General features: G+C 35.7%; 3 protein-coding genes and 1 long non-coding RNA gene across 7 annotated transcripts; 2 read left to right on the top strand and 2 right to left on the bottom strand.

Annotated features, from left to right (window-relative positions):
• Window positions 1–63,102: 63,102 nt before the first annotated feature.
• Window positions 63,103–71,346, bottom strand: LOC107863020. The gene is made up of 2 exons (XR_001672072.2): window positions 71,094–71,346; window positions 63,103–63,353 (listed from the first exon to the last, which is right to left on the bottom strand). It is a non-coding gene; the product is annotated as an uncharacterized LOC107863020 (long non-coding RNA).
• Window positions 71,347–72,432: 1,086 nt separating this feature from the next.
• LOC107863019 (beta-xylosidase/alpha-L-arabinofuranosidase 2) lies at window positions 72,433–89,724 on the bottom strand. The gene is made up of 7 exons (XM_016708771.2): window positions 88,759–89,724; window positions 75,135–75,422; window positions 74,780–74,949; window positions 74,601–74,698; window positions 73,969–74,319; window positions 73,448–73,858; window positions 72,433–73,336 (listed from the first exon to the last, which is right to left on the bottom strand). The coding sequence occupies exons 1-7, from the start codon at window positions 89,179–89,181 to the stop codon at window positions 72,765–72,767; spliced, it is 2,313 nt and encodes a 770-aa protein (XP_016564257.1). The 5' UTR covers window positions 89,182–89,724; the 3' UTR covers window positions 72,433–72,764.
• Window positions 89,725–94,686: 4,962 nt separating this feature from the next.
• LOC107863018 (receptor kinase-like protein Xa21) lies at window positions 94,687–137,585 on the top strand. 4 transcript variants are annotated; one of them, XM_016708768.2, is made up of 5 exons: window positions 94,687–94,911; window positions 95,006–95,069; window positions 132,989–133,034; window positions 133,849–136,839; window positions 137,022–137,585. In XM_016708768.2, the coding sequence occupies exons 3-5, from the start codon at window positions 133,010–133,012 to the stop codon at window positions 137,366–137,368; spliced, it is 3,363 nt and encodes a 1,120-aa protein (XP_016564254.1). In that variant the 5' UTR covers window positions 94,687–94,911; window positions 95,006–95,069; window positions 132,989–133,009; the 3' UTR covers window positions 137,369–137,585. The 4 variants fall into 4 exon arrangements, with proteins under 4 accessions (XP_016564254.1, XP_016564255.1, XP_016564253.1 ...); XM_016708769.2 differs by having other exon boundaries at window positions 95,003–95,069; XM_016708767.2 differs by having other exon boundaries at window positions 94,687–94,934.
• Window positions 127,339–130,294, top strand: LOC107865021 (probable leucine-rich repeat receptor-like protein kinase At5g63930). The gene is made up of 6 exons (XM_047412080.1): window positions 127,339–127,628; window positions 127,975–128,420; window positions 128,472–128,744; window positions 128,908–129,453; window positions 129,863–129,934; window positions 130,068–130,294. The coding sequence occupies exons 1-6, from the start codon at window positions 127,339–127,341 to the stop codon at window positions 130,292–130,294; spliced, it is 1,854 nt and encodes a 617-aa protein (XP_047268036.1).
• Window positions 137,586–144,179: the final 6,594 nt, after the last annotated feature.

The raw sequence follows: 144,179 nt of genomic DNA, 5'->3' as shown, positions 1-144,179 counted from the left end.
TAGGGGGATACATAGTGCACATGTGATCTTCAAACTTCAAATGACTTATTATAACATACCTTTTAAGCACCTCAACAGGTGCATGGACCATTATTTTATGCCTGAGAACACTGGAATCACAAAGCAACTTCACATTATTTGCACATCTATTTACATTGGTTAATAGTAAAGATGAATTTTAAAGAATGTAAAGCCCTTGATCTTCCTTACAAATCCCTAGAACCATGCCAATATAGAGATCCTGAAAGATGCAGAAGTCAGGAAACAAATTGAACATCACAACTCTTTGGTAAGTTTTAATATAGAGAGAAGATTATATTTAAACTCAAGCATATTAGGACATTAGTAATGAGAGAATTGATGAGTACTCTATCATGACCTAATTTCTCAAGTCCTGATAGCATCTACTATAACCCACTAGTAGGAAAGCGCAACCTACAGTTTGGGACAGATAGTATGACTCACTTTTTTTAGCATCCAAACAAGCTTCTAATGAGGTCCAAAAAATCTGAAACTCGCCTGAGAACACCCATAGACCTCCATGTTCCTGAATCGACTAAAAAATTGATATTTTAAGGTCTTAAGAATCAAAAATAAAATCATTAAAACCTCAAGGATAAAAATATGACTAAGTGTCAATACTTTAGCTGCAATTTTTCTAAGTTTGGGATGTCTTTTGGCATATAATATATGACTAAAACGACTAGGATTTTCAGGGTCTTATAAGTAGACTTTCAATAGTGGATTGTTCAGACTTTCGATTGGAAAGATAAAGAGAGTACTATATTCGGAGTGATGACTGACTACTATTGGGATGTCAGAATTACCTGGTTTTGAAGAGCACTTCCGGCAGTATGAGTTTGAGTGGATGATGAGAGTGCCCAAAAATATAATAAATTCCTTGTTTATGAGTTTTATGTAGTATACAAAGATGACTGCAAAGGCAATATTCGCAGAGCCAGTTGTGGGAGGAAGGTGAGCTTATCGCTTCCCTTATGATTTGTGGAGTTTAGATTGATATTTCTCCCCACACTATTAGAATATTCTTATGTAGATCAAAATATCAAGCCCCAGTCAATAAAACAGAGATGAATTAAAGGATGGAAAAGATGAAAAAGATAACTAGGTGGATGTTGGGTTCTGAAGATAAAATGATAATTTAAAGTGGATTATAAAGCACATTACTTTGAATGACTTAAATGCAGTTTGGGTTGTAGGAGGCCCCGGGGTGGTCTTACATCAGATAAAGAAAAGTACCCTCAAATTTGAGGGAAAGGCTTAGTGGATAATAGCCTGACACTGGCTATGTCTAACCACAGGTGATGATGTTCTGATTTCGATTCAGGCAGCCATAATAGCTGATTTTATGGCTGGTTATAAGTTTGATATTGCTAAGTTCTTATCCCGAGAGTTAAGGGATAGATCAGTTGGGGGTCAAAAGGCATTACTAGGCTACCTATGTATGATCACACAGATATGCCAGGTTGTGGGAGTTCTAAAACTCCTTGGGATAGATAAAATGATTGAGGCACGAAGGGCATTTGATATTGGACTTATTAGGGATGCGGCCAAACCTTTGGCTAGACCGGTGAAACAAGTAACTGATATGTTGAGCAGATTGTTCCCACAGGATGATTAGAGTGGTACCACTATTGCAGATAAAGGTACTGAGGTGGGAGCACTGACATAGGGCTCTCATACTAATGCAGTGGGCACTTTTAGTTCCCACCACCAATACAGTCTATGCCACCTAGGCCATAGGAATGCATCCTGATATTATTATTATCTCCCAGGAAGCATGGACCAAGGTGGTGATAAAATTATCTATGCTTGATGCAAAAGTAGGTCACATGGATGGAGGAGTGAAAAATTGGCTTGAAAGGCTATTTGAGGAATATGATAGGCAAGTCCAAGAGTGCCTAGATGCTTTTGAGTTGAGGATCACTCGATAGTTGGGTAGAGGGAAGATGCCCAATATTACTGATATCAGATTCGAGTTAGCAGAGATCAAAAAATTAGTTACCGAGCTTTATGAGAGATCGGTGGTTGCTGAGCCCATTGTAGAGATGGTTATTCCTACTGTCCAAGTGGTAAATATTTAAATAGACCTTGTTGATTCACCGGTTCAGGAGATCGAATAAAAGAGAAAAGAGAGAAAGAGAAAAAAGAAAGAAGATAAAGCAGCTAGGAAGAAGGCCAGACATGAGAGCATTCAGGATGAGCTAGAACGACAGACACGGGGTCTGAGAGATGGACATTGGAGATGGTGGTTCAAAACTACTAGTCTTTGATATTAAGGGGAATGATGAGCCCCTGACCGCTGTTATTGATCCAATCCTTGTCTATGGGACGATAGCTAAAGAGAGTGGGACGTAATTTGAAGGCCCACGTACTGGTGTTGATGCCCCGATGCCTTGAGCATCTAGGTATGACCTTTACCCTTAGTCTACTTATTTTTGTAGAATTTAAGGTAGTGCATCAATTTTTAGTTAGGGGTAGGGGTTATTCCAAAATATTTGGGAAAACTTTGAATTAACTAAAATTAGTATAAGTAGCTAAGACTGAAATTCTATTATAGGTTTGATATGGATAGCTGAGATAGGGAGTAAATCAGCGCGCTTATGGAAGCTGAGAATTTCTTATTATGATTTTTGAGTATTTTGCAAAATTTTGTAATAAAAATTCTGTTTTGGTTTTGATGATGATTATTTGACTTATAGAGGTCCAAACACTATTGATTTGAGATGATTATGCTTAATTTTATGTTCTAATGGAATTTGTGTTGAAAAATTGACCCCTCTAAAAAATTTTCATTAATTTTGTGATTTGTATATTTGTTTAAGACGGTTTTGAATCTTGAAATGGCTTTAGGATTAGGGATAGAATAGTTGGGGAAAAAACAGTTGCATAGTTGGATAATTAGTACTAGAAATGTAGCCCTATGCAAATGCGTGTGAGTATACTGAGTTTCTGGTGTGTTGGAATCTATAACTTGCCCAGTTACTTTTACCTTGGTCTATGATAGTTGGGTAGGAAGTGATCAGGCCTTGTTTGTGTGAGTCTACTCGAGCCTAAAATTCCCTAACCAAATGAATAAATCCTTTTGATCCAAATATTTAAGCATTCATAGACCAAATTTTGTTGTTACACCTATGACCTTCCTATTTGTCTTACAATGGACCTATTTTTGCCCTAATCTTCCTATGGACATTGTGCACAAATCACCTAAGTTGTGGGTCGCTATTATAGAGGTGCATGAGTGCATGAGATAGAATAAGTATGAAGAAAATATGTAGAAGGGAACAGTTGAAATTTGAGCAAATATGGTGAAAAGAAAAGAAAAAAAAATTAGAAAGGAAAAATAAAAAAGAATAGGAAAAATAAAATGTTAGGAAACCACACCTGATCCAATTAAAATGTCCTTAAAGAAAAAAGGGACACATAAGGGCGGAAATAAAATAAGAAGTGAAAAGCGAGTGAACCCCGAGAAATGCATAGTGTCTAGGAGGCCTAGTCAGTAAATAAACCTGAAAAAGATATCATACCAGCCTCAAGACTACGTTACAAGCTGAATAAAGTCCTATAGTGATCTTACCATAATTGTCTGACAACTTAGTCAAAGAGCATAAGGGAAAGCCTAGGGTATTTTGTGTGCACCTGTGATACTTTTTTGTGAGTGAGAGAGTGATTAGTTATATCCCTAAATATATTGGTTTATCAAAACAAAGAGTGATATGGATTTCTTTGACCATGAGTGCACATGGGTTATGCTGCTAGGTTGCTGGATTGTTTGATGTATGTAATTTGTGTCTATGCCCAGGTGTCTATTGCTAATGTAACTCCATCATCGGATTCCCTCATGTTTCCATGTGTGCTAAATTGTTATGCACAGTTTGGGTTTTGAAAGTTAGAATTAGAAGGGGAAAAATAAGATATAACTCAATTTCAAAATCACTACCATGGGTTGCTTGAGATCTTCCTGTTTAAGCATCGTCTCTGTGCTAGCATGTAATATTTGGTTCAATTTTCCAGAGGACATTCAAAATCCTAAGTTGAGTGTGTTTATGTGGCGTGGAAACACGACACTTTCAATGCTTAAAACCGTAACTTTAGGCATAAATTTAGGATACTTTGTTACATATGATGCACTTTGGTGTATATTGTAGGTGAAAAAAGTCTACAATGGTATTGGTGTGAAAAGAGAAGAAAAGGACCTAAAAAGACAACTCTGATCAGGATACGAGTTAGCTCCTAAGTTGTAAACATCCAATATGACTCATTTGTTGAATTGTATGCACAACAGAACCAAAACCCAATATGAAAAGCCAAGTAAGAGGAAGACACGACTTTAGTATCCAAGTCATATATAGTAGTCATAAGCATAATAGAATCTCAACTACTACTTAAGAATTAAAGTCTCAGAAGTATACTAGTTAGAAGTCTGAATACAACTCGTATAGGAAAGCCAAATACAAACCAGTGTTCAAGACTTGGAAAGACTGAAGTCCCAGGAGGATATGAGTGAAGTGCACTAGTCATACACTCAGGTATGACTCATAAGATGTAAGACACCATAAAATTTTAAGTTAAATTAGGTCCCTTAAAGCTCCATGAAGGGTCCAACACTTGGAAATTTTAGCTAAGTATTTAGGAACTTAGTCTCATTTTAAGCCTCTGAAACTTTAGGAATTTATTTGATGACCTTCCTAACCTCCGTTTATTGATTTTAAAGTTGTGTCATGATGGGGCAATTCAATAGTACATCTCAGGTGAGTTTTGGAATTTTTCGGATAGCATAAGGGCATATTTGGTTGCCCAAAATAGTACCTCAGAAAGATTTGCCCGCACCACCCAGGATACCCCCCTCTCCCAAGATAGGCAGGGCTCCAACCAGGATACTCCCCCGAGCTAGGTAGGGCACCGCCCAGGATATTCCCTCGAGCTAGGCAGGGCGCCGCCCGGGGTACTCCACCTTGGCAAATTTTTAGCATTCTAGCCCAAATTATCAAGGGAAAAAGGGTCAATTTCATACCCCTATATAACCCTAATAACACGTGATTCAAGCATATTTCACCCAAAATATAGTTGTTTCTCTCATTTTCTCTCAAGAATAAGTCTAGGGTTTTCAATTGAAGGTCTTAATTCAAGGGAATTTCACCGTTAATTTTCAAAAAGCTCTCATCTAAGGTATGTAAAGTGTTGATTCAGGGTTTTCTTTCATCCATGAATCTCAAGAACCCAATTTAAAATTATAAATTGTGATGTTTATGTTGTGGATTGATTATAATCATGTTGATGTTGTTGTATGATTCCCAAGTTGGAATCTCTAGTGTGTTTTCATGAATCTACGCTCCCATGTGATTGAAATCTATGAAATTGAGTTGAATTATGGAATTATGATGTATTAATTTTATGTCCATGCCTAAGCCTAAAGTTAAGCATGCAAGGTGTTTGATAAAATGCCTAGGAGAATAAGAATTAAGCTTTATGACTCAATTGTGACCAAATTGATGAATCCATGTTTTACCCTTCAGTTCAAAATGACTCTCATGTTATTGTTATGCATTGTAATAGCTTGATGAATGCTCATTAGATTAGACTTATGAAATTATGACATGTTTATATGCATTCCCATTCATGTGTAAGCTTATGACATGAAAATACTTCATGAAATCCCACAATGATTGTATTTTGAATTGTTGACTATGGTTAAGGGTTCAAAAAGTGTCATGTCTTGTCAGTTTCATGCTATCGAGTCCTAGGGGTATTTAATTATCAACAATTTATCTATGTTCCTAGATCTTGTGTCAGTTTCATGAAAATCTTAGTCATGCCATGATCAGTGGTATTCTCAGTCGGTTTCAGAACTCAGTAGAACTCAGTCAGTCACATGACTCAGGAAAACTCAGTAAATTTAGTATCAGTCCAGTCCTACTCAGTAATCTCAGTAATCTGAGTTAGTTATCAGATATCAATAGTATTCCATCAATCAACGGAATTCACTGAACTCAGTCTAGTTTAGTATAGTTTAATCAGTTCAGTGTTTATTCAGTTGGGAGTAGGATTCTCAGTTAGTGTAGGTCGAGATACTTCCCTGACAGACTAGGGTTGATATATCTCATTTGATTTTTCCCTACAGAAGGGTTGACGAAAAAGCTTCCTAACAGAGAGGGTTTACTCACAGCTTGTCTTTACCCATGGCACGGTACTGATGCCCTTCTAGCTAGGGTTACAGGTTGGACCCCACTAGTTCAGATTCAGGGCATGTCGGTTAGATAATTACTTCCCACAGTCTCAATGTCAGATCTAGTCTCAAAAATAGAACTCAGTTCAATTCTACAGATTTTAAGACTGTCAGATACAGTCATTTAGATCAATAAAGAACTTAGATAGTTCTTTAAAATCTAGAATGCTAGATAAAGTCATCTATTCCAGTATAAAACTCAAATAGTTCAACAAATTTAGGACTGTCTGAAATAGTCTCTTAATAGACTCAGTTATCCAGTATCCTAGTATTCGTAACGCAGATATCAGTAAATCTATGTTATTAGAACTCGTGAGTCAGTGTTATCACGATCTCAGTTACAGTTCACGTATTCATGCATATACCTTCAGTCAGCTATACTCATATTTTTAGTTAGTATTTCTCATGCATATGAACCTTTGCATTCAGCCTACCTCACTTTGCATACCAGTACTTTCAGATGTACTGACACATAGTTTTATCTTGCACTATGGTGTTTTATACCATCGGTTCGAACACTCAGGTTCTCGGTCACACTTAGCTTTAACTTCAGCCAGTAGCAGTAGATTAGCAGTGAGTCCAGATCATTCAAGGATGTTATTATTTGATTATTTTATTATTTCAGTTCATTTTTAGTAGATAGAGTTAGTTGGGGAGTTGTCCCATCAACTCTACACCTCAGTCAGCTTAGAGGCTTTCATACTAGATGTTCAGACTTCAGCATTTTCGGTATTTATACTCATTTTTGGTATTATTATACCACATTTCTGTTTTATATCAGTATTATAGTTTTGAACCTTATGGAAGTTCAACCCATTATTCTGCATATTTTTAGTGTTATTATATAGTTATTGCAGTAGGTACCAGTCATAGGTTAGCTAGTGGTCCTTCGATATTATTAGCATCGTGTAGCGTTCGGGATTTAGAATCTGGGGCATTACAAACTTAGTATCAGAGCCTAAGGTTCAACAGTGTCCTTGGACGTCTGAAAATCCACATCTAGTAGAGTCTTGTGCAAGGGCGTGTTGTGCACCATACTTATGTACAAGAGGCTATGAGATGTTTTAGGAATAGTTTCCCTTCTTTCAGTATTCCTGTCGTGCCAGTGAGCATAAGCTCAAATTTGATTCCCAAGTCTAATCCTTCTTTTTTCATTTATAGAACATGTCTCCAAAGATGACTAAGAGAAGAGAAATGGGTAATCAGTCAGCCCCTCAGCCCATTCAGGAAGATCCCCTGGACGAACACGTCTCTCATGCAGAATTCAAGACTGCATTCACTACTCTAGCCAATTTAGTCACAGTTTAGAATGAACGAACAACTGTTGTTCCAGCCAACCTAGTGGTCAATTCTACTGCAACCAGGATTTGGGAGTTCACCCAAATGAATTCTCCCCTATTCTCAGGTTCTAAGTTTTAAATTGATCTATAGGAGTTCCTCAATCAAGTTTAGAAAGTCACAGATATCATGGGAGTAACTTCCAGTGAGAGTGCAGAGTTAGCCTCCTATCAGCTATAAGATGTAGCCCATACGTGATTTAGGCAGTGGATGGTATATAGGGTACAAATGCAGAGCTCATAGAGTAGGAAGAGTTTGCTACAGACTTCTTAGCTATATTCTTCCCCTTAGAGAAGAAAGAAGACAAAGTGTTAGAGTTCATCAATCTCAGACAAGGTAGCATGAGCATAAAAGAATATTCCCTCAAGTTCACTCAGTTATCCAGGTACGCTCCCTATGTAGTAGCAGACAGTAGATCCAGAATGAGTAAGTTTGTGTCTGAGGTATCAGGTACAGTGGTTAAGGAGTGCAGGTTTGTGATGTTGATTAAGGAGATGGACATATCTATGTCTATGGTCTCAACAAATTTAGGAGCAAAAATTTAAGAAGAAGGAGAGGAAAAATAAGAGAGCCATAACTAGAAGTTATAATTTTTCTCAGTCAGGGTCACAGGGTGGTAACCGTTCTCAGCATAGACAGAATTTTTTGGCCCCAGTTCCATCTTCAGCTAGTGCACCAGTACCAAAGTTCATAAATAACCATAGGATCGGGGCGCCAGGCTCCAAGGCCTAGGGTAGTGAGAGCAAGAGTTTTACTAATATGCTTTGTGAAAAGTGTCGTAAGTATCATAAGGGTATATGTAGATCCAACAGTGATGTGTATTTTAGATGTGGCAAGTCAGGTCACAAAATCTGATATTTTCCTAATATCGGTCCTCGAAGTCAGCACTGTCATCCTTCAGCTCAGTCCGGTCGCCAGAATCAGCAGGGTGCCACTTCCAGCACTATTAGTGGGCAATTCCCAAATAGACTCTATGCATTTTAGTTCCGACAGGATCAGAAAAGTCCTCCTGATACCGCCACTGGTACGTTACATATCTTTTATTTGCATGTTTATGCTTTGCTATATCTAGAAGCTTCTTTGTATTTTGTTACCCCTTATATAGCAGTTGATTTTGGAGTCGGTCCCAAAATTTTTATAAAGCCATTCTCAGTCTCTACCCTAGTGAGTCAGTCTATTATAGCTTGGCAGGTATAAGGAACTATCCGATTATGATATCTCAGAAAGTCAGGCCTTCAGATTCTAGTAGTAATGCTAGTATGTGCAGGAAATCAATAAAGAAAGATGATTTTGGACCCATTCCTATCTCAATGAAAAGTCTTGTACTACAGTCATCTCGATACCTACATTTGCTTCACATCTCAATTCCATGAACACAGATAATATTCCCACACTTTCCATAGAATCGTGTGCATAACCAGTTCCTAGTATGAGGAATCCCAGTTCACTTAGTGTTATGAATCATGTTCCATGAATTTAGAAACTCCAAAACTTAGGTCATGCAGCTCATGACACATGTACTCGTGTCATGCTTTATAGTATGCTTAGTTCCCATGATTCACGCTATGCTCCTATCGGTCTGATAAATTCAGAATATATTATGTATACCCTCAGTTTAAATCTCATGATTAATTCATATGTTGATATTGTATTCCCTAGGCCTCATTTATAGCATCATTTTAGTAATTAATATTCAGTAAAGAACTCAGATAATCCTACAGGATTAGGGTTTTCAGTTATCAGTTACTTAGCCATTAGAATTTAGTACTCCAGTACCAGTGTAAAACTCAGTTATCAGAAAACCAGCATTCAATCTCAATTATAATATTAGTTATAATTACAGTCTCAATTAGCATCTTAGCTACAATCCTACTCCCAATCTCTGTCCAATAGTCAAAATAGAAACTCAATTAAGTTTCAAAATTACCCAACCATAGGATATAGCCATCAATTACTCATACATTAGTAATTCAATACCTCAATTTATGGAATTATTTCAGAACAATGCTATACGCATGGTCTTGCATTTTTGAATAATACAGTTTAACCGCAATTGATGCTCAGTTATCTCATGTTACCTAGTCAGTCATTACCTTCTATGTATAATACTCTATAGTTTTAGTCCAGCTATTCAAACTAAGTACCATTTAGTTTTCATGACCAGTATTCAGCTATCAGTCATTTAGTTAATTAGATAAGTTAATATATTTATGCGCTCATATTCAGCACCTACGTGAATCTTTTTAGTAGTCTCAACTGCAATCCGTGAGGCTTGGTCACTTCATCTTAGATGATGTTCTCATGACTCGACACATCCTATCGAATCTTAGTAAGTGTAACACCCTTTTATTCCATACTAGGAACGCCACACAGATTTTATGACCCTAAAGGACCACAAGCTAACCCTCTTCTGATATCTGTATCTGAGCACTGCGTAATATAGATACTAAATGCAGAAAACTGGCAGAAACTTGTCATAACGTTCAAAACATCTGAATTAATCAATACTGAAAACTAAATACTAATACATTATGTGAAAGCCTCTAAAATATCTGAACTGTGGAGTTGATGGGACATTTCCCCAACTTACTCCATCTACTAAAATAAATTAAATCTAATGCAATGATAGTAAAATAAGGATCATCATCGAATAAAGAGGACTCACTGCTACGTCTACTACTACCAACTGAGTCTGGACTAATATGGGTGCTCTGGATCTCTTACTTCTGAACCTATGGTATAAGACACCATAGCGCCAGATAAAAGTATGTGTCAGTACTTTGAATGTACTGGTATGCTAGATGAGGTAAGGCTAAATGCAAGGGCTTATGCATGAACACAATTTAAACTGAATAACATGAGAATACTGAATGAAGATGTATGCATAAATATATATGCTAACACTAAGATCATAGTAACATTGAATGCTAACTTCTAAATACTTGAACTTCTAACAACTGAGTTTACTATACTGATATCTAAGCTTACTAACACTAGGATACTGAATAACTAAATCTACTGATGTTGATATCAGAACTTAGGAATATTGACTGACTGAGTGTAAGATCAAACCTATCTAGCAAATGATCTCGAATTTACTGATAATGATAAGGAATGATTGTATCTGAGATCGAGCCTATCTAGCGAGCGACCTCTGAATCTTCTAATAATAATAATGATTGACTGAGTTTGATATCAGGCCTATCTAACGGGTGATCTCTGAATCTACTGATAATACTGATACTGAATTACGTTATATGAGACCAGGCTTATCTAGTAGGTGGTTTATGAATCTATGGAACTATCTAAGTTACTTACTGAGATGGGTGACTATATCGGACAGTCCTGATTTCTGAGTTCTATTCTAAAGACTGATGTTCAAAACTGTGAGATTTCTCACATAACAAAGCAATCTCTTCAAGCACTTGGAAGTATTAAACATGTGATTTTATAAGGAGGCATGCTATTATCTCATAACTCATTCAATAGGGGACACACATGAATAAGAATACATGCAACACATCATAATCCTTTTACTAAGGCTTTTCAAAAAATACTTAGCATGCATTAGTTGACATATAATTGGGGATTTCATACATAACATGGTACAATGTCACTATTTCCTTCACATAAGTATTCTATCAAACATATGGGGAGAATGCTTTCGTTATACAACAAATTCTATATCTAATTATCATGAATATATCAACCACATGTAACTTAAAAGGGTTCTATCTTGAGCATCACCTAATTATCACATACTAGGATCAAATCTTGAAACTTTATAATTAGAACATGGATTGAAACTCAATAACAACATGAAATCCAATTTCAATTCACATGAATCATGTAAAACTCATAATATGTAAAATCTTGAATTTAGAAAAGGGTTCTTGAAATTTTTGGGTGAAATAAACACAAGAATAAATATCTAACATACCTTAGGAGACTCTTTCTTGAAGGTTCTTGGAGAGATTCTTGATTTCTTGAGTTTTCTTAAAGATGGGTTTGGATCTAGTTCTTAAAGATTGATCTTTGACAGAATCCCTAATTTGATGTTATAGATAAATAATAAAGTTGTGAGCCTTTATTTGATTTTTCAGGTGTTAGAAGGGTGGAAAAATACATAAACACCCTTTTTAAAATGGCTTTATTTCGCTGATCGGGGGTATGCGATAGCCTGGGCAATAGTCTATTGCTATCTCGATGGTCTATCAGCCTGACCGTTGTAGCTGGATAGAACTAGGACTTACTGCCTCATCGCGATGGCCTGAGGCGATGGTCTATCGCTAGCTCGACGGTCGGTCGGTCCTAAATGCTGTAATTGGTCAGTAAATGGGACCACTTCCTTATGGAGATGGATATGGGCAACGGTCCTTCGCTAGATCGACGGTTCTTCGGCCTTCCCGTCGCACCTGGCAGTTCAGATAGCTTTTTGTAAAACGTTCGTAACTTTTTTCCCCGACATCGTGTTTGGCGAATATGGTATCGATGAAAATCTCATTCAATTCTCCATATGAAAAATAGTCGATATTAGAGAAATTCTATAAGGTTTTAAATGTTTCTTACTTGGACAGTCAGCCTTTACTCTACTTAAGGATGAAACTCGAATTAAAGAAAGTTTGGGGTATTATAATATATCCCCCTTGGAAACATTCATCCTCAAATATCGCTTGTTAGGCTAAGAATACTGATCGATTGAACTTACTTAAGGGACGTGAACATCTGAAACATAACTATGTGACATGAAGCTTCTGATAAACTGGGTTCTTATACTGGACATGAATATCTAATGCATGGAATATCTGAATCTACTCATAAGCTGAATTCTCATAATGGGAATGCATATCTAATGCATGGATGGGTGACTAAGTTATTCTCATGAATGCATGATTGACTACACTGGTAAGCTGAACCTTTCTACTAAACATGCATAGCTAATGCATAAATATATGACTGAACTGATCCTTGAATGCATGACTGAGTATGCGATGATAACTGGTATTAACTTCATAAGAAAAGTCTGAACATGTAGCTGAATGAGTCTAAGGACATGAAATCATCATAATATTATAGGGTATCTCCCACTTGGGACTCTATGTCCCTCTTAGAATGCTTACTTCACTGATATATTGGGGCGATGCACAGGGTATCTAGGAACTGGATCATAACTGAACCTCACGAGTCTGAAACTAATGCATGATGCATGAACTGAGTTATACTTGCAACTACAAGGATGTCCTACCTTGGAATAGTTACGTTTTTTTTGAGATTTCTGATAGCATGATTAGATGAAGAGATGAGAAAACAAACTATACGAATCTGAATGCGTGACTGCTAAACTGACTTGCTAGCTTTTCTAACTAACTCATGCTAAAAACTTACACTTAAGTGAAATACTTCTCCAACACTGTATCAACTATACTTTTCACCTTAGCTCTAAGCCGCCACCATAAGTTTATGAACACCTTACTAAACGCAGAACTGAACTACAATCAATTTACTCTAGAGCCTAGGGTATAATAATGCACCTGAATAATAAACTCATCCTAAAAGTTTGCACCTAAAGGTATAAAACCCTACTACTGATACTTTCTTCTGAGATAAAACTCTTAACTTTCTATAGCCCCAAATACTTCATGTAACAACTTAAGAACTAACTGACTTAAAATTTTCAACTCCCCTTTCTATTAGCTCAACCTTCAAGGATTCAAACTTAGATTCTATCAAATAACATGGATATCTGTAAATCTTTAATAGCCACACTACTTTCATCATAACCTTAAAATGTGATATCTCTAAACTTATAATTTCCCCATACCATGAGGATCACAGCTACGCCAATATTAACAACACATATAATTTTGAATTATCAAATTTCTATTCTTGCATACACTGTTCAAGCCTACTAAAATATCCAAATATATCTTGCCACTTACACATCAACATAACATCCAAGCCTTTCTTCATGACTAAAATCCCGTGCAAAACAAACATGCAACAATCCCTTCTTAACATGAAACATTTACTCTCTCCCATCAAAGCAACTACACAACATTAAGGAGGGTTCACTGAAAGGTTAATAGAAGCCTTGGGATCTAACTGAGCATAATCATAAAGATGAGAGACTCATACGTACTCATAACTATATCAAGATAACTTTCCTGATCTTTTCTGTACTGAGGGTTAACTGGAACGTATACTTACTCATACGACATGCATACTAAAAGAAGGGAAACTGTTCCCAAAAAGATCTTATAGCCTCTTGTACATAAATGTGGTACGCAACACACCCATGTACAAGACCCTACTAGATGCAGCTTTTAGACTTCCTAGGATGCTATTGAACCTTAAGCTCTGATACAAAGTTTGTAACGCCCTAATTTTCTATAACCGAAATGTCACACTATGCTCATAACCTCAAAGGACCACAAGCTAACCTTCTTTTGATATCTGTACCTGAGCACTATGTAATATAGATAATAAATGCAAAAAACTGGTGAAAACATGCCATAAGGTTCAAAATATCTGAAATAATCAATATTGAAAACTGAATACTAATACATCTGTTTGAAAACCTCTACAATGTCTAAACTGTGGCGTTTATGGGACATGTCCCCAAATTACTCCATCTACTAAAATAAACTGAATCTAATGTGATGATAGTAAATAAGGATCATCCTCGAATAAAGAGGACTCACTGCTACATCTACTGATGCCGACTCAGTCTGGACTACTATGGGTGCTTTAGATCTCTTACTTCTGAACCTATGGTATAAGACACCATAGCACAGAAGAAAAGTATACATCAGTACTTTGAATGTACTAGTATGCTAGATGAGATAAGGCTGAATGTAAGGGCTTATGCATGAACATAATTTAAACTGAATAACATGAGAATACTGAATAAAGATACATACATGAATATATATGCTAACACTAAGATCATAGTAACACTGAATACTAACTTTTGAATGCTTGAACTTCTGACAACTGAGTTTACTATACTGATATCTAAGCTTACTAACACTGGGATACTGAATAACTAAATCTACTAATATTGATATCTGAGCTTAGAGATATTGACTAACTGAGTATGGGATCAAACCTATCTAGCAGATGATCTCAAATCTACTAATAGTGATAAGGAATGATTGTATCTGAGATTGAGCCTATCTAGCGAGCGACCTCTAAATCTTCTAATAATGGTAATGAGTAACTAACTTTGAGATCAGGCCTATCTAATGGGTGATCTATAAATCTACTAATAATGTTGATATTGAATTACTTTATGTAAGACCAGGCCTATCTAGAAGGTTGTCTATGAATCTATGGAACTGTCTAAGTTTCTTACTGAGATGGGTGACTGTATCTAACAATCCTAAATTTTCAGTTCTACTTTGAATACTGATGTTATAACTGTGGGAGTTCTCACTTTACTAGCATGCCCCTAGTCTGAACTAGTGAGGTCAAACCTGTAACCCCAGCTGGAAGAGTGTCAATACCGTGCCACAGGTCAATACACTACTATCGTCAATCCTGTCTAACGGGTCAACCTGACTAGGAAGTCAAGCCTAAGGTAATGGGTGACTCCTGGAAGGTAGTCAAGCCTTATTCTAATGGGTGAATCCTAGTCCTGTGCTGGCTACACTATTTTGGAGTTCAGGGACTATTACTAACGACTCTTGCCTCTATATTGGGGAAGCCGTCATCCCTGCACTTGCTCGGTGTTAGTTCCTACTCCCAACCGAAAGACATTAAACTGATTTTGAGACTATACTAGACTAAGCTAAATCTATTACTAATCATCTTACTTGACTGTTCTAACTGAGTTCACTTGGTTCCGTTATCTGACAGAGTACTTCTTAATTCTACTTTCTGTCTGAATGCTATTGAGTTCTGTAAATTACTGAGCTTTACTGAAATCTTCACTGAGTACCAAGCTTGATTAGAATGAAGATAGAGATTATTAAGTCTTTTTAATGTTTTATCACTTAATGAATTCTACTGAACACAGCACGACTGAGATTATCTTGAGATTGATTCCGCTCTAGACTTGCAACTAAGTTTTCGAGTATAAATACCCCGATGACTCGATAGCATAAACGTAAAGGATAACAATTATTTGAATAGCATGACAACCATCTATCACGCACAATACCATAAGCGAAGCAATCTCTTGAAGAACTTGGAAGTATTAAACATGTAATTTTATAAGGTGGCATTCTATTGTCTCATAATTCATTCAATAGGGGACACACATGTCTAAGAATACATGTAACACATCATAATCGTTTCACTAAGGTTTTTCAACAAACACTTAGCATGCATTAGTTGACATATAATTGGGGATTTCATACTTAAACATATTACAATGTCACTATTTCCTTCACATAAGCATTCTATCATACATATGGGGAGCATGCTTTAGTTAAACAACAAATTCTATATCTAATTATCATGAATATATCAACAACACTCAACTTGAAGTGGTTCTATCATGAGCATCACCTAATTATCACATACTAGGATCAAAACATAAAACTTTATAATCAAAACATAGATTGAAACTCAATAACAATATGAACTCCAATTTCAATTTAGATGAATCATGAAAAACTCATAATATGTAAAATATTGAATTTAGAAAAGGGTTCTTGAAATTTTTGGGTGAAATAAACACAAGAATAAATATCTAACATACCTTAGGAGACTCTTTCTTGAAGGTTCTTGGAGAGATTCTTGATTTCTTGAGTTTTCTTAAAGAAGGGTTTGGATCTAGTTCTTAAAGATTGATCTTTGACAGAATCCCTAATTTGATGTTATAGATGAATAATGAAGTTGTGAGCCTTTATCTGATGTTTTAAGGTGTTAAAAGGGTGGAAAAAGACATAAGCACTCTTTTTAAAATAGCTTTATTTTGTTGATCGAGGGTGTGCGATAGCTTGGGTGATGGTTCGTTGCTAGCTCGACGATCCGTCGACCTGACCATCGCAGTTGGATAGAACTGGGACTTACTGTCTCATCGTGATGGCCTGGGCAATGGTCCATCTCTAGCTCGACGATCCGTCGGTCCTGACCGTCGCACTTGGTTAGTAAATAGGACCACTGCATTATGGAAATATCTATGGGTGATGGTCCACCGCTAGCTTGACGGTCCGTCGGCCTTCCCGCTGCACCTGGCAGTTCAGATAGCTTTCTATAAAATGTCCATAACTTTTTACCCCGATATCTGATTTAGATGAATTTGGTATCAACAAAAAGCTCATTCAATTCTACACATGACGAAAAGTTGAAATTCAGAAAATTCTAAACGGTTTTAAATATTTCTCACTTGGGAAGTCATCCTTTACTATACTTAAGGATGAAACTCGACTTAAAGAAAGTTTGGGGTATTATAGTTAGGTTATAATTTTCTTACTCAACTGTCTTATACATCCCCCGCTAAGATTTACTTATGCCCTACAGCCACTATAACTCTATAGAAAGAGTTCCATAGAAATGCTCTAGTCGATTGTAAGTTTTTAGCATGAGTTACCCCACAAAGCCAGTAATTCAGTTTAGCAGTCAGACGGATAAATTCTGATGCTGTGGTTTCCCCATCTTTCCATCTAGTCGCACTATTTGGAGTCATGTGAATGTGATTATTCTAATATGGACCAACCAGGTAGTTGCGTGTTCAGCTTAGTTCATGTATCATGCCTTATTTTCAGATCCCAGGTATTCAGTGATGATTCAATCTGTAGGTGCTTTGTGCATCGCCTCAGTCTTGTAGACACGTAATTTTGTCCCGTCAAAAATAATTCTTACTCCGTTATCACACACTCTAACCCTACTCTATAATTTGCCCACAAAATGACAAATAAATAACCACCCCTTTTCACTTTTTTATTTATTTATTTATTTATTGTTTTATCCAAATAACAAGTTATCACAAACTTTGTCTCATTCTAATATTCCAATAACCCACCCAATCAAAAATAGACACCTAACCTTTACCCCTCCAATTGAAAGACAATACCTCACCACCCAATACCCTCCTAACTCACCCCTACTCACGTGACTCCCCCCTCATCACATTTCTTGCCCACAAAAGAAAAAATGGATATACATACACCTAGAAAAAAAAACAAAAAAAGGAATATATAGAAAAAGACAACCTCCATTTTTCATTCAAGAGACTCCATATTCTCTTCTCCACTATATTCACGATACACTGGCCATAGACGTACACAAATTTACAATTCTTTTCTAACTCACGCTGCACATATAACCCAAGAACACACACCCATCTCTCTCTCTCTTCTATACCAAAAATCATGTAGACACACACTAGTTGACATTCAAAAACACAGACCAAAAAAAGAAAAAAAGAATAAAAAAATGGGTGAGATAAAGTGAGAATCGAGAGTGGAAGAGAATTTTGTGTGTTTGGTCACTATTTCCGGTGACTACTTCGCCGGAATCTCTAGTTCTTGCTCTACATTTTGGGCGAATCTACTTGGAAACAACTAGTCTCGCTGAAACTGTTTGGCAGATTTAGGCCCCCCATTGACCCGGAGTCTGTCCTTTATTGTGTTCTGCTTTCGCCTGAGCTCACCGGAGCTTAGGCTACACAGATTTCAGTCTCCCTTCATGTGGACTGAGGTTTTGGTTTCGCCTATCATATTATTTCGATTTTAAAATTGGACTACGGGTTCATCGATTTTTTTGATTGAAATTGTGTATGGGTTGATTTGTTCTATTATTACTTTGTTTAGAGTTTGTTGATTTTCATACTTTTTTGGTGAATTTGGATACTGTTTGGTTTTAACCGGGTTATTGTGAGTGGTTCGGGTCATAATTTTTCAAATATTTAGGTGGATTTCGTTGTTGTTGAGGCTCCCATTGAGGATTTTGATTTCGGATTTCATTATAATCAACTAAAACAAGCTCCATTGAGGTCCATTCTCTTAACTTATTCTCTTTTCTTTGCCTTGATTGGTTAAATTGTTGTGATTATGTGTGGTGTGATCATGGTTGGTGGATTTTGTCGATGTTATGATATTTTTTGTGATTGACGATGTGATTTTGGTGATACGTGGAATAAATTGGAGTTATGTTTGGTGTAATTGATGGAAACGAATCTAGGTGGGGGGTTGGAATTGAGAAATTAATAAAATGAGTGAATCTAAATTAATTTTTGTTTTATTATTGTTGAATTCAGAATAAGCATGAATGTTGTCGGAACATGATAGAATCATGGTTTGTTGAAATGAATAGGAAAATATAGGTTTGGCTAGGTAAATTTAGAATTGTTGGATTGTGGGAATGCTTGGAATATTTGTTGAATGTTTTTTGTATCGCATTTGAAAAGTGTATTTATTTAGCTAGGGAATGTCCCGAGTCATTTGTATTTACTCACCAAGGAATGCCCTGAAGAATTTTGTACGTGAAGGATGTTCGTGATGAAGGCCAGAGGCATCGAGTAAAGCATAGTTTTGGACTAGTGTAGGTCATTTCAATATTTTTATTTTGATTTGTAATAAATTGGACTGGACACTAAGTTTTGGATTGTTTTTCTTGTTTGCTTGCTTGATTGTTTTGTGTGTTTTGTATGATTTATACATTTGGAGTGTCAAATTATCCGATATTCTCCACCAAGCGACCATGGTCGAACCACGGGATTGAGGGGTGCCTAACACCTTCCCCTCGATCAATAGAATTCTTTAGTCGAAATCTCAATTCGCGGATCAGTGTTACAGAGTCAAAGCCATTTTGAAAAAAAATATCCACGGGTGACTTGGCACACCCGATTTATGCCAAGTGGCGACTCTGAATTTTTGAATATAATGAATTCTTTTCGAAACAAATCTTCATTTTGTTACTTAATAATAAAAATCCTTTCAAACTTAAAATGGAATCTTTTTGAGTTAAAAAAAGGGTGTGACAGCTCTGACGACTCTGTTGGGGACCTTTTTCAGAGTTCGAGCTTATTTGTTAGAGTCGTATCAGCTTAGTTTGGCACTATAGGTGTATAGACATTTTGTTTGTGATTATTGTTTGTGTCATTGTTGTGCATTTTCGTGCTCTTTGTTTATAGTTTTTATTTATGTGTTACTGCTTTATATCTGGCATCATATGCATAACCTGAGTCATTTTTTCTGCAACAAGTCTGTGGTACACGCTATGTACACGACCTATAGTTGAGTCACCCTTATCTTAGGTGGGGAGCCATTGGCTGGTATGGAGTAGGTGGACAGCTAAAGTAGCCACAATCGACCATACGCTCCCCCAAACAGCCTTGTTAGTAAACCCCAGCATAGGTCAGCCTTTAGATCATACTTATGTACATCATATTGAGACCTAGTAGGGCCCATTTGGTCATTTGTAGGAGACTCACCTCTGATGCATCCCTACGTACTAAATATTGCATCTTTGAGGGTAATGGGGTCATTTGATGGACTGATTTGGGGAAAACATGTGTTAGAAATAAAGTGTATAGGTAATGAAAAAGTGAGTCAAAAAAAAAAAGAGTTTTGTAGTTTTAGAGTTCTTTATGGCTTTCGTTTTTCACAATCGAAAAATTCAAAAAGATTTTTTACCTTTCACACTCATTTTCTTAAAAATACCAAAAAGATTTTTCTTTCATAGTTGTTGATGTTAATGTTATGTGAAGTGTCTAATTAAAAAATCTAAAAAGATTTTATTTCTCATCGTTCGTCTGTAATTGTGTTTCTCAAGTCAAGTCTTAGTTCGTTTTAATCCTTAATTGTCCAATCTGGATGAACTAAGCATACCTGATTCCCTTCCCTCGGGACGAGATACGTAGGCAACCCTCGGTGGGTCCGGTGATCTTTATTTTAGCCTTTGTCTTAGCCTTAGGCTAGTTATTTCTCCTCATAATTTAGTGTTGTTAGCAGGTCTTAGCCAAGTAGGCTGATTTTATTCAGTGATGCTGTTCGGCAAATTAGAGTCATAAAGTGGTCTATCCGTTTGACATATGTCTACGTCAAATTCCCAAGGGTTGGGAATCTTTCGTTCCTATCGAATTTTTCAGATAATGTCTTATGTGTTATTACAGGATGGATCTGTCCACAAAGTCTAGAGTTCGGATGGTTGGTAAGGTGCCCAAAAAATTAATCAAATGGTAGGGCACATTTAACTACATTGAGCAACAGGGGTTGGCAAAGAAGTTAGGCACTCTCACTTCCCTTTTAGATCTTACGCCCCACCCAGACCTGATCGAGGCTATAACGACTTTTTAGGATCCAAGATGTTTGGTGTTTAGATTTGGAAATTGTGAAAAGTCGCCTACTCTGGCAGAGATATCTGGTTTCTTTAAGTTGCCTTATATTAAGAAAACAAAGATTCAGGCACGGACTCATTCTCCCACACGATTTTTTCATGGTTATGGTTTAAAGGACAATAACTACTTGACGTTTCTTAACCAATCTTGGGTCTACTTTGATTATTTGTATGCTCGGTTTGGGCCTTCACATGGTTTTGATTGCTTTTAGGATGAGTTCTATACAACCAAGGAGAATTGGGAGAAACGTCGTCTAGAAGTCTTCACTCTCGTTTTGTTAGGCATTTTGGTCTTCTTATTAGAAGAAAGACAGGTTAATACTCGCTTGCAGACTGTAGTGATGTCCTTATTTCATAAAAAGATAGGGGAAACATTCACATTCGTACCTATGATCTTGGCAGAAATATATAAATCTTTAATTGAGGTGAAGGGCGGGATCAGATTCTTTGAGAGAAGCAAACTGATATTGCAATTATGGATGATGAAGCACTTGCATGAGCCTTCTTTGATTAGGTTGGATGTGATTGATCGTTGTATGCCTGAGCAAGTGAACTCCATGAATCAGAGAATGCATTTTGATAAGTTCTCGTTGTCGATAGGGATTGATGCTTTGATTGAATTTCTTGAGTCAAGAACTGAAGACAACATTCTATGGACCTATCTCTGGTTTTGTCCAAAAATAATCTTGTATGGTTTTTTGATGCAACCTCTTTTATTCTTGTTAGGAATCAATTGCACCAGACCGTACTCTCCTTTTAGGGTAATGCGCCAGTTGGGTAGACTACAGGATGTTCTACTGGTAATGGACCTTCTGAAAGATGTCGAGTATTTTAAGGATCGAGCCTTAGGAGAAAGTAAATACGACGAATTCTAGAATCACACAATAAAGCTAGGTATGGATACTCTCAAAGTAGGTTTGGATAATCCAGGGTACACTCAAAGATATGAGATCTGGCTGCAAACCATACCTCGGGGTATTGGTAGGCCATTCTCCCCTCAACTTAGAGGAAGAATACATGAAGAATTAATTATCGATGACAGTCAGGATGAAAGTGTGGGGGCCAAAATGGAGACACTGAGAGTTCAGTTATCAGATTTTCTCAAGACTGTAGAAAGGTGTCAAAACAATCTCTCCAGGTGCACTCTCCATGAGGCGGGGATACGAGCTAGAAACTTCTTCCTAAATATCAGGGTGTCTTTGCAGGATATGCTACAGAGTTTGAATGGGAGAAAGAGAACTTCACAGAAAGGTCCATCTCAGCCAGGGTCATCCCACAGCGCACCAATGTGAAGGAGCAACTCTTATCTTTTATTTAGTTTGAGTCCTTTATTTTTCTGTCCTTGTATTGTTATGTCTTTGTTCAGTCGGGGTCAAGTTTGTTTTAAACGTTAAGAGCCTTTACTAGGAGTATTACGCATGTTATCTTATGGGTCTAGAATGTTGTTTAGTCTTTGTTGATCAGTTTTTAAGCTTTCTTAAACTCGAAGTTTGTTTTAATTGTCTCTTTTATGAAATGTAGTGGAGTTGCGGAATTGTTTCTGTTTGTTTGTTCTTTCTCAAAAAGAAAATCTTTAACTTTGTGGTGTTTATGCATGCATTGCCCGAACTACGCAAGATCTAATTCATGTACAACATGATACGTAGGCAACCTACTTTTGGGTTTGATCTAATCATTTTGTTTCTTTGATTTTCCCTAATTTTCCTCTTTTAAAAAAAACAAACAGACATAAAGAATGATAAAAGGAAATGAGATCGTGAGAGCAGGAAAGAAAGAAAGAAAGAGCAATAAGAGAAGAAAAGAAGAAGAGAAGAGACTGATGCAAAAGAAGAGAGAAATGAAGGTGAAAAGTAGAAAGAACGAGGTGTGATAATGTAATGGGGAAATCGGGATGATGTTAAAATAGCCTCATTACCCTCAAAGGCCGATAGAAATGTGCATAAACCTAGGATGTATACAATGTGATTTCTATGCTTATTGCCTGACCTAACCCTAATGAGTTTTGTCGTTGATGAGCATGTTCTTTCAGATAAGTGGTTAGTTTGTAGCACTCTGGCTAGTTATCCGTACTTCACTAGATCAAAAGCGAAGCTTGCCATGTCTAGTAGGGAGGTTGAAAATTCACTTATTGGCCCAGATCAGGATCCCAGGGAAGAAAGTTCAGAACACAATGATGAGGTATTGAGACTTAGACAACAATTGATAGATCTACACCAAGCATGGTCTAGTGGCATGCCTCCTCCTCCACACCCTGAAGATCTTAGGAATATTCCCAATTGACCACCGCTCTCCCAAGAGCAATTCTCTATTCCCATTAATTCACCGGAGCACGCAACAGAATTCACTCTACAACAATATTACCCTGGCACTTCTAGTGTGCCCCTAGCAGTTCCTCAACCAGGGCCAGTGACTTAGCCGGCACAACCGGCAGCGCCTGTGTTCGTGGCTCTGCCACCACCTAAAGCTCCCACATATGTTGTGCGTTCGATAATGGTGTTTTCTTGATCTTCCAGTGAGCCAGTATTGAAGGTTTTAGATAGTCAGTATTGTGCCCCGAAGCGTAATTTGAGAATAAATGAACCGTATAGGTACGCTCAGCCACCTGCATTTCTATTTGATACGGATAAGCCTATTGCAATAGAGGAACAAGAAGTCATGGCGAAGAAGTTGAAGAGTTTAGAACAAGCCATGAGGAATTTGCAAGGAGTCGGAGGTTATAAGAGTGTTGCCCATAAAGATCTTTGCATGTTCCCAGACATTAACCTCCCCCTTGGTTTTAAAATGCCCAAGTTTGACAAATACGCAGGGCACGGTGATCCCGTGGCGCATTTGAGACATTATTGCAATCAATTGAGGGCTATGGGGGGGAGAGAAGAGTTGCTTATGTCTTTCTTTGGCGAGAGTCTTTCCGGTCTGGCTTCAGAATGGTTCATCGATCAGGATATTGGCAATTGAAACAACTGGGATGACTTAGCTTCTGAGTTTGTGCAACATTTTTAGTATAACGTCGACCTGATTCTTGACAACAAATCCTTGGTCAACATGAAGAAGAAAAGCACTGAAGGCTTTAGGGAGTACGTGCTAAGGTGGTGTGAACAGGCCGCCAGGGTAAAGCCTTCAATGAAAGAGAGTAAGCTGGTAGAGGTCTTCATTCAGGCATAGGATAAGACCTATTTTCAGCATTTACTTTTGATAATTGGAAAGTCTTTTATTGAAGTCCTCAAAATAGTAGAGATGATAGAGGATGGAATCAAGACCTGCCAAATAATGATTTTTTTCACATTGAAAGCCACCACACAAGTGATTCAAGGTGGATCTGGCACATTTGAAGGTAAAAAGAAGAAAGAAGATATGGCGACCATTGTAGCAGGAACCCATTCCTATCCCAAAAGACCGTCTCGCCCCTATCCCTAATCCCAGGCTCAAGTCTACGCCCAAGCTCCATATATTCCTCCCCACCATTACTACCCTCCACAAAACCTATTATATTCTATTTCACCACCCCCGTACCCAGTATATAGTGTACAGAATCTGCCCAAACCCCTTCTTACCCATAATGGACCGTGCAAGCTCTACAAAATCATCTATCAACTGCACCAAATTACCAAAACCCCTCCAGACCCATTTTCCAACCTAGGCCTGAGTACAAGAAAGAAAAGGCGGTCAAAAATCAGTTCACACCTCTTGGAGAGTCATATGCTAGCTTGTTTGATAGGCTGAGAAAGATAAAGGTCTTAAGCCCAATTCAAGAAAGGCTTTCGAATCCACCTCTGAGAAATTTTGATTATTAATTAAGATATATATATTGTTATGATATCGAGAAATACTGGTATTTAAAGAGAGTTGTCTAAGATTTAATTAATAAAAATCAAATTCTGGTCCAGTCCTCAAAAGTTCTAAACATTAACCAGAACCCGTTGCTAACCCATGCTGAAACCAATATGTTAGAACTAATATATGATGGGAAAGAGTCATCAAGGTGTTATAAGCCTATTGTCAGAATACAGACCAATGAGGACAAATCAGTAAATGTGGCAGATTCATTAAAAGCAATGTCATTAAGGCAGTAAGGAATGGGAGAAGATAAAGCCCAAGAAATCACAAAGAAACCCATAATCACAGTGCAAGGTTCCAGAAGATATATTGATTTAAGTCAGGATAAACCTAAGTTGACGATGGTAGGAGCTCCTAGTAAGCCTATCTTAATGGTGAAAGAAGCACAGGCAGCGCCTATTGTTCATAAACCGGTGACCCAACCTCCGATAGTTGATATAAAAAAGGTTCCCTGGAACTATAAGCGGACTGTGATGACCTAGCAGGGGAAGGAAGTAGTGGAATATATAGATGAGGTAGGGGGTTTGACTTATTCGGGAAGATGCTTCGTGGCTGAAAGTTTAAGGAAGTCCAAGCCAATTATAAGTGGACCTTCATCTATCAAAAAACCTGTCATCAAAGAAGAAGCCAAGGAATTTTTGAAAAAAATAAAATTGCCAGAGTATTCAATAATAGATCAGTTAAAGAAAATTCCTGCTTCTATTTCCCTCTTATATATGTTGTTGCATTCCAAGGAATATCGTGATATTATATTGAAGGTATTAAATGAAGCATATGTTCCTAGGGTGATTACAGTAAATCAGCTTGAGAAAATGGTTGGAAAAATCTTTGAGGTCAATCGGATCTGCTTCTCTGACGATGAATTTCCTATTAATGGTATGGGGCATAATCGAGGTCTTTAAATTACAGTGAAATGCGAAGATTTCTACGTCACTCATGTCATGATTGATGGAGGTTCGGGTGCAAATATCTGCCCTATTTCTACTCTGCAAAAGTTGAATATTGGTGTTGAGAGGATCATCCCCAATAATGTATGTGTCAGGGCTTTTGATGGTGAAAAATCAAACTTCATTGGTGAAATAGAACTAATGTTGATTATAGGTCTTGTTGAATTCTCCATAGAGTTTCAAGTATTGAATATAGAATCCTCTTATAATCTGTTGATGGAAAGATCGTGGATCCATAAAGCCAAGGCGGTTGCATCTACATTGCACTAAATGATCAAGTTTGAGCATGAAAGGCAAGAAGTGGTTATTCATGGTGAAGGGGATTTGTCCTCCTACAAAGATTCTCCCTTGTCCCTTATTGAAGCAAACAATGTAGAGGAGACATTTGTCTATCAAACTTTTGATATAGTGTCAGTGAATCGTATCGTTGAAGGGTAGGTTATTCCAGGATCACAATTGTCTTTTACTTCTATCATGATGGTGAGTGAGCTTTTAAAATATGGATTTATTCTAGGGAAGGGTTTGGGAGTGTTTCTGCATGGTATTGTTCGTCCCATGTATTCGAGAGAGAACATGGGCACTTTTGGTCTAGAATTTAAACCTATGGCTGAAGATTTGAACAAGGCCAACGAAAGGAAAAAGGAAACATGGTCACTCTCTTACCCAATGCCGCTACTCAGTGAATTATTTGTCAAGAGCGATGTCACAAAGCTTGTAGAATTTGAAGCTGAATTAGTTGATGACTTCCAGAACCTGCTGGTTGATGTTGACATGGTTGAATTAGGAGAGGGTACCAGTAAGGAAGGCTTGAGGGTACCAGTAAGGAGGGCATGCATTTCATAGGTCCTGAGGTCCAGTTCAACAATTGGAAAGTCACTCCTCTCTCCGTCAGGAGGGAGTTTGGGTAGTTTATTTTTTTTTCTATTTATCTGAGTTATTCCAGGGTTCTAATTTGAAATTTAGCTTGTTTACATTCTGTTGTCATTTGTGTTTAAACCCTCCTATCTTTCCCTTTTAATGAAATGCAATGTCCCCTTATTTTATGTCTAATATATTTTGATTTTGTCTTTTTCTTTATACAGTTCTCTTTATGCTAATTCTAATGACATGACATGCATGCAAAATTTTTAGTCTGTTCTTAAAATCCAAACTAATCAAGATATAATGAAATAGGAGAGGGAATATAATAAAGAAGAGGTACTAGAGGAAAAAAGGAAAGAGTTGGAAAAGTTTGAAGACAAGCCGAATCCTAATTTGAATGGAACTAAGCCAATCAATCTAGGGAATCAAGAAGATGTTAGGGAAACTAAAATCAGTGTACATGCTTTGTTGTAGCTAAAAGATGGAATGACTCAAGAATTAATTGATTATAAGGATGTTTTTGCATGGTCTTATGATGATATGCCTGGTTTAAGCACTGAATTAGTGGCTCATAAATTGCCAACTGATCCCACATTCCCCCCTATGAAACAGAAGTTGAGGAAGTTTAAAACTGATATAAGTATCAAAATCAAAGAAGAAATCATGAAACAACTTGAAGCCAAAGTCATTTGAGTGGCTCTTTATCCTATGTGGTTATCCAATATTATTTCTGTCCCAAAGAAAGATGGCAAAATTTGAGTATGAATTGATTACCGTGATTTGAATAGAGCAAGTCTGAAGGATGATTTTTCGTTGCCCAACATCCATATTTTGCTAGACAATTGTGCTAAACACGAGGTTGCCTCTTTTATGGATTGCTAAGACGGATACCACCAGATAATTATGGATGATGAAGATGCAGAAAGATGTCTTTTATCACACCATGGGGGACTTATTGCTATCGAGTGATGCCGTTTGGTTTGAAGAATACTGGAGCAACATACATGAAAGCCATGACCACTATGTTTCATGATATGATGGATAAGGAGATTTAGGTCTATGTAGATGATGTGATTATTAAATTAAAAAGTTAGGCCGACCATGTTAAAGATTTAAGAAAGTTCTTTGAAAGGTTTTGCAGGTATAATCTCAAGCTCAACCCGGCAAAAGGTGTATTTGGAGTTTTGTCTGGAAAGCTGTTGGGGTTTGTAGTCATCCATTGGGGAATTGAATTAGATCCCTCAAAAACTAAAGATATTCAGGATTTGTCCCCACCTAAGAATAGGACAGAGGTGATGAGTTTACTTGGTAGACTGAACTACATCAGCAGGTTTATTGCTCAACTCAAAACCATTTGTGAGCCCATATTGAAGTTGTTGGAAAAAGAGTGTTGTGGTAGAATGGACTGAAGAATGTGAGGAATCGTTCGATAAAATCAAAACGTATTTGTCAAATCCTCCCGTGCTGGTACCACCGGAGCCTGGTAGGCCTTTGATCTTATATTTATCAGTCATAGACAATTCTTTCGGTTGTGTCCTGGGTCAACATGATGTCTCATGCAAAAAGTAGCAGGTTATTTATTATCTTAGCAAAAAGTTCACCGCATATGAGGCCCGGTATACTCTTCTTGATAGGACGTGTTGTGCCCTAACTTGGGCAGCACAGAAGTTGAAACATCATCTCTTGTCCTATACTACTTATCTCATCTCCCGCATGGATCCTTTAAAGTATTTCTTTCAGAAACCTATGCCGACAAGTTGATTGGCAAAGTGGAAAATATTGCTTACTGACTTCGACATTGTGTATGAGACTTAAACCGCCATGAAATCTTAAGCCTTAGCAGACCATCTTGCTGAGAATCCCATTGGTGAAGAGTATGAACCATTAAAGACATATTTTCCTTATGAAGAGGTATTGTGTGTTGATGAAGTCATTATAGATGCTGATCCAGGTTGGAAGTTGTTCTTCGTTGAAGCTGTCAACATGAAAGGAGTCGGAATAGGTGTGGTTCTTATCTCTGAATTGGGGCAACATTTCCCGGTAACAACACAACTTTAATTTTATTATACCAATAACATGGTGCAATATGAAGCGTGCATTCTTTGTATGAGGTTAGCTGTTTATCTGGGAGTCCAGGAACTATTAGTGTTGAGGGATTCATATTTGTTCATCCATCGAATTCAAGGAGATTGGGAGATGCTAGATTTGAAGCTCATACCGTATCGACAATGTTTGCAGGAGCTATGTCAACGGTTTGTGTCTGTAAAGTTTAGGAATATTCCAAGGATTAGCAATGAGATTATTGATGCAGCACTTTGTCTTTAATGCTCCAACACTCTGATAAGGCCTACATCGATCCAATGCATATACAGAGTCATGTTCAGCATGCTTACTGTAATACGGTTGAAGAAGAACTCGATGGAGAACCTTGTTTCTTTGATATAAAGCGATACATTCAGTCAGGAAAATACCCAACGCATTCCACCAGTGATCAAAAGAGGACTATTTGGCGTTTGACTAGTAGATTTTTCTTAAGTGGGGGAATCTTATAGAAGAGAACCCCGGATCTGGGACTTTTGAGGTATGTAGATGCAAGAGAAGCCTTGGTGATCATGGTTGAAATACACTCTGGAGTATGCGGGATGCATATGAATGGTTATGTCTTGTCAAAGAAGATACTTCGAGCAGGTTATTATTGCCTTACTATGGAGAGTATTCCATTCATTTTGTTTGAAAATGTCATCAATTTTAGGTACACGGTGATCTGATACATTCTCCTTCCGCTGAATTGCACGTAATATCTGCTCCATGGCCTTTCATAACTTGGGGGATGGACGTGATCGGACCGATTGAGCCGAAAGCGTCAAATGGGCATAGATTTATTTTAGTGGCCATTGATTACCTTACAAAGTGGGTAGAAGAGGTAACTTTTAAGTCAGTAACAAAGAAAGTGGTGGTAGATTTTATTCATGCCAACATCATCTGTACGTTTGGAATTCCAAAGATGATCATTACAGATAATGCTGCCAATTTCAATAGTCATTTGATGCAAGAAGTGTGTCAACAGTTTAAGATCGTACATCAAAATTCCACTACATATCATCTAAAGGAAAATGGCATTGTGGAAGCCATCAGTCAAAATATCAAGAAGATACTGCGGAAAATGGTACAAGGGTCTAGACAATGGCATAAAAGTCGCACTTCAACAGGGGAAACTCCATATTTATTGGTGTATGGGACAGAAGCAGTCATCCCTACAGAAGATAAAATTCCCTCTCTTCGAGTCATTGTGGAAGCAAAGATTGATGATGACGAGTGGTTCAAAACCCAACTAGAATAATTGAGTTTGATTGAGGAAAAATGGCTAATGTCGGTAAGTCATGGCCAATTGTATCAGAAGAGAACGGCTCGAGTGTATAACAAAAAGGTATGACCCAAGTATTTTGAAGTTGGTCAGTTGGTGTTAAAGCGTATCCTTCCTCACCAGGTTGAAGCGAAAGGCAAGTTCTCCCCAAACTGGCAAGGTCCCTTCATTGTGAAGAAAGTGTTGCCCAATGGAGCCTTATATTTGACAGATATTGAAGGTAAAATGGCAGAAATGGCTATCAATGCTGATGCAGTCAAAAGATATTATGTATGATATTTTATCCTTTGTTGATTTTATTGCATATTTAGTACTTGCATTTTTGAAGATTGATATGATGAAGGCATTTTATTCTTCTATCCAAACATTGTGTCATTTTTTGTTTACCCGTTTGACCTTAGTTTTATTTTTCTTCCATATCCCTTTTTTGGAATCAAAATAGAGTCAAAAATAAATGTCAAGAAAATAAGAATAAAGGAAAGAGTTCGAAAATAAAAGAAAAAAAAAGAAGAAAAAATCAAATCAAAACTAAGAACAAGATGATGGAACTACGTGCTACCTGATTCTCCTCTCTCAGGAGTGAGATACGTAGGCTGCCCTATTCGGGCTCGGTCTAACCAAATAAACCATTTAGAGTCACTCAGTCAACAAAAATTGGGGCATGAGTTGATGTGTTGTTTGAGTCGATTCCAAAAGTTGTAAATCCCATCCCCACTTCAAGTGTCGTTTGAGCCTTCTACCATTCTTTTCTTTCTAACCTTATCCAAAACCAAGTTATAACCAAAGAAAGACCTTCAAATCAATCTTTGATAATGTTACGGCTAAGCCTGCAATGGATACTATGATGCAATTTGGGGTACTACTTGTTTTCCTCAGCATAAGAAATCAGGAAAGAAATTAAAAAAAAAATGAGAGAGTCTTACTGGTGAAAAACCTTATGGGCACCATAAGGTGATGGAGAGTTGAGAGAAATAAAAATGAGAGAGTCTTGTTGGTGAAAACCCTCATGGTCACCGTAAGTCGATGGCGACTTTGAGAGAAAGGTGAAAAGAAAAGAGGTTTGTTGGCGAAGATCTTTCAAGATGTCGATAATTGAATAAGATATATGAGTCCAATGGATTCGAAGAAGCAACAGTGGCAAAGGCACAAACTCAACAACAAATGGGAAGTTTGGATAGGAAGATCAGGTAGCGTAATCCAAAATGCATGTCATAGTCATAGGAGTAGGTTACCATCTTCAGATAAGTTTTCTTCTTTGTTAAAAAGAGGGACATTGTCCTTTCTTTTCATTTACACATTTATATTTTTTTCCTTTTATGTCTTTTGTCAAAAGAAAAGTCACCATCATTTCTTTACAATGTTTGACTCTTTTCGGTGTCAAAACAAGCGAGAAAGGATTTCAAAACTTGCTACCAGTCTTCCTAATTGTATAAGGGAAAGAAAAGGACCAGCACATGAAAGAAACATGGTCCTAATTCAAGACAAAGCAAAGAAAGTTCATCAACCGAAGGGTTCTTGGATGCATGAAAATATTCAGCTTTCAAAAGGTGCATCACAATGGCAAGGTAAAATAGAAATTCGGTATTTGAATCAAGGTCACTTTCCTCAATCTGGGTATGGTTCAATGATGCAAAAAGACCGGGGGAAATGTCAGTGATCTGAAACAAAGATGAAAGGAACGAGTGCTGGAGCAGAAGCCTGGGAAGCCAAGTGCTGCGAGCCACCTCTAAGTTTTAACTGACAAACTTTCTTTGTTGAAATAGGGGCAAATTTTCTCCACTTAATTTAGCTATCATGGGAAATGCACATCCATAGGACTTTATTTTATGTTCAGCACCCTCCTAAAAAATGGGATTTTATTTTATGTAGGACCCTCCTAAAAAATGGGAATTTACTTTATGTTCAGGACCCTCCTAAAAAATGGGATTTTACTTTCTGTTTAGGATCCTCCTAAAAACTGATATTTTACTTTATGATCAGGACACTCCTGAAAAATGAGACTTTACTTTTGTTCAGGACCCTCCTGAAAAATGGGATTTTACTTTCTGTTTAGGACCCTCCTAAAAAATGGGATTTTACTTTTGTTCAGGACCCTCCGGAAATATGAGATTTTGCTTTCTAGTCAGGACCCTCCTAAAAAATGGGATTTTACTTTATGATCAGGACCCTCCTGAAAAATGGGATTTTACTTTCTGTTCAGGACCCTCCTGAAAAATGGAATTTTACTTTATGATCAGGACCCTCCTGAAAAATGAGACTTTACTTTTGTTCAGGACCCCCCTGAAAAATGAGACTTTACCTTCTGTTCAGGAACCCTTTAAAAAATAAGACTTTACTTTCTGTTCAGGACCCCCCTGAAAAATAGGACTTTACATTATGTTCAGGATTCTCCTGAAACATGGGACTTTACTTTCAGTTCAGGACCCCTCTGAAAAATGGGACTTTACTTTCTGTTCAGGACCCTCCTGAAAAATGGGACTTTACTTTCTGTTCAGGACCCTCCTGAAAAATGAGACTTTACTATTCAGGACCCTCCTGAAATATCGGATTGTACTTTCTGTTCAGGACCCTCATGAAAAATGGGACTATGCTTTCAAAAATAAAATACTGCCTTCTTAATTTCGTTGGGGATAATTTTGTTTCTAGTTTTTATTTTGATTCAGGAGCCCGCCTGAAGAACAAGGTGATGAATCTGTAAGGTAGGAGCCCATCTGAAGAATAGAATAGTGAAATGAGAAATTGAAGAAACTGCAAGTCAGGAACCCACTAGAAGAACAGGGTGATGAATCTATAAGGCAGGAGCCCACCTGAAGAATAGGGTGATGAAACGGGAAATTAAAGAAACTGCAAGTTAGGAACCCACCAGAAGAATAGGGTGATGAAATTGAAGGACAAAAATGGAAAGTCAGAAGCTTGCCTGAAGAGCAGGGCGAATAAATGAAATTCGAGCAACGAAGTGAAGCAATGGAAAGCCAAGCAACAAGTTGAAAGAAATAACAAGTTAGGAGCCCGCCTGAAGAATAGGGCGGTAAAACTCAAGTAAAGAGTCAAAGAAAGTTGCATAGATAGGATTTTGTAATTTCATTTATGTTTTAACTTGTAATTTTTATTTTTTATGTAATGACAGAGGCATGGACCGGAACCTCGATGGAACCTCACTCGACTCTCCAACTCGGTATAGTCCACCTCCTTCTGATCTTGTGAGATACCAATCACTTGATTCCCTCATAACTCGGGTAGTAGGATGTTCGTTGAGACTCGATTTCCCTTCTTCTTTCTATTTATTTCCTCGAATAATGATCATGACAAAATTGTGTCTCGTTTTCTACTTCTTTTTATGAAAACACTCGGTGTTTACATTCAAAGGGGGCATGATGTAGACACGTAATTTTGTCCCGTCGAAAATAATTCTTACTCCGTTATCACACACTCTAACCCTACTCTATAATTTGCCCACAAAATGACAAAAAAGTAACCACCCCTTTTCACTTATTTATTTATTTATTTATTTATTTTTTGTTTTGTTTTATCCAAATAACAAGTCATAACAAACTTTGTCTCATTCTAATATTCCAACAACCCACCCAAATAAAAATAGACACCTAACCTCTACCCCTCCAATTAAAAGACAATACATCACCGCCCAATACCCTCTTAACTTACCCCCACTCACGTGACTCCCCCCTCATCATATTTCTTGCCCACAAAGGAAAAAATGGATATACATGCACCTAGAAAAAAAAAGAAAAAAAAGACAAAAAAATATATAGAAAAAGACAACCTTCATTTTTCATTCAAAAGACTCCATATTCTCTTCTCCACCATATTCACGATACACTGGCCATAGACGCACACAACTTCATAATTCTTTTCTTCCTCACACTGTACACACAACCCAAATAACACACACCCACCACTCTCTCTTCTACACCAAAAATCACGTACACGCACACTAGTTGAAATTCAAAATAATAGACCGAAAAGAGAAAAAATAAAAAAATGGGTGAGATGAATTGAGAATCGGGAGGGGAAGCAAATTTTGTGCGTTTGGTCACTGTTTCTGGCGACTAACTTGCCGAAATCTCTGGGTCTTTCTCTCAATTTTGGATGAATCTACTCAAAAACAACTAGTCTCATTAAAACTGTCTGGCAGATTTAGGCCCCCCATAGACCTGGAGTCTGTCCTTCATTGTGTTTTGATTCCGCCTGAGCTCACCAGAGCTCAGGTTACACCGGTTTAAGTCTTCTTCCATGTGGACTAAGGTTTTGGTTTCTCCTATCTTATTATTTCAATTTTGAAATTGGACTGCGGGTTCATCAGTTTTTTTTCGATTAAAATTGTGTATGGGTTGATTTGTTCGACTATTACTTTGTTCAGAGTTCATTGATTTTCATACCTTTTTGGCGAATTTGGATACTGTTTGGTTTCAACTGGGTTATTGTGAGCGGTTCGGGTCATAATTTTTCAAATACTAGGGTGGATTTCGTCGTTGTTGAGGCTCTCATTCGTGGATTTTGATTTTGGATTTCTTTATTATCAATGAAAACAAGTTACATTGAGGTCCATTCTCTTAACTCATTCTGTTTTCTTTGCCTTGATTGGTTGAATTATTGTGATTATGTGTGGTGTGATCATGGTTGGTGGATTTTGTCAATGTTATGATGTTTTATGTGTTTGACGATGTGATTTCAGTGATATGCAGAATAAATTGGAGTAATGTTTGGTGTAATTTATGGAAATGAAGCTAGGTGGGGGTTGGAATTGAGAAATTAATAAAATGGGTAAATCTAAATTAATTTTTGGTTTATTATTGTTGAATTTGAAATAAGAATGAATGTTGTCGGAACACAATAAAATCATGTTATATTGAAATAAATAGGAAAATCTAGGTTTGGGTAGGTAAATTTAGAATTGTTGGATTGTGGGAATGCTTGGAAAATTTGTTGAATGTTTTTTTTATCGCATTTGAAAAGTGTATACATTTAGCCGGGGAATACCCCGAGGTCATTTGTATTTACTCACCCGAAAATGCCCCGAAGAATTTTGTACGCGAAGGATGTTCATGATCAAGGTCCGAGGCATCAGGTAAAGTATAGTTTAGGACTAGTGTAGGTCATTTCAGTATTTTTATTTCAGTTTGTAATAAATTGGACTGGACGCTAAATTTTGGATTGTTTTGTTTTGTTTACTTGCTTGATTGTTTTGCATGTTTTATATGATTTATACATTCGTAGTGTCAAATTAGCCGATATGCTCCAACAAGCGACCGTGGTTGAACCACGGGATTGAGGGGTGCCTAACACCTTCCCCTCGATCAACAGAATTCCTTAGCCGGAATCTCTATTCGCGGATCAGTGTTGCAGAGTCAAAACCGTTTTGAAAATGTATATCCACGGGTGACTTAGCATACCCGATTTATGCCAAGTAGCGAATCTGAGTTTTTGAATATAATGATTATTTTTTGAAACAAATCTTTATTTTGTCACTTAATAGTAAAAACCCTTTCAAACTTAAAATGGAATTCTTTCGGGTTAAAAAAGGGGTGTGACAAGTCTTTCTCAATATCTCAGCAAAGTCAGTCCAGCATTCTTTAAGGGACATAGTGTCCCAAGGGGGAGATACACTATAGTGCCCCAAAATTTTGTGACTTAAACATGCCACTCTCTTTTCTCATAATGAATCCAGTTTGGAGAAATGAGTACTCATAAGTTGACCCTCAAACTCCGACCTCAGCCGTAGGCCACGTATTCAAAGTGCTCTATTCAGATCATGATATTCAGTTCATGTATCACGTTTTGAATTCAGTTATGTACTCATGTTTCCGTTCATGCATAATTAATGATTAATCTTAGAATCACCAACATTTTAAGTTTAAGGCAACAGTCTTCCTTGAAATCATTCAGTTTAATGTTCAAATTTCAGTTACATACTTGTTATTTAGTTTCATGTTCAGATTCCCATTAAAAACTTGGTACTAAGTACCATTACATATTCAGTCATGCATTCATATGTCAGTTTATTCATGTATTCCTGCATCAAATATGCATATTCAGTGTACTTAGCTTATTAGTAATCCTAGCCATGCATTCATGAACCAATTATTCATGTATTAGATATGCATGTTCTCTATGATACATTCAGCTTATCAGTCATGCTAGTCATGAAATCATGTTTTAGTTGTTCATGTTCAGTATGTACTTTAGTTTATCGTTTCTCCTCTCTCAGTCAGTCTCATTCGAGGATGAATGTTTCCAAGGGGGAGATATTGTAAGATCCCTTAAAAATCTAAATCAAATTAGGTCCCTTAAAGCTTCATGAAGGATCCAACACTATGAAATTTTAGCTAAGTGTTAGGGACTTAGTCTCATTTTAAGCCTCTAAAATTTTGAGAATTTATTTGATGACCTTTCCGACCTCCGTTTATTGATTTTCAAGTTGCATCATAATGGGGCAAGTCAATAGTACATCTCAAGTGAGTTTCAGAATTTTTTGGATAGCATAATGGCATGTTTGGTTTCCCAAACCAGTAGCTCAGGGATATTAGCCCGCGCCACCCAGGATACTCTCTCGGGCTAGAGAGGGCGTCGCCCAGGATATTTCCCCGAGCTAGGTAGGGCGTCGCCGTGTGTACTCCACCTGGGCAATTTAACCCCAATAACACATAATTCAGCCATATTTCACCTAGAATATAGTTGTTTCTCTCAATTTCTCTCAAGAACAAGTCTAGGGTTTTCAATTGAAGGTCCTAATTCAAGGGGATTTCATCGTTAATGTTCAACAAACTTTCATCTAAGGTATGTAAAGTGTTGATTCATGGATTCCTTTCATCCATGAAGCTCAAGAACCCAATTTTAAATTATAAATTGTGATGTTTATGTTGTGGATTGATTATAATCATGTTGATGTTGTTGTATGATTCCCAAGTTGGAATCTCTAATGTGTTTTCATCAATCTATGCTCCCATGTGGATTGAAATCTATGAAATTGAGTTGAATTATGGAATTATGATGTATTAATTTGATGTGCATGCCTAAGCCTAAAGTTATGCATGCAAGGTGTTTGATAAAATGCCTAGGAGAATAAGAATTATGCTTTATAACTCAATTGTGACCAAATTGATGAATCCATGTTTTATCCTTATGCTCAAAATGACTCCCATGTTATTGTTATGCATTGTAATGGCTTGATGAATGCTTATTAGATTAGACTTATGAAATTATGACATGTTTATATGCATTCCCATTCATGTATACAAATACTTCATGAAATCCCCCAATGATTGTATTATGAATTGTTGACTATGGTTAAGAGTTCAAAAAGTATCATGTCTTGTTAGTTTCATACTATCGAGTCCTAGGGGTATTTAATACCTGACAATTTAGCTATGTGCCTAGAGCCAGTGTCAGTTTCATGAAAATCTTAGTCATGCCATGATAAGTAGTATTATCAGTCAGTTTCAGAATTAGTAGAACTCATTCAGTCACATGACTTAGGAAAACTAAGTAAATTCATTATCAGTCCAGTCCTACTCAGCAATCTCAGTAATCTCAGTCAGTTATCAGATCTCAGTAGTATTCCATCAGTCAACAAAATTCAATGAATTCAATCTAGTTCAGTATAATTTAATCAGTTCAGTGTCTATTCAGTTGGGAGTAGGATTCAGCACCGAGTGAACCCAAGAATGAGGACACATACTGACAGTCAGAGGGTGTGATCCTTAGAAGCAATTCTTACATTCCAGAACTACATAGCCTGCGTAGGTCGAGATACTTCCCTGAAAAACTAGGGTTGATACATCTCATTTGAGTTTTCCTTACAAGAGGGTTGACAGAAGAGCTTCCTAACAGAGCGGGTTTACTCACAGCTTGTCTTTACCCATGGCACGATACTAACACCATTCCAGCTGGGGTTACAGGTTGGACCACACCAGTTGAGATTCGGGGCATGTCGGTTAGATGATTACCTCCCATAGTCTCAGTTTCAGATCTAGTCTCAGAAATAGAACTCAGTTCAGTTCTACAGATTTTAGGACTGCCAAATACAGTCATTTAGCTCAATAAAGAACTCAGATAGTCCTTCAAAATCTAGAGTACAAGATAAAGTAATCTATTCCAATATAAAACTCAAATAGTTCAACAAATTCAGGACTGTCCGAAATAGTCACTCAGTAGACTCAGTTATTCAGTATCCCAGTATTCATAACTTAGATATCAGTAAATCTATGTTATCAGAACTCATTAGTTAGTGCTATCATGATCTCAGTTATAGTTCACGTATTCATGCATGTACCCTCAGTCAGCTATACTCATGTTATTTAGTTAGTATTGTTCATCCATATGAACCCTTGTATTCAGCCTACCTCACATTGCATACCAATACATTCAGATGTACTGACGCATACTTTTATCTTGTGCTATGGTGTTTTATACCATAGGTTCGGATTCTCAGGTTCTCGATCGCACTTAGCTTCAACTTTATCCAGAAGTAGTAGATTAGCAGTGAATCCTCATCATTTGAGGATGTTATTATTTTATTATTTTATTATTTCAGTTCAGTTTTAGTAGACAGAGTTAGTTGGGGACCTGTCCCATCAACTCTACAACTCAGTCAGCTTAGAGGCTTTCATACTAGATGTTCAGACTTCAGCATTTTTGGTATTTATATTTAGTTTTGGTATTGTCATACCACATTTCAGCTTTATATAAGTATTATGGTTTTGAACCTTATGGTAGTTCAGCCCATTATTCCACATATTTTTAGTGTTATTATACAGTTATTGCAGCAGGTACTAGTCATGGGTTAGCTAGTGGTCCTTCAAGATTGTTAGCACCGTGTAGCGTCCGAGGTTCAGAATCTGGGGCATTACATAAGAGAAAGTCGTATGCTGAACAGAAAGTTGAAGCCTTAGGAGAACAGACACTGGAATGGATATGAGAAGGCAGGGTACGACTCATATGATGTGGATACGAGTAATGACCAAGTCGTATCGGCTTCCGACATAACTTTACCTTTCCCGTTTTTATTAGAATTTTAATATTATTTTGAGACATTATATATACCCTAGGGTTTATCTTTTATTAGGTTACATTCTTTTGCAATCTTTACACATTATTATAATACTCTTACAATTGCTCTGGAGATTTTGGGTTTTTAGTCAATTAAAGACTTTAGAGTTTATTCATCTTATTCTTGTGCAATTAATTTTATGCGTTCTTCATTGATAATCACGATTTCTTGCACAAGCATTAGCTGCTAATCTCCTTGACTAGGGTTGTGAAAACCTTGGCGGATTAGCCACATAGAGGGAATGTGATATTACTTATTCTAGGGTTCCTGCATGTATCTTAATCTTCTTCACGATAATAAACCTCAAGTAGCTGCAATAACTTGAGATAGCTTGTATTCCCATCCATCCCCATAAGGGAGTTTTTGATTGGGAAAAGAAGACCAAGACAGTGATTTGGCATTCAACTCCACCTTTTAGTTCCCGCCATCTCATCTAATCACTAGATCCTAAAAGGTGATAGTGAACTGAGGTCGTAGGAAGGAGCAACCAGGCAACACCTCGAGACTTAATCAGTAAAGGGTGATATTTAACTTCGCGCCCACAAGGCAGCTGATAATACCTATCTTGTAGACTTTGCATGCATACCAATAGAATAGTTGGGCTGATCACGAGAAATTTACGGAGTTGAGAAGCCAGGGGGAATACAAGACTAATGTTCATCTCGTATTGTTTACAACTCAAAAGCACTCAAGATTTGGTTACTACTTGATTGATCCAAAATTTCCTCCATTTAATTTCCTGTACTGCTCGTGGATTCCATCAAGTCAAGCAACTTTTCATGTTTTCCCTATGGGATCGACCCCAACCTAGTTGGGTTATTATATTTGTAATTGACCACATTATACTTCTCATTGGAGTGTAGTTTTTGGGCGACATCATTCCTCCATAGAACCTTCACCGAAGTCACATCCTTAGTCCTCAAATGACGGACTTGCCTATCCAAAATCTCAATCAAGACTTCCTTATAAGAAAAGGAACCCAAAGCACCAACACTCGTCAAGGAAACAACTAAGGAAGGATCACCCATATACTTTTTCAACATCTAAACATGGAAGACCGGATGAATGAAACCCAAACTAGTAGACAATTCCAACACATAAGTGACATTCCCTACTTGACTCAAAATCAAGTAAGCACCAACATAACGGGGACTAAGTTTCCCTTTCCTTCCAAACCTCATCACTCTCTTAATAGGAGACACATTTAATAATACTCAATCACAACCATCATACTCCAACTTTCTTCGACACATCCGCATAGGACTTTTGGTGACTTTGGCCGATCTTAAGCTAATCTCTAATTACCTTTACCTTCTTAATGACCCGATGAACTAAATCCGAACCAAACAATCGAGACTCACCAACTTCAAACCACCCAATAGGAGAATGTCATCTCCTACCATACAAATCTTCGAATGGAAACATCTGAATACTGAAATAATAGTTGTTACTATACGCAGGTCGCACCCTATTTTTACCCAAAGGTCAAAACGAGAACAACATTATGGACTCTAAAAGAAGGAATTATATATAGAGTCGCCACCTATTTTTTTTTTAAGGAAAAATAGGAAACCTACTTATTTATTAACAAGTGTAACTTTATTTTAATCTACGAACCAATTTAAATTCTAGGTAAGGTTCAAATTATTTCAAAGGGAAGAGACTAGGCACCCTTCAGAATCCACAAACGTGGTTCCCGGCCAGACTTAGGTTTATTAAAAGATTAAAAAAAATTATGTGTATATACAAATATAAAATGTGTATTAAAATGATGTAAATAATTTATATATAAAAGATGTACAAATTACCTATATTATAGTAAAACTAAGTATAAAAGTATATGAAAATATGTAAATAAAAGTATATATAAGAATGTATATTTAAAGAAAATTAAAAATTGAAAAAAAAAATATTTTAAAAAAAGATTATGTAATGTTTTTAGTGTTAAAATTATGAATTATTTTATTAGATGTCTAAATTAATTTAATATAAATATTAACGACCTCAATTTATCTAAACGTGTGTTAACGATTGCGTAAGTAAAGATATCCCCACCCAACACCTAAAATAAAGATTTCACTATGATTAATATTTTTATAATGATAAGAATAAAAGAAAATACAGATATATAAAAAATTAAGCTTCTTTGAATATCATTCCCGACAAACATTCTCGAGAATCTGTATCAAAAACTTGTAATAAAAATGTTAGTAACAAATAAATAATAAAAAGATATCTGCACACATATGTATTTAAAAAAAAAAAAATTTATTAAAAAGCGGGCTTAGGTAAAATTTTCAAAAAAAAATTATAATAATTTCATCATTGCCCAAAAAAATTTTTTATTGCGTATTATATACTTAATATCCGTCTTTTATTTGCGGAAGCCTTAAAAATCGACGAAGAATTTCTTCATCGGCTAAAATATTTTTTATTATTATTATAGGCATAAAAATGCATGAAATTAGTCACAAATAAAATAACAGTGATGATTAAACAATTGCATGAGATATGTAAAAAAATAAAGATAGCACTAATAATAATAAATAAATAATTAAATAAACATAATAATTAAAGCAATATAATGATTACAGCAACACAATAATTAAAGAAATATAATAATTAAAGTAACACAATAATTAAAGCAACATAATAATTAAAGTAACACAATAGTTAAAGCAATACAATGATTAAAGCAACATAATAATTTAATAATAATAAAATAATTTAATAATATAAAATACTAACTTTATAAAATAAAATTCGTCTAATAATATAAAATAATAACTTTATAAAATAAAATTCATCTTCGTCTTTTTATAACGAAATGGCATCAAATATTTAATATCCAGACGGAGAGATAATTTCAGGCCAAGTTTTCTGCTAGTTGTTGAATCTGAAGCCTTCATAATAACAAAATTACTTCTTGTAAACTCAAAATTCTTATGAAAATAAGATTAACCCATGTGATCTTTTTGACCAAAATTAAGAAAAAACAAGTCCTTCTAAAAGAACCAATTTGAGGTTTTACATTATAAGAATTGTAAAGCTGGTAACAACAAAGAATATTATAAGAAATGGCTACCAATACAAAAGTTCCACTATGCTATTTTCTGCAGAAATTTCGTGAAATAAAAAACAAAATTGGAACAATATTATTCAATAAAAAAAAAGGATTATAGAAATGTGTATCACAATTTTTTTTTCTAGTTCCTGTCTTTAGTCAATGCTCTTTTTGTATTGGATTAATAATGGAAAGTTTAGATAAAATGAAGTTACAGATTTGGTGGTGGTTTTGGGGCTGGCAGCGGCGCTATTTTGGTGGCTATGGGGCGGCAGTGAAGAGGAAAGAAGAGGGAAAGGAAAGAGAGAAGAGAGGGAAGGCCTTGGTGAGGGAGGAGAGAGAAAAAATGAAGGATAGAACAGAGAAGGGGATGGAAGAAGGGGGGTTTTGGTGTGTGTGTGTTTTGTGTATTTGGGTGTATTAAATATAGGAAAAGTGAAAATTATGTAATGTATGTTTTAATATTTAAAAAAGGGAAAAAAAATTGTAAAAAGATATCACATATACTTTTTCAAATATAATCCCTTAAATTAGGGAGGGTAGGTGAACATAAATTAAAAAAATAAAAATGCAAAATATCAACTTGACTAATTTATTATTCTATGTATTAAAATAATTAAATCGACTCACATTTATAAGTCGTATTAAATGATATAAAAAAAATAAGAATGTTGATGTATAATTATATAAAAAAATATAAATAATAAATAAAATAATATAATTATCTTAAAAAAATGTTATGCTATAAATAATTAAAATTATACTGTGCAGTAAAAAATTACAATATTATACTGTGTATGTATGTAAATAACTATGTAAAAAATATTAAAATAATAATAAATTGATAAAAATTTTAAAATTTACAAAATTAAGGGTGTGAATGTTTGTGGCGTGTTTTTTAAAAGAAATAGTGAGTGGGTGTAATTTATAAAGGGTCTCTTCTATTTTTTTATTTTTTTAGGGAAATCTTCCCTTTATGAGAAATGGAAGATGGTCTGTGTGTGAATATTGTTGTATATGTTAGTGTGTATATGTATTTTTTTGTGTTAAAAAAAATGGAAGATAATATGCAATGGAAAAGAAAGAAGCTCTTAAGAGTTGTCATTATTGTGTGTGTCCCTCAAAGAAGAAAAACATGGAGAATTTTATGGCTTTTTTTCCGTATGTTGTGGTGAGTGAAATATTTGGTGGATTGTGGAAGAAGAGAAAAGATGAAATGTGTGTTTATATTATTATTTTTTGAAAGAGTTGAATGGAGACAAGATGACCCTTGTCTTTATTTTATAATTTACCTTCCTTTGCTGACCCAAAAAAAATAATAAAAAATGATAAATAAATAATAAATAAATAAATAATAAAAAATGTTTCCTGCATGATTTGGATCATTAAGTTACTATTTAATTTATGAAAAATGTCAATTCATCATTTCAAATATCTATCTTTTAAAAATTGACATGATCTTGATTAATAGATTTTTTCTTTGCTATGTACATTAAAATAATTAAATTGACCCATATTTGTAGGTCGTATAAAATAATGAATGTCAATATATAATTATAAAAAAAAATATAAACAATAAAAAAAAAATATAATTGTCTTGAAAACACATAGTATGTCATAAATAATAAAAATTATGTTGTGTAATAAAGAATTGTTGTGCTATGTTGTATACGTATGCAGAGAACTGTGCAAAAATATTAAAATAATAATAAACTGATAAAAATTCTAAAATTTATGAAATTAAAGGTAATTATCAATGAATCATTAAAATATGACAATAAATGAGTAAAAATTGTAAAAATGATGATTATCAACAATTTATTAACAATTACAAAAAATATGTAAAATATTGCATATTGTGCCATTTAACGATTAGGGAGCCTAAATGCGTTAATTTCACATTTGGAGAACCAAAATTGGGTGTCAACAACGCAAACTCTATGAGAGGCAATTGATCAACCCAACTACTACCAAAGTCAATCACACAAGCCCTTAGCATATCCTCCAAGGTTTGAATAGTCATCTCCACTTGTCCATCCATATGAGGGTGGAAGGGATGCTAAGGTTTACCTTAGTCCCTAAACCTCTCTAAAATGAACACCTAAAGTGAGATGAGAGTTGCGTACCTCGATATGAGATGATAGAAATTGGGGCACCGTACAACTTGAAGATCTCCTTAACCAACTACCTCGCATAATCATTTGCAGCATAATTAGTCCTCACAGGCAAGGACTGAGCAGACTTAGTTATCCTATCCACAATAATCCAAATCGAATCGAACTGACTTTGAGACAACGAAAGACTAGTAATAAAATTCATATTGATCACTTCCCATTTCCACACAGGCAACTCAATATATTAAGACAAGCCACCAGGCCTCAAGTGCTCTACTTTTACTTGCTGACAAACTATACACTTGGCCACAAAACTGGCCACATCCTTCTTTATGTTATTCAACTAATAAATCTCTTTCAAATCGTAGTACATCTTCGTCAAAACAGGATGGACGGTATACCTTGACTCATGAGCCTCAAATAAGATTCTTTTTCGCAGCCTGTCAACATCGGGAACACACAATTTACATTGATATATTAGGATACCATCAACATGAATCTAAAAAATCATGACTTTCTGCTGACCCATATCATCCTTAATTTTCATCAAGATCTGATCAAAAACCTGCTTCTCCTTCACCACAACACCACGATATAACTTCACCACCTTTTGCAGAATCACACCTTCATCCTCAGAATCCAAAAGACGAACTCCAAAATTAGCCAAATAGTGAATATCCTTCACTAAACTTCGTATCTTCTCATCAACATGAGATAGAATTTCTATGGACAACCTGCTAAGAGCATTATAAACGATATTAGCTTTACCTGGGTGATAATTGAGACTCGCGTCATAGTCTTGAACAACTTGAGCCATCACATTTTCCTGATATTCAACTCCTTCTGGGTGAACACATACTGCAGACTCTTATGATCTGAGAAGATGTCCACATGAACTCCATACAAATAGTGACGCTAGATCTTTAAGGAAAATACCACAGCCAATAACACCAAATCATGAGTCCATAGCCAACAACACCAAATCATGAGCCAGGTAATTTCTCTTATGAACTTCCAGCTGCCTAGAAGCATATACCACCACCTTACCATGTGCATCAAAACATAACGAAGTCCCACACAGGATGCATCATAATAGACAACAAAATAATTAGTATCCTCGATTAGGGTCAAAACCAGAGTAAAAGTTAGCTGATCCTTCAACATCTCAAAACTACCCTCAAAAGCATCGAACCACAGAAACTTTACCCTTTTTTAAGTCAACTTAGTCAACGGAGCAGCAATCGACAAAACACTCTCCACAAACCTCCTATAATGCCTAGCTAAACCAAAGAAGCTCCAAATATCAATTGGAGTTGGGGGGGGGGTCTAGGCTACTTCTTAACCACCTCAACTTTTTATGGATCCACCATGATCCCTTCACTATAAACAACATGACCTAGGAAAGTAACACCATTCAACCAGAACTCACACTTAGGAAACTTACTATACAAACCCTGATCCTTAAGGGTCTACAATACTATACATAGGTGATTGGCATGATCCTTCTCACTCTTTGAATATACTTGGATATCAATCAATAAACACAATAACAAAAAAATCCAAGAACTGACAGAATACCCAGTTCATAAGATCCATAAATACCGCTAGAGCATTAGTCAACCCAAAAGACATGACAGAATGTAGTCTAAGGGATATCTATCTCCCTAATTTTCAACTGTTGATAACCTAACAGAATGTCAATCTTAGAAAAGTACTTTGCACCCTGAAGCTGGTCAAGTAGGTCATCAATCCTCAGAAATGGATACTTATTCTTCATAGTCACCTTATTCAACTGGCAATAGCCTATACATATCCAAAGTGACCCATCTTTCTAATGCACAAAAAGAATTAGAGCACCCTATGGAGTCACACTAGGGCGGATAAAACCTTTAACAATAAGATCTTTCAACTGCTCCTCGAGTTCTCTCAACTCGGCTGGAGGCATTCTAAAAGGACGGATAGAGATAGGACAAGTATCCAAAAGAAGGTCAATCCCAAAGTCTATTTCCCTATTAAGAACAATACTGAAAGATCATCAAGAAATATTTTTGGAAACTCATTAACTCTAGGGACAGATTACAAAAGGGAAGCTTAGAACCATAATCTTTAACTAAAACTAGATAATATAGGCGCCCCTTGGAAATAAATTTTTGAGATCTAAGATAAGATATGAACCTTTCCTTAGGTGCTAAAGAACTACCTTCCCACTTAATCATCGATTCATTCAAGAATTGGAAATTGACCCTTTGGGTTCTACAATCAAGAGATGCATAGCATAAATCGAGCCAATCCATTCCCAAAATAAACATCAAAGTCTAATATATCTAACTCTATCATATCCACCAATGTTTTCCTACCAGAGATAGAAACCACACAAACTCTATAGACTCATTTAGCTTCAATAGAGTTACTCATTGGGGTAGACACTGAAAAAGGAACTAAAATATACTTAGGACTGAAACTAAAATGAATAGCCATATATGGGGTATAAAAGAAAGAGTATACCGCGGATTAAGAAAGCAATATACATCATGAGAAAAGAGTTGTAACATAATAGTGACAACATCAGGAGAATCCTCTGATTCTTGACGGGTGGAAAGAGCATATAGACGATTCCATCAAGTACCAGCACTAGAAATAGCACCATTTGGTGCCAGGGTGTCAAGACCTGAGCTGGGGCTCTACGATAGGCATCCAGAACTATCAAGGCCAGAGAAATCCCTGTAAATCCCCAACCCACTAGTGATATTATCTTATCTGGACCCAGGCCAGCATGTCCTTAAAATATGTTACTGGGAAGTAAGGCTTGCTTACTTATATACGTAGTATCCGTCCTATGTTTTGCCGATGTAGGACTCTTTATCCTAAGTTGGGGTGTAACACACCCCCTTATGACTCAGCGTCCTCGTTGAGGTTTGCCCCACCAAATGGGATTTTTCTACACTCAGGATTGAGGTTTGCCCCGCCTTACTAGGATTTGCCTACACTCAGTTTAAAATTTGGCCTACATCGATAAGGCTGAGACAAGAACAACTCTGATACCATTCTATCACGACCCAGGCCAGGGCCCTATCCGCGATGGGCATCCCAAACCATCAAGGATCGATAGACCCCTATAACTCCCCAACCCACTAGTGATATTATCCACTCTGGGCCCAGGCCTGCACACTTGTAAAATACATCACTAGAAAGTAAGGTTTTCTTACTTATATACCCCACATCCCTTTTATGTTTTGCCGATGTGGGACTCCTTATCCTAAGTTGGGGTGTCACACAGAGATAAAGAAGTAGAACCCAAAACCTTATTATCCTAAATAGAAACCTTAGATAAAGAAAAATCCCAATGCATTTGACCAAGGTGACCATACCTAAAACACTGATTCTTTCCCTCGTCACAAACTCCATGATGCACCTGCCCACAAAAATGATAAGGAGGATAAGATGGAGTCGACTCAACCCCACCGGCCTGACACTGGGTACCTGGTTCCCTAAATCTACTGTCATTTTGGAAACGTTGATCACTCGATAGCTTCAGATAAGGAGCACTATTTGTAGAGTAGGAACCCAAGTTTCCCCACTTCTTATTAGACCATTGTTTGCCGTTCCTACCACTATTCTGATAGTTTTCTCCCTATTTAGAATACCTAAATTTTTTACTTTCTCCCACTTTGGCTTGTTTCTTGTTTTCCTATTCAACCTGCTGCATGACATGATCAACCTTGAGATATCCATATCCTTATTCAACAAGCCAACCTTGTACTCCAACACCAAGTCCGAGATAAAACTGAAGCAAACTTTCTTATCCTCGCCCTCATAGATGACACCAACTATAGAGCATAATGAGATAACAGATGAAACTTAAAGGCATATTCTTTCATAGTCATTCTACCTTGTTTCAAATCCATAAACTCTTTGGCCTTCGCCTCTCTCAACTCTTAAGGAAAGAAGTAATCCAAAAAACAACTAGAAAAGTCATCCCACATAGCTGGCTCAGTATTATCTACCCTCATCTACTTCCACTCCTCATACCACTAATATACCATATCCTTCAGTTGGTATGTAACGAACTTCAAACCCTAAGAGTCAGAAGCCTGCATTACATGAAAAATATTTCTAATTCATAAATTAAATTTTGAGGATCCTTCTTAACCTTCAAACCGGTGAAAGACAAAGAACTCAACCTTTTAAACTGGACAACTCAGTGACCTCAAAAGATGGACAAATAAAAGCAACACGCTTAGTCTGAGAGGTCACCAACTAGGTAAGCAAATGGATTGACTGGTGAAACTCAGCATTGAACACATTACCCTGAGGTGTTCGAGGAGGGCTAGAGGGAACCGATGGAACTCCATAAGGGCAATCAGGAGCTGGACCTCTAGACCAGGTTTGTACCATATAAGTAGGACGAGTTTCATCAATATTTTCCTCAAGTGGGAAAGAGAAGTTTCCACGTACATTAGATCTTCTGGGAGGCATGATCTGAAATATGAACAAATAGGAATTAGAAAAGCTTGATGTATTTGACTCTATAACCCAAAACAGAACAACAAGAAAGGGAAATATCCCTAAATATATCATAGCCTCTCTATTATAAGTGTGGCGTGCTACACACCCATAAAAGAGACACTACTCAATACAGCTTTGTGAACACCCATTACTCAACACAGCTTGTGAACACCCATTTGACCATGAACCTAGGCTATAATACCAACTTTTTCATGACCCAAACTAGGGCCTAGTCGTGATGGGTATCTCATATTTGTGATAGATCAGAGACCACCCCTTTACCTAGTCAAACAAAACACATTACTCTAACAGTGGCAGAATTTCAAACATATAACAAGATAGATTAGATACATCAATAACCAATACCCAGTCTATAGTAATCCATAAAGCCTCTAAGTAAAACAAATAGGCATCCTACGTTAGGACTGATAACGCTCAACCTACATATTAATATAACTGCAAGGCAATCGTTGTCAATATATTAACCCAACTAAGAGTCGGGGTCGAATCCACGAGGAACAATATGAGTGATGATTGATTAAATTTGAAATAAAAGTTGCTTGCTAGGTTCAAACCTATGGTACAAAGTGGTTTGGGGGGGTTTCAATCTTGTCTAATGTAAAGGAAATTCTTAGGCTTCAAAGGGACTAATTTAAGGCTAAAATCAATTAGAAGGTAATCAAGTAGGAATAGATCTTGAGGTTATGCTTTCCTAGGGGTAAAGTAGTATTTGTGGATATATAAAGATAACAACCCATTAAAGTTAATGCATGAGTGGGAAGGCTAGGTTTAAGGTTTTCGATGTTAGCTTTTCAACAAAATATCAAAAATGTCACACATGGATTCGTTTGAATACATCATGGGTGTTGCCAATAATTTCACCCAAAACCTCAATTGGGTAGCCTTATTTCTAGAAAGATACCCAAGGTATAGTCAACCTCATAATCACCCTTATATCTGAGATGGTGACAATTAGCAAACTATGCCCATAAATTGTCCACTATTGCCTTGGTTTCCATATACCTCTTTTAAGGATGATATAGGTTCCAAAAGTTCACCCAAACCGCTCTTTCAAGGATGGTTTGATCTTTTAAGAGTTTGGGGTTTTCACCCATCAAACCCATTTGGGTATTTGTGGCTTTCACCCATAAGTACAAACCAGTCTAATCAAGTAATAGTGGAACCCATCATCAACAAACTAGGATATACATAAATACATCACAATCCACATACAATTGCACCCTAATCAAGCATAAACCTAAGAGAGATCTAGCAAATCATAAGGATAATTTAAAAAAAATTACCAAGATGTCCATTAAAGTTATTCATAAGAAAAATAGAGAGAGGATAAACCACACTTTAGACTCAAATGAATCTTCAATTGACAAAGCCAAATCTACACTTTAGAGTTTCTCTAATTAATTCTTGCCTCAAATTAGTGTAAATTTAAGCTCCGATCTCCAAGAAATTACAAAAATCCTAAACTAAGGATAGGATAATATGTAAAATGAAAATGGAAGATAATAGATGCCCGAAAATGAGATAAAACCCTCTATTTAAGCCCCAATATCACATTTGTTGAAAATTACAAAAATTCCCTTGAAGATTTTCCACTCAACCAGGATCGCCATTTCTTGACCATGTGCACGACTCCTGCAATCACGGTAGTCATATCACTATGGCCCCCAAGCTGACTTATTAACTGGTCAAGAATGTGACCCTTATGCCACGATCGCGGTAACTGAGGGTCGATTTCTAGGCTTGCAATTCAACTTTTATTCTTTTTGCTCATATTTCTTCTCTTTTTTTACTTGAATGACTGGCTTATCTTTTCTTTTAAACTTTTCCTACACAAATGAGCATTAAGTAAGAGATTAACATAAAATCAATAGAAAAGTATGGTAATTTAGGCTTAAAAGATGCTACTAAGTTGTCAAATTGATAACTTATCAAGGACATGCCCCTGACAATAGCCAAACGAACCAATAGAATAGTCTATGACATTATGAAACCAAAACATAAAAAGAGGTCTTCCAAAGTATGAAAGCTCACCACTTCAATATGACTCACGAGCTATCACACAATTACCTAGTCACACATAGGAAAAGTAAAAGTATTTATTGTTCCTACACCGTGTGGGGATACAAAATTTGGAGACAGTTAGCGGGTTGAGCGCTATCATGTAGCCCAAGTAAAGGATAAAATAATGTCATGATCAACAATTCAAAAACCAGTCAGTCCAATACATATAATTTGATGTATAGACAATTACATATATCATATGTTGGGATAGAGAAAAAGGCTTAGCATGAAGTAAAATATTTTTTGGGATTGTGTAGCTCTGTCATCATGATAGTACCCATTGGCTATATGGGCCCCAACTCTTACCCCCTGGTCGGGCCCAAAAATATATAGCGGTATAAACTAGAGAATATCACATGTACATGACTACCATACGGGACTTGACCCACCCTTTTATATATTATATCAAGGGTACATGAACACCCGATCACAACAAGGGGACTCGAACCCCAGGCTATTTAGAACCCCGCACTGAAAAACTCAATTTCTAGTATTGGTCCCTCAGGACCTCTACCTCCATGGATTTGCTACATAACCCTCTTAAGCCTAATTAAAACATTTACACATATTCCCATCCATTATGCAATGCGTCATTTGTTTATGTATACCATAGGTATCATCATACCCTTATATTTAACGCCCAAAAAAGGGTCCTAAGACATCATATGGTGCTCAAGACTACGAAGAGCATTAAGTTAATCCTGTAAGCCTTCTACTAAATCTGAATCTGATAATATGGAAGTATAGATATCTAATCAAAACTAAAGAAGCAGAATTCTATCTAAAATAAACTGAAATTATATGAATATAATATCTGAAATAATAGACTCAAGAGTCTGATAAATCAACACTGAAAATCTAAATCGTAAAACCTCTACTACTAATAACTAGAGAGACACTGGGACAAACCCCCAGCTGACTCGAACTGTTTGAAATACTCAATCATCTATACTAATAAGCTAAAAAAAACTGAATGACTAAGTATTTGAACTATGAGGACTAACCAACTATCGGGATATAAATAGAGATGCTCAAAATCACTCATGCTGCTGAAACGGAGTACCCGAACCTACATTATGAGACAAAGTAGGACATAGATGTATATGTGGATCTGTACTTCTAGATTGTACTAAGTATATTGGGGTTAATGCATAAGTAAAATAATATCTCAACATTATTACAATTTGTAAAAGAATGCATGCTAAATCTAGACGATTCACATAAGCTGGAATATCTGAAAGCTGGAATTCATAGTCAAGAATAGCTACACATGTTGCATAAATCTAGTGAGTCATAACATTTAGTTTTTAAAAGCTATACTGGTATTCTGTCTTTAATTCATACTGTCTAAGTGTAGAAAGGGCTCACTTTTGTATCTGTAAACTGAAAGATGAAATCTCATAACTAAGGTCATATGTAAAGCAATATCTAAATAAAACTGTGAGCCTTTACACTTAGTTTCTAAAAGCTTTTCTATTATGATTATTCTTTTCTGTAGGCTATAGGAAAATACTTTTAAAAACTATTCTGAAAGTCTTTACTATTAGGGAGATTCTTCTAGCCAACATACACTGTGTGAGCTATATAGTGTCCAATGTCTAGTTCCCTTGTAGGAAAACATCACATTGGGGAGAGGTGTCATACTCTTTCCAAGGAGTATTATCTAACCTAAGTGATCACATCTGTATCTGTCATCTATATAGAAATAGGAATAATCTAATAATCTAAACCTACGTTGGCTTGTAGTTCTGGGGCATGTGAACATACCAAACTCGGTGCTAAATACTACTCTCTTTAATCTATATGCTCATTCTATAGGAAGTCCACTTTAAAACTAGTATAAATAGTTTATAATGAAAACCAACTATATATCTGTTTGTTTAATCAATAACTAAAATTGTAAAGTGGATTCCGAATCTAAACTGAGATCAAATGATCAAATCTTTATCAAAATATTAAATTAATTAAACATAAGATGCTTATAGTATAGTCATTCTGGAAATATCAACATAAAAAATAGGGCTTAACAACCCATGCATCAAACTCATGTCAAAACATCATAAGGTTCCTGCTTGATAATGTAAATATTGATAATTTATCTCAAAATCTGGAAATTTCTGTAATACACACAAAAATATAAAAATAAACAGGCAAATTCATCATCCAAAACACTTCAAATCTCATAATCTTTTAATTAACAATATTGGGTATGAACCCTAATTTGAAAATCAAGTAATTTCATACAAAATCAACTTTAAAACTAATTTTGGGCACAAGGATGAAAGGATTATCCTTGTTGAAAAACCTCTCACATACCTTAATTGATGCAATTGATGAGAACACTTGATTTTTGATTCCTATTTGTGCTCTTAAAGATGAATTCTTGATTATCTTGAATTAAAAACCTTGAATTTTGAGTTTCCTTGGAGAAAAGATGGTGGAAGTTGGATTTTTTGGGAATAAGTTTTGATGTTCTAGGGTTTCTTTGAGAGAAAGTTGATGAAAACTGAGCATATAATGGTTACAATAGGATTAATTCAGTGTTATTCATGAATTGGGGGCTGAGGAAAAGACTAGATTGTCCTTTAAAAATAAAGTTTGGAAATTGAAATCCCAATTTTGGGCCCCACCGCGATGCGCCACTATCGCAGTGGCTTACTGAAAAAAGGAGAATTGTCATTTTACACTATGACACAGTGCGGTGAAATCGTGTTGGGCTACTAGAGAAGGGACGAGTCCCATTTTGGCCTTTCATGCGATGCAGCATAATCACTTTGCCCCACTGGAAAAGGACTAGCAGGAACTGAAACTTCACCGCTACACGGGCCAATCACGGTGCCTCACTAGAAATTGGACAATTGCGATTTTGTCCTTCAACACGACGCGGTGCCAATAAAAATGTCCTACTGTTTTCACTAAAATTGCCACAACTTCTCAACCGAGTATCGAATTAAGGCGAATTGGTATCATTGAACAGCTAACTCAATTATCTACATATTGAGGTGTCTAAAGCTAGAAAATTCTACATGTATCAAGAGTTATTCATTTTTGAAGTTGACCTATGACATTCTAGGAGTTAAAATTGAGCTAGGAAAAGTACGGGGTATTACATTATGCTTGCAAGGTTATCATTTTGCCAAACTAATCCACTTAACTAATGGGGATTCTAACCCCTCATCCCATGGGATTCTAACCGATTTAGCCATTTGGGACTCTAACACAATAGCCAACAAGACTCTGACCCATTTAGCCAAATGAGACTCTAACCCATCAGAAGGATTTCAAAATATTTAATCAATTGGGAGTCAAAAATATTTAGTCAATTGGGACTCAAACCCATTTAGTCAATTAGGACTTAAGCCACTCTGGTCAATTGGGACCTAAACATATTTAGTCAATGATGACTCAAATCTATTTAGTCAATTGGGACTTAAACCCATTTACGTTTTAATAGGCCTCTTATGCCATTCAAGAGCTCAAGAATAGTTTAATGTGCATTGTTTTATATTTAAAACCAGTTTCACAAGATTGGGTTGAGATTATCATCAATTCTTTGTCAAATTTCACAAAATTTGGAGAATTCACAATCCCCCTAGTTTACTCACCATTCTCATATACCCCACAAGTTCAAAACTATCAATAAAACGTGAACAAGTATGTATAAACCATTGGAACATCATTTATGAAGACAATCATTCAAAACCCTTAACTCAAGTTCTACAAAAAACATCAAAACCACATGAATAACAATCTAAATTACATGCTTTAACAAAATAATAGTTGGGGAAGAGTAAAATGCCTGAGATATCAAGATTTATGGAGAGAAATCAATCCTTGGAAGCTCTAGATGCCAATTTCTTGAAACCCTAACTTATGCTTGCCTTAGGGATTTGAGAGAGTTTGAGAGAGTGTTTGTGATTGATAAGTGTTGAAAATAAAACTCCGAAGGTGTTTTATGGACGTGGGTTCTAAGTGGGGAAAAAGTAAAATATCCAAAGTGCCCTTCATTAAAAGCTAAAAATTATCGCTGGTGACTACGGGTCATGATATGACTCATAAGGACTCACTATGACTCGACACCATAAGTCATAGTTTGGATAGTAGCCAAGGGACTCCTCTCTATTGAACCTACGACTCACACCATAAGACTCGTCAAGAGACCCTATGGCTCGTAGGGTCCTAGTCGTAACCAAGAAAGAAGCATTTGGGTACTCATTGGTCTCCCTACGATAGGTACATTATGACTTGTATAGAGTCATTATGACTCATTTCGTGATTAAGGCTAAAAATTAGGCAAACTTTACTGGTCAAGCTATGGTTGGGTACTATACGATTCATATAAAGTCTTTATGACTCGTGAGCCTAGTCATAGTCATAATAAAAACTTTAGGCTTGCACACTAGTCTAGCTACAATTGGGGTCTTTAAGACCCGTATAGAGACGTCACAACTTGTATAGTGAGTCGTAGGTTGGGCAATGAGCTCAAAGCACAGGGATTTTTCAAGAACAAAAAAATCTGGTATGTTACACTTCATCTTTGTTTTCGTCATTTATTAACTTAGTTTCAATTCCTTAGTTAGGTTACATATCATTTGGTATTAGACCCGAGCTTGATTTCATTACGAAGTCATTCTTGGGTTTTTTATCTTGAAAATCAACAATAAAAGTGTCAAAATCAAAAATCCCAAAAAAGAGTCACTAATCAGGTTTTTGTTCTTAGGTAAAATTTTGATTTTTTTTTTAATTTTGTATTTTTCTTATGTTTATAGGGTTATATTTGAATTCACTAACACTATTAGTTTATAGATTTAAAATTTGAGCTTAATTTGAATCATATTGAGTGAGCTACCATTGTTAAGAGCTTGAACTTGAAGAAAAGTGAGGTGGGTTGAAAATCTGAATATTTTGGTGAGGAATTTGAGCAAATAATGTTGGAATTATTTTAAGATGTTGAAAAGTGCCTAGGTTCAAAATTTCAACTCATTCCAAGTTAAGGAGAAAAAGTTAGAAAAACTGGTGTTCTTGAAGAAATTATTATCTTCAAGTTGAATTTTTCAGAAAAATTGGTTGTTCGATCAAAAAGGAAGGAAGAAAAAGAGTGAAAATTATTTGTACTAGAGCATATTTAAGACTCTAAGGATATTCCATGAGAAAAGTACAAATAGAGGACCATTAGAGGGAAAATTCGTCCATTCAAGAGAGGGTGACGGGTGATCAGCGCCCATGGTGCTTTGCAGCTGCAGTACCTCAAACCAGTAGCCAAGGATACTCACCTGCATCCAAGATGTTGCAGTCATGCGACACACTTACTAGAGAAGCTCCCCAATGCAGGTCAAGCAACCCAAATGCATTTTAAGCTTCCAAAACATATTTCAAGCTCTTTGATTCCATTTTTCTCAAGGTTTGATTCCTTAGTACACTTTTCTTGAGTCATACACTCATATTTTGATTCTTAGACTACTCAACAACTAAGTAATTCATCTACTAAGTTGATTGATTAGTTCTTGAGTCCTATTTCTTTCAATGACCAATTTCTTTGAAGCTTTTCTCTTTTTAAATTTGTTGTGATTTCTTGATTCAAGTCCTTAAGTAATTTTTTTTTATTCTTTCAAACAATAATCCATTTTGACCTCAAGCCACAATTGGTACCAAACAAACTCATTGGAGTATAAATGATCTATCAAAACTTGCGACGTCAATTGATAGACAAAGCAAAGGTGCGAACTTTGAGAGCTTGTGACGTTGATTTCCTAACCTTAACGTGTTTGTTGTTTTTTTTTTTGTTTAGTATTTAATTAATTAGGCACCATGGATGACAACATCTCAAATACCATCTTAGAGGCCTTTGATGGTCTCAATCGTAATATAGATAACATACATAGGAGGATGGATAACATGATAGATTGTCTAAACTATCATAACTCCAACCTTCAAGATCCCTTGAGTGGACATGCTCCAAACAAACATCAAGGTAACCAAGCTAACTCTTGCACTTTAGTAAATATGCAATATCATCATAAGGCTAGTAGCCACCTAAGTGAAAATGATAGCTTATCTTTAGGAGAACGTAATGTCTCTTTACTTTATGATGATAATGTACAAATTGTGAGCGTGGATACACTAGGTTATCCTAATGATGACAAAATTGACTCTTCTAATAAGATTGATTTACTTCCACCTAGTGTTAAAGCCTATGTGATGAATGATAGTACATTGTCTTATAAAATTTGTTTTGATCAACTTGTGTGCAAAACTAACCCACCAATTGAGGATGTTTATGATGTGATTAATGAACGTCAAGTGAGTGATGATATTGAATATGTTGGTCAAGTAAATAGGAGTGACCCTTTAAGCATAACTCTTAGTGAGGGTCCTATTTCTTGTTTGGCTCATAGGGATAACCATGTGTTTGAAACATCTTTGACACTTGATAATAGTATTTTAGAGAGTGAACTTGAATGTTCTAAATCCTCTTCATGGATAGATCCTTCTCTCTTTAAGAATAATATCTTATTTGAAGATGATGAAATCACTCCTAAAATACTACCTAATGATGTATATAACATTGATGATATAGCTCATTTTGAGGACTATATCCTATCTGACAACCAACAGTGGTGTGACAACATTCCTTGTAAGAATGGAAATCTTTTCTTTGAATATAAGAGCACTCTTAAGGGAAAGAAGTATGAACTTCTGGAATGGAATGATCAATTAGGTGATGATAACTTTGATATACTTAAATGTTTGAGAAACCCAATTAGTGATTGTTCCTATGAAAATTATTGTGGTTTTGATCCTTTATATAATACCCCAAACTTGTTTGATAATTATAAGGATGAATTGATTGATTCTTGTAATGACTTGACTAATGAATCCTCTGATGTTAGTCACGATTTGTGTCTACTTGAGAATTTACCCCTTGAAATAAAAGGTGTTACTTGTTTGGAAATTGTTCCTTCTTCTTTGTGTGCCTCTATTGATGAGAATATTCATGGTAATGATCTTGAATCCAATAATGAGTATATCCATAAGGACACCTTAGTTGAAGATAATTGGCATGATAACTTTCTTCACCCTCTCTTTGCTTATGTACTTGTCAATATTCATGTAAGGGGTAAACTTAATGGTGAAAATGGAACCTTTTGGGAAAGTGAGTATTTTCATGACCCATTTTCTTGGCTAAAACTTCCATTTGACCCTGGTGACCTAATGGGATGTGGTGATTTCCATATACCCAAATTGATGCTTGTTCTAGATGATAAGAAAAGTTTGAATGAGAATATGGCATCATTCCCTGTAATGGAAAGTATTTCTTGGGGATTCATAATCCACTTGATTGTAATACCCTAAATTTTGGCCCTTGAAAATTTTGAGTTTTTCTCTTCACTGCTCAGACTACACCTCAGCCCTTTGAGTTGTAGTCATTCAGTATGGGTCTTAGGACCCTAATCATATCCTAACTGAAAAAGATTTTCTATGTTACTAGCTTGATTATGATTCACGCCTAATGAGTCATACAAACTCACCACAAGTCGTAGTGCCACAATCGTAGGGTGACAAGTATAGGTACCAAAGTTTCTATCCTAGGTACGATTAAGACCATACAAATTATGGTGATACATTAAGAGTAGTTGTGAGACATCACGAGTCATAATGTGGTACTCGTAGTCTCACCAGTGAAGTGGTCCCTTTTTTTGTTGTGACTACGACTAGACCCTATGAGTTGTACTATGGGACTACAAATCACATGGTATGACTCATAGGGTCAATAGTAGGGATCCTTGGGACACTGCCCAGACTACGAGTCTAGGGGATGACTTATAGTCAATTGTTATGAGCTATGCGGTGACCTATAACAACTGGGCGATAAATTTTCAGTGTTTTATTAAGGGTACTTTGAATATTTTTTCTTTTCCTCTATAATGACCCACGACCTTAAAACCCTTTTGGGACCTCATTATTATCCAAAATCATAATCAAACAAGTCATAAACTATAATGCCCCGAGTCTGTACCCCAAACGCTACACGGTGCTTACAACCCCGAAGAACCACAAGCTAACCCATGACTAATATCTACTATGAATTGATACTGATTGACTGTATCTGATAGTCCTGATTCTGTAGAACTGGACTGAGTTCTATATTGACGACTAAAACTGAAATTGTGGGATGAAATCATCTAACCGGCATATCCCAAATAAGATAATTGAGTTGGGTTCAGTATCTTTTAAGTTGTTTAACTGATTTTGTTATCAGGCTTTTGATTTTGCTTGTTGTTTATATGGTTCTTCGGACTTTTTTTTATCTATATTGCCACTCTTATTAAGTAGTTTCCGTTACAGATTGAATTCAAACACATTAAGCTTCTTATTATGCTTGTTGGCCTTGTTAATCCAGTTAATCCATTCCGACAGTCAGAGGCTAAACTTCCAATTATTTGATTCCTACTGAAAAACCAACAAAAAGAAAGACGAACTCCTTTGGGGTCTATGGAGAAGGAAGCAGAATCAAGGAGAAAGAAAGAGGTGCTAGAGAAGGTGGGTCAGGTCATTGCCTCAATCAAAGATGCCAAACACGTTGATGAAGTCATCTGTGCTCTTCATTGCCTCGCCCTGCGTCTCTTCCCCCTTGACTCACACTCCCTCGCAGGTGCGTTCTCTGAGTTAAATATTAACTTTTATGGTTAATTAAAGTCTCAATTTGTGTCTAACTAGTGGAGTACTAAACACAATTTTTTTGCTGCAACGTCAACTTCTCTGTTCTCTAGGAATCTCCCTTTCCCCCGTTTTGTGAAAATAAGTAATCTTTTTTCTAATTTTAATCAATTTATAGGAAGTGTTAACGAGCTGTACAGGGAACAGGTACATAGCTAATTTTTCTTGGATTATACAGTTATGCTTGCTGGGTTTTCTTTTCCGTGTAATATTCAATTGTTTTTGACTATAGTTAACAAATGCGAGACTCCCGGATACACACGAGAGAGATGAATAGTGGAAGATTTTCTACAAGGGCCCCGCATTCGCAACATTGGCCAAGATTTTGTTATATGGTAATGTTGATAATCCTGGTCACTTAGTCAAGTGACAAGATCTCTTTTTTTTAAAAAAAAAAATGTTATGATAAGTTCCGTCTATTTTTGACATGATTTGCACCGTAGTTACATCTTTATTCTTGTGTGTGTGTGTGTTTGCATGGGATAAAAAAAAAAATCAAAACCCAGAGGTAGTTCTACAAACTGTTTTTTTCTATTTCTTTTAATTGTTTTTCAGAAGTAACCGCGAGGTGCGACTTCCATACCTTTGATTCATATAGCTAGTTATTGGTTTTAGGAAGTAACTGTGAATGGAACTTTTACTTCCTCTGATGCATGTTGCTCATTGTGATTGTTGTATTCAGTGTGCTCTTTGCACAGTTGATTTGTCTTTGCATAGACACATTTTTAAAATAATAACTGTTGCAATGCTGCCTTTGCTTAAATTGATATGCTCCTCTTGACAGAGATCATGTCTAGAATTATCATCTTAATGTCTTGGTTGGTTTCTTATAATGACAAGTCGAATCTTTTTCTTTTTCTTTACAGATGTGGCTTGTGATTGGCTGGCATGTCTCCCCATTTCTGCGAGGATGCACGTCTATCATGTGTTTTTTTTTGAGAGGCCAAGCCATTGAGGTTGTTCAAAAATTAGTTCCTTGTCTACAATGGAGAGGTAGTAGTAATGGCAACACCCGTTCCATCCACTCAAATTCTGAAAGGTAGCAAAGCATCTTCCACTTTGTGTATATGCGGTTCATAACGTTCTTATTTAGTACGTGTTGTCTCTCTGTGGTAAGTTCTGGCAAAGTGAGAATGCAGTCTTAACTATTCCATGCTGTCATATATATGCACATGATGTAGTTTTGTCATTGGCTTTGTTTCATTGCGATATATATCACTAAGTCAGACTATGAAGGATAAAACCAACAACAACATGCCCTATATGACCCACAAGTGGGGTTTGGAAGGGTGGAGTGTATGCAAACGTTATTCTTACCTTGTATAAAATGTTTCTGATAGACCCTTGGCTCATGAATAAAATCACTCTAGAAATGTGCAGGTGCATGACTGTTAAAATATATAGGCAGTTATCATTTCAGAACTCCAGATAAAAGTCATGTTTATTTAATCTAGTCTTAAAATGAAATTGGTGCTATACAAGATACATCATGTGAGTGTTTTTACTGATAGTTGTGCTACAATTGCTTTGTTCTGCGTATGTGTATTTTTCCATTTGTTTTATGGGAGGTGCTTTTCTGGCTCATTGTGGTGCAATGTTTGGGTATTATCTTGATCGCTCATTCTAATTCATACAAGACTGTAGACTTGTTTGAATGGTGCAACCCTACCTTCTGAGATATGCTCAGGAAGTAATGGCTTAACTTCTCACTTATTGAACTCTGACTGCAGATTGCTTGTGCTTTGTTTGCTTGACAATTTGGGAGTTACCCAGATTGCTCGAGAACTGTCCACTTACTGTGAGGAAGATCTTGCTCATGAAGAGCTCAAGCAGATTATATCTCGGGTGGTCCAACTCCTTACGTCTATACCTGATAAAGCACAAGCAGGAACCCCTAAAGCATTTTCATCACGGCATCCTTTTTAACTTATTTTGTTGGGATAAAGTTTCCTCCAACTAGATTGAAGCTTCATGGCTGAATACATACTGTAGTTTCCTTCTTTTTGTTCTTTATTCCTTTTTGCCTCCTTGGTCTTGCTCCACTCTTAACCGGTGAATTTCAGTGTGTTCTTCAAGCATATCACTACTCAACTTCTTGGTGGAGCGCATGAATGGGACATGCTTTTAGATGGAGGATATCACCTTGATAAAAAACAAATTAGGTGGCGTCATGCTGTTAATAGGTGCAGCATTTGCTCGCATTAGTCGGCGAGGATCAGCAGGTACATTTGATCAACAATTTCACCTTAACTGTTCCATTGCATGCCTATTTAGTTAGTAATCTAGTAATAACTCTCTATAATGTCACCTCATTATAACGACATTTCATTATAGAGGCTTGATTTTCTCTCGAACTTTGAAAAATTTTCCAACATGGTGTTAAAGAATGATGTTCACTATAACTTGTTGTTTATAATAAGGACTGAAAGTTTATCTATTGATTTTTATACTTTGCATTTTTATGTAGCCAATTGATGCGGCTAGTGGACCCATTTCGACCATGGATGCAAGGAAATCACGTCATGATAATGATCCTAATGACATTCTTTGATCTCGTTGCATTTATCTTGGATATTCAATTATGATGATGTAATTGTGTAGTAGGAGTGAATATTAGAATATTGAAGGTTTTGTGTATAAATTTGATTTTGGAGTTTGAAGATACTAGTTAATGTTGAAAATTTGGAGTTTGAAGATGTTAATGTTGAAAATTTAATTTTGAAGTTTAATGTTCAATGTATTTTTGATATGTTTTTTAATTACAATGTTTAATCACTCTGCTGTATTAATGATATATGAATTGAACAAATATTGGATTGTAGGTTATGCCTAAAGAAACAATTAAATTTGAGATAAAATTAGAATCTATAATTAGTTATTGAAAATTGATGGGTCCTACTAATTTTTTTTAAAAAAATATAAAAATTGCCGAGGTTTTAACCCCCGCAATTTTTAAATAAAAATTTATTATAAAAAAAATAAATTTAGAATAATGGAGGTCAATAACCACCGTAAATTAATTACGGGGTCACAACCGCCGGAAATTAATTAAGGGGATCGAAAAAAAACCGCCACAAATTGTTTATGATAGCTCATTTTGTGGGGGTTTTGGGAATCGCCAGAATTACATTTTGCGGGGGTTTAAACCCCTGCAAACCGTAAAATTAACCCCCGCAATTTGAACTGTTTTTTGTAGTGTTGGTATGAGATACCAATATTAATAGCCTTGGTTAATAAATGGATAATAGTTTGGTTGGTTGGAAAATGATTTTAATTGGGCTTAAAGGGGGAGATGTAGCAAAGTTGTGGAAGGTGGAGGTCTCGAGGAGATAGTAACTGAAAACTCATATTTGCCAATGTGAGGTTTGGTCTTGGTGACCGTGTGCGTGATGTCACACTTTATATTGGTGGATGTACTAGTCATCCCAGGTTTTTCCCCCTGGTCGTGCGGCTTCACGCACTAGGGCCCTTTCAACCGTGGAAACTGAACCCATATAGCCCATGAGTGGTTTAGGACGGAAAAACTACATGTAATACCCTGAGCCTGGTGCCCGGAATGCCACACGATGCTCATGACCCTGAAGGACCACAAGCTAACCCTTATCAGGTTCCTGCTGCAATAAGTGTATAAAAATACTAAATAATGCGGAAAACTGGCGGAAAACTTGCAATAAGGTTCAAAACGTCTAAAATACTCAATGCTGAAAAACTGAATAATGATACATCTGTCTAAAAAGCCTCTAAATTGTCTGAACTATAGAGTTGATGGGACATGTCCCCAACTAACTCCATCTACTGAGAATAAACTGAATCTAATGTAATATTGAAATAAGAAGCATCCTCGAATGATGAGGACTCACTGCTACGTCTAGTGCTGCTGACTGAGACTGTACTGCTAAGGGTGCTCTGGATCTCGCGCTTCTGAACCTATGGTATAAGACACCATAGCGCAAAAGAAAAGTATGCATCAGTACTTTGAATGTAGCAGTATGCTAGATGAGGTAAGGCTAAATGCAAGGGCTTATGCATGAACATTACTTAACTGAATAACATGAGAGTACCGAATGGGAATATACGCATGAATGCACAAACAAAAACTAAAATCGCAATAAATCTGAATACTGAGGTCTGACTACTGGTTTTTGAATACTGAATTACTATGACTGAGTCTACTAGTACTGATATATGAGTTCACTAACTCTGGGATACTGAATAACTGAATCTACTCATAACGATAATGATTGACTATATTTGAGATCAGGCCTATCTAGCAGGTGATCTCTGAATCTGCTAATAACAATAAGGAATAATTGCATCTGAGATCAGGCCTATCTAATGAGTGATCTTTGAATCTACTAATGATGATAATAACTGACTGGAGTTTGGGATCAAGCATATCTAGTGGGTGATCTCTGGCTCTGTGGAACTATCTAAGTTCCTCACTTAGCTGAGTGACTATATCTGACAGTCTTGATTTTTGAGTTCTACTCTGAAGACTAAGACTGAAGCTGTGACTGTGGGATTTCTCACTTAACCGACATGCCCCAAATCTGAACTAGTGGGTCCCAACCTGTGACCCCATCTGGAAGGGCGTTAGTACCGTGCCACGGGTAAAGATACTGCTATGGTCAAGCCTCTCTAACGGGTGACCCTGAACAGGAAGTCAAGCCTAATCTAACGGGTGACTCCTGGAAGGTAGCCAAGCCTTATTCTAATGGATGACTCCTTATCATGCATTGGCTACGCATTTTTGGAGTTCAGGGACTATTACTAATAACTCTGCCTCTCTAACGAGGAAGTTTCATCCCTACACTCTCTCGGTGCTAGTTCCTACTCGCAACTGAAAGACACTGAAATAATTCTTAGACTGTACTAGACGGAGCTGAATCTACTACTGATTCTAATACTTGACTGATCTGACTGAGTTCACTTGATTTCATTGTCTGACGGAATACTTCTGAATTCTACTAATTGTCTGAATGCCACTGAGTTCTGTTACTAACTGAGTTCATGAGATTACTGAGTTTTTCTGAGATCTATACTGAAGACTGCGCTAGATTAGACTGACACTGAGATATGGTGAGCTTTCTTAAGTTCTGTAACTATCTGAAGTTTACTGATCATGACACGACTGAGATTATCTTGAGACTGACACTAGCTCTAGTAAAAAGTTAAATTATCAGGTATAAATATTTCCAGGACTCAAAAGCATAAAGGTAAAACATAACCATTCTTGAATAATCATGACAATGGACTTTTATTCACCATACAATCACTAAAGCATTTCTTCAAACACTTGGAAAACTTAAAACATGTAAAGGTATAGGTATACATACTAATTTCTCATAATTTATTCAATAAGGAATTCATAGGAATAAGAATACATGCAACATATCATAATATTTTCACTAAGGCCTTTCGACTAACACTTGGCATGCATTACGTGACACATAATTGGGGATTTCATACTTAACATATTGTCATGACACTATTTCCTTCACATAAGCATTCTATCAAACATATGGGGAGCATGCTTTGGTTATACAACAAATACTATACCTAAGTATCATGATTACATCAACCAACTTGCAAATTTAGGGGTTTAACATGGACATAATGCAATTCAACTCATATCACGATTAAAGCTTGCAACTTGTATTCTAAAACATGAATCATAACTCAATAATAACATGATCATGAACTTCAATTCACAAAATCACGAAAAACTCATAAATGTATAATCTTGAATTTAGAAAAGGATTCTTAAAATTCTTGGGTGGAAGGAACCCAAGAATCAACATCTAACATACCTTAGTTCTTGATTCAACAAAGATTGACGGTGAAATTTCTTGAATTTAAATCCTCAATTGAAAATCATAACTTGTTCTTGAGAGAAATTAAGAGAAAAAAAGTATATTTTGGGTGAAATAATGCTGAATCTCATGTTTATGGGGTTATGTAGGATGGGGAAATGACCCTTTTGCCCTTAGAAACATGAAATTGGACTGCTGAAATTTTCAGGAGCATGCTATGGAGCATGCATCGTATGCTCCAGTGCACCAAAATGGAGAGTGCTCTGTATGCTCTATTTCACCCCCTAGGGGTGGACTGGAGTGTACGTCGCATGCTCTAGTGCGCCGAAATGAAGCATGCTCCGCACGCTCTACTGCACCCCCCAGGGGTGGACTAGAGTGTGCGTCACACGGAAATCGCATGGTGTTGCTATTTCAAAATCCAAAAATTTCCTAAACGAATTCCGAACTCACCCAAGATGTACTATTGACTTGCCCCAGCATGAATGAACTTGAAAATCACCAAACAAAGGTCGGGAAGTCATTGAATAATTCATCAAAGTTTGAAGGCTTGTGAAATAATGAAGTTCTAACACTTAGCCAAATTTTCTAATTGTGAAGTTTCTCTTATCATGCTTTAAAAAACTTTAACGACTAGAAAAATCTGCGGCGTCTTATACTACACAGCTCAAGTAAAGGTATTAAATGCATGCTAAACACAGTTTCCTTTTCCAACATGGTTATATATATGTGTGGTTGTATGCATATGGTTGATTTACTTGGTTTTCACTTGTTGACATTATTTTATCCTTATCCCGAGTACATGCTAGCGTTCACCCGCTAACCCATTTTCGGGCGGCTATATACTCATGCTATGTAGGAACAGGCCATTCTACTCCTCCTACATAGTGATTAAATCTGGGATCAGCATTTGGACTGAAGTGGTGAGCTTCCATCTTTTTAGAAGGCTCCATTTCATGTTATGTATATTTTAAGAATCTTGGTTTATTTATTAATCTTGGTTTTTAGCTATGGTCGAGGGCATGTCCCAACTAGGTACTCTTTGATCGGTCTAGAGGCTTTATATATATATATATATATATATATATATATATATATATGCATATGTTGTGATACAAGTATGATCATAATCATGACACTTTTGAGTATTTTTGAAGACTAGTCACTAAAGGGCTCTTTTGTTATTTCTTTATCATTTGTAATGTTGTATAAATAGAACCTTGTAGAGTTTATTTTATTAGTTTATGCTTGATATTGAAGACACTACTCTTGTGAGAGAGAGTTCTCAAAACTGAAATTAGGGCATAGCATAATGGTGGATTCTCTTGTGTGTTGCAAAGCTTGAGACTTTGGTGCTTTGAGAGGTGGATGCCTCTCTTGTGTCATTATAAGAGTTAGGTGTTTGTTGTATAAAGTGTTAAAGGTCCAAGAGTGAATATGCTCTTGGGTTTTTAAGACTACATCAACACTTGTCTAACTACCTATCTTTGTTTCTTGTCCTAATCTTGTAGTTTGTGTTGTTGTTGTTCAAGCCGTTTGGTTATTGTGGTTGTAACATTGTTGTTTTTCATTTTTATTGTCATGATATAGTTTGGTTTTCTGCTGCAAATTAGGTGTTAAACACCTCATTACATGGTGTTCTTGAATCCGAGAGGGGTCACCAAAAGAGGTCCATAGTTCCTTCAACTAGTGGACTGTTTTGGTGTTTGTTTTCTTGTGTTCTTGGTCCGTCTTGTATTATTTGGTATCAAAGCAAGGTTTGATTTTGTTCCAACAAAATCAATCTTGGGATTGTTATCTTGAAAATAAAAAAAAAGTGAAAAGAAAGAAAAAGAAAAAAAGTTATTGTTCACATTTTTAGGGTCTTTCAAAAAAACTTGATTTTTGTGTTTTTTTGTGTGTTTATAGTGTTAGATCCTTGTTCCCTAACACTATTAGAGTCTATAAATTGTAAATCCCAACAAAAAATAAGTGTCAAAATCGAAAATCTCGCCCCAAAAAAAACTAAACCCGTTTTTGACCCTAGGTCAAATTTTGAGTTTTTGATTTTGTGATTTTCTTGTGTTTTTAGTATTAGATTTGTGTTCTCTAATACTATAGGAGTATAGGGTTAGAATTTTAGCTAAATTAGAGGTTATTTGAGCCATCCACCATTCTTAAGCTTGAGTTTGAAGAAACCTAAAGGTGGGATCTCATTGTGGGAGGTTGTTTTAAACTCACGTGTGTTTTGTTTTGTAAAATTTGTATTGTATTATTGTGTGTGGCGTTGTGGACTAATTGGGTGTCTTGTTGGACCGTAACTTGAAGGGTTATTTTTGGTATAACCACAATGGAACCCGAGGCTTCAAATGCTCAAACAATGGATAATAATGCCATCAATCTCATTTTGGCTCGCCTTGAAACTATGTCCCGAGATGTGGCTAGGTTGAATGCGGGTCTTGAGAAATTAGATACGATGTGGCATCAATAAGTGGGAGATTAGAACGTGTGGAAAGCCAAAGGAGTCGACCTTCTACACCTCAAAATAATTCCCCAACTAATACTCCCAGGACCATGCACCAAATGTATATCCACCAATTTCCACAAATCCAACCAATCTCTACTCCCGAAGCCAAGAACAAGATAGACCAAACCATCCTCCACTCCACCAAGTCCAACAAGAAGGGCTTGGATCCCAAATACCACCACCAAAACCGAACCCTCTCATCCAAACTCCACTTGACCAAAGACCTCACTATCCAAATCCAATCCCACCACTACAAGCTACACTTAACCCAAATAGACCCATCCATGTTGAGGGCTATAGTAAGGGAGAACAACATAGTGTTTATGGGTCGTATGATGATGTTTACTTGAGGGAATAAAGAATGAAGGGTAGACATGGGGAGTTAGACCGAGAGGTGAGATATGGCCATCCAAACTGAGATGTAGGTCTCAATTCCATCAAAGTGAGCCTTCCCGTTTTCAAAGGTGAGAGTGATCCTCAAGCCTACCTTACATAGGAGTCGTCTTGTGACAATATCTTCCAACTTAATGATCTCACCGAAGAAAATAAAATTTACTATGCTATAACTCACTTCGAAGGGTATGCTAATACATGGTGGGTGTATGTTAAACGGTTTGGGAATGAGATGATTGGGGGACAACCTCCTCCTTGGTTTCGGTTGAAGAACCTTATGCGGCAATGATACTTGCCCGAGACTTATAGGCATGAGCTTCTTGCCAAATTATATAATTTGAGGTAAGGGAGCAAGAGTTTCATGACTTACGATGATGAATTTCAACAATGGATGTTGAAACTTAACCACCGAGGCGAGCAAGTAAGTCATGACATTGTGTGCTTGAAGGTTGGGTTAAACAAGTATATCTCTACTCGCACGACGCTTCACAAATTCGACACCGCAGATGGAATCTTCCACGCAGATTTAGAGGTTGAGAGGGAGCTCAAAGAGAACACATTCATGGCTACCCAACCCGAGGCCACTAAGGGTTTCCAAAAACATCCTCCAAGGTATGAAGGTATTGAATTCTACTTCCAATCCCAAGGAGTTTTAATGCTTCAAGTGTCAAAAGTGGGGGCAAAAGGCTAGTGAGTCCCTAAACCAGCGGAATATGATCCTAAGGGGGGGTAGATTGTACTATCTTAGAGAAGAGGTGGTCATTGAATCAATTAAGAATGTTGATAAACCGCAAGACGGAGAGCAAAAAGAAGCCAAAGTGCAAAATGAAGAGTATGGAAAAGATGTGTGGCTGGAAGAAGGAGATTGTGAAGTGCCTTTGTAAAAAAGGCGAGCCCGTGAATTTGTGGTCAAATTTCTCTCATGATGGAGAGGATAATACAAGTATGATCATGATCATGACACTTTTGAGGATTTTTTTAAGACCAGTCACTAAAGGGCTCTTTTGTCATTTCTTTATTATTTGTAATGTTGTATAAATAGAACCTTGTAGGGTTTATTTTATTAGTTTATGCTTGATATTGAAGACACTACTCTTGTGAGAGAGAGTTCTCAAAACTGAAATTAGGGCATAGCATAAGGGTGGATTCTCTTGTGTGTTGCAAAGCTTGAGACTTTGGTGCTTTGAGAGGTGGATGCCCCTCTTGTATCATTGTAAGAGTTAGGTGTTTTTTGTATGAAGTGTTAAATGTCCAAGATTGAATATGCTCTTGAATTGTTAAGACTACATCAACACTTGTCTAACTATCTATCTTTGTTTCTTGTCCTAATCTTGTAGTTTGTGTTGTTGTTCAAACCGTTTGGTTATTGTAGTTGTAATATTTTTGTTCTTCATTTTTATTGTCATATTATAGTTTGGTTTTCTTCTGGAAATTAGGTTTTAAACACCTCATTACATGGTGTTCTTGTTGTGTTCTTGAATCCGGGAGGGGTCACCAGAAGAGGTCCATAGTTCCTTGAACTAGTGGACTGTTTTGGTGTTTGTTTTCTTGTGTTCTTGGGCTGTCTTGTATCATGTTGGATCATTGTAATTGGTTTTGGTTTATGGTAATCGCATTGGTTTGATTGGTTATTGGGTGGTGGATTTGGTTAGGTTGGTCTCGGATATAGACTTATCCCAAAGTCGCCACATTGGTAAACACACTATCTTGTTATATGTTCGAATTTTTACCGTCTCAAGGTATGTGTCAGGAGGTTGGGTTGGGTAACGGTAGTGGTTCCCAGTCCTTGTTGGACTTGAGATTGCCCATTACGATAAGGCCCTAGTTCGAATCGTGTCGCAAATATAAGTCAAGATCAAGTTCAACGAAATTCAAGATCAGGCTTAAAGGTCCTTAAATTTATATTCAAAAAAGAAGAATCAGAGAATTCATAGAGATTGTAATACTCATATTGAAATTAAGTGCTACAATTATTGCTATATTCTTCTGTTTTGATTATTATTTTCTCGGTGCGCATGTTATTGTCTACAAATTCTGACACGCCAAGTAGGACAATTTTTATTTTTGTCGAAACATAATTTTATTGATAAAAGATATCTTGGCAACAAATTTTAATGTGATAGAAAATAACTGAAATCACAAATAAAATATGAGTAAACAAAGATTTTATTGGTAACTGTGGGTACAATTTTATTCCTCCCTTAATTCCTCTTTGAAATTCTCTGTGACTCGAGGGCCACTATATTTCTCGAAACTGAAGGACAAAATTGCATATTTGCATATTTGATTTGTGAGCAAAGAGATGAAAGACAAATTTGATCCCACTAAATATGTCAATTTATTTGCAACAAATTTTAATGTGATATAAAATAACTGGAATCACAAATAAAATATAATGATACAGAAATGTTATTGATGAATATAAGTACAAATATGTTCCTCTCTATCTTTTAATTTCTCTATGATACGAGGGCCACTAGTAGCATATTTTCTATAACGTCGGATGATCTCTTTGTGAATACCCAAATGTTTGTAGGATATTCGAGATGTCCATTCAAGGGAATAGGTTACCCTTTAAATAAAGGTGATTTAGTGTTTAGGGTAGAATAGCCTTCAATTATCCTAACAAGATTGGACTAGTCTTAATCACACAAAATTTTGATGTCTACAATGATCAACAAAAGTTTATTATCAAATTTCAAGAAAATAGAAAAAGAAAATAGCTAAAATATAAGCACGTAAAGTCTATCTCCCTTAAAAAAAAAAAAAAAAATTCACTTGAAGAATTGTATTAACCGCGCAATTTAAGGTGTAAAAGTTATATAGTTATAAATTTTTGTATTTTTAAGAAATTAACAAACACACAACTAATAATTTACTTCAAATTTTAGGATGGATTAAAGAATTGGTTATAGATAACTCAAATGGCACAAAATAAAAGAAAAAGGAATTTACCTTCTATTGAGCAAAACTCCCAAAATAAGCAGATAGTTCTTATCAAATAAATCGAGAATTTCTGACCAACTGAAGAGAAAATGATCAATGAAGTTATTTGTAATTGTGTAGTATAGTTTTTTCAATATATATAGAGCCATAAAAAATATGAAAAGATTGTACAACTTTTTCCGTTAGTAGTTTAAAGAACAAATTTAATAAATGCTGAAATATCAGAAGATTGGAACCAATGAAATTTATAGCAATCCTTTTGCAAATATTACTTTTAATGCATTATTATTCAATTAATGAAAACTCACTATCAAAAATACAAATTATATGAATTTGGCTTATATAGTACAATTAAACATTTAATCAAAAAAATATTTTTTTTTTTTGTGATAAAGGTGTTTTCTTTAATTTAACTTTTAATAAAGGAGTTTCTTATATATATATCTATATATAATACAGTGAATTGGGACAGCAGAGACATAAAGGAGGGAATAATAAGGAAATCAAGTCTGACACGTAAACTCCTCTTTTAACACTAATTATTTATTCATTCATGATTTAAGTAATTAAAAATAAGGATAAATTAGATAAAACAACACGTTAAGTATCCTATATTGCTTAAAATCTCATCTCACTAAAGTAATTACGAAAATCTCTTCTAAATCTCTAAACAAGTTTTTTTTTCTGATACATAACACACAACTCCTATTTTTAAGCCTTAAATCACGTTGACGTAGTTGCAGATAAGGAAAATGCTGTTTTCCTTAGAAAACATGGCTATTAAATCATTAATCATTAAGCAATAAAAGTTAGCAATAAATTCAACAATTATTAACTTTCATTGACAAAATTCCAAAAATAAGCAAAAAAAAGAAAGTCGTATTTGTGTTATGGCCATTGGTTGCCGGAAAAATTTCACAAACAACCTCCATTAACGTACTTCTCTATAAGTCTGTTGTTGAAGTTGCAGAAAATAAAAAGTTGTGAAAAGAGACCCAAAAATCGTAAAGTTTCGTTCTTCGTTCCTATTTCTTACTTTTTACGGTATGTCGCTCTGTCATTGTCTGATTTTTGGTTGTCTGATTACAATCAAAATTGTGTATCTGCTTATCGTATTCTTACCCCTGCTCGGTAGTTTTGTAGCAGGTTGTTTCGGACGTTTTCTAGGAAAAGAAGGAACCGCTACACTAACCACTACATGCATTTCATTCTCTTCAATCTTCTCTTTGATTGCTTTTTATGAAGTCGCACCGCGAGCTAGTGCTAAAAATAATCACATCTTTCTGTAATTTGTTTTACTTAAACCCAAAATAGTTTTTTAAGCAAATAAACCTTGGCAGACAAATACTTAGATATATATAAAGAATTTGTAGATATAATACGATATAAAATTATGCAAAGAACCCTCATTTCACTTCAAGAGCTCGATTATTCTAGCTAAGATGAACAACAACAATATAGTTAATGTATTTGTACAAATGGACTTTGGGGAGAGTAGGTGTACACAGACCTCACCCCTACTTCTGAGATGTCATCTACCTAAAATGGACAATTAAGCGAAAAAAGAAGAAAATTGTTACAGTTATCTCAACATATTCGGAATTTGGATTCTTTCTTCATCTTGTGATACTTCCTCCCTCTTTTGAGAGAAATGAGAAGAAGTCTATGTTGAAAAGTTGCTCAAATCCTCACAGTCAAGAAATGCTTCAAATCCCCTATATGAAGAACATGTGGTCCTAATGCTACTTTCCTGTTTCCAAGCCCATCATGTACACTCAAATGCTTGCAAACATCTACATTGAACTTAACAACCCTTTCTCCTTGTGGTGTCAAATGGACTTTCTCGAACCCCAACAAATGCTTCTTAGGTGCATTATGGGCTGAGGGTGGTGAAGTGAATAAGAGAACTGTATGACTTCCACTTATATTCCCTACATTTTTTACTGTAAGATGAATGTCAAATCTCAAATTGCTGCATCTTTGCTCAACCGCATCGATAGACTTGCACTTTGTCAAACGACAAGTATGTTTTGCCTCAAGAGGAATGGAGACAAATTTCGGGGCTTTATCTAGGTGGTGGTTGAACTGAGAGTAGCTTAATCCATGACCAAATGTGAAAACAGTTGGACCGGTATAGAACCTATAAGTCCTGCCGGGGTAGTTGGTGGCGGGATCTGGCCTCATGTTCATAACAGTCATTGGAACAACATCTACATATGATTGTGGATACCATGTCATTGGGAGCCTTCCACCTGCAAGATACCATGAAAACTATAAGGCACTTTGTCATGGAAATGAGTTATATATAGGAAAGACCAAGATCATAATTTGATGCTTGTTGGAAATTAAAATGAGAGACAAACTTGGGTTGTAATATCCAAAGATGACATCTGCTAAGGCAGCACCACCAGCCTCTCCAGGGAAACCAACCCAAAGAATGCTTGTTATCTTAGGATTGTCGACAGCAAATTGTACGTCCATGCCACCTCCAGACATAATAACAAGGATTACAGGTCCCTTGGCAACTTTAGCAACCTCTGCTACTAGAACTGATTGCTGTCCTGGAAGAGTTATATTAATTCTGTCCAGGCTTTCTCTTTCAATCGATTGATCAGATCCCATTATTAAGACCACAGCATCAGCTGTGGATGCTATTTGCTTAGCATCATCAATTTGGGCACTGCTGCAAGACACATCAGCACATCCAGGCTTATAGATTGTGGCAACAGAGGCTGTTAGGCCATGCAAGGGAGTTGTGTACTTGCATGGAGTGCCTGCATAAGCCAGAATTGATTAAGAAAACCAAGTCTGATATGAAATCTTGGTAAATAAAGCATTAAGTAATAACCATATATAACGGTTCTGAAAGATGATTCAAATGTACCTTCATAATTGCCTATCATGGTTTTGGTCACATTAGCATTAGGACCAATGACTGCTAAGGATTTGATGGCAGTGGGAATTAAAGGTAACGATCCTGCAGTATTTTTCAGCAAGACTATTCCTTGTCTTGCAGCTTGACGAGCAAGCTCTTGGTTTTCTGGGGTGCAGACATCTTTAGGGCCAAGGTTTCCATAAATGTGGTTTCTTGGATTGCCATCAAAGAATCCAAGTCTCATTAGTGTAGCAAAATTGTTTGAGATAGCTCTATCAATAACGGATTCATTCACAAGTTTTTGGTTAAAAGCACCTTGAGTATAATTTCTCAGCCAAGATCCACAATTCAGGTCCACCCCTGTAACATAAAAAATATTTAACAGATTCTTTACACTGTAATACATAGATAAAACCTTGAGGTAGAGGTCAATATTGCAGAATATGCATTTTGATTGCCTAAGCTCTCAAAAGTACTCACTTTGTCCAAATTTACTTTATAGTGTTGACTAGACTTGGAGTATAAAATGATAATTTGACATCTAGTGATAGTATAATAACAATTTTAGAGGAGTTAGGATTATTAGATTTGAAATGCATTATTCCCCAAATAACCAGGCATAAGAGTCGAAAATGGCGCACCTGAATTTAGACCCAAAGCTGCAGCCTCCTCTGGTGTTTTGGTGTAGTGTTGAGAATTAAAAATCACTTCTAATGAATCACAATCCGTGACTATGTATCTGCTTTAAGCATACTTATGTAAGTGCGTTGATTCATATAATTCTTTGAATAGCAAAAATCAAGAAAGCATCAAATTATACCCATTTAATTTCCATTCTCCCCTTATAATCCTAGCAAGAAGGTCTGGATCACCACAGGTTGGCTTGCCATTTACTTTATTATATGAACACATCACACTGGCTACATTTCCTTCAAGTACACAACTCTTGAATGGGGGTTGAAATGTATCATCTAAATCTTGTTGTGTTACCTACTCACAAAAGCAACCATCTTATCTTATTATACTAAAATAAATTGAACTTATATACACTGATAATGTAACTTAATTTCTTGTAACAGGTTATATGTTAGTGTATAGAAGTGAAAATTGACCAAAAGAAATGGTCAAAATGACTAAAACATTTAAAGTGAAATAGAAGAAAAAGTGAAACTTACCACAGCATTGAAATTGTATCGTTGGATTCCTTTCCAGTTATCAACATCATAAGCTGTATAATGCTTACAGCAGGCAGCAACCTTGAGCTTATCTTTATTACCGTCATCTGTTTGTTGCAAGCCTCTGACATAGGCTGCACCATACTTGCTGGTGAGTGTTGGATCTTCTCCTGGAGTTTCTTGGCCTCTTCCCCACCTGGGATCGCGAAAAATATTGACATTGGGAGACCAATATGTCAAACCTGCTAAACCGACATTATACATTGCCCTAGCCTCGGTGGACACAACCTGTAAGTAGAGGCGGATTCAATATTTAAAATGATTCGTTCAAAATTTAGAGTTTCTTGAAAATAGGGGTTCAGTACTTTATTTATGCCACTTTTAAGGGTATTTCACACGCACACATATGATGTGCACTAAAAATACTGAGTTCAGTTGAACCTACTTAACACTATAGGGTCATTTTTACATGCAGGAATTAATGTTTTTGATATGTTACTCTTTGACTGTTTTCTGGGAGTTGTAGCTCATAAAAGTAAATCCTTATATTTCCTATTAAGAAGTATGAATGAAGTTATTTTCTTGGGATTTGTTGTGAGCTCGAGAGGAGTCGAGGAGGATGAATCTAAGATAGATTCCATCAAGAATTGGCCAACTCTGAAATCCACTGGTGAAGTAAGAAGCTTCCATGGGTTGGATAATTTTTATAGTCAATTTGTCAAAGGATTTAGTACCATTGCCGCTCCCTTGACTGAGGTGATCCATAAGGATAAACCTTTTAAGTAGGGCGATGAGCAAGCCAATGCATTTGAAGCTTTGAAGGCTATGCTTAGCTCCACCCCCTTATTGCAATTACCCAATTTTGATAAGATGTTTGAGATTGAATGTGATGAAAGTAAGGTAGGAATAGGTGTCGTCTTAATGCAAGATCATAAACCTATTGCCTATTTTAGTGAAAAGCTCAAGAGCGCAACTCTAAATTATTATACCTATGATCTAGAGTTATACGCCATGATTAGAGCCTTGGGTAATTGACAACATTATTTGTGACCCAAGGAGTTTGTGATTTGAACTGATCATGAGTCCTTGAAACATTTTCGGGCTCGATATAAACTCAATAAAACACATGTCAAGTGGATTGCTCTCCTAGAGGTTTTTCCTTATGTAATTCAATATAAAAAGGGAAAGAAAAATGTGGTAGCCTATGCATTGTCTAGGAAGCATGTGCTTATCTCTACATTGTCTTCTAAATTGATGGAATTTGAGAGTCTAAAGACAATGTACCCTGATCAGGATCCCACATTTTCTCAAATCTATCAAGATTGTGAGACATGGTGTAGAGAATGGTCGGAAAGGGATAGTGCTTCTATGCCTTACTCCAAGTTTGATGGTTTCTTGTTCAAAGAAAAAAAGTTGAGTGTGCCCTCTAGCTCATGGACATAATTGTTTGTAAGAGAGGCACATGATGGGGGTATGATGGGTCACTTTGGAATTGACAAGACCCTTGAAATCCTAGAGGTACAATTCTATTGGCCTAAGATGTGTCAAGATATTGCTAGAATTTATGGCCTATGCATGGATTGTAGATGTGAAAAATTTCACCTTTTCCCTCAAGGATTATATACTCCACTACCTACTCCTCAACGCCCATGTCTTGACATCTCTATGGATTTTGTTTTGGGATTGCCTAGGACAAGGAGGGGTAGAGATTGCATTTTTGTTATGCTTGATAGGTTCTCAAAAATGACCCATTTCATTCCATGTCATAAAATTGATGATGTTGCTAATGTGGCTTATTTGTTTGTTGAGCATGTTGTCAAAATACATGGAATTCCTCGGACCATTGTTAGTGATAGGGACTCTAAGTTCCTTAGTCACTTTTGGAGGACATTATGGGGTAGGCTTGGCACCAAATTACTTTTCTCAACATCTTTCCACCTATAGACGGATGGGAAAATAAAGGTGGTAAATAGAACCTTGGGTTCTATTTTGCGCAACTTAGTTAAAAGAGAAATGGCCTCTTAGGAGGACCATCTACCTCTAATCGAATTTTCTTATAATTGTGTTATCCATTCGACTATTGGTATGACTCCCTTTTAATGTGTTTATGGTTTTAGACCCCTTACCCTTTTAGATCTCACTTTTTTGCCTAGTGATGTTGTGATAAGCTTAGATGGAGACAAGATGGAGGAAACCATGAATAAGTTGTATAAGAAGGTAAGAATTCACCTTGAGAAGAAGAATCAAGAAGGGGCCAAAAGAGTAAACAAGTGAAGAAAGCGACTTGTTCTTAAACCGGGTGATTGGGTGTGAGTGCACCTTCGGAAGGATAGGTTTTCAAGCCAAATAAATCCAAATTGATGCCCCAAGGTGATGGTCCATTTCAAGTACTTGAAAGGATAAACGAGAATGCCCATAACATTGACCTTCCTTCGGAATATCAAGAACATAATACCTTTAATATGTGTTATCTTTCACTCTTTTGACATGATAGAAGATGATCACCCTTTGAATTTGAGGTCAAATTCTTCTCATGATGGAGAGGATGATATAATCCAAATTATCTCCAAGCCATTCACTAGAAGTCAAGCCCGGGAGCTTCAAGGAATCCAAGAAATGTTCATGAAGCGGGAGGTACTTGAAGAAGCCTCCTTACCATCAAGAGGGTGTTATTTGTTGATGATCGCACTCATATTGGTCCAAGGATTGTTTGAGGAGGCAAGCAAAGGGAAAATGGGGCTAGAAATCCCCTTGGAAAGGAATTACTCCCAAGGCACTTTGGATTCGCTTTTCATCCGCTCTAGCATTTCAAGAGTGGATCAAAACAGCCCCTAGTGGGTCTTTTCTTGCAATTGAGTCACTTTTGGGCCCTAAAACTATAATAATTAGCCTAAACTATAAATATTTTTTAGGCTAGCTCATTCTTTTAGTTTTTCTTAATTATTAATGAATGTTTCCCAATTGAGTGAGAGTATTGAAAAACTTTTGTTGAACTTTGGTTTACAAACGTTAGTTTAGAGGACATTCATCCCCCTGTTTGTCACCATAGGAATTAGGTGATCGGTTAGATTGTAACTAAGGGTAGTGGAGTTTGACATACTCTTTTGTTCTTGGTTACTTCTTTTCTTGTGTCTAATTATCTATCTTATCGATTATCTTTACTTTTTCATATCGTCTTTAGTTTTTATAGTTCGATTTCGTATTAGCAACGACGATGTGGCGTATCAGATTCAAATACTCTAACCTTTGCGGTAGACTTGGGCTGGGGGCTTCGCCACCGGGTTAATAGTGAATCCCATACAGCTCGTGGGATATTTTTCAGATCTATAGGGTATACCATCTAGCTTAGAAGTAAGACTAAAAGTCAAGTTGAGATTTAAGCATATGTTTTGAAGCCTATTAATTATGTCCATGTATTTCTAGATGTTTTACCATGACATTTTTTTATGAAGTGATCTCACTTATATTTTATATCGGTATTTTGTTTTTAGATTGTTCTACGTACCAGTATATTGTGTATTGACCCCCTATATTTCATGATCTGAGGCTCAGTCCCGCAGTCCCTCTAAGCAGTAGATCAGTGTCAGGCATCTGAATTTGGTGAGCCTCCCTTATTTCAGAAGGCCTTGTTCAATGTGATTTTTTCATTTAGTTTTAGTTCATGGCATGACTGGGGGACTTGTCCCGGTTTCAAACAAATTCTTGCTTTTAGTTTTAGTAGAGATTTCACAGACTTGTTTTCTAGATGGTTTTGAGTCTTTCTGAACTTACTTTTTGCATTGTTATGTTGAAATAATAGTAGCACCATATTTATGGTTTACTTCTGCATTATGATAATAGATGAATTATGCCTATGATTACAAGTTAGAGGGCTCTCGGGCTTTCCTGAATCGGGATGTCAGTCCCAGTCAGGGCCTCGGTTTGGGTCATGACAAACTTAGTGTCGATAACACTTCTTAAAAATGAGTTTAAGTGTGTATTTATTTTGGAGAAAGTTGTAATAAATAAGAATGAAATATAGGTAGGATGGGGCTACCTCAATGAAGTCCTTTTAAAACTTGATATAACGACTGTTGAAATGAATAAGGTTGAGGCTTCTTCTTACTTGCTTGAGTTAAATGATTTGTGGCATAGTTGATTAGGATATATCAATTATAAAACCTTGCAAAATTGATTAGTTTTGAAGTATTGCCTAACTTGGAGTGTAATAAATCTAAGTGTCAAATAAGTGTTGAATCGAAGTATGCTAAGCATCCGTATAAGTAAGTTCAAAAGAATTTTTAATCCCTTAGACTTAATTCACATATATATATTTGTGCTATGAAGTCAATGTCATCTCGTGGGAAAAAAGTATTTTATAACTTTTATTGACGATTGCACAAGATATTGTTATGTTTATTTGATGAATAGTAAGGATAAAGTAATAGAAGCATTTTGGCAGTATAAAATTGAAGTTGAAGATCAATTTGATGAGAAGATTAAAATGATAAGAAGTAATAGGGGCGAAGAGTATGAATCTCCTTTTACAGAGATATGATTTCAAAATAGAGTATGCAGAGTGTTGAGAAGTTTGATGAATATCATGATTTGTACGCGACCAGACATAGCATGTGTTATTACTAAATTGAGTCAGTATACGAGTAATCCCCATCAAACTCATTAAATGACAATGAAAAGAGTTTTGGGATATCTAAAACATACTCAAGACTATGCTTTGCATTATAACAAATATTCTGCAGTAATTGAAGAATATGGTGATGTAAATTGAATCACCAAATCAAATAAAGTAAAATCCACAAGTGGATATATAATTACTCTAGGTAGAGGGGCAGTCTCTTGGAAATCATCTAAACTGATATGAATTGCTCGCTCTATAATGAAATTTGAATTTATTGCATTAGATAAAGTCGGTGAAGAAACTGAATCGCTTCGTAATTTCTTGAAAAATATTCCTTATAGGACTAAACCTTTGGCACTTGTATACATACACCGTGATAGTCAAAGCTACGATAGGTAGGGCAAGGACCATGATGTATAACGCTAAATATCTTCATATAAGATGGAGACATAATATTATTAGAGATATACTCACTAATAAAATTATCACAATTGATTATTTGAGGTCAAAGGATAATGTGTTAGATTCATTAACAAAAATCTTAACTAGAGAAGGAGTTGAGAGATCATTGAACGAAATGAGTTTACGACTTAGGATAAGTCATCACAGTAGTAACTCTACTGAGCAGACTGGAGATCCCAAGAGCTAGGTTTAAAGAGATCAAATAAAGTTGTGACTGACACTTCAACATTATCAGTATACCCCATTCTCATGATGAAGAAAATGTTCAGGAAACAAGGATAAGACTTATGGTTTAAAACTTTTTAATGGTTTCTAATTTTGGCAGGTTTGACCAAATAGTTTGATCTAGAAGATTAAATATTTAGGAATCACCTATGTGAGGGTGGAGTGGAAGCCGCTTCAAGGAGAATTATAGTAAAATCCTATTCTCCACGCTTTCATGAAACCAGAAAGTGTTATTGACTGAAACGAATAAAATCATGAGAATCACAAATAGCAAAAGGCTGGTTGTGTGATTTGTGTAGTCTAGATGTTCATTAAAGTTCGACTGTTCAAATATATTTCATAGAATGATTGAACAAGTGCATCCGATACAGGTTCACTACGAAAAGTTCAAAGAGAAACCTACTTATCCAGATGCAATTAGTCTTTCCTTGTAGATCACATATTTGTCCTTACATTTTTTTGATGAAATAGTCATTTCTCATTCGTATAGGGGATTGTTAGATTTTTAAAAGATGTGGATGAAAATGAATAGGTATTTTTTCAAAATGACATCAAGAGAGGATGCAATTTTAATAGGCACATTTTCACTTTGGATGATATGACCTTTCTAATGGGTTGTGACTTTATCGAAAAGTTGCACCTTTTCCGACGAGTTGCACCTTTATGAAGAGGTTCACCTTTCTGAACTATTGCTTCTCTTCATAAAACAACACCTTTATGCTATAAATACGTGATTTTTTCCTCAGGTACAAACATGGAATTTTGAAGAAAAAAATCCTCTCGTTTCTTGAAAAACTCTGGTATAATTTGCTACCGTTGAGCGTATTCATAGTTTGACAGAGTTTGAGGTACCGCTATTCGGTCAAAGTAATTAATTTTATTCTGGGAGGATACATTCCATAATTTCGGATATTTGAGAAAAATAATTTCCTTAAGGACAGACATTGAATTTGATGGTCTTGAATCTTCCTATCTCCATCTCTTTCTAAGCGTTTGATTTTCTTATTTTATTTATTTTATGGCTGTTCATAAGTTGGGTTGAACTTATTATTAAAAGTTCAAAGTTGTGAATACAGAGTTACAGATCTATTTGATTGTTCATACTTTAGTTTGAATATGTGTTTGAAGTTTATGTTGTAAAATTCAGATTTTATTAAATTCGAAAAGCAATAGGGTCTGAGAAAGATAGAGTGTACATAGTCCATATCACTACCTCAGAGGTGAAGTAAAGAGGTTGTTTTCAATATACCCCGATCAAGACAAACCAGTTTAGAAAATGACGTAATATAAGAAACAAGAAGCAATAACTACTATCACAAAAACCGAAAATAACCATAACAAGAAGCTACCACCAAATAATACTATCCTCGATGTTAACAAAAATTCACAAGCTAATGAAATTTAACCTGATTTAAGAGTTAAGAAAACTACATTGCAAGCTTGAATCATTCTAACATTTACGTATTTGCACAATGCATGCGTCTCATCTCATATTTTGTTTATTATTAAGGAAACAAGCTCTGATGATTAAATTCCTTCAACTAAAAATGGCTACCTACTCTACAAAGACGAATAATACGTCTAATTTTTTTATTTTTTTTTTGTGGAAATCAACTTAACGTATGACAACATCTAGGCATATATATAGAGAGAGAAAGAAATGATCCGTATTAGCACGAGGCCAATATTATGAAAAATAAAAATGTTAATATAGTTTTGTCAAAGTAACAAATATTATGATGAAAATATCCGGTCTAATTTTGGTTCAAACAAATACATAATCTATTGATTTTTTTATTAAATTCTTAACTTTAAATTATGAAAGAATATAATATGGAAAAAATGTTCTTACTAAAAAGTTTTATTTTTATTTTTTATTTAATTTTAAGGGACATTAGTCTTTCAATTCTTAAAAAATATTTATTTATATTTAAAAAAGAACTAAATTTTAAAGATATTGTTTGATCAAGATAGTGTATATTGAAAGCCCTGAAAGAAGACCTTAAGATTGTCTTAGAACACAATCTCCGACCCCTGAAAATTTGCATTGACTCCCAAGATGTCATTTAAATGCTTCTAAGTGACAATTTATTATATGATTCAGCTATTGTTGAATGCGGGTCACTGCTAAGGAACTTGGGTGGTCCATCAGTCCAACATAGCTATGAGGAACAAAATAAGGTGGCTGACTTGATGGCAAAAAAGGTGGCTTACTAGATTTTTTTTGGCAAAACTCATGTATATGTTACTCCACCAGCTTTTGTAGGAGTGGTTTTTTGGGAATACCTTGCTGGAACATGTTACAACAGAAATGTATGTAATAGTAGGGACATCAGTTCTCAACTCCTTTCATGTATATTTTTGTGCCAGATTAAGGCTAATTGTACTAAACATTTTAATTAATTAATGCATTCTGGTTTACCGGAAAAAAAAAAAAAACCTACATTTATTGACTCAAATATGTAATTTACAAAAAAATTTCTTTTCACGTAAAATTCTCTAATATTTGAAAAAGTGAAAAAAGAAAATGTATGCCAATATTTAATCAAACCGTTTCATATAAATTTAAACGAAAGAAGTATATTTTTATTCAAAGTCCATCATATAAATCTAAAAAATGAATGAAGTATATGTTTTTATGTTCTTGCTCTTTTCTTTTTTTCTTTTTTTTTTGGTAAAGTCATCTTAATTATTAAAAAGAAATTAAACATATCGTAAGTTCATATTCTTTTAATGTTAACCAAATTTATTAATATATAATTGATCAAGCGATGGTAAAATCTTATTAGCAATTTATTTCAACTTATTAAATATATCTCCATCTTTTTTACGTGGTTCATATTGACTTGACACATATCCTAAAAATATTTATTTAAAAATTATTTTACTAAATTAATTTCACTAATGTGTTTGAAAACTTAAATTTGACATTTAGAATTTGATATAGTTACTAAATAATTGCAAGGTTAATATTAGAAGAAAAGAATAAATATTTTTTAAATTTCTAAAATAAATAAGGTAAAAAAATATCTTTTATATATTATTTTAGTATAAAATTAAAAGAAATACATAAAATTATTTAAATTTTAATTATAATTAATTAATATAAATTATGTTTTTTTTAAATTACTTAATTTATGTTAGATTAGAAAAGTTTCAACGTGTTCCACTATATTCAATGACATTTCTTCATGATTTCTAACTTAAATAGGAAAGGATAGGTATTTTTGAAGGGCATGATTTGTAATTTAAATGAGAAAGGGTGGACATTTTTTGGAAGTTGTTGTAAAGTTCAAATTTAGAAAACAGAAAAGATAATCCATGTCAACAACATGATCTTGTAAATTATTTTAATGACTATAATACCCTCAACCGTCTGTGTAAATGGCTTTAATTAGTCATGTTGAGGGCGTCCTTCTAATATATATATATATATGTATATATATTCTTCACGTCTTGGCTAACTATCTTAATTGTGAATGACGATATATTTGTTGATTTTTGTATTTCATAGTAGTATTTTACTTGTTAATTCTAGTTGTGTTTTGACCTTTTGTGTTGTTCTTAGTAGTTCTGAAGTGTGGACTTGATAGTACTTTTTTGGTTTGCATTGTCGTCTAAGTTTGTGCTCTTAGTGTTATTGATCGGTGTTGCTTCTGGTGGCTGTAGTTGATGGTGTTGGTGAAGGGTCATATCTTCGGGCGAGGCTTGGGCCGGTCGAGGATGGGGTCGTGGACTAGGGTGGGGGCAGGGGCAGGGGGCAGGAAGGGTAAAGGGGCTAAGGATAACTATAGGTTGAGAGTAAGGTCGTGGAACATAGGATCTTTATCTTAGAAGTCATTAGAGCTAGTGAAAATTTTTAGGAAAAGACAAATTAATATATCTTGTTTTCAAGAAACCAAATGGGTAGGTTCTAAGGCGAGGGTAGTCGATGGTTATAAGTTATGGTACTCAGAAAGTGTGAGGAACAGGAATGGTGTAAGTATTTTAGTAGATGATAAGATTAGAAAGAAAGTGGTAGAGGTTAAGAGGATCAACAATAGGATGATATCGATTAAGCTAGTTATTGGAGGGTCTTCTTGGAATATTATTAGTGCGTATGCACCACATGTAGGCTTGGATAATAAGAAAAAAAAAGAGATTTTGGGAGGATTCGGACGAGATGGTGAGGAGTGTCCCCAGTAATGAGAAGTTTTTCATAGGAGGGGATTTCAGCAGGCACATAGGGTCTTCTTCCAAGGGTTATGATAACGTGCATGAAGGATATGGGTTCGGTGTAAGGAAGGATGAAGGAGTGGCACTTCAGGATTTTGCTCGGGTATTTTGATTGGTGGTAGTTAATTTACACTTTTCCAAAAAGGAAGTTCACTTGATTACCTTCTGTAGTTCAGTGGCTAAGACTCAGATCGATTTCTCACTTCTTAGAAAAGGAGATAGGGGTATGTTTAAGGATTGTAAAGTCTTACCATCGTGAGTCTTTCGACCCAGTATAGGCTTTTGGTGATGGACTTGAAGATCTTAAAGGAGCGGAAGAGGATAGGTATGGAGGATCAACTGAGGATTAAATGGGGCAGTTTGACTTTGACCAATTCACTGAGTATAGGGGATAAGTCGATGGGGAGGAAGACTTGGGTAAGTAGAGGGGATGTAGATAGTATGTGGGATGAGACTGTCAATTGTATCAGGGATACAACTAGAGAAGTGTTAGGGGTCTCGAGAGGTCATTTGGGAAAGCACCAAGAGGACTGGTGGTGGAACATAAAGGTGAATGGGAAAGTGGAGGCCAAGAAGAGAGCGTATGCAAAGTTGGCAGAGAGTAAAGATGAAGAAGATAAACGGAAGAATAAGGAAGAGTGTACGATTTCTAGACGAGAGGAGAAGTTAGTGGTCACGAGGGCTAAGGATACTGCTTTCGAGAGTTTATACACAACGTTAGATAGCAAAAGTGGGGATAAAAAGTTGTAAAAACTCTCCAAGTTTAGGGAGAGGAGAGTTCGGGACCTGGATCTGGTGAAGTATATTAAGGATGTGGATGACAAAGTTTTGGTAGAGGAAGGTTGTAATAGAAAGAAATGGTCATCTTACTTTTATAAGCTCCTGAATGAAGGAAGGGATACTAAAATTGAGGGGATTTCAACGGGTATATAAAGTCTTTTTCCAAGGGTTATGATAATGTGCATGAAGGATATGGGTTCAATGTAAGAAAGGATGAAGGAGTGGCACTTCAGGATTTTGCTTGGGTATTTTGATTAGTGGTAGTTAATTTGAACTTTTCCAAGAAGGAATTTCACTTGATTACCTTTTGTAGTTTGGTGGCTAAGACTCAGATCGACTTTTTGCTTCTTAGAAAAGGAGATAGGGATATGTGTAAAGATTGTAAGGTCTTATCGTCGTGAGTCTTTCGATCCAGTATAGGCTTTTGGTGATGGACTTGGAGATCCTAAAGGAGCGGAGAAGGAGAGGTACAGAGGATCAACTGAGGATTAGATAAGGCAGTCTGACTTTGGCCAATTCACTGAGTATAGGGGATAAGTTGATAGGGAGGAAGACTTGGGGAAGTAGAGGGGATGTAGATAGTATGTGGGATAAGACTGCCAATTGCATGAGGAATACAACTAGATAGGTGTTGGGGGTCTCGAGAGGTCGTTTGGGAAAACACCAAGAGGACTGGTGGTGGAACATAATGGTGAATGGGAAAGTGGAGGCCAAGAAGAGAGTGTATGCAAAGTTGGCAGAGAGTAAGGATGAAAAAGATAAACGAAAGAATAAGGAAGAGCATAAGATTGCTAGATGAGAGGAGAAGTTAGTGGTTATGGGGGCTAATGATGCTACTTTTGAGAGTTTATACACAACGTTAATAGCAAAAGTGGGGATAAAAAGTTGTACAAGCTCTCCAAGTTTAGGGAGAGGAGGGCTCGGGAAATAGATCAGGTAAAGTGTATTAAGGATGTGGATGGCAAAGTTTTGGTAGAGGAGGGTCATAATAGAAAGAAATGGTCGTGTTACTTTCATAAGCTCCTGAACGAAGGAAGGGATACTAGCATTGTATTGTGGATTTGGACCATCCCAAGAGATTTCACGATTATGGTTATTGTAGGTGCATTAAGGTTGAAGAGGTTAAGGGGCTATTCATAGGCTGCGTAAAGCTAGAGCGATGGGGTCAAATGAGATTTCAGTGGATTTTTGGAAGTGCATAAGAGGGGAATGTATGGAGTGGTTGACTTAGTTGTTTAACATAATTTTCAAGACGGTAAAAATGCTTGAAGCTTAGAGATAGAGTAAAATAATTCTATTGTATAAGAATAAGGGTGACATTCAGGATTGCAACAATTATAGAGGTATCAAGTTATTGAGTCACACTATAAAGATTTGGGGAAAGGTGGTAGAGTTGAGGGAAAGGAAGAAGGATTTGCATATGGTGTTTATCGACTTAGAGAAGGCTTATGATAAAGTTCCCAGGGAGGTTCTTTGGAGGTGTTTAGAGGGTAGAAGTGTACCTATAGTATATGTTAGGGCGATTAAGGATATGTACGACAAAGCCAAAACTCGGGTTAAGACTGGGGGAGGGAACTCTGAGCACTTTTTCGTCTTGATGGGGTTACATCAAGGATCGATGCTTAGTCCGTTTCTTTTTTCCTAGGGTGATAGATATTTTGATGCGATATATTCAGGATAAGGTGCCTTATTATTTACTTTTCGCGGATGATGTAATCTTGATTGATGAGACATATAGTGGATTTAATGCTAAATTGAAGGTTTGAAGGCAAACTCTTGAGTCTAAAGGGTTTAGGTTGAGTAGGTCTAAGACGGAATATTTGGATTGTTAGTTCAGTGAGGTGTCTCATGAGTTCGATGTGGTTGTTAAGCTTGACACTCATTCTATCAATATGAGAGATAAATTCAATTATCTGGGGTCGATGATTTAGGAGAATGGAGAGATTGACGAGCATGTCACTCATCGAATTGGGGTAGAGTGGATGAAATGGAGGCTCGCCTCCAGTGTCTTGTGTGACACAAAGGTACCTCCCAAACTTAAAATAAAGTTCTACAGAGTTTTGGTTAGACCGGCTTTGTTGTATGGAGCGGAGTGTTGGCCTATTAAGAAGACTCACATCTAGAAGATTAGATGAATATGGCAGAGATGAGAATGCTTCAATGGATGTGTGAGTGTACTAGGAAAGATAGGATTAGAAATGAGGCTATTTGAGATAGGATGGGAGTGGCTTCGGTGGAAACCAAGATAAGGGAAGTGAGGTTGAGATAATTTGGTCATATAATGAGGAGGAGCATGGATGCCTAGTGCGGAAGTGTGAGAGGTTGGCTAAAGATGGTTTCAAGTGAGGTAGAGGTAGAACGAAGTAATATTGGAGAGAGGTGATTAGATATGACATGGAGCAGCTTCAGCTTACCTAGGACATGACCTTGGATAGGAAGTTGTGGAGGAGGCGAATTAGGGTAGAAGATTAGTCTGAGTTTAGGATGTTGTATGTTTTGGTGTATTACATGGATTATCTTGCTTTTGGTATTATTGAATATTTTAATTTCTATTGTATCTTGTCCTATTATTATCCCTTATCTTATCTTAGATTGCTTTATTTTGAGCCGGGGTCTATTGAAAACAACCTCTCTATCTCATTTTTGAGGTAGTGGTATGGACTGCGTACACTCACCCTCCCCAGACCCCACTTGTTGGAATATACTGGATATGTTGTTGTTGTGTGTGTATATAATCCATAAAACCAGACGAACGTATATGTCAATTTCCAAAAATACAGCTAAAGCTTTTAATAGAAAATCTGGAATAAAAGGATGGCATTGAAATAATGGGCGTGGACGGCAACGTACATCTAGAATTGGACATCGCTTTCTAAGCATTTATAAAAAGAAATTCCATCCTTTTTCAAAAAATATTCAAATATAAATCTAATGGTTTAATGAATCTTGAATTCTTTAAGAAATGCAAAATAATAGAGTCTTTGGACAAAATTTCTTGCAAAAATACGATAAAAACAGTTATGACTTCGGAAAACATTACTGGCCAAAGAAATATATAAGGACGATTGGAGCTTTATTTCATAAAAATACTATAGATTTAACTTATATAAAATATACGGATAACGTAAAGAATTTTTAGCATGCTAGCCTATCGTGACAGGTAATAAGCCTCATATATCATAAACAGTTACCTGAATTTTATATCTTATATATATGACATGATTGTGAAAAAAAGTCTTACTAACACAGAATGTTAAACTAAAAATCAAGTAAATGCTCGAAAATATGGAATCAATTCTTACTCAAAAACTAATCAGAGATTACCTTTCCAATAGTTTCAAACAAGGTGACATTGAAAGAAGCAGAAGTGAGAATGACTTGAGGGAAGCTTGTGGCACCTGGAACAAGACTAGAGAAATGTACTCCTGGACCAGTATATGCAACTCCATGTAAGGCCTCAGACCACCATTCATACTTTGGTATCCCAAGCCTACTCACAGAACCTGCACCACTCACCAAGAATCCAATCTTTTCTGGCAATGTCAATCTTTTCACCAGATCATTCACTCTGGTTTCCACCGTCAAGGATGCATCACAAAATGTTAAATTCCCCAGCCCAGGATTGCCTGTGATATCACAAGCGAAAACAGGAGAATTCTGTGCCAAGACTGGCTTGAATTCTAACAAAAAAGAGCTAAATATGAAACAGAGGACAACAGAGTAGTGGTTATTAGATAAATAGGCCATCCCTAAGTTCTTCAAAACCTCTCTAACAAAGAGAATGAAGGCACACGCTACAAGGACTAAATGAAATGAGAGGCAAATGTTAGTGTGAGAGGAGGATTGTTATTGATAGAGTGGAAGAAGTAGAAAAGACTTGCATATGAGTGGTGCAGTAATTAAATATACATCTTGTTTTGTAGTAACCCGTGATGGATAACCACAACGGAAATTTTCAGGGGTCCCTTTAATTGTGATTTGTTTTATACCATACATGTACAAAAATCTTCCAACTTCAACAGTTTCTCTTCTCCAATTATTTTCTGCAAGATGAAGAAAAGGGTAAAAATGGGGTCCGTGAATGATTTCTACTTTTAGTGGCCCGTTCCTGTTTCGAGTTTCTATAACAACTTTGTCCAGACAGTGACTGATTTGGGTTTCAAGCTTTTTTTAGTGTGTAAAACTACAACAAAATAAGGAATTGGAGAAACAATTTGTATGGATTTATTAGGAAGTTGATGTCTATGTAAATTATTATATAACACAGTATATATAGAACCAAGAGAAAGGTCATTGCCGTTTTAATATTTATTTCATATGTTAGTGTCGTGAAAGATAGGAGAGGCTCCTTTTTCGGTTGTGTAGTGGATAGTAAGCCAAGCCATGAAGGAGAAAAAGGACGCACACAGAGTGAGTTGCGTAAATGGACAGAGTAGACACAAAACAAACACTTTGGCTGAAAACGTAGTATTTGTCATGAATGTCCCCCATCTATTTTTACAAAATTTAAGTTTTATATATAGGCAACATTGAAAATATTTTACGTTATTTTCGTTAAATGCTTAAGTTGGACATGTTCGGAAAAGTAAAAAAATTAAGTATTTACTTACTCCCCTGTTTAAAAAAGAATTGACCTACTTTTCTTTTTAGTCGTCTAAAAAAGAATGATTTCATTTTTTGACAATACTTTAATTTCAATTTTCCATATGGCATATTTAGGACTACAAGATTAAGGACATTTTGGTACATTTGACACAACTTTAATTTAAGCCCACAAGATTTATTTATTTATTTATTTATTTTAAACTTTGTGTTAAGTCAAGGTGATTATTTTTTAAACGGAGGGTGTACATTATTTGCATGCATGCCATATTTTGTACTTAGACTTCTATGACGTAATTCAATATAATTAAGTATATATATTTCATTAAATTACTTTAATCATTACAAATTGATGTAAATATGATATATGGTAGTGAGTATTAACCAATTTATCTTGAATCAATTTAATTCACTATGCAGCGCTAGCATATATTTAGGGGTTTGATCCGAACCTCCTTCATAGAAAAAAATATACTATTTGTATAAAATTAAAATTATTTTTTTATGTATATAAAGTAGACTTTGAACTCCCTTTAGCTAGTTTTGTGCACTTCTAAACCCCTTAATAAAAATCTTTACTCCAACACATATGATCATACAAGTATTGGGAAGAATTCAGTAAAGTCATTATTAGATTTTGCTTCCTATTATAATTAATGTTATTCAGCTGTAGCTTTATGTTTTAGAAAGTAATATTCATAACAAAAGACATCTTAGGGAAAAAAATAACAAAAAAACATCTTGTTCTCACTAGATTCTTAGTTGACATGTCATTTCATATTAATTCTTATTTTTATGTCAAGTGGTACGAGAGAGTAAAATGAGTCCATAGATCTTCCAAGTCTTAAACTAAAAAAAAGGATAAGTGGGTCTCGCAACCTTATTAAATTAAAAAAGTTAAGTCGCTTGAGCAACTGGGACAGTTATTCGACAACTGTATTAATTGTCTCAACAACTTTGCACAGTTGTTGAACAATTTCTCTCAGTTGTCGAACAACTTTACACAGTTGTTGAACAACTTTGTGCAGTTGTCAAACAACTTTGATAGTCGTTGAACAACTTCGCAAAGTTGTCGAACAACTGTCAAAGTTGTTCGACAACTGAGAGAAGTTGTTAGAACGAAAAAACTTAAAAAAAAAACTCAAAAAAATTTTGTCCTTCCCACCTAATTTTAAAAACTTGAAGGACCCTCACTTAATTGGAAAACTTGTTTGTCCCTTTTAATCCAAAGTTCCGGTACAAGACGTAGACTAATTTTAAATAAACAAAAACTGAAATTTATCCATTTAATGAGTAAATTTCAAGAATAGACCCAAATTAGGGTGATTTTTAAATTTTAGTCCCAAATAAAAAAGATTCCACGAAATAACCTTTACCCATTAACTAATATTTTTTTGGATAAAATTACCCCTGGCTAATGGATTAAATTATATAAATGATCCTCACAGTAGATAACAACTCCATATTTATATCTTTCAACTTTCATTTTTTTCTCCTTTTAATTTTACTTTGATTTTAATTTCTTTCTCTCTTTATTTTTAATTTTTTTCAATCCTTACTTTTTTCCTCTAGACCTTTTTTTTTTCTATTTTTTTGTTCTTTTTAGTTTTTCTCAACTCTTACTTTTTCTTTTTACACCTCTCAACGTCTACTTTTATAAAAATAATTTATTTTTCTTTGATTTTTATTTTTTCTTGTTTTCTTTTTAAGTTTTTCTCAACCTTTATTTTTATTTAAACTTTTTTAAATTTTTATCAGCCTTTATTTTTTCCAATTCTCTCTCAACTTCTACATTTTCTTTGATTCTTATTTTTTTAATATTTTTTTTTCATTTTTCTTCTTTTTTCGAATTTTTTTTTATTCTTTTCTTCAATTTCTTCAATTCAAGTTACATCTCACGAGCAAAAGTTGACACTATAACATTATAAAGGCAAGACTTATGGCTTTCAAACAACAAACTACGTTTTATGGACAAGAGTTGACACTACCACATTGTAGAGGCAAGACTTATGACTTTTAAACAACAAGTTATGTTTCATGGGCAAGAGAGTTGGCACTACCACATTGTATTTTGATTTATGAGATGTTCTCCAAGACTTTCAAACAACAAGTTATGTTCCATGGGCAAAAGTTGACACTACCACATTGTGTTTTGATTATGAGATGTTCTAGAACTCTTATCTTAGAGACAAGAATTAACTGAAGGACTTTCAAATAACAAATTATGCTCCAAAAGCAAGAGTTAACTCTACTATGTTATGTCTCCATTCATGGGATGTTCTACAACTATTGCCTTAGAGGCAAGACTTAGCTCAAGGACTTTCGAACTACAAATTATGCCCCACAGGGAAGAGTTAACACTACCACATTATGTCCTTATTTATGAGATGTTCTACAACTCTTGCCTTAGAGGCAAGACTTAGCTCAAGGACTTTCAAACTACAAATTATGCCCCACAGGGAAGAGTCAACACTACCACGTTATGTCTTTATTTATGAGATGTTCTACAACTCTTGCCTTAGAGGCAAGACTTAGCTCAAGGACTTTCAAACTACATTGCCTCATGGGCAAGAGTTGACTCTACCACGTTATGTTTTCATTTATGAGATGTTATACAACTATTGCCTTAGAGGCAAGACTTAGCTCAAGGACTTTCAAACTATAAATATGCCCACGGGCAAGAGTTGACTCTACCATGCTATGTTTTCATTTATAAGATGTTCTGAAACTATTGCCTTAAAGGCAAGACTTAGCTCAAAGACTTTCAAACTATAAATTATGTCCCATGGGCAAGAGTTGACACTAGCACGTTATGTTTTCATTTATGAGATGTTCTACAACTATTGCCTTAGAGGTAAGACTTAGCTCAAGGACTTTCAAATAATAAATTATGCCCCACGAGCAAGAGTTGACGCTAACACGTTATGTCTTTATTTATAAGATATTCTACAACTCTCGTCTTAGAGACACGACTTATCTCAAGAATTTTTAAAGAACTTCGTAACAACAATTCATGCCCTTAAATTTTCTTTGATATAAAAAAAAAGAAGGTCCCTTTGCGAATTATCCAACTTTTTATTTATTAGCGAAATATAATAGAGGTTGAGAAAAAAGAAAAAACGATCAAAAAAATAGAGAAATAAAAAAATAATTAGAAAAAAAAGGAAAGAAAAATATTAAGATTAAGAAAAAAGTGAAGAATAAAAAAAATGAGAAAAATAAAATAGAGTTTGAGAAAAATGAGGGAAAAAAGAGAACTAAAGAAAGAAAAAAAAACGATCAAACAAAATAGAGAAATAAAAAAAGAGATTGAGAAAAAAAGGCAAGAAAAAATTAAGATTAAGAAAAAAGCGAAGAATTAAAAAAATTAAAAAAATAAAAATGAGAGGAAAAAATAAAAATAAAGTTTGAGAAAAATGAGGGAAAAAAGAGAACTGATAAAAACCAAAAATAATTAAAAAAAATAAAGGTTAAAGACAAATGAATAAAAAAAAAATAGATAATGCTTGAGAAGAAAGAAAAAAGACAAAAAAATAAAGGTTGAGACAAATGAATTAAAACATGAAAATAAAATTTTAAAAAATAAAAATTAAAAATAATAAACAATGGAATAATAAAATTAAAGCAAAAAATAAAAAGGTGAAAATAATAAAAAATAGAATTATAAAATTAAAGGGAAAATAAAAAAAAGTGCAAATAATAAAAAATAAAATTTAAGAGACAAATAAGTATGGAAAATTTAAAAATATATTTGAGGGGTAGAAGGGCAAAATAACACTTGTAACACTTGTAGTATACTTAAAAGTAATGAAGGTTGACTTTAGATATATGACCCCAATAGGAAATATCTTTAAAAGAAGTTTTTTTTATTTGAGGCTAAAATTTGAAAATCAAACTAATTTGAATCTATCCTTGAAATTTACTTACCTAAAGCTGCTCATATTTGGATCTATGACATGTAATTTTCTGTTAATTATAAGCACATCAATCAAAAAACTGTTAACGTAGAAAAAATGATAATGACCCACGCGCAATTCCAGCCTGATACGAAATTAATCCAAATTTTAAAGCACTACAAATAGGTAATTTGCATATATGAACTCAGGCAAACTAATTATGTATTTCAATAAAAAAAACATAATTTCATTTTTAATAATTTTGTTCAAGCATCTAACAGGTGAATTACTTTTTTTTTTTGGTTTCCCAAGGTATCCCCACAGCCGGCAGCCGTGAGACTAATCCTTCATTCCTCGGTCAGCGCATTCTAACAGGTGAATTACTTGATTTGTATCATTCTAAGAGTTCTTTTTTTTAAAAATCAAATATGAGCATGTAGCCCATTTATTATAAAAAACAACAACTAAAAATTACACAAATACACAACTTATGTTTCTAATATTACAAAAAATCTCAACTCACTAAACATATTACAAAAATCCCAACATATACACAGAATGCTATATATATGTCGGCTATATTATACATATTAATAGAGAGAGAGTAAAGTAATTTTAAAAGTGGAAGAGAGTGTAATTACTTCCAAAAGGATTGATATTTATGTTATTTATGCAAACAACAAATCAAAAAAGATTACAATAAGTATTGACATTGGCCCAAAAACCAAGCCCATACCCGAAAATCCAAAACCAAAAAGGAAATATCTGTAAACTAAAAAGGAAAACCTAGCCCCACTATATCCACACGCCCTAAAGCTCCATCTCCGGCAAGGCAGCCTGTTCCGATGAAATCTCAACGGCAAAGCACAAGTGAGGATACACATTAGCCATGAGCTTGAGTAAATGCATTTGGATGCCCCAAAACTCTCACAGACATCATGAATTCAATCTTAGTGAAGACTTCTTCAGCACATTACAAGTATATCATCTCTACATGCATAGGTTAGATCAATGGGGTTCCTATCAACAACAATATTTGATGGTTTTCTCACCCTTTTGCTCCTTTTTAGCAGAATGAGCTCAACGAGCTAATACCACTATTGAAAAGCCATAAACGAGTGATAAACCTTCTCCAAGGTACAAACTTCCTTTTTTCATGGAAAATTGTTCAAATGATTTGGTATTGTTGTATTAATTGAGTTGTTATTTTGACCTGCCTTTGTATTAGGTTAAAATTTTTCTCTTGGCACTTCTTTATTCTAAGATAGGGAACTTTACTTTTCTCCAACATTATAATCTTTCTTGTTGCCACTGGAAATTCTTGAATACTGTTAAAATAAAGCTTAGTTGTTCCTGCAAAATAAAAAATAAGATTAGTAAAAAGGTCGGCAACTGATTCCCCTCTCTGAAAGTATGCACCACCTCCACTATCTTGTTATTCATTAAGTGTTGAATCTTCTTAATCTATAAAGAAACTAACTAGGGTACCTTTATCATGACTTAATTTATCAGATTATGATGACGCCTACCATAACCCACCAGTAGGCAAGCCAATCTTGGTTCTGAATAGCTAGTAACGGACTACTCAACAATATAAAAAAAAGAATGTGAACTAAATGACATAAAGATCAATACATAATAGAATCCCAAAAACTGGTGGTATCAATACAAGAGCTTCAAAATATATTTAAGAGTATAAAAGTGGTCTATTAAGAGAACTACACTGATACAACTTATCTATGCATTAAATATAGAGACTAGTCTAATACAAGGAGAGAGATGAGTAATACTCCGAACGTCAGGAGTTCACTCTAAGTATCTGAACCATGGCTGCTCCACATGATGCACAATCAATGGCGATAACCCGTACTATGATCTACTGGCTACAAAAGTGTAGTATGAGTACCAAACGAATGGTACTCAGTAGACAATTACCAGCTGAGCTCAAAAGATAAAGAAGATATATACAACATATAAACAGAATGAAAACTACACACAAGAGTCCAGAGCTTATATAACAAGTCAATGAGAATAATAAGAGAAAACTTTCCTATTCAAGTACAAGAGTCAAACATAACAAGACTAAGGAGGTATTAAGGTGAACTATCCTATTTTAGTCACATACATTACACATTGATACTATATAGTATATCCTAGGCCAATATACGAATGAAGAGTGAAAGAAAGGTATATAGCAATATACAAGGTCAAGAAATGAATATACAGTATGAACAAATAAAGGAAGGGATATACGATATTGTCATTGCTTCATATAGCTAGATACATATACACATGCACGTAAACATGAGGTCATTTGAAAGAGTAGTCTAGATCATCATATCCTTATTCTAAGACCTCATCATGATACTATAAGGATTCAATACCGGTTTCTAATCCACATGGATAAACATGATATAATCGTGTACAATAATACCATCATAAGATAGAAGAGGCCAAAGTAATACCTCAATTCTTGATACCGGATCAATGTCCAATCTGTCATAAGCTAGCCATAATAATGATCATAACAATGATAATGACAATATCAATAACAATGTAAATAATCTTCTACTCTGGACAACCAAATACCTAATTGAGTCTATGTGTACCCCCACCACCCCAGACTGGAGGTTCAATCAAAACACAACAACACAAGGAATATTCTTTATCCATGTTTATGCAACCGTCCCATACCTATTGATAGACATAGGTTCATACTGATGATAGGTGATGTGCATGCAAGAATAAATGCAAGGTACACAATCAATATCTCAACTCATCATAACCGTTATCATCATGACCATCATCATTGTAAGCCGGGTATTAATATATCATCATAATATCCTCCGGCCTTGTCGGGTATCAATATCACCACAATAGCATCCTACGGCCTTTTCGGGTATTAATATCACATTAGTATCCTCTGGCCTTTTTGGTATCAATATCACAATAGTATCCTCCGGCCTTGTCGGGTATCAATATCATTATAGTAGCATCCTCCGACCTTGCCAGGTATCAATATCACATTAGTATCCTCCGGCCTTGCTGGGTATCAATATAACAATAGTATCCTCCGGCCTTCACGGGTATCAATATCATCACAACAGCATCCCTCGGCTTTGCCAGGTATTAATATCACATTAGTATCATCTGTCCTTGCTGGGTATCAATATCATAATAGTATCCTCCGGCTTTGCCGGGTATCAATATCACAATCGTCATTACAGAATAGCATATACTAATATACTCAGGAACATAATCATATCACTAGAAAGTATCTATATAGTCAATACTTCCTAACTACTCGTCATTAGCTAATCAACGCTTACTATAATGAAACCACTATTTCACTAGTTATCGTATGACCTATAGTTATTATCCTAAACATTAAACTTATTCATGGGGTAGAAACTAACCATTATTAATCAAATAGACAACATCTAACATCTGGCCAAGGTTCATCACTAGACAATAATCTTCATTTATCCACTATTCAATATTATCAACTAAATAACATATATCCATTAACCATTATTAGACAACACACAACCAGTTATCATCTAACCATCCTTTATTAACTAACATCATTCATTAACTAACCAGTTAACCAACCAATTCTCATTTAACATTCATTAATCAATTATCTAACAACTATTCATCATTATTAACTAGTCACCTTTTATTACCAACATCACTTATTATCTAGCCTCGTTAATACACAACTCCTCATTCTGACAATAATCGACATTATAAACTTAGTAATCACTATCACTAATCTTCACCTAAGCTAAACCCAGCATCACTATTAGCCACGTGTCAACCATCGATAGCTACCATGTTTTAACTAAGCAAGAATCATTAACTAATACATTTAATTCCAAACCACCAAGTGCTATAGTCTCCTAATAAATAACTAACTACCACGTAGCTTAACCCTTAATTAAGCAGAACAGTCATAAGATCGTATTTCATCTAGAACCATATAAGTTACCGATATAATAACCATGAAAGTACCAAATCTATGCATGCTATCACCAGTATCCAATCAAATAAGTTGTAAGCAACATACCGCATCTTTCTCCGTCCCATACCGGAGAGATGTGTATACAAAATATGTATATGAATCCATAAATTTTAATCATATCCTTTACAGAGATAAACACTTCTCGGATATCCAATTATTATCATAACATGGACCTTGACCTAATAATATATTTAAAATAATCACAACATCCTAATCACGGCCTTAGGCCCATATATGTATCCATAACTCATATCGACAATCATATTTATAAGCCATATTATATCTATAATTATCTCACATCTAGGAGGCATAATATCAATAAGCATGTCACCTCTATTAAACATCTCATATCTATAGGTCATACATTATGACCAAAATAAAAATCATCTCTATAAGCCCAATAATCATAACTAAGAGGAAAATCATCTCCATAGACCAAATATCATAACTAAGAGAAAAATGCATCTCCATGGGCCAAACATCATAACTAAGAGGAAGATGCATCTCTATGAGATAATCTAGTGTGCCAAGTCACCTTTAGACAATCCTTTTCAAAACTCAGAGTCGCCACTTAGCATAGTTCGGTGTGCCAAGTCATCTTTAGGCAATCTTTTTCAAAACAATTTGACTCTTTCAAATTGGTTTATGAACAGAGATTCCGGTTAAGGAATTTTGTTGATCGAGGGGAAAGTGTTAAGTACCCCTTGATCCCGTGGTTCGGCCACGGTCACTTGATAGACCATATCGACTAATTTGACATTACAAATATATAAACCACACAAAACACATAAAATAATCAATCAACACTCAAAACAAAATAAATCCAAAATATAGTGTCCTGTCCAATGATACAGTCCCAAAATAGAAAAAAGTGCAGAAATGTAAACCTACGCTAACCTATACTAATCCTAAACTACGCGTCAATGCTTGCCCAATGCCTCGGGCCTTCGTCATGGACGTCCTCTGGGTACAAAATATTTCAGGGCATTCCGTGATGAATAAACACAAATACCTCGAGGCATTCCCTGACCAAATGATACATTTGATCCAAAAGCAACCAAGCCAAGCTATTCAACTTATATTTCAAGCATTCAATGTCCCCCAAGTCTTGAATTTGCCTACCCCGGCCTACCGTTTGCCTATCTCGTTCGACCTATTATGATACTATCGAGTTGACAATTAGACACAAAGTAACAATAACAATGAATCAAAACAACTAATTTATTCATCTTTTATCAAATTTCGGTCCCCCAAATCCATTAACCAATGATTAACACATGCTTCGAGTATCAATTCAAGTTTTCAACATTCAAATCCAACATCGACCAATACACAATCAAGATTCAAACATACCAAACATATAAATCATTCATGATTATGTAAAATTAAAGAGAGAGGATAGAATTGGACCTTCCAAATGCTTTCGATTAACTTAAGAAGAGAAATAAGAGTTGTTCTGAGAACGTCGAAGAATACCAACAAAATCTCGACTCTCCAAATCAATCGAGAAATAGTCCAAAAAATGATAACCCCAAATTATACTCTCCTAATTAGTTGACAAACAACCCAGCAATGCAAAAACTACAAATTTAACTTTAAACAAAAATAGATCTACCAACAGAATAGGTGAACAATCGAGATCTAACACTGAAGCATGGAATGAATGACAAAAATCAATAAGAAGCAGCGAGTACGAACTAGAATTTTAGAAAAAAAAAGGAAAACAATAGAAACTGACAAGGTCGGAGCTTAAGCAAAAACAAACAGCGACGGGAAAACAATGAGCAGGTCGGTTCCGGCTAGATCTTCTCCAGAAATCAAGAAGAAAAGAGGGGATTTAGTGAATTTCGGGCTGAGTAGGTTGGGATGACGAACTTGACGATGATTCCAGTGAGATTTCTCCAAAAATCTACAGAAAAACCAATCGAAACCCTCAAATCCTCTTTATTTTTTATTTTTATGCTCAATCTGTATGTGCCAATTTCTTTAGTGCGCGTGTGTGTGATCTTTCATGAATGGAGAAAACTAATCTTTGTGTACTCTGCATTGGGAGCGAGAAAAGAAGAGAAAAGTAAAGATGATAATGGCCTTTTTTTTCTCTTTATGTATTTTTTTCCAGTGAAGAAGAAAGCCCCCCTCTCCTATGCCTATGAATCCCTTTTTTCAATTGGAAAGAAACCATGAAATATTCCAGTGGGCCCCACCTCACGTGTTGTGTATGGTGTGTATATATTTATTTTGGTGAGGTATGTCTATATGGAAAAATGGTATGAAAAACATATAAACAAACAAAAAAAAGGTACGAGGAGAGAGTCACGTGGGCGAGGGGTAGGGTAGTGGTGAGGAGGGGGTATGAGGTGTGAGTTGGTTGAGATAAGGTTTGTTAGGATAAGAGAATATTAAGGATTAGGGATTCAAGTAGTTAGGATTTGGTTATTATTTGTTCCCATGTGGAGAGATTATTATGCGGGGTAGGATACAAGGTAAGACGAGGGTGAAAATGGGTAAATTGGGTTTTCGGGAGGGTAAAAATTAGGTGTTTACATCATGTCCCTTTTTGGGTGTAAAAGAAATTATTTTTAGACAAAAAAGTAGACAACAAGACCAAATTTTGACCAGACCATTATTCAAGGAAAGAAACAGAAGGAAGAAAGGCAACCGAGTCTTAAATTAAGACATCCCACCTACTCAAGTTATGAGGGGATCAAGTCACAGGTATTTCAAAGTGTTGGATAGAGAGAAACTATACCGAGTTGGAGAGTCGAGTGAGGCCCTATCGAGGTTCAGGTTCGAGGCTCTGTTATTACATCAAATATGAAAATTACAAGTTAAAAAGATAAATAAAATTATAAAGGTCCTATCTTTGCAGCTTTTCTTAACTCTTGACTTGTTATTTCATCACCCTATTATTCAGGTGGGCTCCTGACTTACAATTTCTTTAACTTGTTGGTTGGCTTTCAATTTCTTCATCCTATTCTCTAGGCGGGCTCCTAACTTGCTATTTTTCAATCTGTTGACTTTCCATTTCTTCACCTTGTTGATTGACTTTTAATTTCTTCACCTTGTTTCTTGACTTTCAATTTCTTCACCCTGTTCTTCAGGTAGGCTCTTGACTTACAATTTCATCACCCCTATTCTTTGGGCGGGCCCCCTGATTTGTAATTTTCTCACTCTGTTTGTTGGGCGAGCTCCCAAATTTTAATTTTACCACCCCTATTCTCCAGGCGGGCCTCTTGACTTGCAATTTCATCACCCTTGTTCTTCCGACGAGCTCCTGACTTTTAATTTCATCACCCCTATTCTTCAGGCGGGCCTCCCGACTTGCAATTTCCTTGCTCTGTTCTCTGGGCGAGCTCTCAACTTTTAATTTTATCACCCCTATTCTTTAGACGGGCCTCCTAACTTGTAATTTCATCACCCTTGTTTTTCAGGCAGGCTCCTGACTTTCAATTTCATCACCCCTATTCTTCGAGCGAGCCTCCTGACTTGCAATTTTCTCGCTATGTTCTCTGGGCGAGCTCACAACTTTTAATTTTATCACCCTATTCTTTGGGTGGGCCTCCCAACTTTCAATTTCATCACCCTTGTTCTTCAGGCAGACTCCTAACTTTCAATTTCATCACCCCTATTCTTTGGGCTAGCCTCCCGACTTGTAATTTCCACACTCTGTTCTCTGGGAGGGCTCCCAACTTTCAATTTTATCACCCCTATTCTTCAAAAAGGCCTCCCAACTTGTAATTTCATCACCTTTGTTCTTCAGGCGGGCTCCTGACTTTCAATTTTATCGCTCCTATTCATCAAGCGGGCGTCCCGACTTTCAATTTTCATCACCCTTATTCTTCAGGCGGGTTCCTAACTTTCAGTTTCATCACCCTATTTTTCTAGAGGGCTCCTGAAATCAAAATCAATACTAGAACAAAAATTATCTCAAACAATGATTATTATAAAGAAAGATTCCATATTTCAGAAAAAATAGCCCCACTTTCTAGGAGGGTCCTAAAGTGAAGTTCCATATAATATGAATTACTTTTAATTTTTTACCCCAGTTTTCATCAAAATCTTTTGCAAGTGTAAAATCCAATAACAACTACTTGCAAAAGTGAATAATGCGAAGATGAATCGAGATTCTGATCAACAAATGCACTTTTTGAGGGTAAAATTGAATGACTGAGACCAACAAGTTCCCCTCTTAAGAATGAAAGTGAAAGGTTCTTTATAAAAATGTATCGTTTTAGAATTAACAATTCAAATTAGGAAGTGCACCTCCTAGATGTGAGACATAAAAAACCCAAATTAGAGAATGTGTCTCTTAGGGGTACAAGATGATGAGTTTTACCATAATTTCTATTAACAAACCTATACATCAACACTGCTCTTGCATTTGCAGAACTGAGAAATTACTCCTTTGGATATTTGCACTTTGAAGCCTTTGATTTGAAGGCAGCAACTTTTCCTGTTTCATACAAAGAAAACTTGTGAGTTTAAAACAAGGTGGTTAGCTTGCGGCTTTAGCATTTGAGAAGATTTCTCTTGCACTTTTCCCATTTACTTGCTTTCTATCATTAGCATTTTCCATTGCCTTGTTGCATCATTGGTCCAAACTCAGAATATTAAGAGTGACTCTAAAGCAAACAACATTATCTCTGCTTTGCTATGTTTCTCAGACAATCCCCTTTAAACCTTTGTATTTCCACAAATTCCCCAAATTTGTGTGTTGACAACAAACTTCTTAATGCTTTGTTCTGACTTGCTATATTGTTTTTTTCATGTGTCGGCCCTTTGTCTTACTTTGTGCAATTGAAGAAGCTGGTAGCCAGTTTTGAAATCTTTTCTTACTTGTTTTGACATGGGCTTGACTCAAAGACAAGAAAAAAAAATGACAATGATTCTATTTATTTGGATAACTGACTCAAAAAATAAAATAAATTCACAGAGAAGAAAGAAAAGACAATGAACATCCCTATTTGAAACTAAGAAACAAAAAATTATCTAAAAATGACAATCAACTATAATGATTATGTCATACATTTGGATTAATCTGCCTGATTTTTCCATCCACACTTTCTTCCAGTTGTTGTTGATTTAATGGTCTTGAAACTAAGTTGCTTTCTTAGGTTAATTACATTTAAGACCTCACTCGGCTAGTGACACCTTGAAGGATTTTCGCCAATAATCCTCTCTCATTTTCTATCAGCTCACCATTGCCTTATGGTGCCCATGAGGGTTTTTACCAATAAGACTCTCTCATTTTTATTTATCTCAACTTACCATCTCCTCATGGTGCCTGTGAGGGTTTTCACTAGTAAAACTCTCTCATTCTTATTTCTCCCCTGATTCCTTATGCTGAGGAAGATAAATAGTACCCAAAATTCTTGATCATATCTATTGCATCCGTAACCTTAACATTCTCAAAGATTGATCCGAATGTCTTTCTTTGGATGTAACTTGGCTTTTAGATAGAGTTAGAAGAAAGGATGACATTAGTCCCAAACAACACTTGAAGTGGTATAGGACTTACAACTTTTGGAATCGACTCAAACAATGAGGATTAACTCATGCCCCAATTTCTTTTAACTAGGCAATTATAAATTATTTATTTGGTTGGATCGAGCCCAGAGTAGGGTAGCCTATGTATCTTACTCCCAAGAGAGGAGAATCAGGCCGCACGTAGTTTCGACAACTTGTTATTTTTGCTTGATTTTGATTTCTTCTTGTTTTCTTTTGTTTACTCTTTTTCTCTTTGGGATTTTTCTAACTTTATTTTTCTTGACACTTCTCTTTTCTTTCTTTTTGGACACATTTTTTCTCTTTTTTTTCTTTTTTTTTGAAACTTTTCTGACTTTACTATTTTTCTCGACACCTTTTCTTTGGAGCTTTGCTGACTCTATCTTGATTCCAAAAGAGAGGTATGAAAGAAAGTAGAACTAAAGCTCAAATGGGGTAAACAAAGGATGACACAATGTTTGGATAGTAGAATAAAATGTCTTCATAATATCAATCCTTCAAAATGCAAGTACACATCATGCAATGTGAAAATGGAAGATGGAGATCATTCGTGACATTTTTACAGCACTAACTTTAATTGAATTTGTGCATCACTACTTTTGCACTTTGTTCAACATATCACTCCACTTTTGTTGAACATTCCTCATGCCGAAGGACTCATGACTTCGTGGAGCTGATTTTCTTTTGTTTCTTTTGACATAGGATCGTATATTCACTATTTGACCAAATTGAGATATGTCTTTCAATTGATGACTAAGTTACTCTTATGATTCTCAAAATAATTGCCTTGATTTTCAAAGAAAGCTTCAAATTGTCACCAAATATCTCAACACTCTACCTATTTTCTCATATGTTTTTTCTAACTTTAACCCTCTAATTCAAAATTTCATGCTCAAATTAGATTTTAAGATCTAGCAGAAAATTCTGCAAGCATGTCATATCACTAGAGCCAACATAAAATGTACTATGTAAAGAAAACAAACAAACAACACATGGTTAAAGCACACAAAGAGAAAAGGGACACTCCATTTAGTTAAAATAAAAGATAGAAGAGTTTAAACATAAACGACAAAGGAACAAAACAAGATAGATCCCGAACTACAACCCTAAATAATTCGAATAATAGAAAAAAAATAAAACAAGCTACTAAATATCCAACCTAGCAAGGAGAAGAATGACTTCCTAATTGCTAAGCTTGAAATATTAGCCACTGGTTTGTATATCAGTATGACTAGAACTTGCCTCACTATCAATGTTCTGCACCATAATTGATTTATCTTGAATAATATTTTCTATTTCTCTTTCTAAAGCACGACAATTTTCAATACTATGACCCTGAACATCAGAATGATATGAACATCGTACATTAGGATCAAAACTCTTTGAATGCACGCTAGGAGTATATCCAAGGAGACGAGTGATCATGCCCGCTGCACCAATGTAATACCCCAAAAAATCCAAACCAATATTAGTTCTATGTTACATTGGTGCAGTGGGCATGATCACTCGTCTTCTTGGATATACTCCTAGCGTGCATTCAAAGAGTTTTGATCCTAATGTATGTTAAGTCTTCAAATAACTCCCAGCTATCAGACAAATCAAAACATTCATTACCTATTGAATTCTTGGGAAGGATGTTGTCATAGTCAACTTCAAATGAGAGTATCTCTCGTTATACAATGAATTTTAGAGATCATGACCCACCAACAAATAGATAGCTGAATTATATTTCCAAATATACCAAATTTGCCCAAATCCGATATCGGAGCAAAAAGTTATGCCCATTTTACTCCAGCATGTCAGCCTAAAAACTGAGTGACGACATTTCTGACGACTTATAATAATTCTAACAACATTTCTGATAACCTATCGCATTTTTTATGACATTTCTGATGACTTATCAGCAATGTCGTTAGGATTAGGTAGAAATTCAAAAATTTCAGCTCCCAAGTGACAACCTGGGCCGACGAGCTATCACAGATCTGGCGGCTTATCAGCCCATGTCGTCAGCTGATAATTTCAGCAACAGGGAGGTAATTTTGTAGGGGTATTTTAGTATTTTTCCCTCACTCTAAATACAGTATTAAATTCCTAAGAAGGATATTATCCCATTATTTTCTCATTCTCCTCAAGAACAAGAACATTCTCTCCCAAAGGGGTTAAACCCTAGTCAAGAAAAATCAAGAGCAAGCCTAAGGATTTCTTTAAGAAACTTCAAGAAACATTAGATCTCTTTCAAGATCAAGCTTTAAGGTATGTGTAGTGTTCATCCACGAATTTCTTTCATCCGTGGAGTTCAAGAACCCTCTTTTAAACTATGAATCATGAAGTTATGTTATGGGTTGATTATGTTTGTGTGATTGATTTTTATACAACTCCCAAATTAGAATCTTTATGTGATTTTATGAAACTAGGATGGAATGTAAATTGAAATATAGGAATTTGGATGGTTTAAATCATTAAAGTGATGAATATGCCTATGCCACAAGGTGTACATGCAAGGTGTTTAATAAAAGACCTAAGAGACTAGAAATCATGTATTATAGCTAAATAGAACTTAAATGACAAGACCATGCTCTATTCTTTACGATTTAACATGAATTCCATGCTAATTGTTGCGTATTGTTGTTGTGATATGGAATGCTCATGAAATTGAAGTTATGCAAATATTTACATGTTATACACATTCCCTTTCATGTATATGGTGTTGAGAAACATGTGTAGTATGAAATCCCCTACTTATGGTATTATGAATTGTGGATGTTATTCCTATGATCAAGAAGTACCATGTGTGTCAGTTTCCTTCCATCGAGTGACAGTTTAGCTGTGTGCCTAGAGCCATGTCATGTTTCACGATACTCTCAGTTAAGCCATGATCCATAGAACTCAGTCAACTATGTGACTCAGGAAATCTCAGAAATATTAGTAGTTCAGTAATCTCAGTGATTTCAGTTTTCCAAGAAAAATCTTAGTAACTACAATACTCTTAGTCGGTCCTCAGACATCAGTACATTCTGTCAGTCAACGGAACTCAGTAAGCTCAGTTTAGCTCCACTAAACAATACCACAAGTATCAGTTCAGATAATCAGTTTAGTTTAGCTAATCAGTTCAGTTCAGTTAATTAGTTTAGTTCAATTAATCATGTTCAGTCTCTTCAGTTGGGAGTAGAAGTTAGCACCGAGTGAACCCAAGGATGGGAACTCACCTGCCGGTAGAGGGTGTGATTCCTAGAAGCAATCCTTGCATTCTAGAACTACATAGCCAGCGTAGGTTGAGTCATCATACCTGCTAGTTGAGGGTAGATGAGGTGGCCTAACCTGCCAGTAGAGGGTTCCCACCGTTCTCATTTTGAATACCTGCCAGTAGAGGGTTCTCACAGCCTATCTTTATCTGTGGCACGGTATTGACACCCTTCCATTCAGGGCAGAGATTGGACCCCTATTTAGCTATATTGGCATATATGGGCCATCTCGGTTAAACAACTACCTCCCATAGTTTCAGTATCAGTCTCAGTAAAGGAACTCAGATAGTTCTTTAGATTTTTAGGATTGTTAGATACAGTCAACTCAGTTACAATAAGGAGCTCAGATAGTTCCATCAGACTCAGGACTGTCAGATACAGTCACTCATGTTATTAGTTATATTAGAACCCCCGTTAGTCTATCATGGGGAATGTCGGTTAGGTGAATACATCCCACAATTTCAGTTACAGAATTAGGACTATCAGATACAATTAATTCAGCTCAGTAATACAGATTCAGGACTGTTAGATACGGTCAATCCTTATCATTATAAATTGACTTCAGGATCATTCACTAGATAGGATTGATCTCAACTATGGTCAATCAATATCAGTATCATCAGATTTAGAGATCACCCACTAGGTAGGATTGATCTCAGAATAAGTCAATTCATCTTTATTAACAATATACTCAAAGATCACCCGCTAGATAGGACTGTTCTCAGATTTAGTTACCTCATGCAGAATGGAACTTAGATAGTTCCATCAGAACTTAGACTGTCAGATATATTCATTTAGTATCAGTTATATCAGTTAGGCCGATCATCACAGTTATATCAGTTATATCAGTCATCATAACTCACGTTATCAGTATTCAATTTCAGGACTGTTAGACATAGTCAATCAGACCAGTTCTTTATAATTCAAACTGTCAGAAATAGTTGTTCATCTATCCAGTACCTCAGAATCAGTAAACTTATGTTGTTAGTATTCAGACTCAGTAGTCAGTATCTCCACGAGTTCAATTATAGTTACTTAGGCATATATGTATTCTCACGGTTATATCAGTCAGCATTGTTCGTGCATATAAACCCTTTGCATTTAGCCTACCTCACTCATATACTCAGTACATTCAGTCATACTGACACATTTTTGCTATGGTGCCTTCTCTTATGTTATACCATAGGTTTAGAGGCATGAGTTCCAGAGCAGTAGTAGCATTGCAGATTTCAATAGTCAGAGTTAGAAGTGAGTTCTCATCCTTCGAGGACATGATTATTTCTTCAGACGGAGTTAGTTGGGGACATATCCCATCAGCTCCTTATTCAGATTACTCAGACAATAGAGGCTTTCAGACTAGATGCAGACTAGATATTAGACTTGGTTTAGACTTCAGTATTTTCAATTTTGTTTTGGTATTGTGATACCGCCTTATTCAGACATTATTATTATTCAGATGTTTATCCAGTTTGAATCTTATGGCCTTTCAGTTCATGTTTTCATATTTTCCAATATTTTATACAGTATATAGGTATAGATATCAGTCATAGGTTAGCTTGTGGTCCTTTGGGGTCATTAGCACCGTGTAGCATTCTGGTTTAAAAAATTGGGGCGTTACAACCAATTTCTAGAATAAAATGGCATACGACTCTCCAATTAGTGTGAAGCTGTCTCTAGACTTTTGCCTTATTTCATTATTTGGCTTGGATTGAAAATTTAGCCTAGAAGGGCTTTGGTATGTTTATAGAGTTGGAGGGTGACTCTGAGGAGTTGGTGCACGCCATTGTGAATAAGAAGGGAGTTGAACATATGATATTGGGAGGGATGATAGAGAGCTTGGGTATGAACTTAGGCTTGATACTGATGGCAACAACAACGTCGTCTTCTTGGATGTGCCCGTTATCCAACTACAATAGCAACTGCATCTTTCTCATTCTTTTTCCCTCTCGTTTCTCTTAATTGATTGCAATATTGTCCCAAATGTTTCACGGATTCCTCCTGTCCATTTTGCTCCTAAAATTTTGATATCTCAAGGCTTGGAGGAGGGTTAACACTTGAAGACATGCCCCAGTTTTTGTATGTAACATCTTCTTTATCCTAGGGAACTATTCCTAGCATTTTCTGTACTATTCATTTTTCCAAACATTTTCTCTGTCTCTTCTGGCAAGCTAGACTTCTTGTTAAGAAATTTTGGTGGTCCAATTAATATTGATGTGGGCTTGGGAGTATAGCAATGATCATTAAGAGTATTGAACATGGGTCCACTTACAAATTGGGGTAGCACAACCGTTGGATCGATAGCCAAAGTGGAAGCCTTAGAAGAAGGTTGAGCAACAAAAGCACAGGCAGTATGTGGTGCTGTTAATATAACAGGCTTATACTAAGAAGCTAGAGGAAGAGTGGTGGAAGTATTGGGATGTTTTTGGCTTTGAAGAAATTCTGAGTCATGTTGTAGTGCATCAACAATAGTAAGAAACTGACTTTGCAATTTTGGTGGAAGACTCAAGGTATTTGCAGGGTTAATAGTAGGGAACGGAGGAGGAGGCAGCCCACTGACCCAAGGTCGATACATTTCCATCATTTGTTTCCTTAGTCTCAAATTCTCTTCCTTTAAACTCTCATTTTCTTGACTTGTTTGATCCATGAGGTCACTCTCTATATCCTTGTTGGACATAACTTTCTGTTTGACTTGGTGAAATGTGGAGGACCGGCCAAAATGCCACAAACAAACCACCTTAAAATAACTGAACAAGAGATGACAAAGGCGTTAGAATGCAACACTTTTTTAAAACTCCTTTTCTTTTATCTTCTTTTTGAAAAGATCACCGAACCCAGGAAGGGCGCCTACGTATCTCATCCCCGAGAGAGGAGAATCAGGTGTTCGTAGTTCGTGAAGTTTTTCCAAAATAGCCAATTAAACTCTTTTTCCTTTCTTTATTTTCTTTTTCTTGAAACTTTAAAAAGAAAAGGAAATAACAAATTGTCAAAAAAATTGACGAAAATCTCTTTGCGTTTTTTCAGGTTTAACCTCCCTATACAAAATGAAACCTATGATTACCAAATAAAAAAAAATCTTTTTGGGTTTTTGATTTTTAATTTCATACAAAAATGAAACTGTAAACTACTAAAGAAAAATTGTTTTTGGAGTTTTTTCTTTTAAAGATGTATACGAAACACATACTCTAATAAAGAGCGAAGAAAATCTTTTGGATTTTTTTTTTAAATAAGATCAACCAAAAATGAAACCTACGACTATTAAGAAAAATCTTTTTGTATTTTTCTTTTCAAGGCATATATGAAACATCTACTCTAAATGAAGAGTGAAGAAAATCTTTTTTTTTTAGATTTTTTAAAGAAGATCCCCGAACCCACAATAGGATGCCTACGTATCTCACTCCTGAGAGAGGAGAATCAGGGGTACGTAGTTCGTTCAGATTGAACAATTAAAATTAAATAACGAACTGAACCCTGACTTAAGAGACACAACCAAAGACGGACGATGAACAATGTAAATAAAATCTTTTTGAGTTTTTAGTTTGATACTACACATAAAAATGACACCAACAATTCTGAAAGAATTTTTTTTTCTTGTTATTTTCCTATATGAAATGTACAAAACTTCTATCATCTTTTTTGTAATTTTCTTTTATAAAAAGCTACTATTGAAAAAAGAAAAAATCTTTTCGCAATTTTTGAATTTGTAAAAGCTTATTGAAGAAACAAAAGAAAAATCTTTTTGATGTTTTTGATTTTCTTTTTTAAAAAAAAAATAGTGCAAAACATAAAAAATCTTTTTGAATTTTTGGATTGTGAAAAATAAAAATCATAAAGAGCTCTAAAAACTACGAAGCTTTCTTTTTGATTCACCCTTCTTTTATTTTATTTTTCATTTTTTTTCATCATTTTTTCTTGCGCACTTTACTTCTAACATATGCTTTTCCCTAAATCAGTCCGTCAAATGACCTCGTTATCCTAAAAAATGTAATAATTAACACGTTACGATACTTTAAGGGTGAGTTTCCTATGAATGACCAAGTGGGTCCCGCTAGGTCTCAATATGATGCAGATAAGCATGACCTAAAGGCTAACCTACTCTTGGGTCCAATAACAAGGCCGTTCGGGAGAGCATATGGTCGATAGTCGCTGCTTTGCTTTCCATCCACTCCATATGTCAAACGAGCCCCCTTCCTAAAATAAGGGTGACTGAACTAGAGTTTGTGCGTATGACGTCCACTCCGGGACTTGTTGCAGAAAGAATTGACTTGGGTTATGCAAATGATGCCAGATATAATGTGGTAACACATAAGAAAAAAGACTGACTGTAAACATGTAGCACGTAGGCACTCAACAATAATTAAATAAACACAAACGATAACACAAACAATGTTTATACACCCATAATATCAAACTAAGCTGATATAACTCCGGAAATAAGCTCGAATTTTAAAAATAAAGCTCTCAGTAGAGTTGCCAGAGCTGTCACACCCCCTTTTAACCAAAAAGATTATATTTTAATGTTTCGAAAGGGTTTTTATTATTCAGTGACAAAATGAAGATTTGTTTGAAAAAGGATTATTTTTATATTCAAAACTCAGAGTCTCCACTTGACATAATTGGGTGTGTCAAGTCACCTTTAGGCAACCTTTTCAAAATAATTTGACTCTTTAAAACTGGTTTGCGAATAGAGATTCCGGTTAAGGAATTTTGTTGACCGAGGGTAAGGTGTTAGGCACCCCTTGATCTCGTAGTTCGACCACGGTCGCTTCGTAGAGCATATCAGCTAATTTGACATTACGAATGTATAAACCACAAAAAAGACATAAAACAATCAATCAACACACAAAACAAAATAAATCTAAAATATAGTGTTCAGTCCAGTTATACAGTCCAAAAATAGAAAAAGTGCAGAAATGTAAAGGTACGCTAACCTACACTACTCCTAAAATACGCTCCAATGCTTACCAATGCCTCAGGCCTTCATTAGGGATGTCCTCTCGATACAAAATACTTCAGGGCATTTTTCGGTGAATAAACACAAATACCTTGGGGCATTCCTCGGCCAAATGATACATTTGATCCAAAAGAAACCAAACCAAGCTATTCATCATATATTTCAACCATTCAATGTCCCCCAAGTCTTGAATTTGCCTACCCCAGACTACCGTTTGCCTATCCCATTCGACCTATTATGATACTATCGAGGAGTTGACAATTAGACGCAAAGTAACAATAACAATGATCAAAACAACTAATTTATTCATCTTTTATAAAATTTTGATCCCCTGAATCCATTAACCAATGATTAACACATGCTTCGATTATCAATTCAAGTTTTCAACGTTCAAATCCAACATTCACCAATACACAATCAAGATTCAAATATAGCAAACACACAAATCATTCACGATTATGTAAAATTAAAGAGAGAGGATAGAATTAGACCTTCCGAATGCTTTCGATTAACTTAAGAGGAGAAATAAGAGCTGTTCTGAGAACCTCGAAGAATACTAATGAAATCTTGACTCTCCAAATCAGTCGAGAAATAGTACAAAATACGATAACCTAAAATTAGACTCTCCTAATCAGTATAGAAACAACCCAGCGATGCAAAAACCCCAAATTCAACTTCAAACAAAAATAGATCTACCAACAGAATCGGCGAACAGCCGAGACCTAACACTGAAGCATGGACCGAATGACAAAAATCTGCAAGGAGCAGCGAGTATGAACCAGAATTTTAGAAAAAAAGGAAAACAATAGAAATAGATAAGGCCGGAGCTCCTGCAATAATAAACGACGATGGGAAAATGATGAACGGGTCGGGTTCTGGCTTGATCTTGTCCATAAATCAAGAAGAAAAAGGGGATTTGGTAAATTTCGGGGCTGAGTAGGTTGGGATGACGAACTTGACGATGATTCTGGTGAGATTTCACCATAAATCTAAAGAAAAACCGATTAAAACCCTCAAATCCTCTTCATTTTTTATTTTTATGCTCAATGTGTATATGCCAATTTCGTTAGTGCATGTGTGTCTGATCTTCCATGAATGGGGAAAACTAATTTTTGTATACTTTGCATTGTGAGCTAGAAAAGAAGATAAAAGTAGAGATGATAATGGCCCTTTTTTTCTCTCTGTGTATTTCTGCCCAGTGAAGAAGAAAGCCTCCCCCCTCCTATGTGTATGAATCCCCTTTTATCAATTGGAAAGAAACCATGGAATATTCCAGTGGGCCCCACCTCACGTGTGTTTATGGTGTGTATATATTTCTTTTGATGAGGTACATCTATATGGAAAAATGGAACCTAAAACATGTAAACAAATGAAAAAAAAGGTAGGGGGGGGGGGTCACATGGGGGGGGGTGGGGTAGTGGGTGAGAAGGGGGTGTCAGGTGTGAGTTGGTTGAGATAAGGTTTGTTAGGATAAGGGAATATCATGGATTAGGGATTCAAGTAGTTAGGATTTGGTTATTATATGTTCCCTTGTGGAGAGATTATCACGCGGGTTAGGATACAAGGTAAGACGAGGGTGAAAATGGGTAAATTGGGTTTTCAGAAGGGACAAAATTAGGTGTCTACATCGGTCCCTAAAATTCATAAATAATTTGGGGTAGCTATGGAGAAGCTCAAATGGTGGAAATAAGCATAATTATGGAAAATGACCTGAAGGGTCGTCGTTACAATATCCACTACTAAAAGGACTTTCGTCCCCGAAAGTCAATAAATAGAAAGAATCTCAAGGGCTCGAAGGGATGAGGTACTGGGCCCGTATTCTCTAAGCATGACTTCCTAGGTAACCTTCACGAGGAGGAACACTTGTAAGGGATTTCACCATAGGTATCCCTTTTTCAACCAATACCCTCACTTTACTTCCCAAACAACCAAAACTCAACTTCAACCACTAACTGGCCTCCAACTGAACTGAAAAGACTGATGCACGTAAATCTAAACCACAACATGCTGATACCATCTTGATACCTACAAAAATCAATAAAGGATCATCCAAGACAAACAGACTCAAGTCATGAGTCATACCACTGACTCCCAAATCCAAATATAATCTTTTTCTACTAATCTATTCCCGCTATCCACTCCGAACTACGAGGAAAATCACGTGAGTCTCACCCGCACAATCTCATCACCGAGAACTTGAAGAACTAAAGTTGATCTACTGAAAGTCCATGCAAGAAACATGAGAATAAACTCATACGGTGCTAATTGGGCACACAAATGGAGATAATCAAAGAATGCAGTCTATTCTAATACTGCAACCAGTCCAAATAAAAATCAAACTGAAATCTTGAAGTCCAAGGGATAACTACTCATCACTGAATATTTTGCTCTAGGATGTCCTATCAATTGAGAATAAAGCCATACTAAATCCATCTCAAGAATATTACCCCTATTGAATAATCATCCAAAATTTCCAAAGAAAATGGAAAACTCTAAGTCGAGACTGAATTAGCCAATACGGGCCCCATAGGGTGTCATCTGAACACTTATCAACTATAATTCAACTGACATTTAGAAGACCAAATAGGAAATCCAGGAATACGCTCAACTGGCCTATAAATAAAATCTGAATAAAGGAAGTTCTAACACAAAAGTTACGCAAGCTCTATAATACCATGCTGAAATCTCAATACCAAGGTTGAATCGCTTAGTGTCAAATATCTAAACCAACACTAAAAATGGGTAGGCACTAATGCCCCAAATTTATCATAATTCCAAATCACCATTCCAAGGAGTCAACTTCGACACTAAGCCAATAAGTCTATATCAATGTTAACTATCTCCAATCGGTTCTAGTATCCAAATCTAACATATCCAAGATAAATCATACCAAGCCACAGTTGAGACATATCTGAAGAGCAAAATCACCACAGGGATAACCACTGACTGGAAACACAAGCAACCAACTCTATATCAGTTGAAGGGCACAAAATATAGTCACAAAATAGAAATCATACAAAAGGATAAGTCATTAGCTGAAAATGCATATAACCCACTCCATATCTGCTGGAGGGCATGAACTATCCAAACCTACTTAAAAACTTTCCAAGGTTGAAAACCAAACAAGTAAAGGCAAAAACTCTCATAACTCAGAGAAATGCAACTTTAGCTAATGACTAATCAATCTAACACTCCATCCTAGCTAGAAATATCCACAGACATATATCATCAAGGAAAAACACTCCACCAAGCCTCATCAGGCCAAAAAACTATGAAATAAGGATTTACTAAATTCATCCCATGATCTCATCATCGAAGAAGAAAAATACCAATCTCGAAACCAAGGCCAAAGTAAAAAACTAGCATCAGGAAATCAACAAATCGAGATAAAGAATTTCAAACTTTCCAACTCATGAAGCGATCACAGGAAAAACCACCTGCCTCTAACTTTCCAACTTCACTAGACAAAACCATGCCATATCAACAAAATGAGTATCCAATCTTTGCACTGATAACAAGGGTAAACTATCACAATGGAATGAACCCAATAAACCTAAGAGATGAATCCACGACATCTCTATATCAAAATAAAAACCACCATTGAACAAATAAATAATGATAAATAAAGAACGAATCTCAAACTGGTTAATCTAACAAATGGCTATATCTAAAAGAATAGCCAAGGCAAAAATCTTTACATCCCAGAAGGCAAGTGTAAGGATCTTAGACTCAATAATAGGCAAGGTAACTAAATTGCCAAGTCTAGGATCACAACACAACCATAAAAGGTCAACCTAACTTTTGATATCATACTATATGTGATTCTCATAGTCTTGTACATGAATTGGAATGCATATATCAACATGTCATAAGTTCATCAATCTAGTTTCATCAGCATCCCATCAATAATCATAACACATCATTATATCATAGAAGTTATTGTATTCACAAGGTTAAAACATGTATTTGTCAATTAGGTCATAATTTAGCTATAATGCATGATTTCTAGTCCCTTAGGCATTTTATCAAACACATTACATGCACAACTTAGGAATAGGTGAAATTATAAATTTTCACAAAGCATAAACCACCAAATTCATAAATTTCAACTTATATGTTAACTTAGTTTCATGATTTCACATAAAGATCCCAACTTGAAACCATACAACAACCATCAACATGAGCATAATCATACCACAATAAAATAATCACAATACATGATTTAAAACTTGATTATTGAGCTCCATGGATGAAGGGAATCCATGGATGAATACTATGCATACCTTAGATGAAAAATCTTTGAAGATTAGGCGGTGGAAATTACGTGAACTTGAATCCCTAATTGAAAACCCTAATGTGTTCTTGAGAGGATTTTGAAAAAAGGAGTATATTTTGCTTCAAAATTGGTTAAATCTCGTGTTTGGGAACTTATATAAGGGTGGAAAAGGACCATTTTCTCCTAAAAATGGAGTGTTTAAGTCCCTTGGGCTATAAGATATGCAGTGCACACCTTATCGAGTAATTTGGGTTGTGCAGTGCACACTTTATTGCATAAATTAGGTTGTGTCGCACACTTTAAGGCATAAGTTAGTTTGTGCATCGCACACCTTATAGAATACCTATTCTAGTAGCCTTAGGCGATTTGTTAGGAGACACACTCCACTTTGTAAAACCATAACTTCTTGCTTGGATATCAAATTTTGGTAAAATTTATATTATTGGAAAGATAATTCAATTATCTATCTGTTGGTGGGGCATGAGATCAAAAATTCATAGTAAAATGAGAGATATGCTCTCTTGAAGATGACTATAATAATATCCTTCTCAAAAATTCGATTGGTTAAGAATGTTTTGATTCACCTATTAGCTAGGACGTATTTGAGACCTTAATTCACATTAACCTTGATAATGAAACCACCAAGGAACCATGATGTGCTATGCATAAGCTTGAAACATGGCACAAGTATTGATTTACATTTTTGGGGTATTATAATATCTCCTTCTTTAGAACATTCATCCTCGAATGGAACTGACTAAATGGGAGAAATGATAAACTAAAGTATATATTGACATACACAACTGAAACATGATTACATGACTTATGTTATTGACATGCTAAGATTTCATACTGAACATACATATCTGATGATGAGTGCATAACTGAACTAATTCATGAATGCATGATAGAATATGCAATAGTAATTGATACCAAGTTTGTAATGGAATCTAAGTAGGAAACTGAGTAAGCTTAAGGAAAACTGTTACTTAAATTAAAACATATTGGCAAACCCATGATCATTCTCAGAGTATGCATGAACGGGAATATGAGAACATGACGGATACTTAAACTTGATACATGAACTGAATATCATGAATTGAACTGAGCCTCTTGAATATATGGCTTACAACTGAGATTAGAATTTGAGCATCAACTTATGAGTACTCCTTATTCCTAACTGGATTGGTTAAGTAAGAGAGAATGGAATATTTATGTCATGATAGTTTAGGGGTTTAAAGTGTATCTCCCCCTTGGGATTCTATGTCCCTTGAAGAATACAGACTTGGCTGAGATACCGAGGGAAAACTGAGGCGGTGTATAAGGTACCTATGAACGGAGTCGTGACTGAATATTTGGGATCTGAAATTGAGGCATGGTACATGAACTAGGCTGATCTTGCATCTATCTAATTGGTTCCTCTTAGAATGGTTACATTCGTGAGACTTCAGATAGTATGTCTAGATGGAAGGGACAGGAGTCTAAAACACACTAATTTGTTCGTCTGACTGCTAAACAAAATTACTGGGTTGACAGACAAACTCATACTGAAGGCTTAAAGTCAACTGGAGCCTTTCTTTAACACTCTTTCTGTAGTTTTCTAGTGGCTTTAGGGCATAAGGAAATCTTGATGTGATCTTAATAAGATAGCTGAATAGAAAACCATTACTTAGTAGAAATTCGATAAGAAAAGTCAAGTTCTACGAACATAACTTAAGATAAAGTGCCATGCACTGCAACTGAGACTACTGAAAGGATTCACGGGAGTGATAAGCATGAGTTCATAAATTTCCTAACTTATCTGATTAAATAAATAACTGGTAGCTGAATGATGGATCTGTAAGATAGAACTGTGCTTAGCCTGAATAGATGGACTGAGACTATGGAGTATTACACATAGGAGGTAAGGACTAACTGAGTAGCATAAGGTAACTGAGCATGGATTCATGAAGTATGTATTATTTGTGAATGCGAGACCAAGCGTACGACATGGTTCTGAAGTATTCTGTGAACTGAAGTACTGAAATACAATTGATTGAGTAACTAATAATTGTACGCTATGGTCAAGCAAGTCTAAAACTGAACTGAGTTTCTGATCTGGTTACTGGATTGAAGCTGACATTATAACTTAAACTATAACTAGAACAGATACTGGAACTAAATTCTTGGTTCTGATAACTAAATGTTGATTACAACGATTTAGACAGATACTAAAAATATTGAACTCGGGGACTGAATATTGATTATTCAGTACTGAATACTGAAATTATACTTGAGATGCTAACCGAGTTTTGATGGATACAAGGTGGGAACTAACATAAGTCAAGGATCTGAATGTACACTCACACTCTGCTCTTTACCAACTGCTAAATACTATCTCTTGCTAGCCATTTACTTGCACACTAATATGACGTTCAATCCTATCTTCCTAACTACACCTTTATGTAAAATAAGCATACAAATCTTCTCTTATTATGAAATATCTATTCTCTCCCATCTAAGTAAATGCTCATCACAACACTGTCTCAGAAGGAGAGCTCACTGAAGGGTTAAATCAGAAGGACCTGAAGCATGGATGGAAATTAACTGAACTTGACATATGACTAAAACCTGAGAAATAGAATAAAAATAGCATGGATTTACCAAAAAGGTCTGAACCGAGGATATACATAAAATAGTCTAAAATTATCTGATCAGTAGAGGCATAGCATGAGTTCTGGAAGTGGAGTATACTATAAAGCGGGATATGTGTACATGAGTCATGAGCTGCATGACCTGAGTTTTGGAGCTTCTGAATTCGTGAGACATGAGCTGTAACACTGAGGGAGCTGGAACTGAACTCCTTATACTGGGAACTAAAAAGACACTTGATTCTATGGAAAACGTGCGAATATAAGGTGTGTTCATGGAACTGAGACGTGAGGCATGCATAGGAATCATGCTGACTAAAGTACAAAACTTTGTACTGTGATAAGGATGGGTCGGGAATTGTCTTCCCTTACTACTTTTCTATACATACTAGGACTACTACTAGAATCTGAGAGTCTGACTTGGCCACTTGATCTATCATCTCCCCCTTAGCTTTAACCCATCCTCTTAAGTCTGTAAATACTTTACTAAACTCTAAACTGAACTGTAATCATAATCATATACTAATATTCTGTTCAATACATGCTTTCCTTACTAACCACATTATCGGTTTCTAATGCTTCATATACAACTAATATTATATCCACACCTTCTTACTTAATTCAAATTAATAAACTTAAATTCTAGCTTACACAGTTCAAGACTACTGATTTACTCTAGTACAATTATCCCCATGAATACATTATCCGATCAAACTGGATAATACTATCCCAACTCTACCACTGTTAACTCCTAGGTTCATGCATAAAATTTTAGGTCTATGCTGTCATAGGATTCTGAGAAAGGATCTGATGGCATATCTAAAATTGGGTTCGTGAATGAGTTCTCATGGTCATGAATAAAATCTATATGACTTGGAACATAACAGGACTGATGGGGTATTTTTGAGCCTATGGCCAATCCCAAAATTATCTGTTGGGACTGGTTGAGAAAGCTCTATCTCTAGGACTTTGAGCTTCACTATTCCTATTACCTTGAAAGTAAGGTGGAGTTGACATGCGTGGAGCATGATGAGAATCTACATGAGTTTTCTTAGAAAACTTTTCTATAGCATGATCTGAGACATGAAATAAGGAAATATATTCCTAAAACATCTCATAGCCTCATGCACATAAGTGTGGTGCACAACACACCCATGTACATGACTCTACTAGATGTGGCTTTCAGACTTTCTAGGACACTGTTAAACCTTAGACTCTGATACCAAGTTTGTAACACCCCAAATCTGAGTATCCAAAATGCTACACGGTGCTAATAATTCCGAAGGACCACTAGCTAACCCATAATTGATATCTGTACTTGAACACTTCATAATATGTCATATAAATGCAGAAAATAATGGCTAAATGGCTATAAGGTTCAAATCTTTAAAATTGATAAGTCAACATCTAAATAATATGGTATCACAATACCAAAAACTAAAACTAAAATAATGTCTGAAAACACGCTATCGTCTGAAAGCCTCTAAATTGTCTAAATAAGGAGTTGATAGGACATGTCCCCAACTAACTCCATCTACTGATACTGAACTAAAAACTAAAATAGTAAAATAGTAATCATGTCCTCAAAGGATGAGGACTCACTGCTAGTTTGCTGCTGAGCACTGGAAAGCTACTGCTGCTCTAGAACTCATGCTTCTGAACCTATGGTATAGAATAAAATACCATGAATGTGTCAGTACGATTGAATGTACTAGTATGCAAGTGAGGTAGGCTGAATGCATGGGGTTCATATGCATGAACAATGCTAACTGACTGAATAAGATGAATGTAAGAATACATGCATAAATACGTAACTGCAACCGATATTGTAATTGGACTGAGTACTGAGTTCTGACTACTGATTCTACTGATAACATGGATTTATTGAAATTTGAGTTTCTAGTACTAGAATACAGAATAACTGTATTATTGATAAGCTAACAACTGAGTTTACTGATATGGATATCTGAATGATTGTTTTTTATTGTTCTGATTATAAAGAACTGATCTGATCGACTGTATCTGATAGTACTGAATCTGAATACTGATAACATGAGTGACTGTATTTGACAGTCCTAAATCTGATGAAACTAGCTGAGTTCTATACTATATCTGAGTTAACTGTATCTGATAGTCCTGAAATCTGAAAAACTATCTGAGTTCTTTTACTGAGACTGATACTGATACTAAAATTATGGTAAGGACAAGCTGTGAGAGACCCTTATTTAATAATGTCCCCATATAAGAGAATGGTGGAACCCTCATGCTGACAGTGTTGGTCCACCTCATCAACCCTCAATCTGAAAGTGTTGATGTCTCAACCTATGCTGGCTACATAGTTCTGGAATGCAAGAATGACTACTAAGAATCACACCCTCATCTGACAGTGCGTGTTTCCATCATTGGGTTCAATCGGTGCTGATTACTACTCCTATCTGAATGGACACTGAACATGATTAACTAAACTGATTGGACTAAGTTAACTGAGATCCATTGATTGACAGAATAGTACTGAGATTACTAAACATTCCTGAGTCACATGACGACTGAATTCTATGGATCATGGCTTGACTGAGGATATCGTGAAAATATAACACTAGCTCTAGGCACACGGCTATATTTTTTGGGTACAAGTACCCCCAGGACTCAATAGAAGGAAACTGACACAACATGACACTTCTTGATCATAGGATTATAGTCCACAATTCATAATGCCATAAGTTGGGATTTCATACTACATATGATTCTCATAGTCTTGTACATAAATTGGAATGCATATATCAACATGTCATAAGTTCATCAGTCTAGTTTTATAAGCATCCCATCAACAATAATAACACATCACAATATCATAGAAGTTATTGTGTTCACAAGGTTAAAACATGTATTTGTCAATTAGGCCATAATTTAGCTATAATGCATGATTTCTAGTCCCTTAGGCATTTTATCAAACACCTTCTATGCATAACTTAGGTATAGGTGAAATCATAAATTTTTACAAAGCATAAACCACCAAATTCATGGATTTCAACTTATATGTTAACGTAGTTTCATGATTTTACATAAAGATCCACAACAACCATCAACATGAACATAATCATACCACAAATTAAAACCATACAACAACCATCAACATGAACATAATCATACCATAACAAAATAATCACAATGCATGATTTAAAACTTGATTCTTGAGCTCCATGGATGAAAGGAATACATGGATGAATACTATGCATACCTTAGGCGGAAGATCCTTGAAGATTAGCGGTGGAAATTGCTTGAACTTGAATCCCTAATTGAAAACCCTAATGTGTTCTTGAGAGGATTTTTAAAAAAGGAGTATATTTTTCTTCAAAATGGGTTAAATCCCGTGTTTGGGAGTTTATATAAGGGTGGAAAAGGACCATTTTGCCCCCAAAACGGAGTGTTTAACTCCCTTGGGCCATAAGATATGCGGCACACACCTTTTCATGTAATCTGGGTTGTGCGGCGCACACTTTATCGCATAAATTAGGGTGTACGTTGCACACTTTAAGGCATAAGTTGGGTTGTGCGTCGCACAACTTATAGCATACCCATTTCAGTAGCCTTAGGAGATTTGTTAGGCGACGCACTCCACTTTGCAAAGCTATAACTTCTTGCTCGGGTGTCGGATTTTAGTAAAATTGGTATTGTTGGAAAGATAATTCAAATATCTATCTATTGGTGGGTCATGAGCTTAAAAATTCATAGTATAATGAGAGATATTCTTATTTAAATATGACTATAACAATATCCTTCTCAAGAATTAAATTGGTAAAGAATGTATGTATTTGAGACCTTAATTCGCATCAACCTTTATCATGAAAACACCAATAAACCATGATGTACTATGCATAAGCTTAAATCATGGTACAAGTATTGATTTGCATTTTTCGAGGTATTACACCATGTGGTATGTTGCTTATGATCCATGAAAATCTATGTCCCTCAGCATTCTTGGTCCTAAGAAAATATGTTCCTATATGTAGCGGAATCATTTTTATGCCGAAACTAGCCAATGTGATAAAGTTTATGCTAACTTATGGAGAATTTCACTTCTTTGAATAAGGAGCAACCACTTTAAGTGAAATCTTTATCTTAGTTGCTAAGGACATAAAAATTTAGGATTTATGCCATATTGCTCAGGATATGTGCATCCATGATTCTCATGTTGGTTTGTCCTAAGGAAACCATGTTGTGTTGTATTCGTGCCGAACGACTCTTCACTTATGATCCAAACAATTGATATATATAGTACTTTGTGTCTATTCTATCGTATCTTTACCTCATATCCCTCCGTGGGAAGTGCAATAAGCATAAAATATAGATTGATAAGTATTACTTCCATTTATGATGTTTATGCTCGGGTTCTTTAATGACCCTCCATATGTTAGTGAGATGGTGGATGTGGAAGCGTAGTAATGTGGTAAGTAGGAGCATAGATGTTCTTAAAGGTGAAAAATTTTATGTGATTTCTTGAGCTAAGATTGTAGATGAAAAGGAAAGGAAGGAGATAAAAGTTTCTTGTGTGAAATAGCTAAGAAGGGGATGGACTTTTATTATGATAAATAGTTGGTAATGAGATATATAGCAAAACTTGTTGTGAATGTGATTGAATTTGCTGGTCTTAATGGGGGAAAAATCCGTGAAGTGGGTGTAATAATGATAGGCTTGACTATTGTGATTGATAAAACTCAAACCATGTACTACGTGATAAGTATTCCTTGAATTAAAACCCTAGAGCGTTTGACAATAGTGATAAGGTGAAGCAATATTCTTAATAGGATGTAAAGTACAGGGTCCTATGGTTTAAGTTAACACCTTGTAACTCCGAGTTAGGCTTCAACATAGCAGTACTAAGTAGTGGGACTCAAATTCTTATGACTAGATATGTGATTGGAGAATTGTAAGTTGGTGAGTGTGAAGTGTGCTATTTATTATTTGGGGTGCAGACGATTAGTGTCTCTAAGTTTAAGTCTATTCGTTGCACTTTGTAAGATAGAGAATGCTTCTAAATCCTATGTCCTGTGAAAGCCTTATTTTTTTGATTTGTACAGATGTAAGTCGGTCTTGTTATCATCAAATTTACTCATGCCTTATGTTGTGATGATTATGATTCACAGATCTCATGCGCAAAATCATCTTGTATAAAGTTTAATTATCTTATATTTTGTGCTTACACATTTCGCTAGGGGTTATCACGAAGCCTATTTGATGCCTTTGCATATTTTGCTGAGGAAAAATGTTCAATGTGAGACTACGTTCTTTATTTTAGACTCTTAGAGCCTCAAAAGGTCCCTACCCATCATTCGGGGATGAATGATCCTAAGGGGGAGATAATGTAACACCCCACATTTTTTTGAGCTAGAAATCAAACTATTGTTCTTATGTGTGTAATCTCTAATTCCATGGTTTGTATTTAAATCCACGTGTCATGATATTTCTCCAAGTGTATTAAGTGATTATGAGGTGAAAATGTTCATAGAAATGGCCTAAGGTAAGTTGAGCTAAGAAGCCTTCATTCATCCAAAAAACAAATTGGATGTCCGATCCTACAAGGCCAACTTTGAAAGTGTATAACCTTTGATGTTTGTAGAATTTTTCAGCTTAAGACCTACCAAATTGTAGATAATTGAGTTATCTTTCCAAAGATACCAATTTTACCAAAATCCATAACCGAGACAAAAATTATCACATTTTTTATAGGAGGCTGTAAGCCACCGCGATTACACCACATCACGGTGTCCCTTCAAATAGTAATGTGGGTCACGAATTTTTGTTTTAAATTATGAAGGTGAAGTGGGGTCTTTTCCCACCTCAACCTAGATCATTAAAACATGATCAAAGGCCTTAAATGGTGCATTATTTGCCCCCATTCTCAAAATTTTCTCTCAAAAATCCAAACCCTAATCCCTTCCCTCAAGGTCAAGAATCAAAACCTTAAGTTCAAGATTTCAAGAAAAGGATCAAGATCTGAGTTCCATCTTTTGAATCTTATAATCTAAGGTACGCGGGGTTTTCCTAAAATCTTATGGGCATAGAAATCATGATTTTAAGAAAAGGGTTTCGGATTTATGAATACATTCATGTTTTAGCCTTAATGATATTGTTTTGGTCTTTAGGCCTTCCCCAAAAATTGATTCAAAACTATATATATGTAAGTATGTGTTTTAAGGTTGATGATTGAATTGAGAGCATGACTTATGTAAAATCCCTCTTTTGTTATGATTTTCCTTTACTTATATGATGTGGACTATTTTGAATGCATCTTGAAAAGCATGATATGAGATGTCTTGATTAATGTTATGATTTGGATTATGGTTTTAATTTCAAAAAAGAGGGATGTTTATATTGACAAATGTTGAATATAAATAAATAATGAGAAGAGTTGCATGGTTTGTTAAAGATTACATGACCACCCCATGTTAATTGAAAGGATGAGAATTTTTGTATAGTATTGGCTTGTGTTTTTGGAATATGAAATCTCTTACACTATATGCATGCTTGAGTGGTCTGAACTGTGTTTTAATGAAAAATCATGCTTGACACTATATGGCTCAGAAAACATGACTTGCAAGTCTTGGTATGACGATACCAAATCAGAAAATGCCATAATAGACACAGGCTAATATAGAAAATAGACTTTATCAGACTTCCATGATTTAAAAGTTCAGAATAATACATGTTTAGAAAAGGCTAAAAATGGGCATAAAGAGATGTTAGGTGGTTCTCCGAAGAAGGCACGAGTTCAAACAACTCACTGTCCAAAACCATTATTTGTCGATCAACGTATATTATTATACGCTGGCCTAGTTCCCTATGGTGTATTAGACTCAGACACTCCAACCCTTGTGGAACACTTGGGTTGGGGACTTCCTCGCTGAGTCAATGACGGATTCCATATAGCTCGTGGAATATCAGACTTGTAGGGGAGTGCCACCTAACTCAGAAGTAATACAAAGATCAGAAACTGCATTGACAGAAAGGTTTTATAATTATAAAAAATGCCCATGTGTTTTGAATTTATATCATGATGTTTTATGACTTAGATCTCAACTATTTTATTTATATAAAAGCATTATTTTAGATTGCTCTGCGTACCAGTACATCTGTATTAACCCCCTTACTTTTCAGGTTCTAAGGCACAATCTAGGGGTCCTGATAAGCCGTAAATTTCTTTAGAAGTGCAAAGTCCAGTTGATGAGCCTTATATATTTAAGCAGGCCTACTTTCTTTCAGTTATTTATCACTATTATAGTTTTGGTCTACTGGGGGACTTATCCCAGTTTTCAGACAGTTGTTATTTGATCATGTAGTAGTGATTTCATAGACGGTTTTCAGATGTTGTTAGTTGGTTTTGGATTTCATTCTTCATTGTTGAACTTAATCTAGAATATGACCATGTTTCCATATTAATTTATATTTCCACATCTTCTTTTATTATATGAATGTTGTCAAGATTACCAAATAGAATAGGGCATCCTGGCCTTCATGGTTCGGGATGTCCATCACGGCCAGGCACTAGTTTCGGTCATGACAAACATCTATCTCTGCACACCTCTTGGTTCTCCAGAGATGACTTGAGATCAGTTTGTTGCGGCCTTTTTCGATTGGTTTGTGTCGTACAGTTTTAATGATCGGATGAGAGATAAGTTTGGTTACTTGGAGCGGGGTTCCATGACTATTGTGATGTATGAGGAATGTTTCCCTGCCTTGTTAGATATTTTTATGTCTGCATCGCCACCAAGTCTTAAAAGATTTAGAAGTTTGTGAAGGGGTTGGATGTTATCCTTTCAAAAGATGGTTGTTTAAGGTCAAGATAAGAGGAAGGAGTTTTTCCTTGAATCTATTGGACAAGGTGCAAGCAATAGTTGTTCAGTTGGAAAATGATTCTGAGTTATGGCATAAAAGACAGACATTATCATCATGATGATGTCATACTCTTCATGACATAAAATCAACTAGTAAAAGGTAACCCGAGCCTTAAGAAAAATCTGCCTTCTTGTGAAGCTTGTCGGTATGGGAAGCAAACAAGGCTTCCTTTTCAAAATTCATAATGGAGGGCAAAGAATAAGCTGTAACTTGTTCACACAGATGTAGGAGGACCTAGAAAACACCATGACCTAGAAAACACCATCTTTAAAGGGTAGTAAGTACTATATTACCTTTATCGATGATTGTTCCAGATATTGTTGGATTTATATTTTGAATTTTAAATCTAAGGTCACTGGTTTCTTTTGTGAAAAATCAGAGTGATTGCAGAATTCAGGTGATAAGAACAGATAATGGAACTGAAAGTTTAACAACTTTTGTAATAAAGCAAGAATCGAGCATCAGCTAATGGCACCCTATACTCCTTAACTAAACGGAGTAATGGAAAGAAAAAATAGGACGCTAATGGAGATGACAAGATGTTTGCTCCATGAGAAAGGGCTGCCAAAGAAATTTTGGGTTGAAGATGCCAATACCGCAGTATTTCTGCTAAATAGATTGCCAACTAAGGCTTTGCAAAATAAGACACCGTTTGTGGCTTGGTTTGGTTACAAAACTCTGCTAACAAATCTAAAAATATTTGGCTATCTTTGTTTTTCTTATACACCTCATGTTACAGTTTTAGTTTTGGTTCTGGAATATTCTCTTGGTGTTAAAAAAAAGCAAGATCTTGTGGCTCAATCTACAGTTGAAGCAGAATACATTGCAGCTACTTTAGTTGTGAATTAAGCCCTTTAGATTCTAAAGTTGCTGGCAGATTTGTACATGGAACAAAAGAAGAGTATCGAAATCCTTGTGGATAATAAAGCTGCAATTTCAATTACAAATAATTCCGTTTCTTATGGAAAGACAAAACATTTCAAGCTCAAGCTTTATACCTTGAGGGAGGTGAAAAGAAATGGAGACATAAATGTGGTGCACTGCAGAACTGATTTCCAGAATGCTGACATTTTAACCAAGTCTCTACCTAGATCAAGAAAAGAGTTTCTCAGAGGAAGACTTGGTGTTACTACTCTTGAGTCAAAGAGGAGTGTTAAAATTAGTGCCTCATTGCTGTAATTCAAAATAAAGCTGTAAAGTAGGATTTAAATTTAGATAAATAAAATTGCGATCTTGCAGAATCGAATTTATTACATTTGATGATCTTTAGGCCATAATTTCTAGAGATAATGATAACTTATTTTACTCCTTTTATTGAGATTTTTCAGTTATGATTTTATGTGTAAATGTGGCAGTGCTCAATGAAACTTAACAAAGGTTTCTGCTCTTTCTTTTCTTTGTTATAGATCTGTTTTTCTCTCCAACAGAAGCTCTACTAGCTTTCCATAATCTAATTACAAGTCCTAGTCATTTTTTGGCCACTAATTGAACCAAGAATAGTTCTTTTATCTCTTGGTCTAGGGTCACTTGCAATTCAAAAAGGCAAAGGGTTGTAGCCTTTGTTCTTCCTGATTTGCAACTTCGTGGCACAATTTCGCTATCTTTGGCCAATTTGTCCTTTCTCAGAGTGCTCAATCTCGAGAACAACAGCTTCCATGGGAGTGTCCCTTACGAGCTTGGCCACTTGCCTCACTTGCGAGTGATTGATATTCAAAACAATCAGCTCCAAGGAAGTATTCCAACAAGCCTATTTCAACACCAGAGAGTTCAAATCATTTCATTGGCTTTCAATGAACTAAGTGGTGAAATGTGGAACGGGCCATGGTATGTACCGGAACTCAGAGTCTTAAATCTCAGCAACAATAGCCTGATAAATATAATCCCTCCTGCTGTTGGAAATGCCACAAAGTTGCTGAACTTTAGTTTGTCTGGGAATAAAATCAATGGCAACATTCCGAAGGAGATGAGTAATTTGAGCTAAATTGCAGATTTTTCTCTAACTGATAATCAATTATCAGGTTCCATTCCTGCAACACTGTTTAATATCTCATCGCTACTTACCATAAGTCTGTCATTTAATAGCCTCTCTGGTCCTCTCATGCTTGATGAAGAAAATATTGTGTCAAATCTGAAGATTATAAGTTTAGCTAAGAACAAATTTTCTGGATGCATTTCTTCTAACATATGCCAACTCACAGAGCTCAAAGTGTTGTCCTTACCTTTCAACAACATAACTGGAAAGATACCCAAAAATATTGGTTGTTTGTCAAAACTCAAGATGTTTTATATTGGTAATAATCCAATAAGAGGGACTATTCCCACTTCATCGGGCAATATTTCCACTCTACAATATCTTGATTGTTGAAACAATCGCAGAGGGGCAAATTCTTCCAGAATTAGGGAAACTATCAAATTTGAGGGAATTAATCTTTGAATAGAATTATAATCTTATAGGTCAGATTCTGAAGGCTATTTTTAATATATCTACTTTGGAAGCCATTGCTTTCAGTTTCAATAACCTCTCGGGGCGAATTCCAACCACTACAGGTCTTCATCACATTAAGTTTCTTCTCTTAGGGAATAATCAGATCGAAGGGGAAATTCCATTGTTCATAGCAAATGCTTCCACGCTTGAGATACTGGAGCTAGCAAATAACTTTCTCACCGGAACAATTCCTATTAATTTAGGTAATCTTCAGGAGCAGCAAATACTGATCCTACATGATAATCTACCTACCAATGAACTAAGAGAGTGTGAATTGCGATTCTTCAATTCTTTGACGGACTGTAGGATATTACAGTATCTAGATGTGGGTTCCAATCTGTTGAATGGTGTTTTGCCGAATTCTATTGGGAATCTATCATCTACTATTGAACTAATTCATCTAGGAGATGCACACATCAGTGGATTCATTCCCACTAGTATAGGCAACATGAGTGGTCTTAGCGCCCTAGTCTTTCAACAAAACCACTTGATGGGAAATATTCCTCCTGAGATTGGTAAGCTTAAGGAACTCCAAGGGTTGTATCTAGCTAACAATAAATTGTAGGGACATATTCCAGGGGTGTATGCCATTAATCTAATTTGGTTCAATTTTCTCTAAATTATAATGAGCTCTCTGGATTAATTCCAGAATGTTTAGGAAATCTTAGTATGCTACAAAAGCTGTATTTGGATTCCAATAAATTCTCATCAAAGCTTCCCTTGAGCCTTTGTAAGATGAGTGGTCTTCTCATTCTAAATGTGTAACGAAATTCTGTAGAGGGAGAAGTACCATCAGATATTGGCAAACTGAAAGCTTTGATATATCTGGATCTTTCTGCTAATCACTTCTCAGGAATGACACCAACCACATTGGGGGAACTCCAAAACCTGGAGTTTCTTGACCTATCAAACATTCATTTTCAGGCCCAATTCTGTTATCCTTTGTGAACTTGATAATCTTGGAATTCTTGGGTTCGTCCTTAAATGCATTGTCAGGTACTATTCCTAAGTCTTTTGAAAAATTATCACACCTTACAAGTATCAATGTTTCATTCAATTATTTAGAAGGTGAAATACCCAGTGGTGGTGTGTTTGCAAATTTTACCATGTAATCTTTTCTTGGGAACAGAGGTTTATGTGGAGTGCACATATTGGAGGTTCTCCTTGCCCGGTAAAGAGTTGAAGTCTAATAAGCTTGTGCTAAAAATTGTTATTCCAGCGATTGTTTCAATCTTTTTGATATCCTTGTTGGTGTCAATTTGGATAATGAAACAACCAAAAAAAGGGAAGTCCAAAGATGTGGAACAGGCACCAGAGATCAGGACTCATCAATTAGTTTCTTATCACGAGATTTGACGAGCAACAAATAATTTTGATGAATCAATTTTATTTGGTGTGGGAAGCTCTGTCTCTGTGTACAAAGGCACATTATCTACTGAAATCATGGTGGCCATAAAGGTTCTAGATTTGGAAAATGAGCAAGTGTGCAAGAGATTTGATACCGAATGCGAAGTGATGAGAAATGTTAGACATAAAAATATTAATTTTTTTTTTGTCAAATAGACAAGATGCATTAAGTAAAGAAGGAATTGTTTTACATGTAAAGCCTAGCCAGACACAAAAACAAAACTGCTTGGGTTAGCAGCGTCATTAGATGCAAATCTTGAGAAAGTTTTCCCTACAAAATCCTCCCAAAAGACTACCCCTACACTAGCTGGTGGGGTTACAAACACATGAAGTCTATCAAAAAGTTTTTTTTCTAAGCCTTGTTTAGCTACCTTATCCGCTACTCTATTCTGCCCTCTGAAAATGTGCTGGATTGGAGGACTCTCCAAGCTCTCTAGTAAGGACCGCAGGCATTCAAGATAAAGTCATAGGAAAGGTTACCATTTTGTAACATACTTATAACTTCCATTGAGTCTACACAAACCTCAATGGATTTGAAATTATGATGCAGAGCAAGTTCCAGGCCCTCCTTGAGGACCATTAGTTCCATGAGATTATTAGTCGCATGGGTGTAGCTTCTACTGAACCCCATGAACCAATCTCCTTTGTTGTTTCTAATAGTGCCCTCTATTCCCCCCTTTCTAGGATTTCCAAGACAAGAACCATCTGTATTAAGCTTGAAAGAGGTTTAGTGAGGTGGGAACCAACTGATTTGGATATTTATCTTAGGGATGATAGTTCTGACATTCCCTAAAGAGTGGTATTCAACAGACTCAACATGAGGGATGCTAAAGCAAGGTCAGGTCTTGGCATCCTGGAAAGAATTAGCATTACTAATTTTCCGAAGGTGCCAGAGAAAGTAAGGCAAGAGAGTGTTCCAAGGAGTGTTGTTGTCAAAATTGAGCTTGCTAACCCTCTCCCAGGTAAGGATCCAGTTGGTGGGGTTAAACATGTGAGGTGGAGGGTAATGTTACCCCTATATCTCTGGATGAGCTGATCCAAAGGGACTTGGCTAAATCACACCCAAAGAAGATGTGATGTTGATCTTCTTGAGTATTGTTGCATGATTGACCGGTAGTGTTGAGGTTGATACCTCTTTTGTGGAGATTTAATTTGGTGGGAAGGTTGTTGTGCTAAAAGGGCCACATGAAGAGCCTGATTTTATTAGGGAGGTTTAGGTGCCAAATCCAGGTGAAAGAGCTATAGTGATTGTGGGGGTGGTATCTTTTGCTGAGGATGTAGTGGTAGGTACTTTTGCAGGTGAAGATGCCATTACCCCTAAGAGCCTAAATAGGAGTGTCCTGGTTTAGGTGAGAGATCTGAATGAAGGAGTTTTGGATAGTATTGGTTATACTTGGAGGGATATTGAAGGGTAGGATGGAGAAGTCCCACCTTCCACCCTTCCAGATGTCTTTAACCAAGATAGGATTAAGGGGGTTTGTGCTGGGGCCATGGATAATGGTGTCCTGGGAGGGGAAGCCAGGGATCCACCTATCTCTCCAGACATCTACTTTAGAACCATTTTTATGGCTCAATGGAGAGCATTCTTGCACAGTTTCAGCTTCTGATAATATTGTACCAGGTTCGGGAACAATTGCAATAGCTCTTCTTCTTGTTACCATGCTTTTGTATAAGGGTTCTAGCCCAGAGAGATTTTGGGCTACACGGTTCAAAAATTTCTTTAATTAGTTTCTTAAGCTTCATATCAAGTCGAAACAAACAAACAAATTAAAACATAGGGAGTCATATTAAGTTTAGGTTACATATTAATCTATATCTATATCTATATTACATTGTGTGAAGGGCCTTAGAAATATTGTTTGAACTTTTTACCCCTCATTAAAAGACTTCGCAATAGACAAAATTGTCTATTTTCTTCAATTATTAATTAATTATTAAAAAGTTAGAGAATCCTAAAATATATGGGAATAGCAAAATATATGGTAAATTGATATTGATAGATTTTCTTTTTCCCTAAAATTAATACTTAAGGAGTCCTAAAATATATGGTAAGAAGGTAACATTATTTGAATTATACAAGGAATCATAATGTTTAGTATTTAAAAATTTGAAGTTGATAAAACTTTATATTCAAAAAAAAAATATGTTCACGTTGGTTTGTGATTTATTGGTTTGGTGTTTTACCTTCACACCTTATTTTTTCATTAACTTTTTGCATGAATTCTTTTAGGAACGAGGGACAAAACATCTGTATAATTTTACAAGTACTTCAACATAAATTTACCCAAGAATTTTTAAGTGTGCTACGGCCAAAGAAAAAAGTGACAGAGGTGGATCATGATATTGATTTCCTTTTGATAGTCTGTCCCATAGAAACCTTATAATGTTAATTTTTATCATGACTACATGCATGTGCAATGCAAAGCCAATATCTATATCTAAAACCTCGAGGTATGATTAATATTAATATACTATTATTAATAGTATTTATGATTATAAATATAAATTTGTTTGTTATTTGAAGTAAGTTTTCTAAAATTTTAGTATGTTACTGAAGTTTACAATAAATATCATGTATTCTTGATAGATAATTGTTAATTGGGACTTTATGGTATTTTAAGATTTTATTGTTATGATTATTAGGTTGTGATGTGATCCAGAAGAATGAGACCAGAACTGAAAATTTCAGGTAAGCTTCGAAGCTTTATCGTATTTAAGAAAATAAAATTTAATTTAATTATTTTTAAACGATTAGGAAGGTCACTTTTTTAAAAGAAAAAATAAAGATCTAATATTATGAAAGAAAATATATTTTTATGTTTCCATTTTTAAAAATCGATAATATTGATTTGATTTTGATTTTATTGAAAAAAATCAAAGAAATAATCAAATTTTAATTTTAGATAATCAAAGACAACACGTGTGAGGCACGTGCGTTTAAACTAGTGTTATTAAATAGATTTATCTAGAATTGAAGTTTATTTAATTGTAAGAATATTCTTAAGAATTAAATAAATACTATTATTGTTTATATTTTCCTCCTTGTTCTTTTGACTTGCATCCCAACCAATTGACTAATCAATGAAATGACAAGCATAATAAATATTTATGTTACCTACCTGCGTTGATTATCAATTTTTTTTTTATACTATTAATTTGTTGTGGCCGGCTAATTACTTACTCTCTTTCTATGTCATTACAGTTCACTTTAGTAGTATAATTTAATTTGTTGTGGCTAATTTCCTACTTTCTTTTTTCTATGTTAATCCTTTAGTCCACTTTTACTTAGAAATAGTCAAGTCAAGGTTGTGGAAACAAAGCATATGCTCATAAGTCAATTTTATCCTTATGTATATATTTTTTCCAATTTTGGTGCTATATAATGGTGTAACTTAGGCAACTAGACAAATCAAGTTTCCAAATCCCTTCAAAACATATGGAAAAATGCATTCTCTTATTAATTCTTCTATTTCTAAGTCAATATTACTCCCTTTCAATGTCAGTTGCTCCCACAAATGAGACAGATGAAGAAGCTCTACTATCGTTCCTAAGTCTTGTTACGAGTCCTAGTAATTTTTTGGCCAAGAACTGGACCAGGAATACTTCTTTTTGCTCTTGGTTTGGTGTCACTTGCAGTTCAAAAGGACAAAGGGTTGTGTCCTTGACTCTTCCTAATTTGCAAATTCAAGGCACAATTATGCCGTCTTTGGCCAATTTATCCTTTCTCAGTTTGCTTGATCTCCAGAACAACAACTTCCATGGTGGCATCCCTTACGAACTTGGCCACTTACCTCGCTTGCGTGTGATTGATGTTAAAAACAATCAGCTCAATGGAAGTATTCCAGAAAGCCTATTTCAACACCGGAAAGTTCAAGTAATTTCATTGGCTTTCAATGAATTCAGTGGTGAAATATGGAAAGGGCCCTGGTATGCACAGGAACTCAGAGTCTTGAATCTCAGGAACAATACCCTCACGGGTGTAATCCCTCCTTCTGTTGGAAATGCCACAAAGTTGCTGAACTTCACTTTGTCTGGGAATAGAATCAATGGAAACGTTCCAAAGGTGATTGGTAATCTGAGCCAACTTGCAAACTTGTACTTGTACGATAATCAATTAACAGGTTCGATTCCTGCAACACTCTTTAATATCTCATCGCTACTTGTTGCATCGCTGTCATTCAATAGACTTTCTGGTCCTTTCATGCTTGATGATGGGAATACTGTGTCAAATCTTCAGTTTATAAATTTAGCTAAGAATCAAATTTATGGTAACATTCCTTCAAACATATGCCAACTCACAGAGCTGAAAATTTTATCCATTTCTTTCAACAACATAACTGGAGAAATACCTAGGAATATTGGTTGTCTAGCCAAGCTCAAGGAGATCTATATTGGATATAATGCAATTAGTGGGACTATTCCTACTTCATTGGGCAATATTTCCACTCTGCAACACCTGAATTGTCAAACCAATCGCATAGGGGGGCAAGTTCCTCCAGAATTGGGGAAGCTGTCACATTTGACGCAATTAAGCTTTCAAGAGAATTATAATATTATCGGTGAAATTCCAGAGGCTATTTTCAATATATCTTCTTTGGAAATCATTGCCTTCAATTTCAACAATCTCTCGGGGAGAATTCCAACCACTACAGGTCTTCATCTTCCAAACCTTAAAGAGCTTCTCTTGGGAGTCAATAAAATCAAAGGGGCAATTCCATTGTTCATAACAAATGCTTCCAAGCTTGAGATACTTGGGCTAGAAGAAAACTTCCTCACAGGAACTATTCCTACTAATTTGGGAAATCTTCGTGAGCTGCGAAGTCTTATAGTACATGAAAATCAACTTACCAATGAACCAAGAGAGAATGAGCTGAGATTCTTCAATTCATTGGCGGACTGTAGGATGCTTCGATATCTAGATGTGAATTCCAATCCGTTGAATGGTGTTCTTCCCAATTCTATTGGAAATCTTTCATCTACAATTGAATTCTTTCATATAGGAGATGCACACATCAATGGCTTCGTTCCCACTAGTATTGGCAACATGAGTGGTCTTACAAACCTAGTCTTTCAAAATAACAACCTGACGGGAAATATTCCTCCTGAGATTGGTAAGCTTAGACAACTCCAAGGTTTGTATGTAACTAACAATAAATTGCAGGGACATATTCCAAGGGCGCTATGCCACTTACCTAATTTGGTTCAATTGTCTCTAGATGACAATGAGCTCTCTGGATTAATTCCAGAATGTTTAGCAAATCTTAGCATGCTACAAAAGTTTTATTCGGGTTTTAATAAATTTTCATCAAAACTTCCCTTGAGCCTTTGGAAAATGAGAAGTCTTCTTTTTCTAATCATGCCACGAAGTTCTATAGAGGGAGAAGTTCCATCGGATGTTGGAGAACTGAAGGCCATTGTAGAACTAGATCTTTCCGGAAACCACTTTACAGGAGAGGTACCAAGCAGATTGGGGGAACTCCAAAACTTGCAGTCTCTTGACCTATCAAACAATTCATTTGTTGGTAAAATTCCATCATCCTTTGCCAACTTGATAAGCTTGGGATTCTTGGATTTATCTTTAAATGCGTTGTCAGGTACTATTCCAAAGTCTTTGGAAAAACTCACAGACCTTAAAAGCATTAATGTTTCATTTAATGATTTAGAAGGTGAAATACCAAGTGGTGGTGTGTTTGCGAATTCCACTCTGCGATCATTTCTTGGGAACAAAGGTCTTTGTGGAAGAGACATGATATTGGAGGTTCCTGCTTGCCCTATCACTAATTCTGGACGACAATCAGTGTCTAAGAAGCTTATTCTAAAAATTGTTACTCCACTGATTATTTCATCCTTTTTGATGTTCTTGTTGGTTTCCATTTGGATAATGAAAAGACGGAAGAAAGGAAAGTCCAAAGATGTGGAAAAGGTACTGGAGATCAGGACTCATCAATCAGTTTCTTATGATGAGATTCAACGAGCAACAAATAATTTTGATGGATCCAATTTAATTGGTGTGGGAAGCTCTGGCTCTGTGTACAAAGGCACATTATTTGGTGGGACTGTGGTGGCCATAAAGGTTCTGGATATGGAAAATGAACAAGTATGCAAGAGGTTTGATACCGAATGCAAAGTGATGAGAAATGTTAGGCATAGAAATCTTGTTCCAGTGATTACTATTTGTTCTGGTGCCAACATAAGGGCCTTTGTTTTGCAATTTATGCCCAATGGAAGTCTAGAGAATTGGTTGTACAAAGAAGATTGTCACTTGAACCTTCTTCAAAGAGTCACTGTAATGCTTGATGCGGCTATGGGAATTGAATATCTACATCTTGGTTATGACACTCCGATAGTTCATTGCGACCTAAAGCCAGCCAACATTCTTTTGGATGAAGATATGGTGGCTCATGTTGGTGATTTTGGCATCTCTAAAATTTTAGCTGTAAGCAAGTCCGTGGTACATACCGAGACATTGGGCACTCTTGGTTACATTGCACCAGGTATACTAGTCTCTTTCGATTTCACTTAGTTATAGAAGACCCTTTTTTTTTTTTTTTTTTTTGTTTTCACAAATCATAATTTAGCCCTTGCAAAATCTAGAACCAAATAAAAGCGCCTGTTAGTACAAAATTATTGCTATATTTCAATTGAGTAACTTTTTTTCATTACATTCTTTTCTAAGAATATGGCTCAGAGGGAATAGTGTCCACTAGTGGTGATGTTTATAGTTACGGCATCATGTTGATGGAGGTTTTGACCAAAAGAAGGCCAACAGATAAAGAGATAGTCAATGGAAATCTTGACTTGAGGAAATGGATCAAACAATCATTCTCAGGGACTATGATGGATGTTGTGGATGTGAATCTTTTTTCTGAAAAAGAACGAATCACTTCAAAAAGTGAAATCTGCATAGCCTCCATGATAGAATTGGCTCTAGACTGCACAAAGGAAATGCCAGAATCAAGAATAACCATGAAAGATGTAGTCAAGAGGCTTAACAAAATCAAGAACACATTTCTGGAAACATAGAAGTTAGCATCTCTTTCGATGGTTTCCTTAATAAAGCCGTCATGTATTGTTTGTACTTCTGAGAGTTGCATTTCCCTCATTTACTTCAATATAGTTCAGCTGCAGTATTTTACTTTCTGTTTGCAAGCTCCAGTGGTTCCATATATCCTGTAATTTTAGTATCCAGTTAACTTGGCAACACAAATTACTTCAATTTAGAAATGCATTAGAAAGGGAACTCATTTATTTACTTTATTAAATTAACAAACCTAATTAGATAGAAGAACTGTTACTTTTACAAGTTAAAATGTGAACTTATTACCCAAAAACCTACAAAAGGTAGTTTTGTTGATTAACATTTGAAACAAAGAGCATACAGGTTATATAAACAGGAACTTCTAATGTATTTCCTAATTAAGATCAAGAATCTTCAATGAACATCATGTTATAATCCATGTCAAGGTTATTTTATATTACTGATAGACAATGGGTATATTGTAATTCATGGTTTGCAGAACATACGAAAACTGAATGTTTTATATATTTGGAGAATTACAGAGCTGTTTCCGTTGATTCTGGAAAGATAAAAGACACTCATACAATGGGTATGCTGACAATTCGACAGAAAAGGCCTCAGACGATTCAGCATTAGCATTAAAGGAAGTTGCTCCCGAAGCATCTGAGGTGAAAGATAAACCTAGTGCTACTTAATCAGAATTAAGACAAGTGAAAAATGAGGCTACAAACCTGAAAGAGATAATCGAAAGCTCTAAGGCCAGATATAAAACGTTTGGGGATCACAAATTGATAACAATGACCATTGTTTCTCATAAAAGAAAATCCTCTGTCAAGCATTCTTCTGAGGTAGATAAAATTTGTGATTTACTTATTATTTGGGTTCTCGGTATGCAAATTTTGTGTCAAAATTAATCATTACTTGACTAACAAAGATATATGGAGATATGGATAGTTAGAGTTCATATAGCCGGCTCAAACTAGTCTAGAATTGTGGCGTAATTGTATCAAATAGACTCAAGAATTAGATGAATTGATTCTCGTACTTTCAAGCCTTTTGAACGAAGAGCTTTTGAAGACCAGAAACTTGAAGGACAAGAACCAAAGAGCGCAAAGGCTAGCTATAAAATGTTTCCGGAAAACGCGGAAAAGGAAATAGATCTATATAGGAACACAACAGACAAATTGGAATTAGAGGCAGAGAAGTCAGTTTTGGCTTGGCGTGTCTATAAAAGAGCTGAAGAAGAACGAGATCTTGCTCTGCCGCCACACAAGCTCAACGATTCTCTTAAATCATCCGGGAAAACGACTAAAGTACTAAAAATCAGTCTCATCTTAATCTGCCAACACGGATGATGGAGAAACAACTAGTATATAGGAACTTCTATTCTAATTGGCATAATACATAGATATGACTCTAAACTTGACATCAAATTATAACTTTGACCTTAAACTTTGACAGTGCACAAATATGACCTTTAACTATTCAAAAGTGCACAAATATGACCTCCAATCCGACATGGCAAAACCTGTGTTGTACATGCAAAACTGGGAGCGTGGGGCTAAAAATTTGAGCGTTCCAACAGTAAAAAAAAAGGGGTAAAATGACTATTATGCTCTTACTAATTCCTTTTTATATATTTAAATGACTTTTCACTATTATTTTTTCATTATTTTTAACTCAAAGATGAAACTATACTAATAATAAATTAAAAAAAATTACAGTTTTAATAAAACGTTATTAAATTAATGTTATTAAAATATCATTAAATTAACATTATTAAAACTACCACTACTACTACCACCAGCACCACTACCACCACCACTACCACCACTACCACTACTATCACTACCACCACCACCACCACTGCCACCACCGCCACTACCACCACTACCACCTGTTAGAGTTCTAAGTTAAATTCACTCTTAGAAACAGAACAAACGCAAGAAACAGAGAAAGTATTTGTTGCAAGAAAAAGAAATAGAGAAAGTATTTGTTGCTGGAAAGCTATTTTTTTTATTGAACTGAAATTGTGCTTAAAGAGAAAAAATTGTAACAATCAAATCTTATAATTAAGCAACTACTTGCACATGATTCCATGATCAGCACATCCTAAAAAACTGAACCATTAACACCTAAAAAATAGCCACTAAACTAAGTTGAGAACATAGCTAAAAAACTGGATAATGTCCAGCAACTATTCCTACTTTTACTGCAAAAAGTGAGGCAACAATCAACACTCCTCCTTGCTTCAGTTGCTGGAAATTCCAAGTCTTTCTCTGAAAAATTCAAATCTGCTCTTTGGCAAGGCTTTGGTAAATATATCTGCCAGTTGAAGATCCGTCTTGCAGTACTTTAACCCAATCAATAGAATAATTTGATATTGAAATGCTTGGTTTTTTCATGAAAAACAGGATTATTTGAGATAGCAATAGCTATTTGATTATCTACAAACACCTCTGTGCACTTCTCTTGCTTTAAATTCAGATCAAGTAGCACTTTTTCTAAGCCATAAGGCTTGATTTGCAGCAGCTACTGCAATGAACTCAGTTTTAGTCGCCGACTGTGCAACAATTTCTTGCTTTTTAGAGCACCAACAAAATACACCTGAACTAAGACTAAAACAATATCCAGAAGTGCTCTTCATGACTTCAAAAGAACCACCCCAATCACTATCAGAATATCTCTGCAACACATGCTTCAGATTGGCATTAAACTTGATTCTAAAATTCAGTATTCCCTTAACATATCTTATCACCCTTTTTTCTGCTCTAAAATGAGTGTTAGTTGCACAATTAGTGAATCTAGATAGAAGACTTACAGCATATAAAATGTCGGGTCTAGTTTCTGTAAGATACATGAGACATCCAACCATACTTCTATAAAGATTCCCATCCACTTTTTCAGCTTCATCATTTTTGCTAAACTTCCCCTTTTGACACATCGAAGTAGTTGTTTCTTTGCAATATTCCATCCTAAACTCTTTCAAGATGTCTTTTGCATACTTGTTTTGACAGATGAAAACTTCATCTTGCTCTTGCTTGATTTCCATTCCTAGAAAATAAACCATTTCTCCCAAGTCCATCATCTCAAAAGTATGTTGTATATCTTCTTTAAATTTTTGAACAAGCTCATGATTGCTTCCTGTAACCAGCAAATCATCTACATATAGTGAAATAACAATAAGATTTGTTTCATCACCTTTAATGTAGAGAGTAGCTTCGCTGAGGCTTTTTTTGAAACCCAACTACACCAAATGTTCATCAATCCTGCTGTACCAAGCTATGGGCACCTGCTTTAGTCCATACAAAGCTTTTTTTAGTTGATACACTTCATCTTCATGCCCTTTGATTGCAAATCCTTCAGGTTGCTCGACATAAATTTCCTCCTCAAGATAGCCATTCAAGAATGTTGATTTAACGTCTAGCTGAAACACTTTCTAACCATTTTATGCAGCTATATCCAACAACAATATGATGGTTTCTAATCTAGCACCACGAGAAAATGTATCAGAAAAATCAATACCAAAAATTTGAGCATACCCCTATACAACAAGTATGGCTTTGTGTTTTTTGATAGAGCCATTTGCGTTCAGTTTGGTTCTGAAAATCCACTTCACTCCTATGAATTTCCTGTCTTTAGGTCTTTTCACAAGTTTTCAAGTTTGGTTCTTCTCAATCATAGTGAGTTCTTCCTTTATTGTAGCTCTCTATTTTGGATCTTTTTCTACTTCGCAAAAATCTGTTGGCTCAAGAACAACCATGTTGTATCTCTGATAGATATCAGCGAGTGATCTTGTGCCTCTCATCGAAACATCATCCACCAATTCATATTCTTTCAGGTGGGTATTTTACTTTAATCTGGAAATAGCACCGATTCTGCTTCTTCCGAGTTCCATTTTTCATCCTCCATGAAATGAACATCTCTACTTACCAGAATTTTCCTTGTATGAGGTTGGAAAACTTTGTAATCCTTAGAAACAGTGCTATAACCCACGAATATTCTAGATTCTGCCTTTTTATCAAGCTTATCTCTTTTACTCTGTGGCACATAAGTAAAGAAAAAACATCCAAACACTTTGAGATTTTTTAAAGGTGTATACCCATACTAGATTTCAAATGGTGTCTTCCCTTCTAATGTTTTTGTTGGAAGCCTGTTGAGTAGAAAGACTGATGTATGAGAAGCTTCTGCCCAATACTCCTTTGGCAAACACTTCTCATGCAACAAGCATCGTGCCATCTCCATTATAGTACGATTCTTTCTCTCACTAACTCTATTTTGTTGTGGAGTATATGGAGCAGTGAGTTGGTGTTCAATTTTGGATTCTTCACAAAATGTATTAAATTGATCAGATGTATACTCTTTGCCATTGTCAGACCTTAATGATTGAATCTTACAACCACTTTGATTTTCAATCCACTGCTTGAATTTCTAGAAGATTGTGGCAACCTCTGACTTGAACTTAAGAAAATAAATCCAAAACATTCTCGTATAGTCATCAATGAAAACTATGTAATACTTGCTTCCTTTGAGTGATGGAGTTTGGTGAGGACTAGCTAGATCTGTGTGGATAAATTTAACTTTTCAGTGGCTCTCCAGGTTGCTTTTTTGAAAGGAAGCCTTGCTTGCCAGCCAAATTGGCAAGTTTTGCAATCTAGAATTTCGGCTTCAAGATTAGGCAGCCCTCGAACTAGATCTTTCTTTTGTGAGTTCATTACCACAGTATGGTTGAAATTTCCGAGTCTTTTGTGCCAAACTTGTGCATTGACTTTAGTTACAAAATAAACTTTTTTCTCATGGTCTAAAAGACCAATGTAAAGCTCTTTCCCTTCATCATTACCTTGAATTAGTTTCTGCCATCTTTATCCTTGATTTGACAGTAATTGGTTTCAAAGAGAAGTTTGAAACCATTCTCAAGCATCTTCCCGATACTCAACAAACTATGACTAATATTAGGTACAAAAAACACATCTTTTATAAGTTTTGTACCTGAGGAGCATTTCATTTCCACAGTACCTTTGCCTTCAGCAGGAATGTAGTCTCTATTACCAACTTGTACTTTGGAAATTACTAAAGTATCCAAATCCTTGAAGAGATCACGATCAAAAGTCATGTGGTTTGTGCAACCACTATCAATAAGCCACTTGTCACTCGAGCAGCTAGTTGCCAAACATGTCGCTACAAAGAGTTGCTCTTCATCTTCCTGATTAGCTAGCTGTGCAACATTAGTTTGCTGAGTTTTTTTGCAAACCTTCTGATGATGTCCCATCTACTAACATTTCTCACACTGCTGGTCTGGCCTTCTCTAGCATTTGAATGGTGGATGACCCTTCTTTCCACAATGCTTGCAAGGAGGAAAATCACGTTTCGTTCCCCTATTGATCCCAGAAGAATGAGAACTTGAGTTTTTCTTCTTGTTCTGCTTCTTGTTTTCTTTGTCTCCCTGGTTTGATTGAACTTTTGCAGGTAGTGCACCCTCAACAGATCTTTCAGACCTCATTAGTCTTCTCTGTTCTTGTACCTATAAAGTATTCAATAGTTCTGCCAAACTAATCTGCGACAGATCCTTAGAATTTTCCAGCGAGGAAATAGTTGTTTCAAACCTTTCGAGGACTGTTACGAGAATTTTTTGAACCAATCTAGAATCAAAAAATTCAGAGCCAACTAATATTACATTGTTTGCAATGTTGAGTAATCTATCAGAATACTCTTTGATTGTCTCTAAATCCTGCATCTTCTGAAGTTCAAATTCTCGGATCAAGTTAAGAGTACGCATACCTTTGATCCGTTCATCTCCTTTATATTCTTTCTTTAAGGAATTCCAGACCTCAAAAGCCGATTTCAATGTCATAATCTTGACAAAGATTTTAGATGAGACTATAGCGAATAACGTTGCTCTAGCCTTTGATTTTCTTGTTTTCTTTTCCTTGTGATTCCTAATCTTCGCCATGGTTAGATTTTCAGGCAAGGGAGGAACTTCATAGTCCTTCTCAACAGCTTCCCACAGATCATTTGCCTCCATGTATGCCTCCATTCTTGCTGCCCAGACATGATAGCCTTCATCTTTGAAGACTGGTGGTGCTAATGCAGTGAAAGGAGTCTCTGAATCCATAAAAGAAAAAACAAGAAGAGAAAGATATGTTTCCCTCAAATGTAGGTCCCTCAAGAAGAGAGCTTTGATACCAATTTATTAGAGTTCTAAGTTAAATTCTCTCTTAAAAACAGAACAAAGGAAAGAAACGGAGAAAGTATTTGTTGCAGGAAAAAGAAACAGAGAAAGTATTTATTGCTGGAAAGCTATGTTTTTCATTGAACTAAAATTATTCTTAAATAGAAAAAATTGTAACAATCAAATCCTATAATTAAGCAACTACTTGTACAAGATTCCATGATCAGCACATCCTAAAAAACTGAACCATTAACACCTAAAAAACAACAACTAAACTAAGTTGAGAGCATGGCTACAAAACTGGATAATGTCCAGCAACTATTCCTACTTTTACTGCAGAAAGTGAGGCAACAATCAACACCACCACTACTACTAATAATAATAATAATAAGCAAAACGACCTCGTTTTAACTTATAGAAAGAAAACAACGTTGTTTTAATTGAAATCGCATCATCATTCCATGTTAGCCCTGTTACGTTGGTACCACATATTATGCAAAGCCCGAATATCAGTATTAAGGCGTTTCAAGAAGTCATCAAGTCAAAGCATCATTTTACTCCCAGTTATAGAAAAGCTCAAAGAGGTCGAAAAAAAGCATTTGTGATGGTATATGGAGATTTTGAAAGTTCTTTCAAAGCATTACCTT

Source organism: Capsicum annuum, chromosome 5 (genome assembly GCF_002878395.1).
Source record: "Capsicum annuum cultivar UCD-10X-F1 chromosome 5, UCD10Xv1.1, whole genome shotgun sequence".
In the NCBI taxonomy this organism is placed as follows: Eukaryota; Viridiplantae; Streptophyta; class Magnoliopsida; order Solanales; family Solanaceae; genus Capsicum; species Capsicum annuum.
Note: the sequence above shows the minus strand (reverse complement) of the source record. Positions and strands in the feature narration are given on the sequence as shown.

Excerpts from the sequence above, each read along its gene's own strand:
- LOC107863018 (XM_016708766.2), top strand. The coding sequence starts at position 133,782 with ATGGAAAAATGCATTCTCTTATTAATTCTTCTATTTCTAAGTCAATAT. Across the intron at positions 136,840-137,021 it reads TCTTGGTTACATTGCACCAG|AATATGGCTCAGAGGGAATA; the intron begins GTATACTAGTCT and ends TTCTTTTCTAAG.
- LOC107863019 (XM_016708771.2), bottom strand. The coding sequence starts at position 89,181 with ATGGCCTATTTATCTAATAACCACTACTCTGTTGTCCTCTGTTTCATA. Across the intron at positions 74,950-75,134 it reads GATACAATTTCAATGCTGTG|GTAACACAACAAGATTTAGA; the intron begins GTAAGTTTCACT and ends TTTTGTGAGTAG. Across the intron at positions 74,699-74,779 it reads GGAGAATGGAAATTAAATGG|ATACATAGTCACGGATTGTG; the intron begins GTATAATTTGAT and ends TGCTTAAAGCAG.
- LOC107865021 (XM_047412080.1), top strand. The coding sequence starts at position 127,339 with ATGGAACAAAAGAAGAGTATCGAAATCCTTGTGGATAATAAAGCTGCA. Across the intron at positions 127,629-127,974 it reads AAAATTAGTGCCTCATTGCT|GGTCACTTGCAATTCAAAAA; the intron begins GTAATTCAAAAT and ends CTCTTGGTCTAG. Across the intron at positions 128,745-128,907 it reads ACTCAAGATGTTTTATATTG|GTCAGATTCTGAAGGCTATT; the intron begins GTAATAATCCAA and ends ATAATCTTATAG.